The sequence below is a fragment of the Neopelma chrysocephalum genome, unplaced genomic scaffold (assembly GCF_003984885.1).
Source record: "Neopelma chrysocephalum unplaced genomic scaffold, ASM398488v2 Primary Assembly neopelma1_96671, whole genome shotgun sequence".
NCBI classification, from domain to species: Eukaryota; Metazoa; Chordata; class Aves; order Passeriformes; family Pipridae; genus Neopelma; species Neopelma chrysocephalum.
The window spans coordinates 1,341,585-1,485,763 of NW_020925316.1; the positions used below are offsets into that span (position 1 = coordinate 1,341,585).

At 41.1% G+C, this 144,179-nt stretch overlaps 1 protein-coding gene across 5 annotated transcripts; it reads right to left on the reverse strand.

Moving 5' to 3' along the window:
* Window positions 1–4,765: 4,765 nt before the first annotated feature.
* On the reverse strand, window positions 4,766–75,177 carry LPAR1 (lysophosphatidic acid receptor 1). 5 transcript variants are annotated; one of them, XM_027709016.1, is made up of 5 exons: window positions 75,108–75,133; window positions 74,545–74,612; window positions 52,085–52,253; window positions 41,112–41,859; window positions 4,766–7,977 (listed from the first exon to the last, which is right to left on the reverse strand). In XM_027709016.1, exons 3-5 carry the CDS (start codon window positions 52,142–52,144, stop codon window positions 7,676–7,678), a joined length of 1,110 nt encoding a protein of 369 aa, XP_027564817.1. In that variant the 5' UTR covers window positions 52,145–52,253; window positions 74,545–74,612; window positions 75,108–75,133; the 3' UTR covers window positions 4,766–7,675. The 5 variants fall into 5 exon arrangements, with proteins under 5 accessions (XP_027564817.1, XP_027564816.1, XP_027564820.1 ...); XM_027709015.1 differs by lacking the exon at window positions 74,545–74,612 and having other exon boundaries at window positions 75,108–75,177; XM_027709019.1 differs by lacking the exon at window positions 74,545–74,612 and having other exon boundaries at window positions 52,085–52,199; window positions 75,108–75,153.
* Between the last annotated feature and the right edge of the window lie 69,002 nt (window positions 75,178–144,179).

The following is a 144,179-nucleotide window of genomic DNA, read 5'->3' on the forward strand; positions in this document are numbered from 1 at the left end:
TACATATTTTGAAAAAGCATGATTGCGAAGAGACACTTGAGGACAAGAAGAATGTGCAGACTTCAAAATCTGTGGCAGAATAAGCTGTAAAATATCCAGATATCATGAATCTCGGAAAAACAGAGAAGAATAAAAACCCCAACCTATATCATTCCTTGAAGCATCCTTCAGTCTTTGAGTGGTAACCACCATTTATATAAAAGCAGTTTTATTTTGTGCTGACTGTGGGTGGTAAATGAGAAGGCTTTTCCTTGTTTCAACTGGTCTTTTGATCTCTTAATAAATTAAATACACCTAAATCAACAATCAGACTGAAAAAAAAAGTAATGCTGAGGAAGAGGCATTATTCTTTCCTTTTGAAAAAAACCCACAACCCAAAATTCTTTCCTGAACTTGCCAGAAAACCTTTGAAAAGATCATAAACCAATTTCTACACAGAAAGTAGGGGAGTCTCTTCTCTGTGGTCCCTTCCTCTCACAATTATTCACTTCTTTGTTCTCTATATATTGTATTTATTTATTTATTTCCCTCGCAATCATCAAATTATTTGGGTTATAAAAGATCTTTAAGATCATCGAGTATAACCATTAACCTAGCATTAAGCCCACTAGTAATCTATGTCCCTAAATGCCACATCTACTCATCTTTTAAACATCTCCAAGGATAGTGACACCCAGATATTAAACTGAACTGGCTCCAACATCGCACCCTGCGAACACCACTTGTGACCAGCTGCCAACCGAATTTAACTCCATTCCTACCTTGTCCCCCAAAGGAGCTGTATCTGAGGTGTGAAGCACCTGGCTTTTACCTTGCAGTTTGACACAAAGATGGTTTAGGATTTCTGGCGGAGGCACAGAGACAGGCAAGGAAAATGAGGAACTGGACAGACTCTTTGAGGGGTGACAAGAATTTTCAGCATGAGGTTGAGCACACAAGGACTAGAGAAGGGAGAAGCAGATCCACAACTGTGTAAAGCCTAAGCAGTTAAGAGGAGAAAGGCTTTAGACCTGCATCTGCTTCTGCTGGGACCAGCTCATCTGCAGCAGGCCTGTCCACCCAGACACACCTGGCCTGAAGGGGCACAAAAAGGCACAAAGCAGAATGGGAGTTTTGGCCCATGCAATGCAGGGAAGTGCACTTCTGGCTCTGAGCATTGTGATCTCAAACGTGCTGGCTCTCTGCTCTCAGAGCTCCTGCTCTGTGTGCTGCCTACTGCGTGCTGAGGCTGCGGTTGTGTCGCTGCACGTGTTGTGTATTTAATGTTAACAGATTTGCCATATAAACAGTCTGACTTTCCCAGCAAATGGTGATCCAGGGCTTAAACAGAAAATCCCAGAGGCACTGCAGTGCATTTTCATGAGGCATGATTTATTTAGCAATTGTGTATTTTGGCTTTCTGATCATTATGTCCAGCACTCAAGCTCTATGGGGCTGCTTTGCATTGCACATGACATGACATAGAAAGCCCAGCACCAGGGCATTAGTCATGAATCACCAGGATCCGGGAGATGAAAAAAATTGAACTCTCCTCTTTTTTTCATTTTTGTACTTAATAATGCCCCAAGTCATTAGGAACACCAATTTTATTTTCTTTCATTTTGCTGAAGCAGACACTTGGCTTCTATCAGTGCGTAAGTGATTGGCTTCTCTAACAAAAAGAAGGGGGTTAATGAACCCTTTACGTAACTCTTGTCTTCAAAATGTGAAATAGGAGTTAGCATGTAAATAGTCTTAAATGAGCTATACTTTAGCAGCACTGAAATAACGCTTCTTATTTCATTTCTGCCACCTTCCTATGGCTTTGCAGATCTGTGTGTGAACATATTCACTTCTATATATAAGCCAACCAGCTTTGGTTTAGACAATGAATGACCTCCTATGGTTAAAACTGGGGACACATTGTAGGACAAACGTGTCTATGCATAACAGAAAAGGAAAGTAAGGTAAAGGGTGAAAGGAAAAGGAAGAAAACTGAAGGAGAAAGGAAAGAAGAGGGGGAGGGAAAAGAAGCAGCAGGTTTGTTTTCTCTGTGCAGGAAAAATTTTCTATATAGCAACGAGAGGAGACCTGAGGTTAATTGGTGTAAATATGGGCTTGAAAGGAAGGTAAGAATCAGGAACAGAATGGACGATTAAGTGATTTACTGGAACTAACCTGTCCCTTCTTTGTCCCTGTGTTTCATTCCTCTGCTGTCTCCTGAAAGAGACCAGCCTGTGTCTCAGTCATGTTTTTTGAATAACTCCCCTCCACATCCAAAATACCAGCTCTCCTGACAAAGGGTATTTCTTTCACACTCCATATTACACATGCCAGATACTTTTGTACTAGATATAACCTCTAAACATTTACAGTAAGTGCACTTAATAATAAAATTTTTTGCCAAGCCTTATTGGCTCTCCCTATACTTTTGAGTTACAAACACATCTTTATTTAAACAGGAAAACAAGTGAACAGATTCCTGAGTCTCCCACATACACTTCTGGTTATCAGAAGTTTATCACAGGCAAATGGGAACATTTCATGGAGGCTCTTGTTAAAATGTTGGCAGCTATCAGTGGGTTGGATTTCCATGTATTGCAGGAGACAGCAGCATAGTTTAATATCGATGTATTCTGTGTTTTTTTGTTGTAGTTTTAAAAATTTTTTTGTTTTGTGGGGTTTTTGTTTGTTGACACTTTTATTTTATTTTGGTTTGATTTGTTTTTAGTATCAGCCTCCTTTTTTTCTCCTTGATAAACTTAAAAAACAGAAGCTGGGTAAACAGCTTCTTGGAAAATCCTCTAAGACAGGAAAATGGGAGGAAAGACATGGACACTTTTTCTTGAGGCACTAGACAGGTGTGGGAGTAAATACTCTTTATGCTAAATGTCTTTTTGAAGTGGCCTTTCCAATCAAATGGTAAAACCCAGGCAATTCGTCTGAACAAACGAGATTGCAGTTGCAAATCCCTTCCATAGAGACATCAGTGTATAGCACAGACCAATGGCTAACAGTAAGAACTGTTTGGAAAGGACATGACAGTACACTTGCAACAACAAGAAAGCCTTAAAGAGGACCAGAAAAAGGAAAAGCCTGTATTTAGTTTATGTTACTTCTGTACCAAGAGGAAAAAAAGTCAGTTCACTAAGGCTGACCTCTGGCACCTCCATCCAGTCCTGTGGCCAGAAGGGACCCAAAAGAATGACAGATACAACAGGGTCACGCCTCTGCATGGGATGGGGACGATACCCAAGAGAAATGCCTTTGCCTGCTCTACTTTGCATCACCTTAATTCAAACTGATTGAAAGACAGACCACAGGTGTTTGTATTCAAAGCCTCTCCATCTGAGGGTGTCCTTTTTAATCCCACCTGGGAAAAACAATCTGCTGTGTGGGCTTTTATTTATTTCACAGAAAAAGCTGTGTGGTTTTAGTCTGTGGACACATTGCAGTGAGTAAAGACAGATCTGGCTGTGGCAGTGTCACAGACAGAAACCCCAATTGGCTTTACAGTAGTTAAGTATGGTATCTGGTAGCATACTTCTGGGGAAACACAGATGTTCAGAAAAAGCTATAAAACCTGCTTTAGAAGTAGAGCCCACTTAAGTTTCCCACAAAAAATTGCTCCTAGGATCCAGACTGGCCATGGCCAAACCCCTGACCATCACAGAGGTACAAACCAAAAGCCATACTACATGGAGTGACCCAGAAAGTTTCATTTCAGTGAAATCCCATACTGGGTGAAATTGATGATGATATGGAAAAGTTACTCAGAAGGGGAAGTAGAACCAAGACATTGGACATAAAAACACGTCCTTTCCTGTTTGACATCAAAGTTAACCAGACTTAATTTGCACCATGAAGATAGCATAGTTCCTTTTCACCAAGTAACCTACTACGAGCCTTTGTTGCCAGCTTGTTTAAACAGTGCCACAGCTGTGACTATTTGGGAAGGACAGAGTTAAGGAAACAATGCTGGATCTTGTGGCAACTATTCAAAAAAACCCTGCTACTGGTGCACTATGGACAGACAGGTGTGCTTAGATTTAGGAATCACTGAAAAAGCCTTTATTTGCTCTGCCCTTCCTCCTATCTGCTGAGCTTTCAGTATCTCATTTAGGAGCCAGCCTGAACCTACCGGGATATCTCAGAACACACAGAACAAGAAAGGGGTTGACAAGAAAATCAATGTGTTGAACATACATAGAATATACTTCCAAATTTTGACATAAAAGCTGTGCTTTTTTTGACCAATGAGTCACCCAGACTCTCTCTATATAGCAACTGGGAATTAAAATTCTACTTAATAATCCCCCATTCAAAGGCCATCTTTTCAATTAGTTTTCAGACTTGTGCTGCCTCTAAAAAAACATGAAGTAGGAAAACACATTTTCCTTGACCTGCAAATGATTGCATCAACCATATTCTTTTTAAAACACAGCTCCCCATCACTACAGTTGCTGACACAAACACCATTACATTTGAACTTCAAGAGGATTTACTTAGACCAGAGGCAGCCAGCAACAGAAGAATTTTAATGACTGTGGGAGGATCGCTGGTATTTTAAGAAGTCTTCTAAAACCTTTTGAAGAATTTGAGATAAGTAAAAATAAGAGTTTTCCCTAAGTATTTTGTACCATGTTTTCACACAACAGAGGTGAGTTCTATAACTGCAAAATGAAGCTGGAAAGTCTGAACAGAGAAGTAAAACTTAGAAAAATTCTGAGATGAAAACAAATGGCATGGGAACCATTCTAAAGAAGACAGCAAATGAATCCTTCTATTGCAGCTCTGGTTTTTATTCTCTTTGCTCACTGCAGCTTTAAGTTCACTAGCTTGCAAAGAACCACTCAATTCATAGATCAGATTTCCCAAGGATATATAGACAACATGTTAACAACACAAAGCACTAACCAAATTTTTAAACAGCAGCCAAATGCTCAGTGAGTTCCTCTAATGCAATTGTACAATGTTTGCCTCCTGTAGCCTTTGATCCAAAGCATTGCACTTCATTGTTTAGAAGAAAACCACCTGCTGCCAGAAGTGCTCCTGGATTAATATACCTGACAATTGAAATTTAGCTGCTGCTAAAGGTTCAAAGGGTCCAGCTTTTTGAATTGTTCAGTGCCTCCTTGGAGAGCGGCTGATCAATGTACCTGGACAGCAACTGCTGTTGCCACGACAATGACAACAGAAAAGCCTCCTTGGGCATCCATCCTCACAAGGGGCCTCTGCACCCACCCACATATCTTGAACAATTGCACTCCTGGTTTGAAATTATTCACCCATGGCTTCTCAAAACCCACTACACTTCGAGCAGGTAAACTAGGGTGAATGATTTGCTGCTATTTTGTAACACCATTCTCCTCAGCAGTATAAAGGATACTTGGAAAGAGCAACAATGCCCACCAAAAAAACCCCCCTAAAATAAAGTGTCTATGATGTTCTATTTTTTTGTGGGGATGTTAGAGACAGGAAAAAGTGCTCTCACTGGATCCAGCGAAGCAAGGAAGTCCAAGCATTCTTGAGAAAAAGAAATTGTTTTTCAGTCAGATGTCCCCTGTCTTTGAAGGCAGTCTTACCCTCTTCTTTCTTCTGCTTACCTGCACTAGTTCAACCATCAAGCAGGCACTAAGAAAAAATGATGAATAGATTAGCAAGCAGATGCTTTTTAAAGAAGAAATTCATACAGACTGTTCTTCACTTTCTCAGTATGGTTATGTGAATAAAACCAAATCAACCTGCACATTCACTTGCTCTCAAATACAGTCAGAAAAATAAGAGCTGTTTTGTCGAAAGCAAGTGTTTATATTCAAAACCTTGGTCAACTGGCAGATAATGTTATGTTTATCCTTTCTGCCTACTCCACCTTGCACAGTATCCACACAAAATTAGCTTGACAGTTCAGGTGAATTTCAGTTTTACTGAAAGCAGTGTCAAAACTCTCACTTTATTCAGTGGGGGCAAGTTTTGTTCACTTGTTTCTCTTCCCTCCCTCAGCAAGAAACTGCCTGTTCCAAGCAATTTTACTTGTCCTCAAAGCAAGAGATGCTAAAAACACTGGATTTTCCTGGGCTGACCCTCTCCCCTCCATTACTTCCCTGCCCAAATGGGAGAACATAGTTCCCTAGGTTACATTTCAGTAGGGTACACTGAAGGATATACATCTCTGATTTTGCTTTGTGGGTTTTTTGGGAGTGTTTATTTTTTTGTTTGGGTGTTGGGGTTTTTTTGGTATAGAGGCAAATGATGATGAGAAAAATGGCCCCAGGAATTTACTCTTGATATATTTTACATTGTTAGAAGATCATACAGTTTCACAGAGAAAGGTCCCAAGTTTTTTATCAGCAAGATCCCACCTTTGCTTACACTTAGCCCTGTTAAGGAGTTTTTTTAATGTCAGTGATTGTTGGCAACCAATATTCACGAGTGGCATTTCTCTTCAAAACAGTCTGGTATGAAAAAGTCCACCTGTTAGCTTAACTATTTATAACAATGTGCCTGTGTGCCTATTATCTGAAGCATGGTCCAGTCATTTGTAATAGATGACTATGTTGCAAAGTCTTGACTTCACAAAATAAAATTGTACCTCGGTTCTTAGTAGCTCACTGTTTTTGAAGTGAAGGGTATAACAATTTAAAAGATACCCTACAAATATTTCTCAGTGTAAAAATGCAAAAGGTGTTTTGTTTTCAATTATAAGAAAAGTTCCATAAAAACTTACACTTTTTTCACATTAAAAATGCCTATGTTTTTTGCCATAAACAAGAAAAACATTCCAATGCCATAAATACATTTTTTTTAATCTACCAACCTGATTGTAGCCCTTTAAGAGCCCTAGGGATGTGTTCTACCTTAAGAACTTGTCCATAAAAAACTTGGTACCCCTCACATGTTACACATTTCATACTGCACTTCAAAGAAGAACCTTATATACATTGTGACTAAAGTACTGTTTATTTCATAATCTAAACAAACATTGGAATACAGTCTATGCTTTTCTACTTTCCTGCAGACTTTACAAAGAGCTTTTTTTTTCATAATTAAAACAATCTGCATACACACAGAACATGCATTCTCTAACGCCAGTAATGAAGGTAAGAAGAGTCAGTTTCCATCATCTTCCTGTTGCCTGTGTTAGAAAAAAATACTTTTGTTTTTACTGTAGTTATGGCAGTGTGGCTAAGTATACAAAGACTAGAGCACAGTTTTACTCCCTGCACAGAAAACGTTCATCACAAGCATGCTGATGGTGATACATATTACATGTCTATTAAATGATAGGCATACTTTTATCCCCTTTACTCCCTTTTTAAAAATACTAAGTGGCTACGTGTAAATGCAGTGAAGCAGTTATAAGCTTAATTAATCAGAGTTGATTCAGACTGGCACCAAGATGCAGCGAAGTCCAACAAAGTCTCAGTGAAGCTTTCCACGGGCTACCGATGACCTCCGCCTCAAGGCATCTACCTTCTACCTTTTTAAAGTAGAAATCAAAGGCCTTGCATCCTGGCCAGTCCTGTGGATGGGGTGGTCTGCACTGGTGTGCCAGGCTCCCTGGAAAAGATGCACTTGTAGTCCATTAGTGTTTAAGAAAACGTTGTGAGTGGGTTACCTTCCCTGGGCCCGTGCACCCACCCCGCCCTGTGGCGTAGCCTGCTGCTCTTTGTTGGTCACGTGGCTGGCTGTGGTTTTACACCACAGAGTGGTCGTTGCTGTGGACACCAGCCAAGATAGTGTGGTTGAGCGAGGATGCCGACCGATCTGAGCCTTCGGTGGGGCCATTGGCGCTCTCACTCCGCTGGCAGCAGAGGATCTGCTTGAAGGTTGCGCTCATTTCCTTGTCCCGGTAGGAATAGATGATGGGGTTCATCGCAGAGTTGAACTCTGCCAGGAGCAGGAAGAATTTTTCATAGGCCAGGACGTTGCACTGGGGACAGCAAACATCAAGGAGCAGCAAGACTAATCCTGGGGTCCAGCAGATTATGAAAGCACCTAGGAAGAGAAAGAGTGGACAAAACACAACAAATTCCACAAATATACTAATGCATCATTACTCATCAAAATACCACAAGAAGCACCCAGCTGGAAGTGGCAATGGTTAATTTTCTCTTTCAAGAGCATCGTTCCCACACTCTTTCTTCACCGACCTGATGAGCAGGACGCCTTTCAAAGGCCTGTAAATGGTTATGGGAACACATCAAAAGAGCAAGGCAAACCCCCATGCCCCACCCCTGCCCTCCTCGCCATCTGAAACTCTTCCTGGCAAATACATTTGCATTTAAATTTGATAATGAGGAACATTTTTTCCCTTCAGCTAGAGACCTCTGACTAATCAATCTCTTGATCAGGAGAAACAATGCTGCAATTTACTTCTCAAACTAATAACAACAAAGAAAACCTTTCTGTAAGTGCTGTGACTGAAGCATCATTAATAGAAAAAGAGTGCAGGCAGCAATTCTCAAGAAAAAGAAAGCCTGGGTCTTGTTAATCCATTTCAGCCTCATTATGTAATGGAAAGTCCTAAACACACATCCTTCTTGCACTGAAATACAGTCCTTCAACAGATCTTTTCTTAGGGTTCTATTCAATCGAAATTCAGAGGCTCCTCAGGCTTCAGTAGTGTCAAAGCCAAAGAGCTCTTACCCCTCCTCCTTTCTCTGTTTTGCAAAGCTGAGGAGAACAAAGCCCAGAATAAAATTCAGAGTTCAAGGCAGAAATGAAATCTAATGCCTGGTACTTTATTGGGAATACTAAATTAAAGGAAGGTGCTCACTCCTTCCAAGGTTAGAGGAGTTTTATGTATAAGCTCTGCTGGGGAAGTCCTTACACACCAATCATGCCAGAATAAAGATGGGGCTCCTGAGATTTTCCTGGATGAGATGCTTGACTTAAGTGGAAACCAGTCTTACCATCAGTGAGCAGGATCAGTGCAGGCAGCAGCAATAAGGGCTTCCCAGCTCTACCCACTGGGCACTGTTTTCAAACTGGTTCTCCAGTCATTCTGGTATTTATTTGTTAACATACTGCTCCTGTTTTTAATTCGGTGATGTTCTCTGCAGGTCTAGCATGCCTGTCAAGAAGGTGCCAGCTATTTCCAGTTAAGGCAGTGATGACTGTAAGCTATGCAGACACCTTTATGTTTGGATAACAAATGTACATAGATCAAATAGAAGAATGTTTTATGAAGGGCTTTGCAAACATGAAGGGTGTGCCAGGTGACAGACATTGGCTTTTCCATACCAAAAAGCATCCCTAAACTGAGCTTGCTTGCAGCTATTGGCACCACAGTGCCACTCTATGCCTATCACTTTGCTGACCAACAAAGCACGCCAAGGAAAAGAAGCTGGGAGGTGAACTACCAGCTTCCAGTGCAAAGCACTGAATCCTTTGATCAAGTGACTTTGTTAGGGTCTGGCAGCACTTTTACAGCATGGGGAGGATGAAACTCTCCCATGCCGAGGTACCAATAAACACATGAATCCACTTCATAGCTTTTGTCGGTAGCTCTTTTGGACTCCAGCAGTCCTAGAAAAGAGTACCCAAAACCCATGCAAAGGACTACAGTCTTTTGTCCCTTCTTTGTACCCGTTCCCATAAGAGTAGAAAACTGCATCTCCTTATTTGCAGGATTGTCCATGCTGATAATGAGTCCACCCTCTGCATGGAGAAGCTCTGTTGAGCTGGTTTCTGCAGAAATCAAGCCAATCATTCAAATTCAACTACTCACAGCTGAAACTGTACATGTTGTATTTGGCCTCCTAGCTAGTGAGGCAGCGGTGGACTTTGTTCTAGCTTGAGCATGTATTTTCTTCATTATAGGCTGCCTTGGGAAAACAACATCAGAGACGGGAACACTGCAAGTCATGCGATCTACATTCAAGGAAAAAAGACAATGACAGCATCCTCACCAGGCCTGCAGCAGAAAAGTCCAATGTGGGAACAATGGAGCTGACAGGAAAGCTCTCCTAGCGTTGTTCAAAGTTGCAATTGAAAGCTTCCAATTTTCCAACTTCTTTTTTTTAAAATCTGTTGTTGAGAAACAACAGAACATTCTGTTGACATAATTTCTGATGTATTAAAAACAGCAACAAGAAGCTGTATGGTTGAGGCAGGTAGGAATTTGCTCCTGAGAAAGCACCAAAGTTATGAAGAAAAGTCCACATGCAACCCACTGCACTGAACACTGGTCTCAAGTGGAGTTTCTGAGCCTCTCCGGGGTCCTTGGTATCTCAGATAGGTCTGATAACCTCTGTGCTGAGGCTTGATTGGCTGCACTCAAGAAAAAGTGGATTGTAGTTGAGCAAGCAACTAAATGTGTAGCTCATGCTACACTGAACAATGATAAAAACAAAGGGTTGCCTTCCCAGCCAGCTCTGGAAGGAAGTCACTGTTGTGCAAGTTGTCATCCTGCTGCTCATGCCTGGCCTGGAGCTGGGTCAAGAAGGCCATGCTGTCCAGCTCCAGACCTGCTTGGGCAATGTGGGCTTTTCCGCTGCCCTGGCCCCCAGCCTCAGACCAGGCTGACTTTCCAACTGCTTTCCTCCATGAGGCAGCAGTGGCTGGTAGGGGAGCACACAATACCCAGGACCACAGCTTTGTGCAAGCAAGGCTTCTTTCAAGCTCCTGAACAGACTGCTCACTTGTGACTGGGAAGTAAAAGCCATTGAAGTCAGCCCCATTCAGTCTAGTGAGTTTTGTATTACTTTAGCCCCCGGGATTTTCCTAGCAAAACTTCCCATCATGCTAATGGCTCCAACAGTTTATTAAGTGCTTGCAAATGGTGACACAAAAATGCCTCAGGTTTGCTCACTTGTTATTTAACTGTTAATACCCTAGAAAATACTGGAAAGTGTCACTCATTATAAGGGTATGTTTGAGTCAGGTACAGTGCAAGGAACACAATAATGCTAGGCTCTTATTACTTCAGATTTAGGAAAGTTCATCTGTTAACCTTGGAAGGAAAACAAAACTTGAATTTTTTTTTTGTTTTTACTTCTTACTTGGAATATTTGTCAAAGTAAGCTAAAAGTGAGGTTAAATTCTTCTCCTCCCAAAAATGTGTTGTGCATTGATTTCACCAAGAATGAAGATCTAAAAATATCACATCTAATAAAACAGTGATATCCAAAAGCTTCCTGCTACCATACTCTGGAAAGCCTTAAGCGTACACCAAAATCTTGTTGTATTTTTCTGCTCAGGAACAGAAGTGAGAGCAGCCCAAAGAACAGCGTTAGTAATTTTCAGGTGCATCTTAACTTTTTACAAACTCAGTTGAACCCAAGTTACAATTACATACAAAGTAGATCTGTTGTAGTCAGTGAATTGAATCTTTGTGGATATGCCACTGTCGTACCATGGCACTAGGAGAGCTCAACATGCATGAATAAAAATGCAGATTGTATCTCCTTGGGTGGCTGAAAAACACTGTTGCCTGGAGAGAGAACACTTTGGGATGTCATCTCCAACTCCAGCAGTCCTAAGGAGGCACTGGCACTGCATGAAGCTGAAGAAGCTGTTCACTTGCAGCTGCATCCTATGGTGCATGTCCAAGGTCTGCCCTGAGGATCTGGGTGAGGAAGAAATGCCCATCAGGCTGAGACTCAATGGCTAGCCATTAGGCAGGAAAGCTTGAGGGAACCAGAGGAATAGCACTTAAAAAATTTAAGGACACAAGATGAAAAGGGTCCCTTTAGGCTGAGAACCATGTTTTTCAGCAGGAAATATGAGTTACAACAAAGCAGTTATCACACTAATATAATTTTCTGCTGCTGCGTTATACTTCTCACTCAGGACTGAAACTCCAACTCCTTGTGCATTATCTGTCTAGCAGAGCTGTGGCAGAAGAACACTGGGGGCTTTTCAATGAGCATGATATGACTACAACACATCTGTCTTGAACCCATATCTGGTGCACCAGCGCAGAGTCTTTCCATGGTAGCTGGATGCTTAGAAACCCCTGGGTAAGAGTGACGTGGCCTGACAGCAAGATTTGATTGCAAGAGAGTAAAAACTGTTGTAGGCAGTAGGCATATGAAACCAACCATGATAAATCACACAAAAATGAGTGAGTAGAAGAACAAAAGAGAAAACAATTCCAAAAAACAGCAGCAGAAAAGAAATAAGCTACATGAGAATAAACACTGATGGACCAGTCACTCATTACTAGGATACCAGACTGGATGGCTACTCACGAAACCTCTTATGTTAGCAGGTGAAGTGTTTCCTAAGCAGCACATTTTTTCTTTTTTTTTCTTTTTTTGTCTTTTGCCTTGGGCAACCTAAGTCTGTGTTTATTCCATGAACATCTATTTTCCTCTAACTCAAAACAGCAAAATAAAAGAAGCACTTCTGCTTCTGCCAAGTCACACACTGCTGTCCCTTGGAGGATCTGGAAGGATTTGGCTCTTTGTCAGTACACACCTATTCTGAATCACCCTTTTTCTCCTGCTTAACCATATCACGTCCCTTTCATGTGCCCTGTTCTATCTATCTTGTGTGTTAACCCTGACAGTGATTTCTGGCATGAGCTCACACTCCCCCTGCAAATTCCTCAGTCTGCATGGAGGGGAAAAATATTGAAAGGGCCTCTTTTAGGGAGTGAGAGGAGAAAAGGGAAAAAAAAAATCTCTCTTGTGTTTGCAGTTTTGTTAAGATTACAGAAACAGGATAAGGCACTATCATATCAAAGACAGAAAAGATCCATTCTAGCTGAACTGCAGGATCATGTATAATCTGCTTCTTTTGCCCACCTGCTCTTGTCCACCCGTTATCCTTTCCAAATCCCCTCCTGCCCTCAGAATGGCACTTGTGGCAGGCAGCTGCACCACCACTTCCTCTGGCACAATGGTGATGGAGAGAGGAAAGGACACTGAGCATCACTGTTATCACTACTATCAAAAGGGAGAAGGGTTTTTCTTTATGCTGAAAGCAATGCTATGGGGGGATGATTTGTTTTATTTAAAAAAACTATAGCCAAAAAGGGCTACAGAAATGCCTGGCATTTTCCACATCCTGGTGCAATCCTACCCTCGTCAGGGAAAGCCATTTGCTATGCTAGCTGAGGAGCAAGCTCATCAGCTGCAGCACAACTGCACTCCTTCATGTCCCAGCCATCTGCAAGCTGTATCAATGACCCTCCTTATCACACTGAGTATTATCCTGCGCATAGCATGAATAGAGAGAAGTACTGCATGCAATAGATGCAGTAGTACTTATTTGCAACTATATATTGTTTTCCCTTGACACAAATATTAGACCATGAAATCTAAAATGAATGCTGAATTATTATATATGCAAACAATCACAAAGCTCATCTATCATGCTGTAAACATACAGATGTAGGAGTAGTTTTTCTAATTCTGGTCTGACATAATTTTCCCCAATTTTGCCACAACATTAGTACAATATAGCTGATAGTTCTTGGTGGATGAAAACACAGATGTTGCTGGGTTTTACAGTTTCTGCTGGAAATAATTAACATTGGTGTAATGTTTTCTTCCACCCATGGAATTTTCATGTGAATAAGTAAAATATGACTACCACAATATGGACCAGATTAATAAATGTAAAATAATCATATGCTAAACTTGGCAAATTCTGCGGAATTTCATATATGAAAGGCTTGCCTCTCCATCCACAGATGGCAAAACACTTGAGAAGGATGACAGTGACAGAAAGTCCTTGGAAAATACCCCAGGTGGGAGAGAGCAGCCTACAGAGTAGCAGTAAGAGTGGCCTTGTTGAAAATGGTGATATCAAAACAGCCTCATTTATTGAAGGTGTCTTTATTCAAGGAAACTGGATGAATTCTGAATGAGTGAGAGATTCATAGCACACTCCTTCTGCAGTTTGTAACTGAGTGCAAAATGCTGCATTCTCTGACATATGTCTGGGAGACTTTAACACTATGGGCACCTTTGGGTTTCAAACCTAAAATTTCTCTGGTGGGACTGTGTATGAAAGAAAGAGGGGATATCTCAGCAGTGTAAAACAGGAAATAAGAAACAAAAAAAGGTAAATAAAATCTACATTCTTATTCATGAAACACTACCTTACATGTACTTCTCTAAGATGATTTGAAGCAGGAGGTCATGAGCACATAAGGGAAAATACACAACTAGGGGGGATACAGGAGGAGCTGGTGATATGAGCCACCAGCTTGTCTTTAATAACACCGTATGTGCCCCATCTTTGGGATCCCTGTTCTAGTCTCCCATGAGTTGAGCAGCTCTGAATGTGCAGCTTATGGATAAAATCCCAACCTCAGCTTTACTAAGTATCTCAACTCCACATGAAAAGGTTTGCCAGATTTTTGAGTCTACTGCACCCAGGGTGTAAAGGGATTTTAAAAGAAACTGTTTCTGCTAGTATTGCATCCAATCCCCGATTTCCTATCTTCTGCACAGCTATACACACATGTACACTCCAACTGCTTCCTGAATCCTGTTCTGAAAATCTGAGCTGTTGAGTTTGGTCAGACTTTGCACAAAATAATGGCTGGATCATGTAGGAACAGAGAAATCGTGTCTTGCTAAAAAACACATTTCCTCTTCCCAGCACGAATACAGAACGTGTCTGCTTCAAACATTTGTCTTCACCTGTCTGCACAGAATTTATTTGGTGTTTTAGGCATGGTTATCTTTGTCAACAAATCACCCCCTCTCTGAGGAACCTGTCTGCTTCCATCTTGAAACATTTATCTGGTTTAAAACATGTAAATGACTGAACATGAAAGCAGCCTTGGGGCTCTGCCTGTGCTCTGGCTGGACTGGGAGGAGCAGCAAGCCTTGACCACAAAGAGTGATGCCCAGTGTATGCTAGCATGACCTCATTCTGGGCTTTAATATTTGGTATTTCACTTGTGTCTGTTCATCACTCCAATCCACATCACCTTTATTATTTTCAGAAAAAATAAAATAAAAAACTCTTCCTAAATGGACATACAGTCTTGACCACAATTGATACTTCTGCCGGCACATAGACCAGGCTACAGGTCTGGCCTCTGCTCTACCTGTTCTCTTCCAATGCTCACATCACCACATTGCTCCTGACAGTTTATCATTTAAATACTCACAAATTCTTTGGTGAAATCTGTAGGTTTCTTTTAAACCAGACACACTTGGCATCTACACATACTACACACAGGGCCAACTGGAGAAACACCTGAGGTCATCGTGGTGTTTCACAGGGTGCTGACAACAACCATTAGCCAACAACTTGACTGGTACCACTTGTTGCATGACTACCATCTCTGAGTATAGAGATTGTCAGACAGAAAACACTGTGGTCAGTGGGACTGCATCTGCAGCCATCATGCCTTCCCTAATCTCAAGGGGATCAATGCCTTTTGTCTTCTCTTTCTGCTTCAGTTTGTAAGTCCAGACCAGAGGTGATGAAGAGCAGGTTTTCCTCTGTAGGACTTGTACATAGCTGCTGGAGGTGTCTTTGGTGAGCTCACTTCCAGCAGGACTGAGTGCTTACTGCCCTGAGTGCTTGCTGCCATGTGCTGGAGGCAGGGTATGCTGACACTTGGCCTCTGACTTTCCTTCTGGAGGTCCTATCTGCTGTGTGTCTTCCTAGCTGGATGCTGAGTGGCCTGTCTCTGGACCTTGGCACCAGCTGTAGATGTTACCAATACCACATGGGTCTCCAAGGACTTGCATATCCCCGTAGTATTTGAGGCTTCTGAAGTTTGAAACAGCAAATAGACAGAAAAGCCTGGGCAGGACTGAAAACAAAAAAGACAAACTCAAGAGAAAATGAGACTGGATAGTAGCAAGCTGCCAGAACTGACTGCTTATTTCATGGGTGCTCATCAAACACTAGCCCAGGTTAACAATCTCTTTATGTCATTCCCTGCCTGATGCTCACAGTCCTGCAAAATGAGTTTACTGGTCTCTGGCCAGTTGATTCAGCTGCCCCCACGTACTCCATGGCTGACATCTCTGAAGGAGAACTCAAGTGCTAATGCAAATGGAGGAGGCCAGGACTGTTTTTCAACCGACACCTGCAAATCAAAGGAGTTTGAATGGCCCTTGGTTTCACAAATACACTTGCAATGGTTTTAAAGAACACCCTGCAAAGACAGCATGTGCAAAACACTTTCCAAAAGTAAAAGCAAAAGCTTGAGTCCATGGCAATTTATCTGCACTCATCTGAATCTCTCAAATCAAGGAAAATGGAACTTGTCACTGACCTAGTGGACTGCAGCAGAGGGACAGTGCACCGCCCCCCTGCAAAGAGAGAAACTAAGCCAATGGTCAGGATTCCAACTGATTTCTAAATTCATAAAGATATGTGAAGCTAATTTCTGAATAAAAGCTTGGCTGTTGCCAGAGAAATCCGAGTATTTATCTCCGTGTAAAGACAGTGACCCCCGTGGAGTTTCTCTGTTGCCAAAAAACCTGACACACAGAGGAAATTTTGGTGTCTTTTTCAACTTTTGAGTGTTCCAGACAAGCCGTTATGCTCTATTTTGAACACAAATGCTTCTATAGTCCTAAATCAGTGCTGGAAGCTTGGCTGGAAAAAGAACACATCATAATAATAATAGTAGGATCCTGGTCTTCCTGGGTCATGGTGACGCAGGACAAAGAAAAACCAGCAAGAGAAGCCTGGGGAAAACTAGAAACAAGAATCATAGAATTACAGAAAGACTTGGATTGAAAGGGACTTTAAACATCATCTAGCCCTAAACCCTCTGCCATGGGCAGGGATGCCAGAGGTCAGGTTGCTCAGGGTCCTGGCCTTGAACACTTTCAGGGATGAGGCAGCCACAAATTTTCTGAGCAACCTGTGCCAGTACCTCACCACTGTCACAGTAAAGATTTTCTTCCTAATATCTAATCTAAATCTACTCTCTTTCCATTTAAAGCCATTCCCACTTTTCCTATCACTCCATGCCTTTGTAAAATGTCCTTCTCCAGCATTCTTGTAGGCCCCCCTCAGGTGCTATAAGTTCTGCCCAGAGCCTTCTCCAGGCTGAATAACCCCAATGCTCTCAGCCTCTGCTTCAGCCCTCTGATCAGCTTTGTGGCCTTTCTCCGGATCTGCTCCAACAAGCCCAAGAAACTACCTTCAGTCCATACCTAGCAACCTGTTTTCATCCCCTAGTCCAAACTCAGCCGGATAGTCTTTAGGGGCACTAATTGCTCATGGTCATGACTTGGGACTTCAGGTGGGGGACAGACCCATCCCTGAACAGCCAGAGGACCCTCTCTTGAGGGATCTGGGCAAGGCTTTCAGGTCCCAGAGGTGGGGTAGCTGGAAGTGACCAAGTCTGGTGGCAATGTGAACATGCCTATGCAAAGGTGAAGGCTCACTGCAAGAGGTCATATGAGGCAGGAGCAGGACAGCTGGCACCCCACAAGCAGGGATCACAAACTGGACTCTGTTCTGCCTGCTTCTGCAAGGTATGTTTAGTGTGCTTGGGACCCTGGTGTCTTGCTGCTTCTCTAGTAGCTGCAGTCTCCAATCACAGAAAAATTATTCACAGCCATGTTGAAAAAGCCCTGTTCTGCCCACTTTTCCAACAGAAATCTGTATACCCCCCATGGCACTCAGGTACTTTCCCAGGCATGATCACAATGCTATGCTCAAACAATACAGTTTGTTTAGCAGATTTCAAACAACTTTGGTACACAAGATTGTTTAATTGTATTTTCTTTGTTGTTAAGGACATTAAGTGTTACTGTATTATGTTTGGATAAGCTCCAGTTGCAACACAAGATTCCAAATGAAGCATGGGTGGATGCAACTTAATATGTAAAGGATTGCTTTGATTCTTATATAAAAGGAAATTAATAATATTAGAAGAAAAATATTAGCCTCTATCTGTTTCCTTAATAGGAATAAAATTTGTTTCTCCCATGCTAATACCAGATTGCAAATAGGAGAAAGTGTTACCAAAGGGTAGAGATACTGAAAATGACTGCATTATATACCAACTCTGTCTCAACTGCAAGAAAACTGTGTGTGCTTTTACCTTTACATAGCCATACTGACATTTATCTGATTATAACTACCTGGTGAAGCTGCAGTAGACAACCCTTGATGGAACTGCATCAAGACAAGTTACACAAAATGGTTTTAAGGAGCAGAATCCACCGTGGTAGCTGTGCCTTTCTGGGAAAATGAAGAGCACGAGCTCTAGAGTGAAGCAGACAACAAGGGAAAAGCCCTCATGGATAAGTTGTCACTGTAGGATAAATCTTCTTGGAAAAATCTACCTGTCTTAGGACATGTTAGGATAACCTTTTCCCCTAAAAGACTTTCTACTCCTCATCTGAATGTTAACAAATGAAACTGCTGTCTTAGGCCAGAAGCAGCCTTGGACAGACTGTACATGAACAACAGCACTGTACCAAGCTGTCTGTACACCTCACCACCCAAGCAGTGTCGAGGTCATATGGACATTACTTAGCTACCAGACTACCAGTGAAGCATCTACCAACAGCAATGACAGAACCAAGGGATAGCAGAAAGACACTGCACTTCTCAAGAAAAGCACTGACTGAAGAACTACCCCTATTTTGATTGCGGTAAGTATATCCTTAAAGGTTATCAGAAGGGTAAATTCCAGGTTTTAGCACTTAATTTTATATGTGTTTGTTTAAAGCTATCTAGATGAAGCTGGAAGTGTATTTGGGCAGAAAACATAATTTTTGGTCTATATTTTCACACTGAAGATGAGACATGGTTTAAAAGGATGCAGCTACCTCTTGGGTCTCATAGGTGCCTCTGGATTCCTCTGGAACATCTGATTTTCCCTGTCTGGACAAGATGCCCTCATTCTGGAACTTTGGTCTTAGATGTAAGGGAAAAGGATAGTTCATTGTTTTATCAAATTCTATGACGCTAATCTCTGAGAGAGAAGCACTGCAAAAGTGTACAATAGGTACTTTTCTCCCCATCAGAAGGGTGTTTGCTGTCCTGCAGCATATAATTTTACTGTGATAGCAACAGTATTTCCCATACTTCAAATGGGAAATTCAGTGAACAGGTCTGGAAATGTTTCATTGCTGGTGGTAGATAGACAGATTCCAGTGGCAGCTTCTCTGTGATTTCCTCTTTTATTTACCATTACAGAATCTATATTGGTTTAAAGTTTTCAGGCAAACACAGAATGCAGCACTAACAAAATTTAGCCTTTATTTCAACTCATACCATCAAGAATCACGTTGCCAAATCATGCATTATACTGGGGAAAAAAAGGTGCATCTTCAGCTAGCTCTTTCTCTCACCAGTACACATCTAGATGGGCCCTGGGAATGCAGCTGCATTCTCATCACTACAAATGAGGGAATCCCAGTCTCACCCACTTAGAGGGTTAACCATTAAAACTGCTTCTGGGTTAGGCGAGTGATATGTCCTCTCCCTGTGACTAAGCTTTCCCAAAATCACTGCATTTTTGCAGATGTGAGTTTGATTTGGCGTACTGAACTGATCCTTGTGTTTCTATTGGCTTACAGGAACAGCCCTCTACCTTTGGCAGTCTCCTCTCCTGTTCTAAATTTAACCCTGCTAAGAAAAGTATGGCACCTAAAAGCATCCAAGTATAGTGCTTGCACTGTGTTAGCACCACTGGCTTAAAGATTTCTACATAAATAGCCTCTGAAACCACAAAAAAGAGCACTATCATGCTATTTTGAAGCTTGCTCAGTCTGCGTGTTTCTAAGTATGTGACGCCTTTGACCTCTGGCAGACAGTTTGCTCCAGTGTCCCTATAAAAGACTGTAGATTTTGGCTATGATAACAAGGAACAACAATGATGAAGTAAAAAAAAAAGGCACTAAGTCTTCTCTTTCACTTACTACCATCTACACATGAAGGAGCAACTGTATAGCAGCAGAATACTGAAATAACTGTCCATGCCAAAATTGGGCTGATTCCCAGCCACCTTCATCTCTTTCAGGGGTGTTCATGAGAAGTGCCAGACAAAGGTCATTTAAATCCAGCCCCTATCTACCATGCAAAGAAGGCGGAGGTGATAACACTGCTGCTTTCTTGCCTGCAGCTCAGCTTTGTCCTGGGTCCTCTGCTGCTGGGCATGAGTGAGCTGTCTCTGTTCCCACTGAACTCTTGGCCTCTCTAATAAGACTGTCAAAGATGACAGCAATGATTTTCTTCTGTCACCTGTCTTCAGACTAAAGGCTTGTCTCTCACAGTGACATAGAGAAAGCAAGCTGCTGCCAGGGCAGAGCTTGTGGCTGTGCTCATGGAAGGGCTCCCCATGGACCTGCTAGTGAACATGCTGCTTCTGGAGGGCAAGAGCTTGAAAATTCTTCCCTTTTAGCACTCTCCACTTGCCAGGGACTTCAGTCCTCAAGGGATAAGGGATTTAAATGCCATTCAGTGTAAAATCTTTGCCAGATGAAAAGGAAACCATCTAGAAGTTTTCAAAATACACTAAGACACAGATTGAGATGATCTGGTAAAAATGCACATCACCATTATGTAAAGCAGGACAGAACTTTTTAAAATAACCATTAATAACAGTTCCATCAGATGTGGCAGATCAGCTACATACAGTGAAATCACACCAATGGCTGCCAGAGACAGAAGACACCTGTGAAAGCATTTACTTTACACTTGGAATGCCTGAGACTAAAAGCAGACAAAGCAGTGGCATCCAAGAGGCAAGCCTAATTTGTGCTGTGTAGTCTGATGGCCCTTATAGTTATCCAATCCTGTCTGACTGATCACACATGCTATGCACTCCCTCAGCCAAACTTGTGCACACCTGATCGCTTTGTGGGAACAGGTTCTAGGTGCAGGGCTGGGATGTCTGCTCCAAGAGAGGTGACAGAATACAAGCAAGGAGACAGCCATCAAAGAAAATGTAACTCCACTGATTCTCACAAGCAGTTGTAAAAACAAACAGTTGCAAATGGTACAGCTGCACTGAAAGCCAGCCTCTAAAAGGAAAACAAAAGGCTTTTCCATGCTCTGTGGAAAACAAGAAGGTCTGGCAATGTTATCAGTCCTCAAAAAAAGGTCTTGGTATGTCTAGGCCATCTACTGTATTGCATCTTTTCACTTTGAACAATACTGGGTTGTGATCATGGATGCAGGGTTGTGAAACAGAAAACCAAACAACATCAGTTTTCCCCTGACGGAATAGAGTTGTCACCCAAAGGACCAAGACCGATACCAAACCACAAAGGCAACTTCTAGTTGCATTACCTTCAGCAGCTGCACATGTCTGCAGCTCAGCTATGGGGCTGAGGAGGCAGTAAATTGACAGACTAGCAGAAGGGGTGAAACAGGGCCAAGAGGATCAAAAAGCCCAAGCTCCTCAAATTCCTACTGCCAGCTTTTGTACTGCTCCATGTTAAAAAAGCATACAGCACTGAGCAGACAAACAGACAGGCTGTGCTCACTAGCAGTGCTCAATAGTACTAGCACATGTCCAGGAAGCAGAACCTGGGGACAACGGGAATATGTTTTATTGCAATGCCAGCTAATCAAAGCACCTACACTGAGTACTCCTCCGCCAACACACACCCCAAATAGTACCTGTGGGATCATTCTGATTGATTTAATTCAGCATTGCTCAAGTATTAAGTTAGATTATTTTGGAACACACAAGCTGATGCATGAATTTGGAAGACTTCTGCATGACTGCGGTTTTTTTTGCCTTTTTTTTTTTTTAGCAGATACTTGAGGGCTTGCACCTAAAGCAAACAGGAAGCTACATGAGATAATCTGAGACCTTCCGGAAAAAAGTCCTTCCACTGAGGAATTTTCGGGTTTTAAAAAAAAAGAGACAAAAAAGCTATTAGTACATTGTAAGAAAATTGCTTGCAAAATCCTTCCACTCAGCAAATTAATTGCTTCTAAGAAGTCCTTCTGGTGTTCTAAATGAAATACACAGCTTTTTTTTCCTTCTTCAGAAAAGAATAAAATCTCCCTAATTATTCTGCAATGTACTGAAGGTGCCAATCAGAGGTGACTTTATTTTTTTTTTTAATGTTTTAACAATGGAAAGAATATTGAGGCAACACTGAGGTAAACTTGAACACAGCACCAGTGCACAGGGGAGATGCACAAAGGAAAAGCCCTGATGCAAACTCATATCAGTCTTTGCTGGACTTCATTTGAAGCTCCTGATGATACTTGTTGGCTTCTCTTCATTTTTCTACAGAGGTCAGAGCAGTGGCCATAACAAAGTCAAGCTAGCAAAATTAGGGGTGAATGCAGCAAGGCAGAGGGGTCATTTCAGTGCTGTAGGAAAAGCCCATGCCTCCAGCTGCTTGTCTTTAACAGGCAGGCTTTGTGGCCTGGAGAATGATCACAGCTGTACCTCAAATAATAAGGAGCCAAACCAACCAGCACTGTAAGCTTCAGATCTGCTGCACTCTTACTAGCTGTTCTACAAACTGTGAAGGGAGAAGAAGAGCACAGATTTTTCTGTTTCTGGTATCTTCTAGGAGAGGCAAGCATCAAGGGATGTGTCTGCTTACTTGCCCTTCAAAATTAATCAACATTCAGCTTCCTTAGCCACCCAGTGACACTACAAGAATCTTTATTGGCATCAGTGTTCTTGCTCTTGTCCTGCCATCCAAACCCCGATATTGTAACTGTATTCATTAATACTCTATCTATGTGCGTGAGAATACAGGGCAGTGAACAGGGAACATCAAGCAGAACTTTCAGACTGTCATACTGTACTTTTGGTCATTTCATCGCATTTTCAGCACATATTTTTCCGAAAATGAGTATTAGCAAAATAAGCACTCGTTTATTTTTATCATTGTCTACCCTCTTGTCTTAAACTGTTACTCTTGGGGATGGTCCTATGTAGGGCTAAGAGCTGGACTTGATGATCCTTGTGGGTCCCTTCCAACTCCACATTTCTGTGATTCTGTGATGTCCTCACCCACAGGGAAGCCTATTGGGTAAGACTTGAACACTCAGCTCTCAGCTAAACCAAGTGCTTCTTTGGGAAATTCAGAAAGCTGGCTTGTGTCTGTTGTCATACTTTTAGCATGGTATACTTATCTTGCAATTTAATGCATTTGTTGCCCTCTGTATTATTCATATTTTAAGTATACACGTGTGCTTCCACAGAGAGTGTATTTATCACGAGTAAGCCAACAAGAACCTGCATCTCTGTTGCTATTTTGCACCTGGCTATGAGACTTATTGAACGCCACCAGAGTTCTGCTCTGGCCATGAGGACTCACTGGGAGTGACCAGGCTTATAGTGTGTCACATAGTATCATACTACTTGTTAGTCTGTAATTGTGGTAGTTCTTATTGAAAATGACTGGACATAAGAGTGCTGCATTGGCTCTGTATTTCTGTTGCTTAGTGTTGAATTGGCTAAGATCCAGAAACTAAGCCCAGCCATCTCCATCCCCTTTGATATCTGAGGACCAGCTGGAACCACAAGGGGGTTTATTTTCTGTTAAATTTCCTTAGTCTTGACGTGTCAGAAAAATCTGCCTTATTCTTAACATGACAGCATCACTTAGTAGTGATGAATTCTAAGCAAGTCCTGGAGACAGAAGACACTTCCACAAAGAGGGCAGCTGTGCTCACAACGATGAGGGATCGCCTGGAAAAACCTCACTCCGAGGACGCAAACTGCAATATGCATACTCACCTTTTAATCAAAAAGGATGAAAATATTCTAATACAATTTCTCCACTTAAATTAAAGAACAATTCATACATGAAGTGAGCTACAAAATCATTAAATATTTCCAGATATTTTTGTTCCTGATATCTCTCATGTGGGTTCATGAAGTGTCCAAACCTATCGCTGGCCTAGAAAATCTTTTCTCGGAGCTCTTTAAAATTCTGGCAATGTGTCTGTTGTTTTCAAGCACTTGTGTTTTATTTTCCTGGGGCATGAAAGATAGAGGTGTTTAAACAAAGAAAATATACTACCCGTCTTCCAAGCACGTGGACTTTTCTGGTCTTTTTTTGAAAGTGGTCAGTCTGTGTCACAGAAGTGGAGGAGATGGTTTCAAGATGTGGCAACATCCGTCTCTTATTATCACAGATTTCAGCACACACAGAACTCCACTATATCACACTACTGCAAAATGTTGCCTGCAAAATTGCATGCCTTTAGCTTTACAGGCAATTCTATCAGGATACTAGTGCCTTTTCTAGGCACTGTACTAACACTACTTTTGATTAAAAAAACCCTCAATTTAACTCTTTATAACACTACCAGAAGCCTTCTGCTTGGGCTGACTTTTTTGCTTGTCGTCCCTTCTGCTTTCTAACATACATTTGAAGAGATGCTCAATGAAATGTCTAATGCTGCATCCATTAGACATTTCACTCTTCTGCTTGAAAGCATTCACAGCAAAAAGAGGCAGTGAACTTAAACTTCAAATGGAAAGAAGGATATCAAACTTCTCTAGTAAAACCTCTGGCAAGTTTAATATTTTCTTTGGTAATTTTTGTTATTTTTGGGGAAATCTGCATTCAACAGTCCAATGTACCATGGAGACACCCCACAACTGACACTTTACAAGATTCCCTCTACTGTATGAGTTAAGGGTAACTCTTAATACTCAGCCTGTGGATGCAGGAGACCACTCTGCAAACTTTGGGGGGGAAAGCATATTGTTTCAAAGTGAAATGCATAAAGTACAAAGCTTATGAATGGATAACAGTCAGAGTTTTAGTACATTTCATCACTGCTTTTAAGGTCAAGTCCAGGTTTGAAAATCTGGTTTCTGTCCCTGCTAAGATTTCAACAATGTTTGCAGTGAAATCCTTGTGTTTACACAGACAAATGCAGAAATTGTGCTTCTGCCAGCTCCCTCCACTCATTTTAAATGGAGGAGGTGTTAGAAATGTGAGACACTGTTGTATGCACTGTATCCTGGAAAGTTGCTATATCTTTGGCTGAGCATCCCTTCTGATGGTAAATACTCAAATAGGAGCAATTTCTTTACAGATCAAGCCTTAACCGGCCATTATTTCTGTGCAATCCGCTTTTTCAATTACTGATGATCAACTGGGTCTTGAACTTAGGAACTGGAAGTATGAGAAAACTACATTAAAATAAAATAATGTTTAAAATTTTGGTGTTGAGTTTCCCAGAACACTGAGAAGTTACAGTCTTCATAAAACTATGAAAATTTTGGGGAACTTTGAAAGATATGCAACATTAACCAGAGGATATGTCCCAGCCCTTGTTGATTTCTGTGGGCTCTGGTGGACTCAGAGGGAGCTACCCTAAACAAGAAACCCAACCCTTAGCACCCCAAAATCTCAGCAGTAACAGTAAATTGACCTATGCTGGCCAGTGGCCAAGGGCAGCAGGCTCTTTTGCATCTCGGCTTCCCTCTCTCTTGGATCATCACAGGCAGGGAAGCTGGGAAGCAAATGCCTGCCTACCCAGCAGGCAAGGTACCCACTACTCCTCCTGTTGAGACACGTCTCTCCTTCAATCAGAGAGATATATCAATTAGAGGCATTAATGTTGAATAATTGTACTCTTTTCTAAACTTTTCAAGGGAAAAAATTAAAGTTCCATATCTAAAATTAATGGGGGACTCCTACTGATTTCTTTTTTTTTTTTTTTAGTTCCTAGTATTTCAGTTTTTAAGGAATTCAGCATATCTTCTAAATGTAATCAACTTGCAGATGGGCTGGAGGGTATGAAACAGGCAATTTCAGCAAAACAAATGAAGAAACAAAAGCCTAAAGCACTTCAAAACCTAGAAGAAAACCTAAACAATTCAGCAAAAGCATAGTGAATTAAAAGCACCCTGTTAATTAAACCATGTTGGCTTGTAAAATCAACATCAGTCTCCATAAAAGAAATGTAAGAGGTCAAATCCTCAAAGCATATTTCCAGTAACAGTTTGATTAGATCTACTCTTACGGTTTAAATATGTCTATTTTTAATGCACACTGGAAAAAACTCATGGTATTTCTATGGGCAGGTAAAAATGGAACAGTTACTTGTGTCATTTCACAACCTGGTTCCAAAAGCTCAGGAAAAAAAGATTTCTCTTCTTACAGGAGTAAATCTCTATGTACTGGGTATTTATGCCTATGACAACGATTTGCAGGAAGGTGTCTACACTTTATTTTCTGGAAACAGGCCTGGAATTTCTCTGCCAGGAAAATCTGGCAGCCTGATCCAGCTCAGAGGCATGCGAGATGGGGCCCCCAGTGCTGCAGGACAGGGCGGTCTTGACTGTGATGGCCCCACAGTCCTCCCACAACTCAGGCTCCCACGTCTTATCCTGGTGGTTGGGCTGGCTTTCAGAGGTGCTGATCTTGCCTGCCAGCTGTACCGGGGCAATGCCATGGAGACAAAGTTATAAATAAAGAAAGAGAGTGGAGAGACAGGAACAGAGGGAGGGGAGAGGGAGGAGAGTGAAGAACTAAAAAAATTTAAATAAAAGGAAAATCTCACAGGAAACAGCATCAATCAGTACTGTGTTCTCTGGAATGTGTTTAAAAGCTCCTATTTCTGGAGTGCATAAAGCTTTATCTGCACCTCTCACACTACTTGGTGGGGCAAGCAAGGCCAATGCTGAGTACCTGAAAGCCTTCAGCTCTTTCACAGTACCACAGAGCACCACAAGGTGAATGCAGCAGTCAGGTATTTGATGGATGAATAGGCTGAAAGCTGAAGTGTTCATCAAAAGAATGCTACATTACTTATTGCAAGTTAAGTACTTCGCTCTGCTTGTTTACTTAAATTGACCCCTCCCCCCTCCAGAGAGAACCAAGCCAATCTTTTCTGCTGGCAAGATAGAAACCCAAACAACTCATTTTGTGCAAAACACTGGCTAAATAGCCAAGGATCAGATGCAGATTACCCTCAGTGAAGGACCATTTTCAATCTCCATGTTCTGTAGAAGCCAAATAGCCTATAACTAATATGCATTCCCTTTACTTTTGTGTGTGTGTGTATACGTGACAATAGGAAGGAAGTCAAGCTACCACATACTCTGATATTACTCTCTCCTTGTTGAAGGAGAGTAAATCCAAAATGCAATTGGAAGGCCAAGTGTATCCACAAGGCTGAGCATCAGGAAGCAAGCAGCAAAGAATTATCCCTCAGTGGCCTGCAGCCATGCCACAACATTGCTTCTATCCAGGGCAAGGGCCTTCTAGGAAAGAGGTTTCAAAATGTAAGAAAGCACGAGGACATGCAGAACAACGTCAGGGGCCAAGCAGGAGAGGGATGTTATCCAGGTAGCCTTTTCATGCACCTCCTGTCCCTGAGGCACAGAGGTGAGCACTGTCCCTGGAGATGAAATTGGTGCAGGCAGGAGGCCCTGTAGAAACCTATGGAGAAGGGAGGAGAGACAGCTGTGGGACTGCCAGCTGTCTTGGGGATTTCTATCTTCTCTCTTCACCGGGGGCAGATAGATTTTTCAACACAGATCTCATTAATCCCTTAGTGTACCTGAGAAAGGAAAAGGAAGAAAGTCCTAGATCTTCATGACTTTAGAGCTAAATCCTGCAGACAACCCTATATTCTTCCACCAGAACAAATGCAGAGTAAGCAAAAAGCCAATTTGATTCTATTTTGCTACATAACAAGCATGTTTATTGAAATAGTAATAAAAATCCAACTGTGACCTCTTTGAGGAACAATGAATACGTTCCAGTGCTATACACCACAAAAGATACTTCCAAAAGATGCGTTGTGGAAATAAATTTTTCTGTCTTCATGGAACACTCACACAAGTTCCAGAAACTAACAGAAATGTCCATTTCTTCCATTTTCACCACGCACACACACAGCTTCAGTGACCACAGTACTGCATCTCTTCTACTCTCACCTCACACACAGTTGACTCTTTTTCTCAAATAGTAATTATTGAGTCATCAGCCTCAAAACAAGAACTTTAGTGAGCCTATTTTCTTGGTAAATGATTATTCAGTTTCCTAAATGTTGCTTTGAATGAACTGACACAGGGGGTGGGGTGGGGTAGGGAGGGGAATATAAGTTTTTCGTTCATGTCACTGTCAACCTTAAAGACTTTTTTTTTTGCCTTTCAAGCTTGTGCACCACCCTACCATGTCCATCCTGCGCAATAAGATGGCAAATCCTTCCAGTAACTCAGTGGCATCTCTGTGGCTTCTGGCAGCACAACCCACCATTAAAGTAATTTCTGTCAAGTCAGGTTGAAGACCTTCTTCAAAAAGTATCTTCCTTGGCCCTGAAAGGTGAATCCATGTCAATGCAAACCTCTTTTGTTTTCAACGCTGACGCCTGCAACTGAGGTAACTTTAAAGTCTCATTTGTAGCTAGTGCAATTACTAAACGGAGGTTGTGCCTTTAATATAGTATGTGCTTGAGAGGTTAAAACAGAAGAGCAGTTGACCAAGCAAGACTTTTGCTATACTGAAATTATATAAACCCCCTCCAAAGCCAGCTGACAAATCATATGCTTGAAGTGAAGCAGTAGATAGAAAAATGGAGGCTTAACTCTGAACTATCTGAATTGCAGATCATGACCTCCCCATCTCCTTCATGGACAGAACACACAGACATTTCTTAGTCTCAATGAAGGATGACACTGAAACACCTGAAGATGTCGCAGGATCACAAGACATTGCATTCACTTCTTGCCTTCAGGTAGAAGAATAGTTTGGGTCTCCTCAGGTGCACTCTACCTCTCCTCCAGGGAGCAGGAAGGACAAACTACTAATAGATGTTTTGAGAGCTCAAAAGCTGCTTGAAATGAGAACTCCAAGAAATACATGGCAGTTGCTCCTGTGCAGCAGCAGTAAATGAGAGAGGCATTGGAGAGGGAATGGATGACATCAGAAGGAAACCCAGACAAAGCAAAGGTTTTGGACTCAGAAATTAAAAAGCCAAGTACCTCTCTGCTTTGACATTACGTTGGAAATCATCCATTGGAAATAAAATAAAATAGGGTAGGGCTTTCATATTCTTTACTCTTTTTTTTTTTTTCATGGCAAAGACAAGGGATCTCCTGGAAGAGAAAGTGGTCAGCACTGAATGCCATTTCTCCATTTTTCTATTTGCCTTCAGAGGCTGAACCAGAACTTGGTATGCCCTGCTGACATAACTTTGAACATCAAACACTAGGCAGACAAGCTTTGCAGGTCTGCCAGCTCAAGAAAAACAAATTTGCTACCACAAAACTCTGTTTTGATCTGTACAGGCAGGAGTCAGAAATACCCACACAGCACTCCCACCCTGCTTCCTACAGCATGGTACAAGCAGATGAGAGTTGTTATGCTTTTCTATTTGCAGAGAAGATGTTTACTAAAAGTAAAGAGGACTTTACTCCTTCGGCTGGTGCCTTTCCCCATTGTCATGGTTTAGGAACAGTACTCCCCAATTCAATGCTGACATGAGGTGGCATCAAATACCTTCTAGGTTGTAGCCATGCCCCCTCCTGGCTACTGCAAAAAAATTAACCCTGTCCTGGCTGGAACCAGGATGCCCATCCATGAAGCTCTTCACAGCTTGGAGTTAAGTCATTCTTTGCCAACTAACTGAGTGCAAGTGGCCATCTTACACTTCACATAAAGTCGACAGTTTCTTATGATGTATTGAAAGACATATATTTCCCCATTAAATGGTTGTAATCTGAAGGTAGACACCTCATAGCTTGAAGTTCATACCCAAGCTCATGTCTGTGCTAGTAAATGTTTAAATGTAACCTGCCCATATCAAAAGTAGACCTTGTAGCACCGACAGATACTCGGTCTTATTAATACTGTTATTCACTACACTGGTCACTCGCTCCACCTGCCAGCTGAAGAGAATAAAAAAAAGCCAGCTCCTCATATGCTCAAGGTGTGACATTATAGATTGTTTTTTTTTAATTATGCAGAATTTTTTCCTCCCAGTTCATGGAAGCTGACAGCAATGCACATGCTATAGGACCAGCACTAAAAAGGCAGAATAGGAGGAGCAGCATATCTCATGGGAGAATGGCAGGCAACATCAGGTCCCTGGTGTGGTGGCCTGGTCTGTTTTGGGGTGTTAGCACAACTGTTCCAAGTTGGGAAAAGTGAGCACAGTTTCAGGTGCATCCTTTTCTCTTATATAAGCAGGACACAGTTACAATAGAAAAGATGCCATTAAATATATTTATTTTGATACTTACTGAAAGTAACCAACTTTGTAAAAAATCCTGCACATCATCAAGGAAATCCTTGATTTAAAAATCATTTAATGTATTTTAAAAATTTTCCTTGAGCTTTCCTTTTCTGAAGTACAGTTTTCAATTTTAGTCTGTTTAAAAGAAGAAATTGGCAGCCATTCTACAAATATGCAGTAGTTTTACGCAGTTGTTTTTAACTCTCTATACACTCAGATTTTGCTTAGAAAACTCTTCTCTGAGTTACTCCTTGTACTTCCCTAGAAAAGTAAAAAGTGGGCACCTTAAAACAACTTCAAACAAGGGAATATGAGAATTATCAATGCCATATGTCAGAACAAGTTCTTTCTGAGGTTATATCAATATCAGAAGATGGGAAATAGCTCCCTCAAAACTGCTTTTAGAAGAACAAGGAAGGTACTGAGTCCAGGGGAGCTTGGCAGCTTTTCCTCAGTGTAACAGCTAAATTCCCCCGTCTTTTTTAGGAGACGATGACTTCTTTCATGAAGGAAGATATTTCAAAAATCTTAACTGTTCTTGCTTATCTATGGTTATATTAACAAACTTGCAATCAGATACCAAGTACTTTATTAAAACAGAATCACCCAAGCAGATAGCTCTTACTCCAATACAAAGATATGCAACAGACTTGCACTCTGTCTCTCCCCTAAAACTTGTCTGAACCTTTTTTTTTTTTAAAGTAACCTCTAGGCTTTTAATGCTAACATCAAGGAATTACTGTTTCAGACTCTGCAACACACAGAGGCTGCTCTTCTAACATCAGCCCACAGCAGCAGATGGCCACCCCCATGGTAGGTATGTCTGGGACGGTTTTATAGACCAAGTTCTCACTTTCCCAGTTGCAGAACTTAAGGTCACCCTATCCACAAACTTCAAAGCACTCATCCCTGGGTGTTCGAACACCTCCTGTTCACTGGTGGGTCTGGAAACCAAGCATTTTCACTTACAGCAGTCCTTCCTTCTCCAGTACATCATTAAACAGCACAGAGTGATGGATAACACTAGAGCATGGAAATGCCTCTGATTTACAAACTATGTCATAGCTTCTGAAGTGTCATGACCTTACACTAGAAGCACACTTGGACGTAATATCAGCATTTCTTCATATGGATACAGGAAAATCAACTTCAGAGACTTTTTTTTCAGGTTGAGCAAAGTTGAAGGGTGACACAAACTTTTCCTAAATGAGAACTACAGAAGGCATTGGGATTTTCTGCCGTTGTTGTTGCTTCCAGCTTTAAAGAAGGGTATCAAAGTGTAAGTGCGTGAGAGAAACAAACTTGCAGAAGGACTGAAAAAAAAAATAAAAAAAAAAGAAAAGATCTTTGTCTAACAGAAAGAAAAAAAAGGGAAGAAAAAGCAGTCCACCTGTGAGCTCAGTGACAGCATCCCCACCAGTATGAAACAGGAAAATAGGAAGCTGTTCTGCCAGCAATAGAAGAGCTCAGAATCATATTTCCCTTTCACATTCAGATTCAAAATACATTTATTAAAAAAAGGCACAAACTAGGCCTTTTCACTGAACATTCTTTTCATGCCGAGACTAGAAGGAGGGAGGCACAAAGGCTGTTATCTGAAAGCTATCATTCACTGCCAACCATTTCCCATCTCACTGACTGGCTGCTGCACCTCAGATGTCTCAGCAAGCTTTTCCATCCACAGAAACTTCGTATTTTGATGTTAAAAGTCATAGTTTCATTGAAACTATAAAGGGAAAAATAATTTGATATTTAAAATTGTTATTCTTCTGTTTTCATGGATTATCCTAGAAAAAAACAAACAACCCAGAATGCTTGTTCACACTGCTCATGTGCAATGATGCAATGCAGAAGGAGCACCACTGCTCCTCTTCCACAAAACAGTCTCTTGTTGTCAGTGTTTTCCACTGGTGGAAACAAACAACAGTTCAGTGCCTCACTGAATGCAGTTTTACAATGCAACTAGCTAACAGCTGGCATTTTTGTTAACATAATTTCTCAAGCTGAGGTCTAGCTATAGGTTTGGCTCTGCATTTGAGCAGTTTTGGCTGAAACACAGGAAAAGAAATGGTATCTCAAAAGTGAAAACAGAAGCAAGTGGCTGGACATGGATCTTATACCCCATACCTTCCGGACTGCAAATCCTTTGCTTTAGCAACTACCAAGGATGTCTCAGTTTTAGCTGAGGGTGCAAGAAATGTAGCCATGAAAGTCAGTGAAGAAAATAACCAAAACATTTAGAACCAACTCCCCATGTAACTATGTGCTTTCTGGAGGACAAAAATGTTATCTTGTGAGCACCCACTTCGTAAACGCATCATTGTTGCCTCTTCTAAAGGTGGATACCCATCTTCTCTTCCAAAAAATTCAGCTCAAAACCTCTGAGATCAGTAAGACTTGGTCATGTGCTGGCATTTTACATGTAAGTCTTCCTGTACATGCTGATTTTCAAAATTGCTGTTTAATAACAATTTCTGCCCCCAGCCATCACCTTTTCTCCAAGTTTACCAAGACCTCCGCTTCAGAGCAAATGTTCCATAACCGATCCCTACCTCCACTGCTTAGGAGAAGCCCAGTTTGATGAGTACTCCCCCGTGGATGTAGCACTGCTAAGTGGAGTGTGATGGCAGAGCAAGGTATGTTACTAATTAACTTTGATTTGGTGTGTATTTTCAGTAGGTGAATATCAGTCCTTTGTCAGCAGTTTGTTATTCTACCTGGATTCAACACAAAATGTTGAATTCTATTGTTCAGGGTAAAAGGTACGATTTCCAAATCCTACTATTATTAAAGGAAAAAAAAATCAACTCCCTAGGCCTGTTGAGAAAATACCTACTTTTACCATTGTAATTAATTTTTAGAAGCTTCTTAGAAACAAGGTAAAACTCATGTGAGCAATTAGAATTTATTTTTTGTTTATAATATTTTTTAATCAAAAGGTGAACACAAGTGCAAGAACTACTTAAGGTTTACCCTTTCTGACCATTCTGGGAAAAATGAAGAGAGCTTTCATTTGCCCTTTAAATTTATTTCTTCCTTGAAAAGGTAATAAATTACACTGAAGTCAGGGGAAGGACTTTTATTAAACAAGGCCTCATTTTCATCATACTTAAAGGAGTGTATTTACTAGAGGGATTTTTGCCCCCCTCAAAAATAAAATAAAATGAAACCACATTCCTGCCTTGGGAAATGATGGAAGTTCCTCAGAGCACAGTTTCAAAGGATGCTAAATGAAAACAAATAATTCTTATTCCTAACCGAAGGGGGAAACTTCCACAAGGTTTCCCCAGGGTGAAACAATGAATTCCATCGGGATACCTGTAATACTTTAGAGAAAAGACAGTTAACCAGGGTTGTATCAGCTTTAGCTGCGGATGCAATAAATTTAATTGAGAGAGTCAGCGAGGAAATTAAACAAACCATTTAGAACGAGACTCTCTCCACACTCAACCATGCTCTGCATTCAGAGAAAGAGCTGCTCCAATGCAAGGCAACAATAACTTCTGCTTTATCCAGTGGAGCTTGCACAGGCTTGTTTTGGAAAAGAAAGCTACTTATGAAACAAACTGACCACAGGGTCAGTGCTTCCTTATTCTTTTTCTTTTCAGTATCCTCAATAGCCAAGCAGTAAGGGGAAGAGATTTGGTTTGGGGCTACTAGACAAAATTCAAAACGACCCACCAGAATTCATTTGCAGGACTATAAATGACAATAAAAATGATCAGTGAGTGAGATTTAGAGAGACACATTACATGTCAGAGAGCACACATAGTACCCCTTTTACTAGCAGCATAAAAAACATCAGGCAATCAAGAAACATCCAATGAAAGTCCAAGGGGTCCTAAATTTAAGACACATTACTATCACTGCATAATTATGTAGAGATTACAGCTTAGATCCATGGCAAGTTTTCATGCTTCCCTTATTTTAACTGAAAGCAGAAAACCTAATTGATATTTAACAGTTCTTTGTGAAAATTTGCCTTCCTTTTACCAAACAGTGCTAGACCCATCTAATATAGCAATCAAGCTGTATTAAGCAAGAAAAAAAGAATATAGACATTTACATTTATAAACATAAAAATGTTAGTCCACTTGTTATGAATCACTGACTAAAAATCCCATTTTTTGTTATTAAATCTGAATGATTTTACAATGTAACTTTCCAACAAATACATGCAATAATATAAAGACTTCCATTCCACTTCATCTGCTTGCAAGCTGAAAGTACACTGTTTCTTTTAAATCAGTACCAAAATGTCATTAGGATGCACAGGGGAAAAAAACTCCAACAACAAAACCAAAAACATAATACCTAATACATTAAAAGTAGAAACAGCAAACCCTGGAAACCACCCCCCCAAAAACTGTATGTGTTATTTTCCTCCAAGGAAGCTTCTGAGAAGCAATCAGAACTACTCTTAAGGCCTTCCACTAAAAGAAGAGAAAGAAACCCAAGCCATCGAAAATCCTGTAGGATAGATAATGTGTGCTATTAAAAAAATAATTTTAATTAAGATTTCACTTTTTCATGCAAATGTTAGATGATACAGCTTGAAAGTATTGCTGTCACACTGCAGCTCTAAGAGCATTATGACAAACCTTCCCTCTCCATAATATAATAAGAAGAATTTATTTTGTAAACTCTATGAGCTCTCCATTTAGACTACAGTCATCAGCAACGTTTCTCAGTTTACTCGACTGTGAGGTTAAATTTACAGTTTATGCACTTCTAAAATATACTTATCTAAAAACACTGGGACTGCACACAACTGCACCCTGTGTGCTAGAACAGAAAATCATTGATGCTCAGACTTGTATTGCCTCTGTTCCAGAGTTTATTGCCTTGTTTTTCCGCCAGGACTAAATCAATACACAAAGTGACGTTACTATGATGCAGGGGTCAGGCAGGGTTGGTGACTCTGAACTGGCTCCCCTGTGCTGACCACAGGGTAACACAGTATTTATGGCTTCACACTGCCCCACTTCCAGAGAAGAAGCTGTGAAAAATGCTGCTCTCGTATGAACTCCAGCTTGATCTCACTGCCCAGCATGGCTTTCTAAGGAAAAGGTAATAAAGTCAAGGAAAAAAACCCAACTGGATGTTGCTCTTATCCCCCATGGGGCCACTGCAACCTGACAGAAGGACATCTCCAAGCTAAGATGACATCCTCAGTTTACAGTCATCTCAGGAAAAATGCTGCTGGAGAGCTCATCTCTCTTGACACCAGCAGGACTCCTCAAGGAGGAGGTGAATAGCTGTTCTTCTTCCAGTCACTGCACTCACAGTTAAACCTCAGCTCCTCCAAAAGATCCTCTCATAAGCTGCATTGTGCTACCAGGGCTGATGCTTGCTCTGGCCTACAAGAACAACTTTCCATGCCTAGGGAAGATCTGTCAAATTTTGAGTGACACCATAACCAAACTCTGTCTAGACAAGATCATCTCCATTCCAGTCCAGGACCACATACCAGTTAACTGGTGAAATATATTTCATAAGGCTCAGGTAGGTCAAAGGCCTATGATTTGGAGGACAACAAAGAAACCATTCTAGTTAACCACTGGACAGTGCATGAGGGGTATGGAAATAAAGACATCAGACATGCCTCTGTCAAGACATGATGTGCTGTTGATCAGGTTGTAGCATTATTTCACGGTCTTTTTATTTTCTACTGATAATCAAGTGTTTTTACTGCATGAGGGGGAAAGTAAGTAAAGATCCAGACCTTGTGTCAAAAGAGACAGTGCAGACATAGAAAACATCTTTTTAAAAATGTGCTTTCACAGAACTTCAAATTTTTTTTATCCTGAAATGAAATGCTGCATATCAGTCAATCATTCAGAAAGGTTAAAGTTATCAAAAATGCACTTTATTTGCTTTAACTGTCTAGCTACAGCATATGTGAACATTCACGTGCATTAATGCAGCTATTTGCTGCTTTCCAACCTCATTTGGTACCTAGATGTGAAAGAAAAGCTGCAAAAATAAGTCTCATGCAATTCATAAGTGCAGCAGAGGGGGCAAGAAAAAAGCTGTTGCAGAGCAGTTCTACCCATCCAGATGTTTATATTGAACTTCCAGATGTTTTTCTTGCATTTATTCCTTCGTTATAATAAGTAAGGAACTGTCTTCAAACACAGTAAGACTCCTTTAAATCAAAAGAGTTTATACAAAAAGAACCTTCATTTTTTCATGTGTGTCCACATTAGTTTCCCAGTCTTACAGAGTAAACCTCATTCCTGCAAACAAAGAGGATGATCTTACAGGCAGGAAGTCCTAAGTGTCTTTTTACTTCCCAGGAATATAAAGGGTGTTTTGTAAAGAAATTGCGAATCTACTGTTTGCTCTCCCTACATCCTGAGAGTTAAGCTGTGGTGCTTGGCTCAACAGGCATGGCTAATTTTGCCCAAACACCTTTGAGAACTCACATAACACAGAAGGCTAATAGTCAGAATTAGTAAAATACACACAAGAAGGGTTGTTGCTATTATCGTTATTTAAAATTCAGTTACAAAACCTCAGTATTGCAATCTTACAGCCTAAAATCTACAGCCTAGAGAATAATGCTCAAAGATGCATATGGAGCAACATGGCAGAGTTATCCACATTGTAACAACATGAGGTGACAAACTAAGGTTGGATGCTTCATCAGCATTTAGGCAGGAGAAATATAGGCTAGCTTTTTCAGCAGTAACATTCTAAGCTGGTAATTCTCTACAAATGCAGGTATACAGGAACACTTGAAAGACCCTAGCCTTTCCTGCCTTATTCCAGGCCAAGGAAATCCAGACCAGAGCTAGTTTTCCAGGCCTGAGCTCTGAAATCCTTCATTTGCTGCTTTCACTGCTTCTTAAAAAAGCCAAACCTGCATCTGGCCCAGCCAAATGCATTCAGTGTCTAACTATGACCTTCACCAGAAAAACAGTTCAGCTTTGTCTTTAAATGTAACATGAGAAAACGTGGAGAACGGAAGAGAGAATGCCAAGTTTCAGCTGATGTATCTGCTCAGTTTCTGCCTGTTCCCTGATTGCTCATTTAAAGGGAACACTTGGTGGTGGTGAAAGGCAAAGTGTCATTAAGCTGCAAGCCAGACCAGACGTGATTTTATGGCTATGTGCAGTACACAGATCAGTCTCTCCTTAGTCCCAATGCAAAGGAAAGACACAGTATAGAGAAAGAGCTTTATGTTTTTTGTTGCTTTTGAAAGATTTCAAAAGCAGCCTTGTTAGAAGAAAAAAGGGCTCAGCTATGAAATCACTTCCTTCTGTTTAAAATCTTTTACTCAAGGAAAAAAAACACAAAAGAGCATGAAAAAAAAATCTGTTCTCTGCTTTTGACTTGTTCCTAGGATTCAGCATGCCACCCGCTCTGTGGGATGACACAGTGTGCCAGATCCCGACCGCTCCAGCCAGCGCGTCAAGCAGCCACAGCCCTCCCCACACAATCACCCTCTTGTCAAAGGCGGCTGGCATCCTCCCCGCACATGCTGACAGCATCACTGCCTGGAGGACTGCACCCCCTTTAGGGTAGCTCTTCTCCTTTCGAACAAGGCAGCAAGGCACGAGGAGGGCAGGGCATGCTAGGCAGCTAATGAACAAGAAACTCTTGTGTTAATTGCCTCCCCCTCCTGTCCCCAAAACACAGTGAGGATGGGGACAGGGGAAAAGATGCTCTTCTGCGTGCAGGAGCAGCGTGGCTTGGGAGTACAGCCAGGAGGATAACTCCAGGACACCCGTTTATGGAAGTTTAAAAGTCAAATGAACAGTTCATTGCTGCCCAATTCACAAGGGGGTTACTTACGGCTGAGTAGCATTTCAACAAAGATTCTAACATGAGGAATGGTTTGTCTCCCTCTGCCAATGCTGATTCGTTTACCCAGACTCCCAGTTCTGTTTTCTCTTGGATGTCTGGGCACCATCCCTCTCCTCCAAAACGAATTGTCTTCTCCTGTGTAAAGTAGGGTGACACACACCAGCTCCCTTCCCCCTCAGCTATGGGGCAGGAGAGGAGGGAGAAGGATCTTCAGAATAAACTGAAACACTTCCTTTCCCATCTTCACCTCCTGCAAAAAGTTGGTCTCTGCCCCAAACAGCAATGTATTATTACCCTAATCTGCACCATTAAGAAAGGCAGGGGTTCTTTTCCTCTGTGTTATTGAGGTTCATTGATGCAGAAAAAGCCAGATTGCATGAGGTGAGTGTTCAGCAAGTTTCTCTATGCAGCCTAAGACACACACTTTTTCTGCCCTTCCCAAAATAAACTTGCAGCACTACCTTTTGAAGAAGGCGTTCAGGAAGTATGACACTTGAAACAACATCTTCTGCTTATGAAAACTTTAGGCCAGAGTTACAGGGAGACTGCAAGTCGTGACAGAGCACCAGCACACCCACCTGATCAACAGGCTGACCACACCACCTACTCCACACTGAGATATGTCACCTATGCAGCACTTCAAAGTGGTGCTTAGCTTTTTTCTTTAGAACCAGAAAACAATCCTCCATTGGAATGCAAATTCAGCAATATGGGATGGTACTCCTTAGCTAATGGCAATTAATGAACATTTCTTAACACCTTGATACACAAACATTTAACTCCCCAAAAGTCTCTGTGGTTGCCCCCAAGCCTAATTCTTGGCTTCAGTCTATTATTTACTTATTAAATTAAAAAAAACCCAAACACAACCCTACACAAAAACCCCACAGCTGTTTCCCAGCCATCTTTATCTTGCAACACTGTCTCACAGATGGTTAGGATGTGGAAGCATTGCTGCTTCTTTACACTATAGTTCTGAGACTGACCTCCTCCAGCCAAAGAAACCACACTGCTGAAAAAAAAAACTCCAAACCAAACCAAATTAAAACCCAATCCCTTTGTAACATAATACCAAGGTGGGAGCTGCAAGTACAGGGTGAAGAGTGTCACAGCCTAGGAGTGCCTTGCTTCCGCCAAACAGATTTAATAAAACATACGTTATCACTCTTTGTAAACAGTGTTTTATGCAGATTAGAAGACGTGCTAAAGTACAATGTGTGCAAAGCACTGAATGAAGCGCAGCAGTAACAAGAAATAAGTTCCTGTTTGAATTTTGAAGAAAGCTTCAACATGTACTACCTGCAGTCCTGAAAAATCCTGCCTCTTTGAGGAATCAGAGGTATTACTGAACTACATCTACAGCTACACAGGAGTGACATTCAGTTTAGCTAATGTCACTTAACCCTAAGAATTTTTCCACTGTTTCCAGAACAATACCTGAAAAACATATGGTACTTATTAAGGAAAAAAAAGGGTCACTTTATGTTCCCTGTGCACCTGTACTGTTGCAGTCACAGTGAGCGGATTGTACATCTTCCCTCTGACCTCAGCTCATAAGGAGAACAAAAGACAGTACAACAATGCACCCTTCCAGCTGCATACATACCTCTAGTCCCATACATGCTTGGGATTAGCTGACTTCTGATATTTATTCAGCGAATATTTGTTCCTAGAACTCTGCACTGCGTTGGTGTAAGTGCTCACTATTTTCCACCCACTTTTTTTTTTTTTCCCAAGTCTGAGCCAGTCTGTCAGCTCACAGGAAATGCTCCACTGCTGTATGAACAGTAATTCCTTCAGGAGGGAAAACAAGGATCTATTTCCCCAAAATAAGACCGCAAAACCTGAATTTTCCTTGTGTTCTTAACCTCATCTTGCCTTCTGCCAGGAGGATCACGGAGGTGGGGAGGGACAGACTTCCAAACCACCAGGAAGTCAAGAGAGATTTTACCCATCACTACAGTCTCCCTTGCAAACTCATAGATATTCTTTCCCTGAAGAGAAAGACACATAGGAATACATCTTATCAATGGCTGAATAGGTTAGTTAAATGCACAATTCATATTCTGGTTACAAAGCTAATCACTAGATGAAATTGCAACACGTAAATTCTTACACTAACATGTCCGTTGACACAGTGACTCACACCAAACCTCTGCAACTATTCTGTCATGTTTGTGGTAGAAAGCACAAGTCATGGTGTAAAGCTATAAGAATCATGATGTCACAGTGAGAAATGAGGCTAAGTTTTGGGGCTTTCTGGACCGAATACTGTTGCATTTATGGGCTACTAGGGCAACCTTTTGATGCAACTGGGTACTGGAATCTCAGGAGACCCATGTACTGTGCTGGAAGACCTAATAGGTGGGAACATATGCTGGGACAAGGTGTGACAACCTGCACCATCCCTGCCACCTTCAGCTCACTGTTATCTGCAGCAACAAAGAACAAACTGCAAAGAACATCACCAGGCAATGGTACTCAGTAGTCAGGCTGTTCTTCTCCATAAGCAAACAGAGCCCAAGAGAAAACCCAAATAAAGTCATTCACAAAATGACAGGAACCTCCTGGGTCCAAAGTGTGTTACAGTATTTTCCTCACATTTCCCTGTTTTCCAAGCCCTAATGCTTAGGCACCTCCTCAGCAGTGTGCTGGAGAACATCAGTGCTCCGTGTTACAGATACTGAGACGTGCCAAACATTATAGACCTGAGTGAATGGTATATGCAGTCCTGCTTAACATACAATCTTTTCATGACTAGCCTGTAGCCCCTCACTGTTCTCCAGATATCAGAGTTTTCCATGAATACACACACCACCCTTTGGGTAGCAAAAAGGAAGACAAGAGGTACTTCAGTGGAAGATTGAAATTTCTTGTACTATTTTAAGTTTTCAGCTATTTGGCATCTTCAAAGGCGAAAGGGCAAACTCTGCATATGATAGGCTGCTGCGATAGGTTTTAAACATGCATTGCTGCAAAACCCCACCACATTACATCTTGGGGTTCTGGATTTTCATCAGCTTCATACTACAGGGCTGAGTGACTAAGTTTCTTATATCAACTTCCACAATTATGCTTGCTAGTGCCAACACAGTAATGAACTCTGGACGTTCTTATTGTCTGTGCCTCTTCTAGAGTCTTCTAAATGCTGCTGACCTCCCAGAAGCCAGACATTCGTTACTGAAAACACCTGATAAGAAACAGAGTGGAGAGAAAGAGTGGGCAAAGTAAGCACTTACCAAGCACAATGACCACAGTCTTCAGGAGGCTCATCATGGTGTCCCGATTTCTGCGGGGTCCAGAACTGTGTCTGGACATTCTCATAGTCCTTTGGCGAACATACCCAAAGATATGAGCATATAGGACCACCATGACCACAAAAGTGACCAGGTTGAAAATAGCCCAGAAGACCAGGTAGGAGTCACTATAGAGTGGTGCCATGTTGGAGCAGTGAGTGATATCACAAATACAGTTCCATCCGACACTGGGTATGGCACCCATGACGATGGCCATAGTCCAGATAACAACAATTACGACGACCACTCGCCGGTTGCTCATCCGAGTGTGCAGCTGCATTCGGAAAACTGTAATATGCCGCTCAATAGCAATGGCCAACAAATTGGCTACAGAAGCTGTCAGGCTAGTATCAATGAGACCCTGACGGAGAAGCCAGGTGCTTACAGTCAATCTTCTAGTGTTGGGTCCTGTGTTGAACATTAAGTAAAAGTAGGCCAGCCCTGCAAAAAAGTCCGCAGCGGCTAAGTTTGCCATTAAGTAATAAATAGGAAAGTGGAATCGGCGGTTGACATAAATAGCCACCATTACCAAGAGGTTGGCCAGCATTATGAAGATGCAGACGGTAATCCCCAGTCCCATTACAAGCTTGCTGACAGTGTTCCATTCAGTGGCTAGATATTTTCCACTTCGGTTATAAAAGAAGGCAATGGTTTCATTGTAGTAGCACTGTGGTTCGCTCATGGCTGTGGACTAAAAGAAGAGGGGAAAAAAGAGAAAAAAAAAACAAAAAGAGAATTACATCAGAACTGAAAACATATGACTGCCTCCATGGATGAGACATGCATGAAGAACAGGGAGGGGGACAGGAAGGGAACACGCTTCAGAACAAATTTATTTTTTCAGACCAAACGGCATTCCACACCTCGCAAACAATTGCTCTGAGGAGTCTAGTAACAGCAACCAGATTAGAAGCAACCAGAAATGCTTCCATCTGCTCTGGGAGCCAGCAGGACTTCTGATGTAGTCGTAAATTGCATAGAAAATGAGCTTCTGGCCAAGCAGACCAGCTCAAATATTCACTTAAAGGGAAAAGCATGCAGTTCGTAAATAAGAAAAGTTAACTCTGCTACGGGACACCTTGTTTATGTTATCTGTGCATAAAACTGTTGTCTGAGAGTAGTGGTGTTAAAAGAAGAGCTTCTCAAAGAGGAGAAAAAGTGGATTACATTTATGAGCAGGTTTTAACTCTTTCAGTTTTCCATCGGGGCATTCCTTCTTGTCCTGTCTTGAGAAGTGGGAAGAACACCCTAAAGATTAAGATTGCCAATATGCTCTGAGACTGTGAATTATCAGGGGTTGTGTTTGTCCATAGAGCATGCAAGGCTTGTATGAACAATAAAAAAAACTTGACACTGCATTTGTATGAGCATCAGCCCTGTTTCTAAGAAGGGTTTGAAATACAGAATGCTTTTAAATATAACTCATCAGAACTGACTTATTCCAATTTGAAGTAGGAGTGAGCCAAGAAATAAGGAAAGCAATATTTGGCTTAACTAGTGTTAAAAGCATCCAACCTTATTTCCCGCATGTTATGGCTATGTCAGGGAACACATGATTAATTTTTCTTGTAGAGTACTCTGCCAAGAACAGCTATGGGTGCAACAAACAAGCCCCATACCTCATCAGAATGTGGAAGTTTTGCATAAAACTGTTGGCTCACAAGAAAATGCTTAATGAATTTCCTTTCTCAGTTACAATCAATTACTTGAGGTGTGATTCCCAAAAGGCAAACCTTAGAAAAAGAAACTCCTCTGAATAACAACCTGGTTCCTTGTCTAGCACACGTATACAATGAGGATGTAAAAATAAGAATTTAAAAAAAAAATCAAACCAAGAAACTCATGTCAAAAAAGTGACTTTCTACACAAGACTCAAGAGACCTGCCTGCATCGCTTTTATGGAACTGAAACTCTATTGACTAAACTTGAATTTTTACAGAAAAAGGACCAGTTTTAGCAAAAAAAACAGGTAATAAGCCTAATCAAAGAACAGATCAACAAGACTAAAAGATGAGAATTTCTTCCCACTAAAACATACAAACTAAACCATATGTTTTGGACAGTTCCAGTCATTCTGTAGAAGTGGTACAGCTAAACTAACTTTCACATTGAAATAAAAAATGTGCAGAACTGGGAAATAGAATTAGTAACTGGACTCATGTGAGTCCCAAATGCACTGCATGACATTTAAATTTATGATAAAGAAAAAGGTCTTTTTAGAAAGATTTTACTTCCAACCTCAACATCGATCAGAAACATTTGCAGGTCCAGGATAAAAAATAAGCTAGAGTAAATACTATTTCTCAGCACAGTGAGTATAAAAGTTTTACTGTTCCTTTAGGATACATTATATCTTAGGTTTGAAGCCTTTCAGCCTTAATTATTTAAGAATTTTAAAAAGTTCTCATGTAGGATCTCTCTGTTGCATAGAAAAAAATGATTTACAGGGGATATTTAACAAAAGGAGACCTAGCTACAAGACATCTGGCTTTAATTCTTTGGTTAAAAACCTTGTAGTAATAACAGGTCAAATATAAGAACCCTTGAGGGAGAGAGGAAGTCATATGAATGAATTAGTGGCCCTTATAAAAGCTTGCCAACATCTGCAATAATTATGTGAATACATGGGGTTTTTGCTTTCTGTAGGAATATCTGGATGCAGGATCTAGTGGATTTTTGCAGTCCTGAATAAATTCTCTTTTCCTATATATTTGTTGATCTAATTTTTTCTTTCAGATGTCTGCTGCCCATATATAATGATTCCTGCTCCACTGTTGCTCCTTTGGAAAGAGGCCTGCTACACCTGGAAGAACACATATTTTTAGTTCAGAAATTTAAAATGTGGTAGGTATCATGTTTTTACTTTTTTTTTCTTCTTTTTTCTTTGTGTCTTTATTTTGCACACAGGCTTAGAATGTAAATTATTCCTTGATTTTGTAATATCCTCCACAACATTTGCATATGAAATCTGAATCAAGATAAAAAAAATTGACTTATTTACAAAATGCCAAGCCTAGGCTGCATGTATGAAACACTCATAAGAGCATGTAAAATGCCACAGAGTCAGACTTGTTAAATTTAAAGACATGACAGCACTTGAGCAATCTCAGAGAAGTCAGCACGAGGCTTACTTGCTGCTTCTCTCGTTTTGAAGACAGAAAAACAAAACACTGTTCACATAAGGGATTTTGGATAAGCTTTGTTTTTAGGGCATTCTAATCTAAAACCTGGGATCTCCTTCAAAAGTAGTCTTTTCACTCCCAAGGGAAAGAAGAGCACAAGAAGAGACAGTTTTCTGGCAAAAGTTCAAAAAGGGGACTTCCAGATGATCAGCTTTCTCAGATGCCAGCATATATCATAACGGAAGGTTTTGACCTCCCAGGTCACAAACATAAAAATCCCAAGGCATCACATTTAGTCATGATGCTGACTGGAAAGGCTCCAACAGGAGGCAAATGCAATGTATCTCTCAGTACTGAAAGTGTTAACATACCAAAAAGACATATGCACGCAGGCAGCCCCATCCCCTCTCCTGCCCCTGCAGGAAAAGGGGCAGGAAAGTTTATATTTTAATTTCCTGAAGTTTCACTCAGTGTGTTTCATTGCCTGTGTAAGCCAGATGTGTGGTGCCCTGAGATTTACCTCATCCATTCAGTGTATCTCAACAGAAGTTTAAAACAAACTAAGCTGCAAATTGCCTATGTTAACTAAAGCCTCTAGAGCACAACTGTGTAGAAAAAGAAAATATCTGAGTTATAAACCAACAAGACATATAAAGTAAGATGGAGTAAAAGCAGGCTAAAATCAAAATCCCCTCTCACCATATGCAGCTGACTCAAGATCCAGTTGTCCCAAAACACAGAACAAGAAAATTCCAAGAGTACATGGAGTTAAATCTCTCAGTATCATGAGAGGTAGTTATAACCTCAACACAGTACATGAAGACCAGGAAAATTGGCACCAGGACTTAATAAGCAAGACTCACTCTTGTTCTACAGTCAGAAAGTAGCCATCCAATGACTAGAACCTCACCTTCGCCTTTTCAGCCATTATTTGCTATACCTGTCTGGTTTTCTCCTTTCCTCCAGTTGTATGGGATAACACCACTGGGGTAGCAGTGAGGAGACTGGGAAGAAGAGCCATTGTAAGCAACTTTCCCATGTTTTGTGCTTGATTTATCTTACTGCTGCCCCACCTCTCCATCACAGCCTAAAGAACAGAGTGAGGATTTGAATCCACAGCATGGGGCAGCTTGACAGTGGGATGCCCTTGGGTGACTGGCCCATTACTCCCTGCCCCTCCTGGGGAAGAGACCAGATTGGAGAAGGCACTGGCTGCCTGGAGCAGGAAGGTGAGAGGAGATCTCTGGATTCTACCAGCTCAGTTGTGAGTGACAGCCAATTGGGTGAGGGCTGTGTATGGAGAGATACTTAGGGTGGAAAACAAGCACCAAAAAGTTTAACAACCACCACTGATTGATACTGCCTAAATGAAGCATTAGTTAGCACAAGGTGCCTGAGGGGCAAATGATCAGTTTAAAAACCCCTCTGCAATCTGAGAGTTTGGAGAGTTCCTTAGTCCACCCAACAGGGAAGAAAAAAAAAAAAAAGGACCCCTATCTCCCCACTCTCTGTATGCCTTGGTGCAGTTATTTCTTGCAGAGAGAAACAGACCTGAACATTCTTTGAATACTAAGGTCTGACTTTCACAGAAGTTTTCAAACCTGTAAGCCACAAAAATGAATCCATATTCAGGAAAACTCTTAAAAATATCTTAACCCTAAGCTCTCCAAACACAGCCTGCTCCTCTCTTTTTTTTTTTCCTTTACTGAATTAACCTTGACATGCTGCTATTTTCTCACCCAGAACACAGAGGAGATGAAATACAATTTATTCGGCTAATATGGGAATGGCAAACTAAGACTAGAGATAACTGTCTTACATCTTTACATTTAGTGCAGCAGCGAATGGAAAATCAGTAGCACTGCTTTCAGCTTAGGTAAATACTCTTAAGCTTACCAACATACCAGAAGAGCTACAGCTGAAAAACTTCAGGAAACTGCCAACTTCAAAATCCCCAAAGAAGAGTATAAATTAATATCTTTAAAATAAGGATAAACAAGTAAGTATAGGAATAATTGAACCAATATGTAAATACTTTCTCAACCCACAACTGCTAAACATGGCCTTTATGAAAGTAAAGTTGTAACAGATGAGGAAAAAAAATCCAATTTGCAAAAAGTTTCTCTACTACCTAATGAAAAGCATAAACTATTTTTCAAACTGCAGAACACAAAAGAAACAAAAGCTTTAAAATAAAGGGAAAAGAAGTGTTTCCTTTAAAGATAAAAGTAGAAGTTAAAAAACCTTATGTACAGATACATTTTCATCTGCAGAATGAAAGCATAAAACTCTACCACCAACATCTAAGAGCTCCTCCTCTTCAAAATTTCATCTTCCAAAGTAATTCACTCAACGAACGGACTTTAAGAAAAACCTGTATGATAAGATATGGTGATTTGGTCCCAGCAGGCTACTTCATTTCACTAGGCTCATTTTGCCCTTCACATAGCTGAAAAGACAGGAGGAAATTAATCTCTCTGTAAGGGGATCTCTTTAACTCCGTTACAACATGATAAAGCATGAAGTTACTTAAGGATCGTGTGGCAACAGCTAGCATCTCCAGTAATTTTTAGGATGCTTTTATAGCAGGCTTTATTACTTCAGAGTCTTAGCACTGACAAAGATCCCAACTATTAGAAAATGAACTGAGAATTTCTCTGTATCCTACGGTTTATACGTGGAAAGGGCAGCTCAGCATAACTAGGCACTCAGTGTAGCAAAGAAACCCAGGCAATGCTGGGAAAAGAGGCAATTTTATTGTTGGAAGGTTTAATTCACAAGTGACACAGATCCTGTTGGAAACTATGATTACAACCTCCACAGACTGACTATAAAACCAGGGAAGTTGTTGACCTTCCATAGAGCTTATTCACTGCTGACTACTACAAAAGCAAGTTCAAAAAAGCTTCCATGAGTTAAAAAAGGAATGTGTCAATTCAGGAAGTCCAGCTAACTCTAAAAATGCCTTTCTTTTGGAAGATGACAGGGTCTCTAACTATCAGGTCTGAAATCAGCCCTACATCTTTTGAGGATAGACAAATTAGAAGCCATGAAACTCCCTGTTCAAACACAAGAGCATTAATGAAGAGCAGTAACGGTCAGGAGCACACTGAGCTGGCCCAACAAGGCCCCAGACTGCGAGCTCTGTGGTTTCAACTTCTCCATTTTCTACTGCTGCAGAAAGGAAGCGTGCATGCACCTGCACACACTTGCACACACACCTGCACATGAAGTTTCTTTAATTGCGGAATTCTGCAAGCAAAAGGAGATTTATGATATTGAAAGCTAGAAGAACTGAAAAAACAAAAACAAAACCAACAGAAAGACAGTAAACTCACCTGTTTGCAACTTACCCAGTAATTCAGACACTATTATATTGTTGCTCTTTTACACAGATCCAGTATTTTCAGATGAGCTCTGTCCCTCACAAGTACTACCTACATCTTATGAATATTTTCTAGTTGAGGTGGAAATGAAGTCTGTTTGAATTAGGTCAGAGTTCTACATCATCACATCCTCCCCCTATATTGCTAGGATGCCTTATATACTTCAATTAATAAAGATTTGTTTTTTCTCTGCCACTCATCTCTGCCTTCCAAGCTTCTCTCAAGGGAGATCACCACTGTAATGTGGAGGTATTGCAAAAATAAGCTAATTGGCTTTGCCACATGGAGAGCATATTGACCCCAGATTGGCTACTTGTACCCAAGTGTCCCACACAGAATACAGAAAGGGTTTCTGCAAACCTCTTCAAGATTTGTTTACTTCTGGGAGAGCTTACGCGACAAGCTGAGCTTCACAAACACTAGCCAAACACAGGTACAAGCTCAACCACTTGTGGCTTTGTGGGAGACAGGGAAGACAATTATGTTCCCTGTAAGTAACTCGTTCATACAGTACTGAGCAGCTGCCTATAAGGCAGCACTGGTCAGCTTAAACAAAACTGAGATGTGTTTTGAACCCCCAGTAATTTCACCTAGTATAAGAATCAAAAAACCCACAAAACATACTGGTATTTTAGTTTCCCCTATGATGTCTGTAACTAGGTGGATATACTTCTATTCTGATATATACTTCTAATGTAATTCTAAACTGTTTCTACCAGCCTCACCATTTTCTTTTGCTCTCCCATTTACCTTATTCATCACCACCATAGATCTGTTTTGGTAAAGAGGCTTATTTGTTTACTCAGCTCAAAGGGGAGAAAGAAATCTACACATTTGTTGACTGCAGAAATTTGGGCACCAGATCCAAACCACAAATCTTATTGGAACTTTGTTAGGGAAAACAACACAGCACAACAGCTGTGCCATCCCACAGCAGTCTATTCTCAAGTATATTATAAAAAGAATGACCATTCTGTGGCAGTGATAGTTTAAATCTCTTCCACTCCAATTCAAACAAAAAGAGAAGAAAATAGAAAGTATTCAGTGGCACAGAGTGGGAGAAATGTTTTCTGGCTCTGGCCATGAAAGGCCACTATAATGGAAAGTGCTCTGGATTTCTCTTTGGAACAGCTGCAAGGTATTTATTTAAATGTACTCATTTACTTCTAGTATTTGGCTGGTAGGATCCACTGCTGGCAAAAGCAAAGAAAGAATGATGAATTTTTGTTATTTTCTTGTTTTAAGCATTTCTGAAGCACTGTTGGAAGTCCCTGATTCATTAAGCAACTGGAGCTCAAATCATTTCTTCTTCAAAGCTTTTACTACAGAATTCATCTCATGCCACGCACAAAGAGAGAAGATGCTAATCACTTCACAGAGTACTTTCATCAGTTTAGATCACCACTTGTGATGTTTCTTTTTTGCAAACAGCAAAGCCCTCTGGGATGCTAAATGCTTCTTCAAGAATGATTTAACTTTCTGATTACTGCATTATCAGACTAGTCAGGTTTCTATGAGATCATTTTGCTTACACATAGCTGAGGTATGAAGTCATAACATGTACCACAAAATATCTTCAATTTAAAAATCGAAAAGCTCTGTTAACGTTTTATTTCTCTCTCTTTAAGAACAAAATGGCATATCTAATCAGAAATCTGTATAAGTCACATATTGTGATTTATTGTGATTTATTTGAGATAATTTATTGCCCTGCAATAAAACCCTGTTGCCAAAAACTCAAAGCACATTTGGAAAATTTTTTGTTTCGTTGACTTCTTTGACATATGGGGAACGCTTTCCCACTGGTTATTTTCTGTTTCAGATCTCAGCTATGAACAGCTAAACTACCTTGGAACTTTACTTATCCTTCACCTTTACACATGACCAAGATGCCTGTGCTCTTAGTCACCACTTGTGTCTGGTAACAAGATGTTGGGGGGCGGGGAAAGAACATGAGAGCTTTGGATAGGTCACTGCATTGGGAGGGGATGAAGAGACACGACTGTGGCTTCAATACAGGGTTGTGGAGAGCACCAGAAGCAGTTTTTATGTTGATACACTAGCAGTAAGAATATTTTAAGACAGTAATAACACTTTCACATCTGGTATTGAGAAGCGACCTTCAAAAACTTTTTCAAAATGTGAATCTTTTGACACTTGACTCAGAAGACAAATCTTGGGAAAAGAACCATTTGCAACTACATTATAGCAGGAACTTCCCTTATCGTGGTACCACCACGAGCATCTGCATGATTAAAGCTCAAGCAAAAACCTGTCAGGGTGGGCTCTGGATTGCAAAACCTCCTACTGAGGTCTCTGGAAGTCCCTCCCATGGTAAATAAGCATTTGTTCTTGTTTGCTCAGTGCGGTAAAATGATTGATGATAGGCAGAAGAGTATTTATTAGTGCAATGTATACATACATGCACACGTACATATATGGGTATACAAAATAGATAATATTTACTTCTGAGTTTAAACTGACTAAATGTGAAGAAAGCCAACTATCCTGGCAAAACTAAAGGAAAGTTTAAAGACAAAAGATTTAAAAAAAAGGTTAAAAATAAAGACAGTTTAAAGTAAAGTAGCAAACCACTTCTTTTTGTAACTAAGATGCCATCTAGCTCATGCAAAAAGCATGCAAGGTTACTTCCAAGTTTAAAAAAAAAATCTTTCCTTAAAACATTAGTCTCTAAATGTCTTCTGCAGCACACTGTGGCATCTGCTCAGTTTTAAAAGGCAAAAATAATGTCCTCTGGGGAAAAAAAAAGTATTTTAATCAATGCTGTTTTCTAAACTATATCCAAAAATTCATTCGTATGTCAACACAAATATGAAAGGCAAACCTGTAACATTACGAACAGCACTTTACTTCAATACTTCCATCCAATGATTGTCTCTTTATATGTGTCTCACTATGTCCTTATCTGTTAAAAAGGTCTTCCTTATCCTCAGAAAATACACATGGTTCCCGGCTGATTCTTTGAAAATTTTACCCTTTTACATACGGTTGAAGACTTATATCAACCATCAGATCCACAATGATTTACTGATATCTGTGGGAATTCACGCAAGAATGTAACTCTTCAACTACAGAATCAATTTTGAGCCTATTTTTACAACATAAGGTTGAGAGAATGATACTTTTTTCCACCATAATTTTCCACACTGAGATACGAGTCTTTCCTTTGCTTCCTGTTGTCATTTTTTTTTGGGTCCCAAGACAAATCTCATTGAAACACAGTCTCCAAAATTCAAGCATGGAGGGAGAGCTGTCTCGGTTACTAACTAATGATCAGAAACATCTATTGATTTCTAGTCTTTGGCCTACTGATAAAAGTCCAGACAAAAGTTATTCAGCCAAAACTCCCTACAGATCCAGGACATGTGCATTTATTCAACCCAACAGAATGGTGACTCTGCTGATCATCGTGTCCTTCACAAGAGATAGCTTTTCTTCCACTCATTCTCACACCATAGCTGATCTTATTTTCCCTTTGAGAAGGCATTTGTCCTGAACAACAATCTTTAGATACACAAATCTCTCATACATAAAGAAGGCTCTGAAGAGATGACCAATGGAGACAGGGGTGCAAGTGTCTTGCAGACCATGTGCAGAGATGGTCAGGGAGAGAAGAGTCTGGCAGCAGCTAGGCAGCCTGGAACAGAAGCATTCAGCATCCACCTCCTACCAGGTATTCTGTTAATCAGTTGTGGGGCCCTTTTCAGAAAAATACACATCCTTAAAAGTTTTAAACTGTAACAGGCACTTGGGTCTCTATGAAGTCAAGAGGACTTTGAAAATACTTTTCTGAGATGAAATCTTCACTGTTATGAAAATCTCCTTTTCAGTTTGTCGTTTTTACTTCATCAGAATACACAAGTACTTGGTGTTCAGTACACAGAGCTAAAGAAATCTTTTAGATATTTATAAATATGAAGTCTGAAAGACACACTTGGATTTGTGAAAGCAAGATTAGTGTGTTAGTAATTCTAAGTGTATTATCAATTTTATTGCTTGTTTTAGCTTAAAACTTTTCTGGTAAGAACACTAAACCTGACTTTTCCTTTGGTATTATTCCAATTTATCCATATTACAGCCCTCTACTTTGTATTTATTAGGCACAGTAAAAAAATCAAACTATAGCAGAGTGATCATCTCCATGGCGTCAATAAAGATCATATTTTGCCATATGTTTTCTTCTACAAATAGCAGTATAACACAGCAATATCATGTGTCAAAGAATAACAACATTCTTAGTAAATGACCTGTGTCTTTAATACAATATTTCAGGAAAAATTCCCGTGACACTCAGAAATGAGAGAGGAGAAAAAGCTAGGATTCAATGAGAAAATAAGAAAGAGGTTCAATTAGTTTACCTGCCAGAGTTCCATTTTGGCCTACTCACCTCAATCACCTCAGGCTGGGACATCATGGAGGACGGCACCAAATCGGTGGAGGTATCCATGGTAGCTTAAAGTGTCCCTGCTGTGCTTGTGCTGTTCCTCTGCACCCGCAAACTCCTGGTAGGAACAAAGAAGCCCTTCCTCAGACTCTAGTCATGCTGATATTTGCTCCTAATAGGAAGGAAAAAAAGTTGTTGAGAGTAACAAGAGAACTGGGTGCGCAGTCAACAACCAAGCTCCTTGGCTGCTGCAATACCAGTGCGTGAGTTTGTACAGCCCCACTTGCTTACACGACCATTCACAAAAGACTTGCAGAAGTTTCAAAGAGCACATTAGAATTTGGTCCAGAACAACAACAATAACAACAACAACAACAAAAATCACTTGGCCACACAAACTAGAATTCACACAAAGTGAATTCAGCAAGAAGGCTAACGCATAGACCATGATCAGATTTGAAAGGAAATATGGTCACCTACAGAGACATTGGAACTGTGTTAAATTTTTTCCCCCAACAAAAGAAAAAAGACACCCCCCCAAAAAAAAGAATACTTATAGAATCATTTATTAGAATTTAGGATACATTTATTCCCTCAACAAGGGGACCCCTGGTGGCCTAGTGGTTAGCATGCGGGACTCTCACTGCTGCGACCCGGGTTCGATTCCCAGTCCCCCGGGCAGATGGAGCTCGTTAGCCCTGTGAGGCCATCCATCTATGAGAAGGTCACTCTAAACAAACCTACGTCCTGAGGACCTCACTGCCATTGTCCAAGCTTGCTTGGCCCCGGCAGATGAACCTTGGGATTAAAGGGTGGGCTCAGTTCAGCGCATGCTGTGTCTCACCTAAAAAAATCCATTGCGCAGGCTTGAAAGGTAAAAAAAGACCTTTCCCAAAATCTTCGTTCGCAAAGACTGGCCATTATTATTATTATTATTCCCTCAACAACTACTGTTCTACAGTTCAGTGATCACATGAACTTTTCTTCTTTATTAAGAAAAACAACTTAAAACATTATGCTATCATTTTTTCCAGGTAGTCACAGATTTGCAGTACATGAATATATTGAATTGCCATGCAAAGTTTGATCTGCTGATCCAACAGAATGAAGGTATTTTCATAAGTATCATGTTTATAAAGGTCCATCCAGCTTCTGCATATATATTCTATTATTTTCTTTTTCTATTCTCTCATGCAAAGAAAACCAACCAAAAAAATCAAACAAATAAGGTGTGGGGGTGGGCAGAAAACACTGTAAATGTCATTTAAAAATTCTGGACTGAAAAACTGCAGCAGTTTTTTTTCTCCCTAATCAGGCTAGACATATACAACACAACTCACTAATTAGTCACCACAGAAAGGATTTAGGAGAGAGACCTCTTGCTCTCCATATTTACCACTTCCTATTCTGTAAGTCATAGCAGAAATCTACTCATGCTAAGTGTAATCAGCATCCAACAAACATTCCAGAAATTACTCCAAACTTAACTGGTATTTTTCAAACTGAGGCCACGGTGTAATTATACAGACAATCACAGTAACTTTCCTGGCAAACAGTTCATTTTTTCAAAGGCAACACTTACCAAGCCAAGAAAGTACAGATAAGTGCTGTAGAAAAGTTACGCTCTGCATGCTTTTCTGATTCAGTTATGCCTTTTTTTTTTTGTTCTTGTTCATTTAAACTCAGCCTTTGCATGCCACTGTGGAAATTATTCCTACTTCTTAAAAAGCATCATCTTGAAATGCCTGCTTTGCATTTCAACACATCCCTACATGCTTTACGTCACATGTAGCTGTCTCATCTTCCAAGCTCTAGGATCACTTTTTCCATCTTTATATAGCTTTCCAGTGACCCCTGTTCTTTCCTACTTAGTTCTGGCTAGTAACCTTTCATTCTTTCCACTCCTTGCCCCAAATTCCTACTACTATACTCACGGAGAGGACAGAAAATGGAGACTTAGCCTCTCTCCAAGACAGCCTTCACAAAGTCAAAGAAACAACACAACCTCCAGGCTTCCTGTTTCCTTTTAAAAAATGAGAGTTTTGCCAATTTTCTGTTTTTCCTCTGTACCTGACAAATGAAGGGTACAGGCAGCATCAACTCAAAATTCTGACTTAGGGAAGCTTTTGCTACTTGACAAAGAAAAGAGTGATTTTCAGTAAAACTCCATCAACAGCCTCAAAATCCTCAAGCAGCACGTCTCATCAATGCCTTGTAAGCTGTTGCAATTGTAACTTAAATAAGATCTCAAAAGGCCTCAGTTTCTGTTCTTCTCAAACATGCATAAGAGCAGCAGTTTCACTGCACTGACTTTACAACAGGTCATTGTTAGTTTCTTTTAAAATCTTTTCTCTTTTCTTAACCCCAAAATGCTGCCACTTTTCCACAGTGAAGGTGGAGAAAAATTTACAGTTGATGGAGACTTTAAGGAATACTCTCTAAACCAAAACCAGAGGTAGGTTTAGAATCCTGTTTGCCACACAAAAAGGAGAGAAAATGAACAATTTTACTATGAAGCATCATAAAGCAGAAGGAAAAAACTAAGAAACCCCCTCCCTGAACTCTGTCCAGCCTTTAGCTAGCTCTGTGTACTCCAGGCAGAACACAAATGTCAGAAAAAGCTTAACCCACAAAATTCAACGAGCATTTAATACAGATGAGAGAAGAAATATGCCTGCAGTCATTTTTCATCAGTTCTTCAAGAAACAGAAAACACAACGTTAGTAAAAAATTCCTAAGCCCATGGCCATTTCATATGTCCCCTTCTACACCTATCTGTATTTTCATTACTTGTGTTTCACTGATTCCTCAATTTGGCTAGGAAAAGGACGGCTCCTAGGCAAACACCTCGCTTCTCTACCTCCTGAGCACAATGTTCACAATGATAAAGACTTTCTGCCAATGGTTAGGCTCATAAAAGCATCCCAGCTGAAAACAGGTTGTACTGTACAAAAGGACTGTCCCTCCACTCCCAACCCGCTGCCTCTTCTTCAGCAATAATAAAGTACAGAGGGAACTACGCTTTCACAGCAGTGCTAAAACAAGTAGACTCCATTCAAGAAAACAAAGGTGGCTCCTAACTTAATACCTGTGTGAGTTCAGGGTGCAGGCCTGTGTTTTCAAGATCTGCAAATAAAGGGAACAGGATCCTCAAATGAACTTCACTAAAAGAGATTACGACACAAAATGAAATGTCTTTTTAAAAAGAAAGTCTGAAACACAAAAGCTCAAGACTTGCTTCTTACTAATGAGATTTTGATTGCATGCTGCACTACAAAGTGTTGAAAAAAAATACACAAATTTGGAAGCAGATTCACACATATCATTCCCAACCACCGGAGCTACAGGTAGTGTAGGCAAATACTCTATGTGGTATCTTCTCTTGATAGGCACTGCTATCTTTACTGAATACATCCAGAAAACTGCAAACCAGGGAAATATGTTAGGTCAGTATCTAAAATTTGTAAAATGAAAATTATAAATTTTCTTGTCCTCTGTGACGCAACACATCCTGATTATAAAACATACTGTTCTCTGAAATTCCATGATTAAGCATCATGCCTTGTCGATCAGCTGTCTGATACCACAGAAAAGAGGAACCATGCAGTTTTGTCATTACTTGGAGTACTTAGGAGAAATACAATTGTGTATCACAAAAACATCATCTTGAAGGAACTGCTTTTGGAAAATCCATTACAAATCCAGTGACAAAAATTGTTACCCTTATTCCTCCCTGGTTTCTTGCACGGTACACTGTGATCTACAAGTTTGCACTGATACAGCAATGCCAACAACTTCTGTATCACTGAGTATCTCATCTGGGTCCACAAATGTGCAGTGCCTCTGCTACATTAAGGTTCTGGGAATGAAAGGCAAATTGAGTTTTCACAAGCTCTGGCTGTCTCCTGGGTCAGACAATACCAGGTGTCCTGCACTGTTGCCTTCTTCCAGCTTTGCTTTCCTTCACAGCTACCAGAGTACCTTTTGGTAGCACTTTGGCTTGACTTCACAGACTTCAAGTTTCTGGATTACATGACTCTGAAGGTGGTGATATTGTATGATGTTGAAGCTATTAAATGTGATTTAGCTGAGTAAAGCTTAAGAACTACAGAGCTATAGCTTCTCGCCCGCTTGGAAGCTCTTCATAAGAATGAATAAATTCACTATGAAAATGGATTTGTGAGGTTTTACTGAGGGGTTGTGGAAGTCTGGAAGAGGAGTGCCAAAAACAAGCGACAAGCTCAGTGTTTCCTGTGCTGGCTGTATCATCACCTCCCCTGGAAACAGCTCCTGCCAGTAAAGCCAGACATTTCTTGAGTCTAAAACTTCACTGTCTAGAAAAGCAGAGTGGAATTTGCTAACATATGAAAAGGTTCAGACACAACAATGGGAAATCTCTATCTTACAAATATTGAAATAAAAACTAAACCAAACCAAAACCAAAACCAAAACGCAGAGTAAAACATGCTTGAGGTCTCTGCTCTTTCACACTATAATGGCCAGTCTTCGCGAATGAAGATTTTGGGAAAGGTCTTTTACCTTTCAAGCCTGCACAATGGATTTTTTAGGTGAGACACAGCATGCGCTGAACTGAGCCCACCCTTTAATCCCAAGGTTCATCTGCCGGGGCCAAGCAAGCTTGGACAATGGCAGTGAGGTCCTCAGGACGTAGGTTTGTTTAGAGTGACCTTCTCATAGGTGGATGGCCTCACAGGGCTAACGGGCTCCATCTGCCCGGGGGACCGAGGAATCGAACCCGGGTCGCAGCAGTGAGAGTCCTCCATGCTAACCACTAGGCCACCAGGGGTCCCTTCTTTCACACTAACAAGAGTGAATATTGCAGAAGTTACCATCAGCCCTAAGAAACTGGCCAGATTTTTCAGTTCAAGAATGAAGATCAAGGACAGATTGAAGGTGCAATGAAACTGAGCTACTCATTCACATTTGCAGAAGAAGCTGAGATCCTCATAGGAAACAAGGTGAATTTTTCATGTCACTGTTAGGCTAGCACACTATACAGGGGTAAAAGATTTTCTGTATGCACCAAGACAGGAAAGAACTACTCAGACTAAAAAGTGCTTATATAAATAATACCTCATCCCCAAAACACAGCACACATATGTGCCCAAATCTTAACTGGAAATCAAACCTTATCCAGAAACATTTTTGCATCAAATTCCTGTCCCTGTGGAGAAATTATCTAGTAATTTCTTTGCAGTAATCAATGGCTAGTTCACTTTGACATAAAATGTCAATTCTTTGCAGATACTGTTTAGGCGTCAGGACTTTTCTTTCACAGAGTAGGTTCATCCAATAGCATCAATTTCTATTCATGCCATTTCTGCTCTCAAAACTTCCACTTTTGGTGAAGTACTGCACTGTTTGAGCACAAACACTTCCAGAGCAATTATTAAAATAAAGAAGGATCATTTTCCAGCCCGACACAATAGATGAACAATAAAGAAACTAGCAAAACAAAATATCATTATGGTTTAGAAGGGAGGGAGGAGAAAGTGAGGGAGACTTGCAACAAAGATAACACAGTTTTAAATGTTTCACTGTCACCAAAAAATGACTTAATAATAAATAAACTCGCAACTACAATGGACAGTTGAATTGGTTGGTCCAAAACCCAGAATCAGTTGGTACTAAGCACTCTCTCCTGCCGTCACTGTTTGGCTGTACGGTAGCACAATGAGATTTTGTAATGGAGCTGCAGAAGCACTGGTAGAGCTGCATTTACAGGATGTCCTGTGCGATGGGGAAGGCTTACAAAAGGGTTATCAGGGAGATAGGCTGAGACAGCCTCCTGCGTAGGCACTGTGAGAGAGCAGGAGAACAGCCCCCAGTCAGACCACTGGACAGCAAGTGACATCATTACCTGCCATTTGATCTCCAGTGTGCTGCCTGACCCACCTCAAAATCTCTGGGGAGAGCAGGATAAAAGAGCATGGATACTCCAGCAGACTAGATTACATGAATGGCATTCCCCTCTACAGGCTGTTGAAAAACATCCTCTTTTTATCCTGAACACATCATCTGTTTTCTGGCTTTTCTCTTTTTTTTTTTTTTTTGATGTGCGTGTGTGTTTGTTTGTTTGAGGGTTTTGTGGGCCTTTTTTTCTTTGTTTTGTTTGTTTGTCATGAGCACTCATGACTTTGACAACCCAAAAAGCAGAAGGACAAAAAACTTTCCCAAGTTCAGATCAAACCCAGCCACTGAACATGTCAAAACAGGTACTGTTTACTACTGCTGACCCTTCAGAGCACCAGTGCCCTAAACAATTGTCTTGGAAATGATTCAGTGCCACAAAGATGTACAAGATTTTATTACTGCTGTAATTCCACATAAGTAATAGATCTACTTCTACATTTGTATGATGCCTGCTTTCATTGTAAGTTGTCAGCCAAAGCATACATTGGGCATAATATATAGTGCAACCAACTCTTTAGCTACTAATAGCATCAAAAGCAAGACAGCAGTATGTTTAGCTGTGTTTCAGCTTGCAGACTGCTTTACTGAAACAGCAACAGCTGGCCAGAGCACTCAGCTTTTATTTAAGCCAAATCAAAACAAAATGACAAACAACACCTTGGGAAATTTACCCTCAACTTGCCCAGGCTCCCAAAAAGCATCTTACAAAAAAATAAAAAATCAGGAATAAGGAAGGTCACTTAAAGATCAAATTAAAATACAGAAGTCCCAAAGTATATTACTAATGCGAAAAAAAAAAACAACCAACAACAAAAAACCCAAACAAAAACCCAAAAACCAAAGCCCCCAAAAAGAGGAAAGGAACTCATCTTTCATACTTTCCCATCTGCCTTCTATCAACTCACATCTGTACACCTCAAAGAGTTTTTAAAAGCTGCTCCAGAGAAGTCTGCAACTTCTTGAAGCTAAAAGAGACTTACAGTTTCCACTTTCAGGAGTGTAATAGAGCTGTTAGTCTATCTTATGTAAGGAAAAAAGATGAAGCTTTCAGCAATGATCCGAGGCTAGAGAGAAATCTATTTCTATGTATATTTAAAAACTTCCTTTGAATTCAGTAGGACTCTTCCATGATACAATGGTCAACAGAGGATCTCAAATCTATGTCGTTTGCATTCACAGTGTAGCCTGTGCTTCAAAAAAAAAAAAAAATTACATCAGTCAAACCTCTTTGAATAGGAGCTTTGTGGCTAATCTGGGAAAGATGATTGTTCCAGCCTCAATAATTAATACTATGAGTAGTACACAACTGCTGCTAAAGCTTTCCTTGACAGAATATAGCCTGCAAAATGTTCAGCAAAGAAGCGTAGGTGGAGCCTCTTTACCCAAGCTAAACAGTTTCACGAACTCTGCAGAGGCAGCATTGTGTGAAACTGTCCCCCTTCCTCACTCTGAGATTAGGGAGACATTTTATCACCTTAATCATTTACCATGCACTGAACTAATGTACAAAAATAAAATAGTATCACTGTGCAGTCGCACTTCCTCAGAGAAATCATCTTCTGTCACAAAGAACACATGGGCCAGCAGTGATATCTTCCCAGTCATCCCATCAGGGTAAGGTTAGAGCCCAGATAAAGTAGAAGATCAGTCAATGTATAAACGTAAAAAAACCCCAACACCTCTCTTCAGAGATTTTCAAGGAAAGAAAAAAAAAAATCAGTAGATAGTATAATATCCTGTAGCATTTATCTTGCAGGGAAATCTTTTCCATATGCCACTCTAATTTGCTTGTCACCATGTCTCATACCCCTTCTGAGGATGACAAAACCAGACTGACCACAGGCATGCTCTGGGTTCCACCAAAGGGCAGACAGTTAAAGAGTCTGTAATTAACCTACGCATGTCTGCTGTTCTCCTTTACCTGCTCTGATGTTCAGCCCCAGAAGGGACCTTCAGATGTTCAACTGTGACCACCACTAATGATCTTTAGTGAGTAGATTATCCCAAAATTACAAGCTGTTCATTCTTTCAGGAATTGTTTTTGTCTTGGAGTTGTGTATCTTGCTGTTTTGGGTTTTTTTAGGGGGAGAGGGAGATGTCATATTTTACTACTAATAGACAGTAGACATATTTTGAAAGGACAAATCCATAGTATTTAGCATTGTAACATGTGAAATCATGAACACACTCAGACTAAGTCATGTCAATTATGATATAAATTGGACTTACATCAGCAGCATCCCCTTCAAGGGATGCAGCAGCACAAGAGGTTTCTTTGCATACTGATAAGATGAAATTTATCAAAGCAAAGAAAAAAAGAGACACACACATAATTTTCTATTCATATCTCAACTTTTTTCTGCCAGAAATGTCACCACTGTGCTCTCCACAACTGAATCATGCTCCTTTCCCCTGTTAAACACAGGATACTTTTTCTCTGATCCACATTGAGGCACTTGAAATCTTATTTTCCGTCAGACAAAACTTTATTTTATGTAGTCATCCTTTAAAAAATCCTTTCTGTACTTCCCTGACTTAGGTCAGTTTGCACCATCCAGTGCAATTCTCTCACTTGCTCAACATCATTTCCTGATTATTTCCATGTTGTGTCCATTCCACACCCATCTCTTGGGGAGCATTTTCTTGCTGTTTTTTAAATGCAGAATGATACCTCATCTGTCCTTGAAGCCTTCTAGTTCTCCAAAAAGCTGCTTCTGAGCTTTGTTTGGAAAGTTAAAAAAAATTCAGCATGGCTTCTTCAGTATCTTAATTTTCTTGCAGTTCACTCTTTAAAGCCAACATATCAGATTGCCTTCCCGTTACTATCCGGCACCTCCAGACTTATTTCAGTTATTATCTACCATTACCTCCTAATGACTTCCATTAATGTTTGCCTATTAAGTATTGCTTAGAGATGATAATTCCTTTGCCACTCATTAAAGCTCTTCCCACTCTAACTGGAGGAAAAAGTGAGCATCTGCCTTAATGTAAGAGATGCTGGCTGGTAGATGCATGCCTCTTCAGATGTATTAGGAGCTTCTTCAACAGAAAGATCAGATCAGTGGAAAATAACCAAACCATATAGACACAAAAAATTGCTTTAAAACATCTCTGCTAACCATAGCACCATCTTCAAAAAACAACCGCAGCAGCAGGTCCACTGTGATTTTTCAATTGGTGAGTACAGGAACAACAACATATCCCTGAAAATGAGTTTCTAATTTCCCCATTTCAAGTAAAAGCAACATCAACCAGGAAGACTCCAGAGTAATAATTCATGCAATCATGTAATTTCAACATTATGTCACTGCTTTAAACTTTAAGAAAGAATCACCAGAAATTAAAGAGGAAAAATACAGCTAGACACCAAGTGCTGGAAAATAACGCCAATCTGCTAAGGCTTATGTAAACAAATTACTACAAAGTGGATGATCTCTCATACCACGACCACAATGAAGCTGCTGTCATATGGCTATGTATTTAAAATACACACTTTCATGGTACTGACTTCTATAATACCAAATACTTCTAAAATAAGTAATTTCAAAACAGTTTCTGAAACTCTTTTAAAATTGTTTATTTCTACTGACAGACATGAAATTTGAAGAAGTTAAGCAAAAGGCAGAAAAGTCCAAAGTCACCACGGAGAGCTCATAATTCAAAATGCATCATTAACTGTTGCCAGGATCGTGCACGCATATGTGCATAAAAGAGGCAAGTATGGCACATGCTTTTGTCCTCTTCCATTATTTAAGAGAAAAAGAAAAAATGAGAGAGAGCAAGAAGCTGCTCATTAAAATTATTCTGAACACTGGGATTGCAAGAAGCATTTTTCACAACAGTAAGCCAAGATAGAGGCATTGTACTAGGAGTTAAATTCTGTCAACTATCACTGCAATACATTCTCATCACTATTTTGCTAACTAATCAATATCATTAAAGAAGACAACAGTGGGTAAAGCCTCTTGTCTCATCATCATTAATGACGTAGACGAAGGGATCAAGTGCACCCTCAGCAAATTTGCTGATGACACCAAGCTGTCATGCAGTTGACACACCTGAAGGATGGGATGCCATCCAGAGGGACCTGGACAAGCTCAAGAAGTGGGCCCATGGGAATCCCATAAGATTTAACAAGACCAAGTGCAAGGCGCTGCACATAAGTCAGGGCAACCCCTGGTGTCAATACAGGCTGGGGGATGAACAGATCAAGAGCAGCGTTGCCAAGAAGGACTTGGGGGTGTTGATGGATGAGAGGCTGGACATGAGCTGGCAATGTGCATTTGCAGCTCAGAAAGCCAGTTCTATCCTGGGCTGCATCAAAAGCAGTGTGGCCTGCAGGTTGAAGTGATTCTGTCCCTCCACTCTGGTGAGACCCCACCTGTAGCATTGCATCCAGCTCTGGGGCTCCCAGCTCAGGAAGGACATTGACCTGCTGGAGTGAGTCCAGAGGAGGGCCACCAAAAGGATTAGTGGGATGGAGCACCTCTCCTATGAGGAAAGGTTAAGAGAATTGTTCAGCCTGGAAAAGAGAAAGCTTTGGGGTGACTTAATTGAGGCCTTCCAGTACTTGAAGGGAACCAACAAGAAAGGTGGAGAGGGACTTTTTACAGGAGTGTGTAGTGACAGAAAGTGGAATGGCTTCAAACTGAAAAAGCACGGGTTTAGATAAGACGTTAGGAAGAAATTCTTTACCATGAGGGTGGTGAGACACCGACACAGGTTGCCCAGAGAAATTGTGGGTGTACCATCCCTGGAAGTGTTTAAGGCTAGTTTGGATGGAGCTCTGAGCAACGTGGTCTAGGGAAAGGTGTCTCTGCCCATGGCAGGGGGCTTGGAACTAAATAAGCTTGGAGGTCTCTTCCAACCATTCTATGATTATGATTCTGTCAAGTTATAAATCACTATGTAAGGTATCAGGATGCTTTTCTCCAGCTATCACTCCTCAGCAGGAAAAGCAACAAGAACTTGTCTGTCAACAACTTACAAATAGACTTTTAATATTTGTTTCCAAGAAGAAATAACAAAGTGATACAATATTTCCAAAACTCAGCAACACAGACTCCATTTTTCAAACCCTACCTTTTGTTTAGAACTCAGAAAAGTAGTAGTATGCTGGCATCCTTCTGCAACAAGTTTGTATTTAAACATTCAGGCAATATCCCTTCACTAGATATAAAGAAAAACATCTGGATGATAACAAAATGTCACAATTCTCTACGCAGCATTGATGGGGGCCAGCAAATACTTCCTTCTTCCCCCAGCATCCACAAAGCAGATGTTCATCTTCAGGCAGAATGAACCACCACAAAATACAATAATCTGAAAATGCTGAAGCCAAGCAAGTCCACAATTAAGCTTGCCAAACCCCAAATTACAAATGTACCACCCCAATATCTACATGCACCATGATCAACGGTGCACAAACAGGAGTTTAATTTAGTTTATCTGAAATAGAAATTTGCCAACCATTCCCCCCACCCCTGCCAAAAATATACTAAAGATTGCAAGGCAATAGCTTGACATGGTTCAGGTCAGCATCAATGCAGACACAGTAATTGTTTATCAACCCCTCAAACCAGAAATAACAGTCATGCTTCTTCAGAAATATTTATGGAACATCTGCATTGTTTCAACTGACTGTTCTCTGGGCAATTTCTGCAGTGCTGTATTTTGCATAGTTAACCTGAATGAAGTTTGAAAGAACTTAGAATTGACAATAAGAAAGAATTATCTTAACGACAGGGTTTAAATTCCCTATTCTCACATCACTGCTTTTTCCCAAGGCCACAAACAAACTTATCTGATGGACAGCAGTGACCCAGAAATAAGTTCTTACCTTTGATCTTGTCATGATGGAGGGGGAGCAAACCCAGTAGCTCAAGATAACAAAAATCCTAATGCTGACAAATGAAAGGGAATTACTTCTTGCCCATCATGCAAGTCTCTGGTGTGCTCAGAACAATACAGCCAGAATTTGTGTGTCCATGCTGTAAAATCAGGGCTGGTTACTAGTTTCTTGGCAGAGGCTGACAGGGCTTCCTGCTCCTCACAGTCTGCACCATATTCCCCACTGCCTACAGCATCTCAACTCAACCAGTTGGACATTTTGTGGAACAGCTAGTATGGATGATCAGGAAGTAGCACACTCCCCAAAATGTTAGCTGAAGCTGTCAGCTGTCAGCAGAAAACTGCAGCAGAATACTGGGTTTTGGCCTCGGGTAGCTCATGCTGATCATTCCATGAATTCAAGATTTATAAATTCAAAGCAGTACTGAAATATGCCCTGAAAGGAGACAGATGAAGAAAACATCAAGACTTCATCACCTTTTCCTTTGACCCTTCCCCTTTCAATTATCAAGTGAAGTTTAAAGCAACTTAGGCTGCTGCCTATCTCAATAAGCAGGTAAACACAGAGGATTAGCACATAGCTTGACTAATTCACTTTAAGAATTGACTTGGATTAACGCTGAGTTGTGTTTAGCAGACAAGCTTTTAGTGCGTACAAGAAGTCACATGAATTAAGCAGGCTGTTGTAAATTCACACCATACTTCAGGGATTATTCAACTTCTCTGACTGAGTTCTCAACATAAACAATGCTGAACAGAAACAACAAATATTTCAATCAGAATATTTGGAAGATGCCACAAATTCATGGGGAAAACAAAAAGCCAGGAGGCAGAACACAGTTGATGTAAAAACAGAACAAAATCAAAAGAAACTGTCTTCTAACACATATGATGACAGAAAGGTTAGTGTCCAAGCACTATCTAGTCTGTCTCACCACTTTTCAGATACCCGTTTCTTGCACCTCTTTTAAAGAGTTAAGAAAGGAGAAAAAGCAGTCCTATTGGACAAAAGTGCAACTGGGATTATTCTTAAAGAAGAAAAAGGAAAATCAAAACTAAATAGTAGTTTGCCTCAAGCTCTCCCCTCGGAACTTTGTGCACATTAGCATGGATACAAACATTAAACATATACACACTTCAAAGCCTCCTTAAGACAGTTTGTAACAAAAGTATAAGCCATAAAGCATTGCTTGACAACCACTAAGATCTTTCTTTGTGACCACACAAATAAACTAAGATCTTCAAGGGATCCAGGCCACAAAAGGAGAACGTACTGAAATCCACATACAAAACAGATTTTTTAGGCATCCCATAATTGCACGCACCAGCTGTGTCCATGACACCAATGCTTGAGGTCCATGCACAGCTACTCTCATCCCTGACAAGGCCCACTTAGGCATGCTGGGTCTGATTTTCACTCTCCCACCAGTGAGCAGCCTCTCTTAGGCCTGCCGACCTTATACTCCCCCTCTACTCTGCTCTCAGGAGATGCCAGGCAGAGTACTACACCCAGCTCTGGAACCCCCAACATAAGAGAGATATAGACCGTTGGAGTAAGTCCAGAGGAGAGCTGCAGAAATGAACAGAGGGCTGGAGCACCTCTCCTGGGAAGATGGGCAGAGAGAGCTGGGGCTGTTCAGCCTGAAAAAGAGAAGGTTCTGGGAAGACCTTATAGACCTTATAGCACCTTCCAGTACCTAAAGAGGGTGTTTAAAAAAGATGGAAAAGGACTTTGTAGAAGGGTACGTAGTAGCAGGTCAAGGGGTAACTGACCCTGAAAAAGGGTGGATTTAGATTACATATTAGGAATAAATTCTATACTGTGAGGGTAGTGAGGCACTGGAACAGGTTCCCCAGAGAAGCTGTAGATGCCCCATACCTGGAATTGTTTAAGGTTATGTGGCATGGCGCTTTGAGCAACCTGGTCTAGTGTAAGGTGTTCCTGCCTGTGGCAGGGGTCTGGGAACTAGATGATCCTTAAGGTCCCTTCCAACCCATTCTATGATTCTATACAAAAATGCATGATAGCAGACTGGCAGAACTGACAGTGTTTTCGAGAAACCCAATGCATACTACTTGGTCAGCTGCTGCCTTCAGTCCTGCAGCAGCCTTCTTTCAAGGATATTCCACTTAAACCAACAGACAACAGTGACAGCCAGGAAGAAGAGTAAAGCATTAAAACTTATCAAATCCTCCAAGTTTCCCAGTACGGCTTTACTGGCGTCCCCCTCTAGTGGAGATACAACTTATATCAGTAGGAGACCCCATTTGCAGAGTCTTGAGGGGAAAAAGGTAATCAAACGTCAAGAGGAACAGTCAGAGGGACATACAGGGCAGAGAATAACTTCTGCACAATTGTGGGAGGCAGATGCACAGCAGCTTCACATTTCAATTTGTAACCAACCAAGAAATGTCACCTCATCTTGGCAGCTCTGAGGAAGGCCAACATTTTCTCTCCCTCCTTTTCTACATGCCTGGCAATGATGAAACACAAAGGACCAGGGTGCAGCTTCATTGCCAAAGCCTTTCCTGCAGTTCTGTGCTACTCTTCTGAAGGAAAAAGTGACTGTTTTCCCACAAAAATTATACTAAGGGTCCCTTCATGGAGTCTTCATAGCACATTAAGAACAATTTAGAGACAAGAACTGAAAAAGCTGTAAACAAGTCTCTCAAACGGAACTTTGTCATTAAAATCTGGGCAACCGGCTTCTGTTTGTAAGAAATTTTGTGGAGGAGATGCTGAGGACGGAAATATGCAGGATCACAGCATAAGTGTTTGTTCAGGCATATTAGTTTTAAGGCATTTATGTGTTCTACAATCATGTAATTCCCACCTGTCATCAGGTTGTCATCAGCTTGCACATCTACCCCTGAATTTTTTCCTTCAGGCTGAACCTCTTAGTATGCTTTTGCATGCGAAACTTAAGCAACCCATGGCAGAGAACAGAAAACACACTGTACTTCTTGGAGAACCAAGCACTAAGCTATACTATTTCTATCAACTATTTGCAAAATTGTAATAATTCTAGAGACCTATTTTAAGTCTATTCACTAAACAACAGAATTGCTTTGATCACAGTAATACCCTGAAGTCTCAGTCAGCTTCCAGTCCCACTTGCACTGGGTATTTGAAATAGGGCACTGTAAGTGCTGTAAACATAAAGCTAAAAGACTAGGGGAGCAAACAGATTAATTCAGAAAAATCCTCTCTAGTTTACAAAGTTTCTATGCAGGGAAATACACTGCTTTGAGGTAAAGTTTCCAGTACTTTCATCCAAAGCTTTAGGAGGAGCAAAATGATCCTGATGCATTGTTAGCCACACTGGGACAGCTTTCAAAGCCCCATGCAGAAACCATGCTCAGGGCAGGTCAATGGCACCCTGGCTCATTTGCACAGAATTGCTCTCCATGTCTGTCACATTTTGGGGGGTACAAAAAGGAAAAGAAAAGACATTTATTATGGTATCTTTCAAGTACAAGTGACTTTCAGGACAATACTCCTTGAATGTTGGGTACCTATCCAGACATCCATTTTCCTGAAGTTGTTTGTTTGCCCCACTGCAACATCTCAGGAAAACAATTGGTGAATCCCATTTCCTTGACCAAAGGAACGAGGGAGAAGTGACCTGTTAAAGCATTGGACTTGTGTCTGCAAAAGTGTATTGGTAAACAGGCTGACATGTGGATAGAAACCGCTGAACACCCCAATGAATCCTTAAACTGAAGGCCAAGGCTTTGCTTCTTGACTGAATCTAATAATTATGTGGATGGTTAACATATGCTCAAATGTGACTCCTAGTACATCTTGGGTGTTACTGTGGCATATAGGATAACATTGTCTTACTACCTTGGCTAGTTTGTCCTGACAAGACAGGAATGCCTGGTGACAGCATGGACCAAGGGAACATTCAAGTTATTCTCCTGTACCAAAAATTTGCCAATTAGACACTTCAGCAGAGCTGTGTACTCATTTGCAAAGACTTTTTCCAAGTGTAATAGTCAATGACATGCAACACAGTATTAATACAAAATTTACCGTACTTCACGCTCCTTTAGGATCGACAAATTTATCATTATTAATCTGAATCTATTCTGGTCTATCTCACATTTCCCTACCAATTTCCCAAATGCTTTTGTACTTCAATAATTAGTTTGCTGTGTTCAAAACTAGAAAGCAATTATAGAAATGTGCTACAAAGTTTAATCCTGTGAGCACAACCTGAGGCAAAGTAGCCAAATTTCCCCTTTACATCACACATTACAGCTTCACTACCACATGCAAGCAGCACCTTTCCACTGCAACTCATCTCACGACTATAAATATCTTGTAAAACTACTGATCCAGTCTCTACAGGGAACCACTGAAAACACACCTGTCACAATAGGCATGGAAACAGCAACTAAATTATGCACATTTACTTCTATTAGCTGGAGTGTCAATGAAAGAGCTCAGAAGTATCCAGATAGGACAGGGAACACACATACACACCCACTAGCCTCTACTACTACTTCATGTTTGGTTACAAGTAACTGTGAAAGTGGTTAATAACATAAAGACAAAACCTTGAAACCTCTAGGACCCAGGAAGTGAGGTCACTGCTGCAGTAAGAGACTGGAAAAAACGCAGTAACCACAGGAAAACAGATCCCACCAAGAACGTCAGTGAGCACCTGATGCAGGCACGCGATCCAGAAAAATGCTGTGTCTTGAGCACGACAGTGACCAACACGTCTTCCCAGTACAAAGCAATTTCTTTAAGGGGAAAGGTGACCTTCTACTGACAGAGCCACTGGCTTGAGGTACTAACCTACATCCCTCCACTAAGGTCTCCTGCCACCAGCTAGCCAGTCAAGGGCCAGCAGCTGCAGCTGCTGCCACTGCTTGACAATTTGCTTCTCCTTGCCCCAAAGCAGCTGGAGAGTGGAGGTGTTCACCACATGCTGGGCCTCTGCTCTGTGGACTGAAGGGACAGGGACTCTTGCACAGGTGGTGTCCCCAGGGCCAGGATCAGCCCTTCCACCTCATTTGGTGCCAGCAAAGCTGATTTGGAAATGGGCAGCAAACAAACATGGGCTTTCTTCTGCACCAGCATCCTGGCTGTGGACACTCACAGCCTGGCTAGGGCAGGGAACGTGGAGGCACACTGCCCTTCACACACTGCAGCTACATAATGCCATCCCAGTTCCCTCGCTCTGTCACCAGTGGGAGCTCAAGGCTTCAGGACACTGTCCTACAGGTCTGACAACCACAACAGGTCAAAAGCAGACTGCACTATCAACAACTAAACATTTAGCGAAATCCAGTGGCTACAGACTCTTTATCAAAACCTGTTTGCACCAGACAAAACAACACTTGCCACGCTTGCAAGCTATGTAGCTATTTCCTCCTGAGAGTTTATCAGTCCTTCTCCTTTCCTGCAAACATAGGCTGAAGTATAACCACCTAACAAATAGGTGTGACCTGTACAGCATCTCCCTTGACTGCTCAGATACCAGTATGTCTTTGTTGGAGTTTATGTTAAGCCCACTTCTTTTAAATAATCACTTTCCTATTCAAAGAAGATACAAATTTCTCTATGCAGTAAGCATTTAATACTCATCCAACTTTTTTGTTTTTTGATAATTTAAGCTGCAGCTAACTTCTTCACAATAAAGTGATACTGCTCTAGTTATAAATATAACTTTCCATCCAGGGTAAAAAAAATCATCAACAAGTGGCCAAAGACTGTCTAAGAAAAATTAATGCTCCTCTAAGTAATGTACCGGTATCATTTCGTATTTGACATACACATCCCAAAAAGAGGGGAGGAGGGAGGGAAAAGGGTCTTACAATGAAAAACAGCATGCATTTCCTTTGCCAGACTTTTACCACTCAAAATCTTCAGGATTTTGTGCAGAAAGATCTTGCCTTTGATGTCAATCCAATGTTTTTTTGCTTGCTCCTGCAAGAACTACAGAATGCAATACATTTTCTAGCCGAAGACAAGAACCAATATATTGCATAGAGTGCCTCTGAAATTCACCCTACTCAGAAGGTCGCTGTGGCATGTAAATTCCTACACAAAAGGCTAAATAGTCTGTAATACAACAGCATGAGGCTCACACAGAATTGAAATTCATCATATACGACTATCAAACTCACTGGCATTTTCTCCAGTAGCTTCAACAATCCTCTTCAGGTGTTCATCTCTTAGTTACAGTCAGAAGCAAAAGCAGAAAAATAATTTCAGTTTGCATACTTGGCACATTTGTATTTTTAAAGAGAAAGGGAAAGCACCTCTAAATTTTATCTAGAGTATGCCATATGGAAGCCAAAAAAATGCCCTCAAAAAAACAAAGCAGTTCCAACCTCCCAAGTTACAACAATCTAAAGTAAAGATAACAGTTGGTACAAAAGTATATATACAGTTGTCACCAATATAGTACCTGTGCTCCCAAAATACGTTTCCTTCTAAAAGAGATCCAGCCTTCCCACTTTTGCAACTGAAGGCATTTCTCATGCCACTGATGCACGCTATTTACCACTATCTCAGCAGAGACCACACTGCAATATGTAAGTGGGAAACAGCAAGGCACAACACTTTCCTCCTGTTTCCCGAGGAAATGACAGGAATGACATCCAGGTCATAATCCACTCCAAAGTGCACCAGCGCTGATCTTCAAGGTATTTGGAAAGCAGAACACTCTCCACGCATCCCAGCCCAGGACCCTTCCAGGCTATTCATCCTGGAAGTAGAGGAGGAGGGATGTGGTTCCCCTTCTCTGGTTGTGCTTCTGGCAAGGGTAGGCATGCCTTACCCACACTCCTTGAACCGCAGCAGCCACACAAGTTTGTGGCTGTTTTTGTCTGCCAGAAGCAGAGGGGGAAGATTTGCTTTCTTTTTAAGAAGAAATGCTTCTTTGCCCTGGGGTAAGAGCGCCAGTGCTCCCCTCCCTGTGTGCACTAACATAACTGCCTACAAGATCTGGGTCAAGAAGGAGACAGATCCACTAGGATGTAGATACAGAACTGAGAAAAACATGTTTAACAAATTCATGCAGGCTGTCCCTGTCAGGGAATTCTGGACACTTTGCACTGATCCAAGCAAGGTTACTGCTCCTCTGTATAGAAATATAATACCTTTACCACCTCAAAAGGTCTCTGTCAAAAGCTCGTTAGAGAAACGCAATGATCATGGAGTTGCCACGTGGAATCGCGACACACATATACTATCCAAAACAACACCAGCACATAGGCTCTTTTCCTTACTGGTGCTCAATGTTGCACAAATTGAAACTATGTTTTCAAGAACAAAAGATACTGGTCATTAAAAAATGAAATCTGATCCTAAAGCGCAACCTTCAGCCAAGCAATGACCAAGATTTTGCAAGTCAAGTGTACTAATTATCTGCCTAGAACTATGGGAACAGTGTCAGGCAGTCAAGAAACAATGGACGAGAGAAGGAGAGGTTTGGATGCACAAACATCGGTACTTATCAGAAATCTCATTTACCTTCAATAAAAATCAAAACAAGATGCCAGATGTTCACATGTTCACTGTCATTTGTTTCACTATGTCAATGAAGGTGCAAGAACATACAGGCAATGCTTCTACTTGTTTTAAAGGAACTAAGCTTGAAATATAAACGAAGAAAACCAAATGTTAAATTCCCTGAAATGTAAAGCAGAACAGCAGCTCTTATTCCTTTGATAGAGCTTTCCTCTGCCCTGGAAACAATTTTGTATTTCTGCAAAAGCAACACCTGATCAGCCTTGCACCTGATCCAAAGTCATTCAACGCCAATATACATTTTACCATTGACATCTATAGGCCATGGATGAAACCTTAAGCTTCTGTGTTAGCTATGAAGAAAAGCACCTGAGAGGAAAACATGAGATGTGTAAGATCAGCCCTAATGGTGCATTACTGAGGACTGCCTCCTTTCTACAGTAACACCTTGTGACACATGGGAAAGTCAAAACCACACATTGGATGCTACATAACCACTGCCAATTTAAGCCACTGCTGGCTCAAGTCCCTCAAGATCATGTATTCCTCTTCCTTCGAATTATCAAAAATCCTAAAGCCGCAAATGAGGACCTTTTTTAAAGAGGGACACAGGAAGATGGAAAAGAAAAAAAAAAAAAAAAGGAAAAAAAGTGTTTTCATAATGCCTTCATTTTTGCTTATTTTTTTTACAACCACATTGTTTACTTTCTTCAAAGTTTGTTTCCCCTTTTTTCCACTACTAAACTGATAAAAAAATTAATAAAACTCATTGTGAAGGATGAAGCAGTGAAATACATAACACATAAAGAACTAATCCACAAACTAAAGATGCTGAAGGGATCATATATTGATTGCTCTACCCTCCTTTCAGTAAAACAATTGTATGCATCTTTCCCCTAGCATTACTTGTAGCAGCTGCTGTTCAAATACACCATTTAGATGGATGTAAACTGACTTCAGACTGAATTTAAGTGCCCTTGAAATTGCATGCACTTTTCTTTCTGAAATGGAGGAAAACCAACTAACGTAGCAAACTTCAACTTTGGGAGGCAAATGATAGTGGAAACGGCAACTGCCTCACACTACAACCTCCTACCACTCTCAAATTCTTCCACATGTCCTTGGACATCACCAAGACTATGAGCGATGGCTGTGAGAGAGTTCCCCATCCAGCCTTGATGGCAAAAGAGCTGCACTCAGTTTTTGCCTGCGTCCATATGATAAAAAAGCCAGATACACAGCAATTGGCACAGCAACAGTGCTCAGCAAGTGCTGGCAGGTCACCACATAGAGGTGCTCAAAGCCAGCTCTTCCGACATCTGGAGGAGGCAGCTCACCTCCAAGAGTTAGTGGTCAAACTGCTGGGTACTCAAAGAGAGTATGGTGGTAGTATCACAAAGGTAAGCTGCTCAGAAGAAATACTTGCCTTTTGATTTAAACCGCTGAATATCAGAAAAAGCAAGCTCAGTATGGAGAGGCTACTGAGAAAGCGCAAACTATTCATTAAGATGTTATTAAGGGTTTGTCACAGTGATGTAAAAGTGAATCCCACTTAAGTACTACCTAAGTTTCTGCTCCAGAGCAAAACACTTTCTTCAACCTTCAACCCGCTCCTGGATTCCCCATATAGTTTCACTGTGTGACACTACAAGACCAAGTTGCAGATATTTTTCTTTTCTCCCATTTTTAAGCAGAGAAGGAATTATATTTTAGTTACAATCTTATAGAATTACTGACGAAAACCATAAGTATTTTCGTACACAGTGATAAGACTGGTACATGTGGAGTTCACATATTAAAGCTGCGTACACAGTGTAGCATTACTTTAATTTTGCATTTTCCACGTGTTTTGTCTCAAAAGATTTTTAACCTTTCCACCCTCAATATTTGTTTTGAAGAGTGGAGGAATAGAAAGCAGGCTCCAGCCAGTGTTTTCATCTCTCCAACCAGCACTGTTCCTGCTAAGTTCTCAGAACAAGGCTTACAGCAGCCAACAGTCTAACTAGTGCAATTTGTATTAAGGAGTGATAAGGACAACACCATATTGATCATGAAACAGTGCTTCTCAATATCCCTAAATTATTCCCTGGTTATTTGCACACAAAAGGGAAAACAACCACAGCTCATGTACAACTGCACAGGATGAGACAGTGTCAATCTATCCTGCTGCAAGACAGCATTTGATTTTGTGTGGTTAATATTCAATAAAAAACAACGGTAAAACACAGGCCTATCAAGTTGCTTTGTAAGTCAGAGCACATATCAGTTAAGGAGAAATATGCAGCACGCCTATAGCCAGTAATAGTGAGCTGCAGGGCAGAGCTTCACTTATGCCTGGGCTCACACAATATCGCTTCAGTCCACTGCTGAAATTACCAGAAATATTATTTTAGTGCTACAGTACACCCCATCCTTGCACAAGAGTAACAGGCTGCATGGCACACAGCCCTGGCTGCCAGACTGAAACATAACTCTCAGACCTGAGAGTGAATCCTTTCAAACCAAATGGTACACACACCAAATCTGACTTAGCATGAAAAAGACTTTCTTTGAAAAGATAAGAGTTGCAGTAGTTTTTAGTGGTAGAAGGACTGTAGTTACCCCGATTCCTCCACAGTTTGGGAACACAATTTGCCTACAGAGGCTCCCCCAGGTTATCCTATCTTGAAACTTGAAAAAAAAACCCCAAACCAACAGAAACCTCCCCACGCCAAAAAAAACCTCCCAAACCCACAATCCCCCCACCAGCCAAAAAAAACCAACTAAAAAACCAACCCAAACCTACAGCAAATAAGGATAGAGAGAAAACAAAAGAAGAAAGGGGAGATTTGAGCAGCTTTTAACTTATTCATAGACAACTGAAATCATGAAGGTGTGAGCTTGTTCCAGAGAGAAATCCACAAGAAAATAAAATTTAAACATTCCAACATCTTTCGGATAACAAAAACTTTTCATATATTTCTTCAGGAAGCAGCTTTTTAGATGGTTCCCACTGTCTAGTTATTTAAAAAGAACATAGAGAAAGAAGCTACAGGAAGAAACTTGGTCCCTCTGGTTCCACCTCTGTCTTCTCACTTCAGTTCGCTAACGGCTTTTGTCCTCCAGCTTCCCTCCTGCTCCCCACCCTCTCCATCTTTCTCTAATACTCCATACCCTTGTGCTTGTCATTCATCTTCTCCCTGTCCTTTACCTTTGTAAATACTATGGACACATCAACACTGCTCCCATCGGACTTCAGCAGGCTCTTCGTCCGAAGGACTGAGGAAGTCAGGAGAGCGAGGTGGCAACCATTTTTTAACAAGGACTTTTTCCACTGCCTTAATCCGTATAAATCAATCCAAAGAGAATTCACAGAGGAGGGGGGGGAATAAATCAGGACAGACTCTAAGTAAGTACTGTTAGTGTCCCTTAATCAAACAAGTGCCCATCACTTAGTCCAGGCCAACCCCAGAGGCGTTAGTCCAGCAGGAATATAAGCCTAACCCGACGCCAGCAGCTCACTCGAGCCCATCCCGAAGGAGCCCTTCGCCAGAGGGGCCCCAGCCAAGGCGCGCCGTCCCGCGCACCGCTGCGCGCCGCAGGAGTCGGACCGGGCTCAGGAACACGAAAGAAAAAAAACCAAAGCGGGGGGAGGAAGGGGAGAGCTCCGTGGGCGCGGAGCCCTCGGGGAATGGGGAGCGGGCACCTCTTCGCGGGCGGGGACGGCGGGCCCCCGCCCCGCTCCGCCCCCCGGTCCCGCCGCGCTGCGCTTACCTGCGGGGGCTGCGCGGTGTAGGGAGCGCGGCGCCGCCGCCGCCGGCGCGCACGGACGGGCGGACGGAGGGAGGGAAGAAGGGAGGGGTGAGGGGTGGGACAGGGAGGGACGGAGCGGGACGGGACGGGACGGGACGGGGAGGGACGGGCTCCCTCCGCCCCCGCTCCGCCCGCGCTCCCTCGCCGGGCGGGGGCCCAGGTGTGCCCGCTCCGCCTCGCCGAACTCCGCTCCCGCTCCGCAGCCGGCCCTCGGCGCTGCAGGCAGGGGGATCAGCACCGGGAGGAGCGGAGGCGTCCCCACTCTCCGCCCGCTCTCCGCGGCAGACCCTGGGTGTCGCGGAGACTGCCTCGGGAGAGGGCCGTGGGGCTTCGAGGAGAGGCTGCAGCTGTTTCTGGAGCAGCCGCATTTCTCGTCCTGTGAAAGTTTCGAATCCCTTGCCGATGTCGGCAAGAAACGTTTAGGAGCCCCAGTCATAGGAATAGTCAATGTGCAGGTTCACCAAACCCTTAACGTTGGAATCGGAGAAGGTTGTGCAACAGACAGTTTTCCAGATTTAGAAGAGGGTTTTATTATATTTTTATATATTTTTATATTTTATTATACAAAACCAGGTTCAAATTACTTCTTCCCCACCCTCCATCAGTTTTTACTGTGAAATAGTCTGATTTCTTTGGATAGCAGGAGCATCTAGAGGCCACTTTTGCATATACTTGCATCAAGTGAAAAGACAGCACCTTGCACAGAACTTAACGCTAAGCGTTTCTAACCCCTGTAGAGAGATTTCTAGGGAGAGTACCTACGACTATACAAGCCATCAATGCCTCCAGCAGCACAAAAGCCTATAATGAAACACCAAGCCCACTTAAAGTACTCGTGTTTCCCAAGAACCAGAAAGCAGCAGAGACAGTTCTCCTTAAGTCAGATCTTTGCCTGTGAACCGTCAACACAGTGATGACAGTGTTTTCTATAGCTACTGGCAATATCTGCTGCGTCACAGGTATTGTTACTAGAAAGGTTTTCGGCATTGGTATGAGCAAATCTTTTGATGCCATGCTGGTGAGGAGCTCTTTCTCTTTAGGAAGCTTTTTTTTTTGTTGACCCCACACCACATCAGACCTTGTTTGTGTACTCAGCACCGTAATTTAGCACTGAGACTATACTTCAACATGCTGAAAAGCCTTGCTAAGTATTCATCAGGCCATTAACTTTGGAAAATGCTTGATTTTATCTTCTACTTGCTCAAAACAAGCTACCAAGTGTTTGCAAGAGATGACCAAGAAGCATGTTCTGTTACAAGCTCTAATACCTAGTTTAGCATCCACACACTAAGTAAAATGACAGGTCTTAACATTTTTTCATCGATGCATAGGCTACATCCAGATTGGACAACTGCAGGCTGGAAACAGTGTGCTCAAACTGCATGTGTCCTCCCCTGGTGGTAGAAATGGGATGACTTACATGAACCACTGATAAGACAGCAGGTCTTCAGAATGCAAAAATGATTCCTCCAGTGCTATGGAAACACTGCTTATGTAGCTTCATTATAAACCAGATTTCATTCATCTTTTTGGGACAGAAACTCAGCCAAGTTGCCCAGATACCACTGTAAGTATCAAGATTAACTTAGCCATCAAAGCTTCAGAAAAAGGGTAATCTGACCAGATTTACATCTCTGTGGTGAGACCTACAACCTCAAGCAAGTTCTTCAGGAGGACACTGCAGGTATGCAGATGCTTGATGGTAAGAGCTACTGCATCTGCAAATTGGAAATTGCCACTTTTTAGCATCCTTAAGGTTACTCAGAAATTGCTGGTTAGGAGCTTAGTCCTAACTAATTCTAGCTACTGACCCATGAAGGAAAACAGCAAGGAAACAGCAAGAAAACAGCAAGGAAAGGCTGATTTGTGTATGAGATGGAATTCATCATGGCTAGGCTTCGCGAACGAAGATTTGGGAAGGGCTCTACCCACATTTCTTGCAAGCGCGTTGGTGGCTAAAAAGGCCAATACGAGAAAGGCATGTCCGGTTGCAAAAGGCACAGCAGAAAGACTCCTTGGATGGTATATTCTGCAAGGCTCGATTCTTTCTGCGTTGTCTTTTCTCCTCGAGAGTGATCCTGCGTGCTTTCTCAAAAGCATCAGCAGCGTTATAAATGGTCTGTCTCCAGGCCTCCCGATTGGAGGCCAGAGTAGACCAGTTATGTTGATCAATATGCCCGAGGCTGAGTTGTTGCTTCAGGGAGTCCTTGTATCTTTTCTTCGGGGCTCCTCTCTTGCGGCAGCCGGTGGCAAGTTCACCGTAAAGCAGGATCTTAGGGAGGCGGTGATTGGTCCTTCATCCTGGAGACGTGCCCTGCCCAGCGCAGCTGCGTTCTCAGCAGCATGGCCTCACTACTTGTGATTGCTGCCTGTTCAAGAACAGATGTATTGGTCACATAGTCTGACCAATGGATGTTTAGGATTGTACGGAGGCAGCGTTGATGGAAGCGTTCTAGGAGACACAGGTGGTGGCGGTAGATGACCCATGATTCGGAACCATATAAGAGAGTAGACAGCACTATGGCTCTGTAAAGACTGATCTTGGTACTTTTCTTCAAGTGTTCATTACGCCAAACTCTTTTATGGAGTTTTCCAAAAGCACTATATGCCTTCGCTAACCTGTTGTCTATCTCCCCGTCAATCTTACCATCCGAGGAGATGAGGCTGCCTAGGTAATTGAACTGCTGGACTGATTTGAGATGGAATTATATGAAGGTAAAATGATGACACGTATTTTAAAGAAAATATTTCTGAGACAAATTTCAGTGAACAGAAGAAGGTAAAACAGCAATGCTTTTTCAATTCTTTTGTTTTCTGTTAGTGACTTTAGGCATGCTTGCTCAGCCCTGAAATGGTGACTTATCATTTATTGAAGGGTACTGTGATTAATTCTCAGTGAACCACTCTTGCTTTAAATAAGAAAATATAAGGAATATGCAGTAAATCTTAGAAACAGGCAAATACCAAAGGTCCAGGGGAGATCACATGGTCTGACAAAGTTTAATGAATGTAACTGCTATGAGACCTGGCTGTGCTGCTCTGTGTTCTGAGACATGTTTATGTAATCACACACAGATGTACTGAATCGTATCAGATAGGGAAGTGGTTTTCACATCCTTCAGTGTGGAAAAAAGTCTGCTTCCAGAACAAACCACGTAAGTTCCATGTGCTCTATTTAGTGAATTGATTCAAATCATAAGTATGTTTAATATGTGCGCCCATTAATATATTTATATTTAATTCTCAGCATTCATACAGTTTCAATTGACTGTCTGAAGTATTAGTCATACAAACCCAGAAAAGTCTGACATCTAATGCCTCTTCAGTCTGGGCCTGGAAAGTACCTCTGCTGCTTTTAATTAAAAAATTCACTTCTGTCACTTCTCTGTGCAAAATACTGTGGTGTTTATTCAGCAGTGGACAACTTCATTTTGACTGGAAATGTGCTGAAACTTTTGGTGCAATGGATGCTTTGAAGGAAACTTTAGATGAGATCACAACTAATAGTATTTTAGTGTGGAAAAATTTAGCATGCTTCAGCATTATATGAGATAGGAATATTTAGACACCTTGAACAATATTTTCAGTGTACACTTTTTATTAATCAGCTTTGAAGTATGGTTTTTTCCCAGCGTCCTAAACCCCCACCATTCGTAGTAGATTGCTAAATCACGTGTTACATTACAAAGACAGTTCCAGCAATGCACACAAAATAAATACAAACTCTCCAGAGTTTGACTTCTTGCTCCTTTGCTATATACATACTATCTGAAGCCCAGTGCTCACATGTAGGGGTTCTGTTTAGAACAGGATGCAGAGGGATCTGAGCAAATAGCAACACTATCCCTAGTCAGAAAACATGCTGTTTTCCAGAGCAACTTCAGACACATCAGAAATCTCATTGAAAGAAAGCAGCCTCATCCATAAAGCCACATCATCTTTGTTCCATTGCAGTGCTTCTGTCCTTGTTCAGTCTCCTCTGGCCTCCTGCTATGATGCAACAGCAGTGCATGACATTCTATGAACCAAAACTATTCTACAACCTGTAAAGTTCCCAAGGCAAAATAGCAGCTCTTTCTGTGGAGAGTCTCTCTCTCCCTGGCTCAGCTTCCTGTTGCCTGGAACTGAGCATGTCCTAATCCTTCTGCAGTGTACCTTATTGCTAAGCTAATATTGAAAAGCTAACATAACCGGAGTGCTCCTGGAAGCCAAGCTTTGCTTCTTCATGGCTTTCTGCCCATGACCAGACCCTAAGAGCAGGACTGCAAAGCCATGACTGAAGAAAAAATGGGTGCCCAGGGGTGCCAGAGCATATTGAGGTTTAAGAATATAGTCTCTGTGGCAAGATCTAGGTCAGATCAGGCTGTTTAGAAGAGCCCAACGACAGAAATGAGAGCATTATCTGTCCAAGAGACCAGTGTATCAGCTCTTTGTGAAAGAAGGTTTGGGTTTGTCCAGGCACTTGTACTGTCCATATTGCCCTGAGGTGGCTGGACCAGGGTTCGTAAGATGCTTCAGGCAGTTATTGTCAGAGGTGCAAGGGAATTCAGTGCACTTGTGACCAATCCAGTAATGACTCATACAGAACCATAAACCTCTGAGTTACTGTCAATAGTCTTAAAAATCACGTAGTGTCAGATGCATCAACAAGAGCTGATGGCTGTGTGAAGCATATGGTCCTTGCTGGGGGTAGGCATGGGGGCAGAAGGCTACCAGGAGGCTCCCAGACAGGAGGTCGGGAAGCTGACAGTTGTGGCTTCACCATGGTAAGGGGGACGAGACAGTGAGAGGAGCTATGGTTTTGTGGAGAGGACAGGGACAAGGATGGCTGCAGGTTCCATGCAGGGAAGGCAACAGGGGGAAGGCTGGGGACATGTGTCTCCTGTGGGATGGCAGCGTTGAACAGTCCCATGCATCCTTCAGCTCCAAGGACTTGGAGCCTGTGTCTGGGTCGCCACTGCTGCTTCAGGCAAGCTGTGCATTTATGAAAAATGCATAGAAGACCAAGTAGCTGCCTGGACACTGCTACTCATTCAGCATTTTTTTTCCAGGTTGTCTAGAAACAACACTTGTAGGGTGTTAAGGAAAGACTGGATGGCGAATGTTGTTCTGAGTCTTCATCAAGCATATGGTCCTGGTCTGCCATGAAATGACTGAAATCCTCCTTCTCCCGAGGATACAGGGAAAAAAGGGAAAGCTTTACCTCAGCAAGTGCAGCAGATGCTGTTGGGTGCACTGCTTCAGCATCTGCCCTTGTGGTTCTGGCTGTGAGGTCCAGTGAATATAAAATCCCGCACCAACAGATATCCTTAGTCAATAGACAGCATCTAAAATCCATGATTTATCCTCCCTTTCACCTGAAACTAAATCATATTTTCCCACCAATAGATTGAATGCCATACTGCTTGAAAAGATTAAAAAAATAAAATTGCTCGGAAACAGCCGGATGGCTCTGTACTGTACATAACTTTGCACATCAGTTTGGTCTTTTTAAATGCCAGACCTTACATGGAGCTCCTGGAGCAGATCCAGCAGAGGACAACACAGATGATTAAGGGAATGGAACACCTCTCTTATGAGGAAATGCTGAGGGAGCTGGGCCTATTTAGCATTGATGAATGAGAGGGGGTCTCTCCAATGTCTATAAATATCTGAAGGGAAGGTGGCAGGAGAATGAAGCCAGGCTATTCTCGGTGGTTCTAAGCAATAGGACAAGAGGCAATGGGCAGAAACTGATGCACAGGAAATTGCACCTGAATATGAGGAAGAACTTTATACTGTGTGGATGACCATGCACTGGAACAGGTTGCCCAGAGAGGCTGGGGAGTCTCCCTCACTGGAAATATTCAAGAACCCTCTGGACACAGTTCTGTGCCATGTGCTGTAGGATGATCCTGCATGAGCAGGGATTTTGGACCAGATGATTCGCTGTGGTTCTTTCCGATCTTACCCATTCTGTTATTCTGTGGTCTTAGAAAAACTGCTGGAGCTATCATTTGAAAAAATTAAACAAGGGCAAGTAAAAAAACTCAGTTCTACATTAGAGTTGTGTTTCCTTCGAGAGACAGTATTTATCATTAGTGTCTATATGTTGTTATTTTTACTGAAATAATAATTAGCCCCTTCTCTCTCTTCTAGAGCTTCAGCACTACAAATAACTAAAACTTTTCCCAGAAGGTGCTGTGTCCACAGTGGGATGGGGAATACACTTATCTCCAAAAGAGAAGTACTGTGGGGCTGAAGATTTAACTGCCCAAAACTGAAAAAAAAAGCCTCTACAAAACACAGGATGGGGCCTGTATTATTAACTGAACAATAAAAAATTTGGGTATATTTAGTTAATGAAAGCTCTTGCTGGAAGGTAAGATTGGGTCATTTATATCTGCACAATAACAGCCCCAGTGCAGAACATATGAATACCAGATGGCTGGAACTGTTCCATTAATGAACTGATGCTTTCATTGTTCTGAATTTGATTTTGTAGCTTTTTGCTTATAATGATTTGATTGCACCATTAAAAACCTTCAATAACCTCAGAATTCCTCAGAATGCAAAAGAGGAGATGCCTCTGTCCCCACTTTCCACTGACCTTAAATAGGATCTGCAGGTGTGCAACACCTCTATAAGTCAGGCTGATGAATACATTTCATGGTGTTTTCTTAGTTTTCCATTTAAATAATGTATGCAGGATCCATGAAAAATATATTCTTCTAAGGCATAGGAAAATTCATTCCAGGTGTTCAGGTGACACTCTGTTAGAGTCGATGGAGTTATCCAGTGATGAATATTTAGGGCAAAAGAAAATCATAGCTGTGTGTATATAGAGAGAAATTCCTTCCAGATATGTGCAAATACAGGAACAATGTCAGGTACTAGGAGATACACTATTCCTCCAGAGCAGATGCCTCCTTCATTAAACATAATTCCTATTGCAATAATCTTCCCAGTCTCCAGGCTTCATTAATGAACAGTCTAGGAATCCACTTCTTGTGTGTGCTACACAGCCGGATTCATTTTTCTGGCTTACACACCTCCTGCGTAAACTTGACTCCTACACTGACAGTATCTTCACTGTGGCTCTGCAGACATCCTTTGTCACAATAAACCTAGTCCAGTTAGGTGACAAACATATCTCTGTCCTTTGTGGCTTGTCTCTGATGTTCACATCTGAACAGACCTTATGGACAGGGAAAAAGAAAAAAGAAAATCAAATCCTGAATATTGGTTAGCAGTGAGCAAACACTTTCTACCAGAGCTGGGCTTCTGCTATATACCTATCTTTGAAGTGCCCTGAGATGCTTTGAAAGACTCCAATCCCTGGTGTCAGAAGTGACACTAAGTCTCTTATTTCTATTTTACTTCTATTTCTGCTCTTTTAAGGTTGCACTAGTTAGGAAAGCTAAAAATAAAGCAAAAACAACACAAAAAAAAAGGAGGGAAAAAAAGGGAAATAGATGCATGTGGATGCAGACAGCTCACAAGAGCCTTGGAGGCAACATCTACTTTCTTCTGTTCCAGGGGGGTCCTGTGCCTCCTTTTTCTCCTAGCTTCACTAAACCTCTGCTGGTGTTGGAAGAGATTAGCTATCTCTGATACAGCTTTTTAGGGCAGGGTCACACTGAGAAAGAAGCAGAGGTCAGGTGGCAGGGGAAGATTTTCGTATCCACCCTCCTTAGCATGAAGGCAGGAGACATGGATACCAGGTAATACAGCTGGCAGTCCATGTTTCTAGGCACTCTATTTCCCTGAGAAGAACACAGGTTTTTCCTGGGGTGCTCTGTGAGATTTGTTCCTCCTGGACTTCAGCATCATATCTCAGGGACATTAAAGACAGTGGGAGATCTGCAGCGAGGACAATCCATGATAGGATTCACACGACTGTCTCATTGTGATATATATTTTTTCCACAGATGCTGTAGAGTATATAACACCCATCCCAGAGTTGTTGGGTACACAAGGAAGCTGCAGGAAGCCTGGAATAGGGGGAGCGGATACTCTGAGGCACCTCAGACAGAAAGAGATGTGTAAATTTGGATTCAGTTCCCCACTCAGAGAGAGCAAGCCAGGATGACAGAGACACCTCAAGGCTTTGCTCAGCTACACAGGAGCAAAGCCCACATAATCCAGAAACACAGTTGCCACACCCTTAGGAGTGCTCTGCTGGCTGGCTGCCACAGCACTGCTTTTCTGATCAGGCTGATGCTGTGCACTCAGTGAAATCCCCCTGCTCTGTCTCATATGCATGGAGAAAAACCTTGGGGTCAGCCCAACCTTTTTAGTTAATAATTGAAGGCCTGATTGCCTGCTACTCCTTGTTGTGATTTAGGGTTGAATCACTGCTTGTGTTTATAAACCCACAAGCAGTTTACCGCATTTGTTTGCAAATGATCTCTTAGTTCCTTTGTGCTGTGTTCACAGGGCAGGCACGGTAAGGACTACGATGGAAAACAAGTAGAAAGCTATTTGTTTAATGCCAGTGCAGGGGGGCGACAGACTCCTAGAGTTCATCAACTAAAGCCACTTTAAACCTGATAAAAGTCTAACCCCATATTTTTAACAGATTAGCACAACTTCCCTGATGGCACATCTGATTTATTGAGCAGCTACCAGAAGTTGGCTGGCTCCGACAGTAGTTTTCCAAGATTTCTAGATGGCCAGTTCTCCTTTCTTTAAGTAGGAATAAGGTGTCCAAAGTGCCGAGGGAGGTCTGGTAATTTCCATGGTAACCCTTTAAAGACACACTTGCCCTAATGGTGACCCCCTCAGCACCGAAAGAAACAAAAAATAGCTCCAGCTCTGGCTTTTGAGCCATGCCATAAAACAAACCTGGGGCCCCATCAGATTTTGGGTTTTAACTTTTGCTTTCAGGACCCTCTCAGGCAGCAAAGAACAAAGAGTCACCCAATGAGGGCAGGGAGGAGGCCTAGGAGGGCATACAGCTCTGAGGGGACACCAGCCTGTGGAGGACCTGGTGCTGAGACAGTGAAACATCAGAAATCAGAAAATCAAAAATAAAGGAACAACAATGCATCAGCCAAGTCCTCTGTGTCACCAGCCATATCTGTGAAGGTGCTGAGTGCAGCAAAGACAGCAAAAAGGGAGGAGGAGAGGTGTCAGGAGCAAAGCTGAGATGTTTATGTATTTGTTACCTTGTTTTATTTCTCAATACAAAATCAGTAACTAGCAGCTTGTTAATTGGCAATAGATTAAATTGGCTGAAATTTCCTGTCAGAAAACTGGGGCTTTCAGCCCGTGACAGAAAGAAGTTTTCTTGTAGGCAAAGGAATATATATTGCTGATTCCCATAGTTTTGTTGACAGAAGTAATGGATATGAGGTTGGTCAGGACTAGAAATATTTGAGTTCAAGTCCTTGCTCTCCCATGGCTTAAGATCTTCAAGCCAAGGGTATGTATATGTTTTTAAGGAAAACATGCTTTATCGGTCATCAATTTTGCACATAAAGGATGAGTAGCCAAGGCAATGTCTGTGGCAGCTATTACACTCATGGTCAGGCTTCAATACTTTTCCCTGAGCCTTCAAATACATAAGTTGAATGAAAAAGGCCAGCCTGATTCTGCATGAGTCTAAGCAAGAGACATCCTGCCTTCCAGAAAGTAATAACTGTGTTAAATGGAAGGGAAAAAAGTGTGCTGCATTACAGGAACGAGGCACTGACCTTTTCAGAGGTTAACAGGCAATGCACAAAATAGAGATTTTTTTGTTCATTAGGAGGAAACATGAGAGTGTAATTAGAAACAGGCCATGCTGTATAGTTTTGTCCACTACTACTATTCAACACAGTAGAATAGAGGAAGGTACTCACTAGTTTGCAGGTTGAATTAACAATTGGAAATTTAAGAGTGAATGTTTAAAATACGCATTATTTTTCTCCATAGGAATTGGAGATGAACCTGCAATTGAGTGTGTGAGCTTAAAATCTGTAGAATAATGGTAATTTTTTAAAAACATGATTTTAAAAATTATTTTGTAGTATAGTTAATAAAGAGAAACATACGTCATGTAAATAATCATTAGATGGATGCAACAATAAGAGGCAATAAGGAAACAATAAGCATACCACCTGAGACAAATCTCTTCAAATTGTTCTGGAACCTATTCACAGAAGACCCTGAGCCAAAATACAGTCTCTAGCTTATGAGCTGTGCATGAAGTCTGAGAACAAAGACTTTTTCTTTCTTTGAGGTAGGTCCATATGCCCCGTGAAGGTTAATGGGAACTGCAGAAGTGTTTGTCCTACAGGAAGGTGGAGTTAAAAACTGACATTATTAAGTTGCTTGACCAGAAATTTGATCTTTAGCACCTACACATATATATTGAGACATTTGGTTTTTTCCCTTGTCAGCAAAAACTCTCATGAAAGTTGCAAAATGTTGAGGTTGAAGAGGAAGAAGTAGGTCAGGGTGCAAGGCTGTTCAACTTTATATACTGGGAGCCTTACCACCAAATGGCACACACTTGTGGCCCCATATTTAAAACACATAACCTAAAGGCTTTACAATCTGCACTGTTTGGGCTGTTTTCTGTTGAAGGTTATGGATTTGTTCTAGCTGAGAACAACTTCTTAAGCCAGGGATTTGACCCAATCTCTTGGTCATAGAAAGGACTCCTGACTCAGGTGGAGCAATGTTTGAATCACTGGAAACAATATCACTGTGCCTCTTTCCATTTAGCTAACATCTGCAGAACAAGATTCATAGCCTGAAAAAGACCAGAGATCTACTCCTTTTCAGACAAAATCCTCCAGATACACTTTGAGGCCCTGGTTTCCTGGTCACTGATCCATCATCCCAGCAGTGTATTTTACTTTTTTAACACACAGTAAAATGTATATGTTTGAAAATACTAGATTGCAAGGACAAGAAAGAAGGATTCCCTTTAAGTGAATACAAAGAATCTACCTTTCTTTTTCAAGGCATGTTTGAGGACTAAGAGCAGCTGGATGAGTGAAGTGAAATCCACTCCTCAGTCTTGGTTCTTCCCAGACAAGGGTAAACACAGGTACATGGTACTGAATTTTCTTGCAAGTCAGATGAGGTGAGTTTATGTGGCCCTGTAAGCACTGAAAAAATGAAGTAACCTGTTGCGTGAGAAATCTGGAAAATCCTGATGCAAAATGATTTAAAATATATTTATGAGAGGACTGGCATTGTGTATAGCCTCTACATTTTAAATTACAATCTGTATTATGTTCTGAGTAAGCCTTTCAAATACCATGTTATATATTACACCTTTATAAACTTTGCTAGAATAGCTTTTAAATTTGTTTGATTAAAGGATACGTTCTCAGCCAAACTCTTCTGGACTGTATTATCCTCTTTTGCCTTTTGAATTGTGACCCGTTCTTTGTGCCTAGTGGGATTCAGCTAAGCTTTTACCTACTGCAGTAAGTGAAAGATTACACTTTGAGAAGATGTAGTACCTAACAAGAAGAAGACCATGAAATCATTCACACATCAACATGTGTAACTTGTGTGAACTCCAGAAATAAGTTACTGCCACAAAATAACAGGTCGTATAGTCAATGATGAGTCCATGGTTGAAATTAAAATCAAGTTCTCATTGTCACTAAGGGGGTAACGTAACTTAAGTGGCTTTATATGTAGGGGTCCACACCACTGTCTGCACACCTAAGTAACTTGGCCTGTGACTCCCATTAGTACTTGAAAGGAGAGCAACAAAACAATATTCCTCATCTTCAAAATAGGAATACAGCCTTGTATTTTAGCATGTCCCTGGGAAGCCTGGAGCAATGCACTCCTTGTGACTCAGGATGACTGGTTTCCAGATGCTCTTTTGGTCAGCCAGTCAAGCAAGGATTGTGTGCAGTGCTGCTCCTCAAATTGCAAACCTCCTCACACTGCTCCTTCAGCAGAACAAATACCTGTTCTCCCTGGCATGAAGTCTAAGAATAAAAGACAGCAGGACTTCCCTATTCTGCTTCCCACTGAGTCAGGAGCTTGGGCTTTGTTACGCTGAAGATTTATTGGCTTTACATTGCTGGAAGTACAAAATACTCTGGGTAAAATAAACAGCAGATATCTCTTGGAGTAAGTACACTGCCTGTGCAGAGCAGGAAGAACTCCTTTCATCATCCTTGGCATGATAAGAATATGCCTTTCTGTGTACCTCCCATTCTAGTTTCCACTCTGCCTCCAAGGGTCTACCAAGAGCCATAAATCCACTTCTCTTCTACTCACACAAGGATTTTATCTGGAAGAGGATTATCTTCAAGCAGACAATGAATGGTCACCTATAAAAAAAGCAGCTGTCTTCTAGAAAGTCACTATTCTTAGAAACTCCCATCAACATGGAGTGGTGGAAATTAGGCTGGAGGGAGGAAAAGTGGGGGAAGAGCAAGATGTGCAGCTCTGTGGTCCACCTCTGACCTGGGCACCTGCCTCAATCCAGAACAGCTCCCAGAATTTCTGGAGCATACCAGGTTTGAAGAAGAGTGAAACTGAGAACAGAGTCCCTCAGGGTATGGGGTGTAGTGAGGAGCCTTGAAAACTGCAATTAATAGCTGCAGTCAAAAAATACATAATGCCTTTCATTCTCATTTCAAATGCTCCATTTAAATGCATTAATGCAAAACTTGGTCAAAGCAACAGTAGGGATTGTAAACTTTTGGCAGCAGAGTAGGTTTTGACAGTCGCCAGCAGAGTGAAACACCAGGTTTGAGTGGAACCCTCAAGTGCTATACTTTAAAAATTATAACAAAAATGCAGTTGATACATGGCCACCCTATACATCTTTGGCTGTTGGAAACATGTGACTCCTGGCTTTGAGTTTCAAATTACATGAAAGGTACATTGGCATAGCCTTGCTACCCACCCCTACTGATTCAGACACTGTCCTGGTTTCACCTTGTGCTGCACACTTTCAGCTCTGTGTAAACTAGAATTTCACTGCCATAATGACACGGACATGAACTAGAGGTCCTTGGTGACATCACAGCCATGAGACTTGCCTCACTTTGCTAACTGGCAGTAGAAATGTCATACCTGACTCTCAGCAATGCAAGAGGCAGTATGTGCAGTGCAGAGGCACAGAACATGGAGGTGAAATAGGGGCCTCTGTGACAAAAGGAGGCCAATCTCCAAAAGTAAAAGGAAGCCTGTGCTGGGATTTTTAAATGATCATGTCACAGCTTGGAGCTGCTCTGTAAAAGTTCCATCCACCACTGTGCGATGGCAGACTTGATGGCTTATGGGTGGCAGAACTGTAAAAAGCCAGGAAACCATCAGATAAGCACAGTTCTGAATCATAAATCTGCTCTTCTACACTGCAGCAAATCTGAAAACTGGCTAAGTCTAAACATTCCTCCTTCTCTTGTCCACAAAACATGTGAGATATGGATAGCTCAGTATCAGGGACAACACCAGTGATGCAAACCTGGCTATGAAAACCTCTTCTGTCTCCACACCATCAGTTTGACTGCTGCCATTAAGAAAAACTCTGCTAAGGAGAAACATTTGGTTGAATCACACTGAGTGAAATGACTGGGCGTAGAGCAGAAATCTTGGAAGGCTGTATAATGTTCCAAGGTTATAGAGCAGAGATTAATTAAAAAGACAGGAAGAAGACTGAATTTGGCAAAACCAAATGTCTGGCATAATGACATAATAATAAAATGCCTTTTGTCTTCAGTATCATCCCATGGGTTTCATTGTTTCCTCTTGCAAAAAACATTATCTGGAGAACAGACAAAATTTCCGTTTAGTCCAAGGACTGTGGCTGTCTCCAGTCATCTATATGCTACAGCTGTAAGGCAGAAGCACAAATGAATTGTCTATTTTTTTTAGAAAAAAAATTTGGCCACACCTGAATACATCACCAAAAATGAATATTTTAAAAGCAAGCATATTTATCCTTCAATTTTGTTAAGACTAGAGTCATCAGTGATGTCATAAATTTGTAAAAGAACCGACTAGAGTCATCAGTGATGTCATAAATTTGTAAAAGAACCTCCCATCTCTCCTGCCAGCAATAAAAGACATGTTTTGTCCTATAGGCATGACTGATTTTAAATTTCATTTTAAGATTTGATCAACACATTGTTCATATATCTGAACATTTCAGGCAAAAAAGGCTGGCATTCAAAGACTGAGGCATCTGCTCGAAGCAGAAGTGTACACGCCAAAGAACACATATTCCTTCTTCTCATTCATGTCTCTTCTTTTCAAAGTACCTATAGTCACTGACCTCCTTTGTCTCTTCATCTGTATCTACTTTAAAATGCCAGTCAGTTTAGTCTGTGTAAAAGACTTCTAGGCTAAGTCTGATAAACATCTCTGTCTTACTGAACATCTCCCGTAATAAGTTATTCAGGGCTGTTTTCAGACAAGACCACCTTCTTGTTTTTTTGAGAGCTGTGTTCTGACAGAAGCAACTACTACTGACCTTGGTAGAGGGATCATTATTAGCATGAGTGGGAAAGTCATCATTCCTTTACAACTAATAAATGTGTAAATAAAACCAAGTCATACCAGTGTTAAAAGGCTTATGTCTACATTGGAAAAAAAACCCCAAACAACCAAACCCAAGCCCACCAAGAAGTAATTACACATCTCTGCTCTTTTTTTTAATCTAAAAGTGTGTAGCACTTGCCTTGTGCTGAAGTAAGCAATAGATTGCATGAAAGCTCTTGTGACTCAGGGCTACTAAAGTGCTTATTTCTTGCTTACCTGCTTGCTTATCCTTCACTGCATCTCAGTCCTTTGCTGGAGGATCTGGAAACTATTTCTACTGCAGTACCACCTCTCCTGACCCTGAGGCTCCACCTGTGGGGATCAAGACTGTACTGTGCCAGATATGAACAGCAATTCATACTTTCTATAGCTTTGATTCTAAATAAGCAAGACATGCAGACAGCATGAGACAAGGAAGAGTTATATTGTCTATTAAGAAATGAGGGATTTAGTGATTTGCTCACAGCTCTGCATGTAATTACTGTCAGAGCTAGCAATTGAAAACAGGACTCTGGAGCTCCCAAGTGCTAGAATGAGGAACCTGGACTTGTGTAAAATTTGGTCAGCTCTGATTAAAAAAAATAAAAATACACCTTAAAAAAAACCGAAAGATTTTATGTTTGATGCTTATCAAAATATGCACAAGTAAAATCCCTTCTTTCTCAAACCCAGATTCTGTGTACAGAAACACATGATGATGAAGTCAGTTTAAGTGGGTGAAGTTTGGTTTATTCCTCTGGAGCTGTGCCTGTTTACATGTGGCTGAACAAGAGGTATTATGTTTTTGACAGTGTATTCCATTAATATTTTTGTACATACGCATCTGCACCACAATCTCCAACTGCTGCCTGTTACTCTGTTTTTCAATTGTTTAAACTTTTCACCTTCCTGCTGGGTTCCTAATGGAACAGATTCCTAATGCCTTGGTTTCTGGTGTAGTGGGGTTTTTTGTTGTTGTTGTTGGGTTTTTTTGTTTGTTTGGGTTTCTTTAAAGGTTTGCAAACATTGTCCAGCACTTTGAGCAAAAGCTTTAGTAATAAATATATAACACTGGGACCAATCCTTTTGCCCTTCCTCATACTGAGGTTCCTCTTTTGGTTTGAAAAGCAGAATCTGCTGAGCAAGACACTACTCAGCACAAATAACATTGGCAGGAGGTCCCACTAAGCAGAAACAGAACTTTGTCCTTCAGCCAGAAAGCATTATAATTTCTGTGATGAAGAAGATCATGTTGCACTTTTGTTCCTACAGTCATAAGGGGAACAGTCAGTTCTCAGAAATACATGATTTTATTTTAAGCAGTTTTGCGTAGTAGACGGAGTTGAGCTAACATTGCAGCTAAGAAAAATCAGAAAAAAACCCCTTGAGTGTCAGATCCTCTTGCCCCTTTTGGTCTTTAAAAATACAGCTACAGGGGTCTGGGAGTAGTACACCAGCCAGCTGTGTTTGCACGAGGGTTGCACATGCACAGAGTAGTCTGAAATTAACATCCAAAAATGTCTCCACAGGACACAGCCATGGAAAATGCTTGATCAGATGCTTCAAGTATCAACATTCAGATTTATTCTAAGTTACACCTTCTTCTTCCTACAACATAAAGGGCCCTAACTCAACCTGTTTGGTACAGTGACATAGCAGGTGCTCACAGATCTCTACTGTGCTAACCACCTCCTTACGACTGCAACTTTTTTCTCAGAAACAGGATCTGTGCTTTTAAAGGCCACAGGAAAAGACCATGGAAAATACAGAGTAGATGCAGTAACATAAGGCATGTACTGGAAAAGAAAGACAGTGTTGCAAGAAGCTCCTGCTTAACTGAGGAATGTATTTGAGAGAAAGGAGAAAAGGCATAATAGAAGAATAAATTACATCATCCAGGGACAGCATAAATGAAGCTGCATGTGGAACAACTGGATATCATTCCAGTGAGCAAGAACTGGAGATGCTGAGAGATGTGGACTACTTTTCAGGAAAGACAAAAACACAACATGAAAACTCTTGTAAAGCTCATTGAAAATCTGCAGGCTGGGGAGTAAAGTGCCCAAAGAAGCAGACAGAGCAAGAAAAAAACAATGCAAAAAAAAGTAAGTGAAGATCTAATGATTGAAGCAGAAACTACAGTGAAGTGGGGAAATGCAGGGCCTTTTCCAGTGACAATCTGCAAAAGAAAAAAGGGATCAGTTGAAAGCAAACATGATAAACATCTTCAGGTTTGGGTAAAGCAACAGAGAAAAGACAAAAAAAATAATTAAGAGACACAGGACTTCCAGTGTTAGTTCCACCTTAATAAAACATCCAATGAAATATGGGAACTTAGCCAGATATCATTAATATCACTCCAATAGAAATGTCAGCAATACAAGCTGCAGTTGAGAAGATGAAAAACAACAGAGCAGCAGTCAAAAAAGTCCTAGAAGTAATGCTAAGGATGTGTGACATCTGCAACTTAAAAGAAACCACGGCAGAGCTTGGCAGCAATGCCTGAGAAAGAGAAAAGATCCCTCCAGCACACTGAAAATACAAGATTACTGTTAAAATGCTCCAGAATGGGATTGAAAGAACCATGGTGTCTGGAAACAAGTTTTGAACTGTATCTAATCAGGAAAGTTTTTTGCAAGTGCATGAGGTAAAAGGAGCAATGAATGGAAAATTTTTGGAACAGTTAGGATATAGGCTCAGCCCTGTACAGACCAGATACATCCACTTAGCCCATTGTAGATATATGAAAAATGAATCATAGGCTTTCAAAGCTCCCAAAATAGCTTAAAGAAATCTTTGCTATTGAATGTCTTTTGGTTCCAGAGAAGCTTGCCTTATCATTATTCATAAATGGCTGAGTTTCCCTTTCACTTATTGGGATTTGTAATGGATGGGCTGTGTCAGTGTGCACTGACAATAGAAATTCTGTGTAAGTTTGGACACTGCCTCTATAGTTTTGATAGCACAAATGTCCCTAGGTACAACTCATTGCCACAATGTGTCACAGTGTCCAAGTTCTCAGGAGTGGTCAAAAAGAAAGAAAGGCTAGATTATGGAATTATAGGATCATAGGGCTGGAGAAAAAGACCTTTAAGATCATCAATTCCAATTGTCAGTGTAGCACTACCACCATTTTCACCACTAAACCACATCCTCAGGTGCCATAACCACACATTTTTGGAACATTTCTAGGGGTGGTGACTCCACCACTTTCCTGGGCAATGTTTTCCAATGCTTTAAAACCTTTTAAACCATTCACTTAAAAGAAATGTCCATAGTATCTAATCTAAACCTGGTGCAACTTGAGGTAATTTCCTCTTTTCCTGTCACTTGTTACCCAGGAGATGAGACTGACCCTCCTCTCACTACAACCTTCTTTCAGGTAGTTGTAGAGAGCAATAAAGTCACTCCTGAGCCTCCTGTTTTCCAGGCTAAGCAATCTCAGCTCCTGCAGCTGAGATTGAGATTGAGCATACTGAGTAAGTATGATTTACTCTCCAGACACTTAACCAACTTTGTTGACCTTCTCTGGTCACACTCCAGCACCTCAAGGTCCTTCTTGTAGTGAGTGGCCCAGAACTGGAGCCGGGACTCAAGGTGCGGTCTCACGAGTGCCACAGGGGGACAGTCACTGTCCTACTCCTGCTGGACACGCCATTGCCATCCTTTTTCTCCAGGCAGCTTCACAGCCACTCTTCCCCAGCCTGTAGGGCTGCCTGAAGTTGTTGTGACAGAAGTGGAGGACCTAGCACTGGGCCTTGTGGAACCTCATACAATTGGTCTCAGCCCATACATACAGCCTGTGTTTGCATGGCTGCTTAAGAGTACATGCACTCCAAACAGATTGTTCTTCAGAATGCTATACACAAAATAACCATCCTAAAATTTCCAGTGTTTCTGGCCAAGTGATTGGAGGCAATTGTGCCGTGGCTGTGACTTGTGATCACACATATTTTATGTGCTTAACACATCTAGTTGTTCCTTGAAGGCTGTAAATCACTGTACAGCCTCAAGTTGTCTGTGCTGCACATTTGCAGAGGTAAGTTCCTGAATGCTTTCAAAGGCCTCTGGGAAAAGCTAAGGGGCAGACAACTACAAGAATAACACATGCAAATTACTCCTTGTTGTTGTCTTCTTCTCTATGCACCTGACAGTTGGCTGGATGTATTTATCTTGCAGCAGCAGCACACTTTAAGTTGCTATCTCTGCAGAGAGTCCTGTAACTCCTCCTTATTGACATTACAGACTCATCTGCTGGTTATAAAATATTACCAGATCCAAATAAGACTTAAATTGCAGCTATTGTTATTAGAGTGTGTTGTTTGCATTACTCTACCAGAAACAACAGGAGTCTGCTGATTCTCCTGGAACACCGTCTCATAAATACACCTCCCAATTTCTTTGCCTCCAGCCACTGGCACGTGAACTGCCATAGCTTCACAGTGGCTCTTCAGCCTCTCCTTTGCTGCCTTTTAGCCAGTCAGACTACACAGCACTGTTGTCCTGGGTGCACTCCCTTTGCAACCTTGCCACTCCTTTTCCCATTCCTTTTGCAAGGTGTCATTTCTGAGTAATTGTTTGGTAAATTCACAGAACTGGTTTGGGTTGTGATGGTAAGCTTCCCATATTTATTTTGCGATCACTTCAGTACATCAGATAGGTAACTCCTTATTAACACACTAGCATTTGTAACAAGCTCCATAGTTTTAGGGAAAGGTTATCTCAGCCCTTCTGCTGGTGCTGGTTACTATTGGAGGCCTAAGTCAGTAGCAGGTTGAGATTCTTGCACAGTTTTCAGGGTTTGACTCAAGGATGTGAGAATTCACTGCCTCCTCCAATATGGACAGGAAACATTTACAGATGCTCCCAGCAGAGTCTTCAAAGGGTGAGGCAGGAAAACATGTGGTGAACATGTGGACTTCAGGGGGAGGTGGTTCTGCTTGATGGATATTTTTCCTCTGTCAGCTTGTTTTGATACAGACAGCAGACCCTGAGGGAATAGTAGGGTCAAGCTTAGGACTCAAAGGTCTGCTTGTGCTGAAGCAACAGGCAGAGCTGCCATTGCAACCAGTCTTGTCACCAGCTATAAACCACAGATTGAGTTTAGTGAGACAAACATGGTATTGCAAGGAAAGGTGAGCACGTTCTGTAACAGACATTTCCTTGACCTTGAGTTTTTTCACTTTGTGGAAACTTATGCAGCAGAAGGAGAAAGAAAGGGAACTCCTTCTGGTTTGCTTCATTGCTTTTTACTAAGGCTAATTATCACTTATAGGTTACAGTTGTATAACTGATTATCCAAAAGTTAATTAAATCCTTCCAATCCTTGAACTCTAAGCTGTTGGGTTGCTGTATTTAGCCATTGTATTTATTCAGTCAGTAGTGGAAGGAAACTGTTGTTTAGAACAAAAAATTCTCTGAATTGTTCAGACTCTCCTTGTATCTTGCAAAACCCAGTTTCTTAAAGGAAAATCTCAATTTGCAAGCTGAAGTGTATAAAGATACCCTCTGCTTGTCCTTCATGCAAACAGCACAACAAGAGTCCACACTCTTCACCACTCATGACCCTGCACTGAACATAATGTGTACACAGGATAATTCTATGACTCTGGCTCTTCTCGTGCTTGAAGTAGCAAGCCATTCTTTCTGGTTTTTCCTTAATCTTCAGCTCAAAGAGCAAAGCTTTGCCTGTTGCATGCATGCAGAACTATTTCTAATGTGCTGGCATGACCTCAGCTGCTTCTGCACAACACAGTTTTGCAAGGAAACTGTGTACCACCACTGAATTAAAACAGGATTCCAAGACACCAGGAAAAATGTGAAAACTGCTGAAGTGCCTTAGCAGTATATTCTATACTTGACCAAAAACTGAGAAGGTTAGGAAAAAGCTGTCACTTGTTAGCATGAGGAACTGCCACTTTTTAGCATGAAGAAGTGTTGCACTCAGTGGAGTGTTGTACATCCTTCTTTATGACGTGTCATTTTCCTCCAGCAAAGAGGCCATCATTTTTTCTTCCTTTCATCAGCTAAGATGGGTAGTATCTTAAAGAGCATGTGCATTAGCCAAAATTGTCTCAGTATTCTCAGGAGTGAGAAGAGGAAAACAAGCCCAATTGTTTTCACACACAAAGTTAGAAGTGTGTTTCACTGAATACTTTTTGTCTCAATGATGCAGCCACTTCGGTATGAATCTGATTGATTTAATGAACAAAGTAACAAAATTTTGGCTAATGTACACTACTTCTATCCTGCAGCAAAATACATAAAATAGCTGAAGATGGCTCCTTCTCAGTTACCCTGGGTGTCTCTTGAGTGCTGGCTAGAATGAAAGCCAATGAAAAATAATAATTTTATCACCAAACATACCAACATGACTCTAAGTTCAAGCCAAGGACAGAACAGGGAGGAATGGAGGTGACACATTTTTCATGTTCCAGAGTAAAGTCACACTTGAAAAAAAGAAAGGTTGGGATAATCTTCAAACTCAGATTCCTCCGTAAGGGATGAGATGTCTTGTAGGAACTGTGATGTTCCAATATTTTGCAACTCGTCAACAATATTTTTGAAGCACTGGGAAATTCAGAGATGCGTGTACATAAAACAGGGCAGAGAAAACTCTTGCCACATGGAAGGGTCATAGTTCCATCAGGACATGGAAAAATTGCACAACAGGTGAATACAGCAGGTTTCCCTCTGACTTCAGCAGCAATTTATATATGTCCTGGTGTAATCTGCAGCCTCAATACATTTGAGTTTGAAAAAGCAGTAAAACATCCAGATGCCTAATGGAATCTCAGTCTGTGAAACTGGGATAAAGGTGATACAAACAAATCCTTCCTTGTTGGGCTTTTCTCTAAGACTAATTTGTCTGGAATCACAAATTGCTTCTATCTAATGGAAACAATTCCTTTCTCTATTTTCATATCCCCATCTTGAAGTTACTCAAAAGATTAAGAAAACCTTGCAAGAATTCTAGAGTGTCAGCATGGGAGATTTCTGAATTTAGTTTCTTCTTCCTGTTAGAAGTCTAAATCCCTCTACTTCCTTGAGTCCTCTTCCTCCAAAATTAATTTAAAGTCTTTCAGAGCCTGAGGCATGGTAGGAGCATGCAATTGCAGCCTCTATCTAAGAAATGCTTCAGAGAAAGAGTGCTGAGGAAACTTTCAGTATGAAAATAACAATATTGGCAATCCTCACAATCCACAACTGAGCAGCTTAATGACTAATACATTCTAGACTCTCCTTTACTCCCTATTTAGCCTTAAAAGTTCACAACCAGAGTTCCAGTCACATGAGATTTTTTCGAAAGAACAAGGGTGCTTTTTTTTCAGAAAATAAAAATCTATTCCATCCAAATTCTTTTGCCCTGTATGTATAGCATGAACCTTTTCAACAGAAGTAGTTTGTACAACAGCAAACCCCCTTTGGACTTGTCTGGACTCAAGTGGATTCTACATGCAAGCTTTTAGGGGAACTGCATTAAACTGGAGATACGGCCTCTCCATCCTAATCTCTAGATGAAAATTTTCCCTCAATACCAAGAAAAAATTACTCTGCAGATCCAATTCACATTCCCCATGTCAAGAGGAGAATAAACAACAAGAAAAAACTCTATTGTGCTTAATAAGGGCATTAGTTAAATAGAAAGGGTCAGTTTCCCAATGCTGATGTTGATAAGGTGTTAAATTTTTTGCTTTTGTTGGAGTGAAACCACGAGAGAAAAAAATGGGCTTCAGAAGTTAAAAAATGTGGGCTTTTAAACTGCTGTGTCACATGGTAAAGACCATGATTGTTTGCAGAGTTGTTGAGAGTGTGTAAATCCGAGTGCAATGGAGCTTCCACGTCTTAGCTAAATAAAAGATAAGGTAACATTTTGAAGTCACAGATTGGCAGAGAGGCAACTAAGAACAGTTTTCTCTGCAAATTGCATGCATACACATCATAACCATCTTAATCATGTTTGCTTTGGAATCGGAAGACAGCTTCAGGAAATATGAAGCAAATACTAGAGCCAGCTCTTTTGGGAATTTCCACATTTTTTTCCGTTAGGAAGCTGTGTAGCTTTTTCGGCTACTGAGGTTATACTTCACCAAGTTTTGTCCTTGTTGAGGCTGACATTGCCATCCATCTGGTTACACTCTAAAATTACTGCTTTAAGTCCTAGAGAAGTGGTGTGGGAGTTCTTTATGGGGAGTACACAGTCTGTCCATGTGGTGCTCCACAGTAATCCATGGGAAAAATCCATGTGTCCCAGATGTGTTTTTAAAAAGAGAATTTTGTCACTTTGTGAGCTTTTGCTTTCCTGGATGTCTGATGGTAAATAGCTCATTCTCAGACATAAATGCACTATCCTGGAAGATGCCACAGCTTAACCTTTGCGGCCTTCTTAGAATTTCTTATTTAATTTTTTATAACTCCAATGGAAATGCAGATTTAAACACATGATACCAAGAAACAACTTACTCTAAATGTAGTTTGAGGACTAGCCAATCAAATGAGTTTGACAGAGTCTTCTCTCCAGATGACTTTTATCTCTCATCCCAAACCCTTAACCTAAGGTTCTACCATTCCATGACATCCTTACTGTTGTTATTCTGATTCTTCTTTAATATACCTGGACTAACACAAGAATTAGACTTGGCTCAGTGATACCTAATGGAATTTGTGTTTCTGTCTCTTGGAAGCTGAAGTCTGGTGTCCTGAGTATACTGCCACCACTCACTGACTGGCATTCATTCATGAATTCATTGCTGACATTGTTCTTTAAATACCCATAGATCAAAGTGACAGAACTTACCTATGCCTTGTAGAGCCCACTGACAGACCTTTCATCTGTGAATTTGCCCCAATCCCTTTTCAAAACTTTTCTGTTGTTAATATTTTAAATGCTATGTTTTCCTTTTCAAAGCTTCTAAACTCCTACAGACTGTGAACTATGAAGGGTTTGGTTTGCTTTGTTTTCTTATTGAGGTGAGGTACACAATTTTCTTTGGCTTCTAGCACAGTATTTTTTAAAAGCTCCCTGGCTGTAGGTTTCTTTTTTTTTTCTTTTTCTTATTTTTCTTTTTTCTTATTTTTCTTTTTTTTCCCCTTTTTCTTTCTTTCTTAAATGTTTTCATTTGCTTTACAGTTTGCTTCATTTTCTTTCTTAAAATTATGCAACTTTGTACTACATTTATTTGGCAGCTCTCTTATTCTTTAAACTTAATACCGAACCATTCAAATACTCTAGTTCCTAATTTTATTACTGCAAAAACTAAATTCTCATTCTGTGAAGTCTACTGGCTGGCATACTGGTTGCTGCTTCCTGAACTCTGTCTCTAAATTTATGCTTGTTCTGTTGACAGAGACACAAAAGCTTTGATTTTTTCATTGCAAAATCTACTGTTTGCTGTCATAAACCTAGTGTAGATCTGCTTTGCAATGGCACAATTCATGTTGCTCTACAGCCATGACCTTCATGAATTGCAAACTAGTCTTAATTCCAGCAATATCTTAAGGAGTGATGCCCTCATTATTTCACTGATAAACCCAATTTTCCTTGTCCCAAAAATACTCTGTCATCAATTTCTAAAGAATTGACTTTGAAAGATCTTTACTGAAAAATATAATCGAGTAACACAACAGAATGATTACAGTTATTGAATACTGGTATTTAATGAAAAAATAGCCAGGAAATATAATTTTATATACAAAAGGAAATGAATCTTAGTAATTAAACTCCTAGAAGCTTTTAAATATGAAGAAAGATGACTATTCTACTCACAGTTTCATCTTTCTCTTTTTCTGAAAGGAAACAGGGGTCTCAGTGTACCTGCTGGTGAGAAGCTCAGCATGCAGTGAGCCTGAGGTCAGGGGAATATTTTTCCAGATGAGGTTTTCCCTTGTCTAATCACTGTTACTGATTTGTGTTATCATAAGTAGCTACACTTAATTTGTTACTCCTTTTTTTCCCTAGGAAGGATCTATGTGTATTTACCCCCATCTTTGTGTTTTGTGGTAATCCTCACAAATGTAGTTTTGTTCTGTAGTCAGTTGTAGCTGAGCAACTCTTCCTCTGTCACCAAGCCTCAGACTCCTGCGTGCTATCTACATATCCAGTGGAACAATAATTCTCATTTTCTCCCTAAGAAACCTCATGCATACATTTCTCAGTACATCTGAGGTCCATTATCCAATTGCAGTCCAATTCTCACTGTATAGTTTTTACCTCACTAAGCTGTAAATATATGGGTTTATTCATAAACATTGCTCTTGTGGAGATAATACCTGAGGCAGATTTTATAAATGTTCTTGTTAACATCTTCGGGCATTACTATGTCTAAAACTACATTGGGATTTGCTGCTGCCCCCTTACTTTTACCCAGACCTGCCATACTTTGATGGCATTGTTCTCATGGGTGATGGTCGTTCCTTGTGCAACTTCATTTCTACTGCTTGAGCACCTAAACATCTGATGAATTTATTTTCCTACACTCTTGTGAGATACTACACTGTTGTGTTGTGTCTTAAGTCACTTTCACAAGGTTATAAGAGAGATTTTTGCCAGTGCAGGTAATTATTCGTTCCCTGTCTTCTAGATCTAGATGCCCCCTGTCTTGGACAAATGAAGTCCTTTGAGTGACTTCCAGGGATAGCCATCAGAAAGGACCATGGTTGTACTATGCCCTGCAGCTTTGTGACCAGGCATGGAGGAAGCAACTTCTTCATATAACTTTGTTGCTCTTTATCTGGTGCTTTCCTCTGGCAATCCACCCATTAAATGTGACATGACCCTGTTCTGCGCTCAACTCCTTGCACCCAGTTATCATGAACGCTGCAAAAGGTATTCTCTGTATTTCTTGATGATTGTGCCTTCTATTCATGGTCTTCTTTGTATGGAACTGCTATGGATAAAGCCAACACTTTTGAGTGGTGAAAGCTTGAAGTGAATTTGTCTTTGGGATTTTTAGCAGTGGTTGGTGTTCAGGTAACAAAGCAATATAACTGTTGAGGTACAACATTATCTTGACCGAAGCATTACCAACCTGGCAGATAGAAAACTGTATTCAATCAACCTCAGTTACCTTTTCCTGTTCGATATTCAGTACTGTTTGGCTCAGAGAAGCAACTACCTACTTGGTACTATGCTTTGCCAAATAATCCTGTGGAAGAGCATAAGCTAACACAACTCCTAACATTCTGTTGACTTTTCCAGTAGGACTCTGGGAAAGTAAATCTCACTAAATGTGAAGTAAAAGTAACTCAGTACTTCCAGGAAACAAATCCTCTGGTATCACTGCTATACTTACATGTTGCCCGCTGAATGGGGTTACTGGAGGTAGGCTGGGACTCCCCAGATCTACTGGACAACTCACAGCATTCCTGGGAACACAAGTATGTACATGCACAAACTCCACATTCAAACAAAACAAAAGAATAACCAAACCTCACACAGTGATCTCCCATGGAGTTACAACTCTGAGCTAAGAAGTGACATCACACATTAAAGAGTATTTTGTTGTTTTGTTCCCTGCTTTGTAGGTACAGATATGACACTAGGCACTGCTCATATCTAAATAAATTGCAGCCACTGATGTATTTATCCCTATCAGTTTCTATAAGGCAAGATTTCCCCTAAGATTTTCAGCTCAGGTGACCTGTCTGAAGCACTGTGACCTCTCACCACAGGGCCCGAGTGCTTTTATGCCTGTAATGTCACTCGACTCACAACCCCTCATGTACTGGAGCAGTACCACTGCCCCTCCTGCAGAGGTGAGAATGGGAGTGTTGGAGGGTGAGAGGCCTGCCTGACAAGTCCACAAAGGAAGAGAGGACCTTCCCCATCTACAGTCTTCATGTCATCTTCTCATGGTGTTGTACATGGAGACTCAGGACCTCCACAGCAGAATGCAGTAACCAATAGCACCAGGTTGAGTTTTGCTGCAGGGGCCAAGCCTGGGATGGGATGGTACTTTGTTAAAAAAGTATCGAAGGGTTGATAGACAGTTCTTTTACTCTTGCCAGGTATAGGCATGAGGAAAGAAAGAACTGTGTGCTGGCAAGGCTGGTTTGGGGGATGTAAGAGGAGAATTTTGCAGTTCAAGACCAATAAACTCCCCTTATCCCTGTTTTCTTTTTTTTTTTTTTTTGTTTGTTTGTTTTTTTGTTTGGTTTTTTTTTTATTTTTTCAAAATTCTACACTCTTAGAGGATGTATGAAGCAAATTTCCTCCTGCAGTGTTCTTTTTCTCCCATCACAGCTTGAAGATATTCTTCACAATGAAATGCTTAAGGACAATTAAATATCTTTCCAAAGAAGACAGCAGCCAGAGGCAAAGTTCCATATTTTCCAGCTCCAGTGTGATCTTTCACACTGGAGAAGTCTCCTCTTCTCCCTGAAGCTTTGAGTTCCTCCAGTGTCGTATTTGGAACATCCAGAATTTATTTTTTTTTCCACGGGAGTGTTTAGTCCCTAAAAAGCAAGCCATACCATATTTAGACAGTGAGATGTAACAACCATGACTGAAAAACTGGAAACGCCTATAGTGAGGGACTTGACCAGTGCTTTCAACACATTATTTACAAGTGATCTTTGTTGGTTTTGTAGCTTTTGGCTATGTAGACAAAACAGAGCCAGTTAAAAAAAAAATCAAATAAACCCCTAAAAATGTCTGATATGGCTTAGGCATTTTCCCTTCCATGCCTTATTTCTGGCTAACAGGACTAACTCACAAAGCATATGGTATCATTTCTGCTCTGGACACCACGATACACCAGTGACAAACTATCCCTGGGGGTTTTCTAGAGCTCCAAGCACATAACCACAGTTGTTCTGCAGTAAACCTAATTTGTTCCAAACTGCGATCCTACTCTTAATACTACTGTTTTACTTTTTTTTTACTTTCTGCTTCTCTTCTGTCATTACTGTACTCAGAAACCTTCAGGTTTACAATAGGAGGGCCACTTTCCTCAACAGATCCTATAATTTTTTTGGCCACATGAAATGTTAATGGTATTTCATCTGTCTCCTTCAGTATAACAAGTGGTGCTCAAATTCCATAGCAACCCTATGAGAACACCTGTTAAAACAGAAAAAGATAATTAAACCCACCAAGCAATCAACAAACAAATAAATAAACTAAAATATCTGTTATAGGATACCACAAATAATGAGAGGAAAAGCAACTTACATGTTTTTTTTTAAATAAAATTTGCTGGTGCCCAGTCCAGCAGTTATCTTCCATTGGCTATTCAGTGGAGAGGCACAAATGCACTCATACAGCCAGGAAAAAAAACCATGAAATCACATGTGTTATGCATGAAACTTTTCTGTTGTTGTTTTCGTATATTCCATCAGGTGTTACTTGGTAGGTTCTAAAATGTGGCATTTGGCGTATTTTTATGCTCTGGAGTACTTCAATGGGCTGTGTTCTGCAGAGCTGTTTTGTCAGTTTATACTCTTGTAAATGTCTCTCTGAAATGGTGGAAAGCTAGCTAAACGAAAATCATGTGTCTTTGCAGTTGTAGCCAGTAAATGAGGATAAAGGCATCACTGTATCCCATTAGAGGATCCCTGAGGTATTTCAGACATCTTGAAGTTGCTGTTATCAAGCCTGTCCCTACTAAAGATCACTCCAGCCCTATAAGAAGCTCACCATTATGACTGTGGGAGGTGGGCAGTCACAATGAAAGCACTCTCTCTTCTTGCTCCGGCAACCATGGAACAAAGGCCGCTCTCCTGTAAATAACCTGTTCTGGAAGACTCCTAGAGCTGGGTAGGCAGTCCTGCTCGAGTGGAGACTGTGATGGACTCAGTCCTGTGTTCAGAAGAAATCTCCAAGGATGGGTAAAATACATCGGTGGGGACAGAGAAGCAAGAGAAGCAGGCATTTGGACAGACCAGTTTACACATGGTGTGAACAAGGCAAGTAAGTATGCACAGGATATGAAGCATATATAACCTCATATATTAACAGTCACCACAAGAGAGGTGAGAGGAAGGAAGGAAGGAAGGAAGGGAGGGACAGAGGGACGGAGTGGGGGAGGAAGAGAGGAAGGAAGGAAAATAGGAAGGAAGAGAGGGAGAGAGGGAGGCTTTGAGTGCAGTAGATAGAGGAGCATAGTGTCATACAACTCCCTCCTTTAGCCCCATTCCATAAAATTTGTAAATTTTCTCAGACTTTATAAGCTATTTCAAGTTTCTGAATGTGCTAGCATCATCTGCTAAATCACCTGCCATCTCATTTTCTTACTAACACCAGAGAACATAAATGGTTTTCATTTGCAAAATGAGGTATGACCAAGCAGTTGCTTAGAGTTATTACAAAGCCACTCTGGACTCCCCACACAGAGAACTATGTTGCAGCACCACAAAAGGTGGTTTAGTGTATCTGAGACCTCAACAGCTTGAGTCATGTTAGCTGTCAGTTCCTCTACCAGTGTTGCTTCTGTGGTCCTTATTCTCGGGGCATGAATGCTTGCAGCTTCCTCTGCATTTTATCCGAGGAATCCAGTGTATATTATAGAAAAAACCTCCAAACTAATATACATTACAGTTTTTTGGTGGTGTGTGGGGTTTTTTGTTTGTTTTTCTTTTTTTTGTTTTATTTTGTTCTGTTTTGTTTTTCTTCCCGTCTGAAGGCATTTTCTTCCCTCATTCAGCTATTGATTTTTTTTCATTAGCCACATTACTGTAGATAAACAGATGCCTTTAGGACTTTCATAAAATTAAAGTTGCAAAGCAAATGCATAGGTTCACCTGCCATCCCATATTTTGCCAAGCCTAAGCAAGAGAGTGCTCTTGTGAAAGGAAGCCTGAAAGCTGAGGTCATAGAGGAGGCAAAACCAAGGGCCACAGGGACTCTAGATTACTCACAATATTAGGGACAACAACTGAACTTTTAGGAAATTATGATAATCCTTAAGAATATAGTTTACTTACAGACTCATTCTTTTGAGGTGAGACAAGTTACTTGTTACTCTGCGTATTTTTCAACTACATTATAGAAGAAATGTTTTTCAGGGAAAAGGGTGAGAGAATTTGCAACCTTATGAGGATCTTGGCCCTCTCTGAGGTCATCACTAATTCTCAGAGGTAGAAATAACGCCTTCTGTGGGGCTTTTTTATCTTTATGGTGCAAGGCTGACAGGGTCACCATCAGTAGGCAGGAGTCGACAGCAAAGATACATGGAATAAAGATCTCATGGGAAAAGGAGAGGAAAAAGAGGGGTTTCAAAATACAGCTCATTCCCAAACTGGAGTTTCACAAATATGTATTGGAACTTTACTTTCTGGCTGACGTTTGCATGAAAAATGTTTGTGCCCCTGTGTCACTTGCTTTGCACAGAGACTATTTCCCAAAATATAATTCCTCCTTTGTTTTCTGACTCCTGCTATGATCTAGGTGCTACAAGTATCATATTCCTCAAAGGTGGCATTGGACAGTATGCTGTGCAGACCACATAATGGCATTATGTCTAAGAACATGAAAGTACATTAAATACAATGTGCTTTAAAAAGTAATGGCTCTTCACATCTCTGGAGACGAGGAACTGCACAGCTGAGAGAGACTTGGATGACAGGGATCAAGTTCAAACTGAGACTGCAATATCCCCAAAGGCTGGTGGTGTTTGGATGAAGACCTTTTCATTAGAACATTGCTAATGCAGTGAACATTGAATTTAGGTCCATATACAACACTGAACTTTCTCAAATCTCCTTTGTATGCAAAATCTTGGTCTGGGGCCACCTCTATTGATTATCTCTGGCAAAACCTAAGGATATGATATCTGTACTTGGTGAACCTCGTGTTGATTTCTGCCCTCTACTGGAAGTGAACCCAGAGGAACTCACACAGTGACAACAAACTGGAAATGTGGTTGCTGACAGAAAAATATTTCCTTGTACACACACATGGGTGATGCCACTTGTTTTCTGCTTTTCTGACAGTTGAACAGTTTCTCCTGTTGAACTGCTATTTTGGATGCTGATATAGGAACTGAAATACTTGTGAAATTGTGAATCTTAAGCGCTCTTGCAAGTACAGTGAGGATTTTAAGACTATGGGTAAAGAATAAAGAGCAGCCCATCACATTGGACCATTTTTACATTCTGCAGTGCAGTGTAAATTTGTTCCTTCTGGCCCTAAATAAGTAGTGTGGCAGTCACACATGGGTCACAGAAACAAGTAGCTGTTCTTTTTTGCTGGATTGGCATTCAGGAAACAGCTTGCCAGTGATTGCCAGATTTCTTCTAAGTTATGACTATATTTACATGGCTATAGTGGCTTGTGAGTATGTTGTTCTGCTTGCAAATGGAAGACAGTGGTTTGTTTGAGAGCTCTGGGAAAAAGGGAAATAAATATGTTCAGGAATAAATGACTGTGAGACTGTAAATGCAATTGTGACTGACATAAAATTTGACATGAGTGAATGGAGCTGTTAAAAAGAAGAAACATAGCAAAGGACAAGAAAGCATAGTATGGTTCAATATGTTTTCGTAGTCTAGTCAACTCAAGTGAGAATCTCAGTCTCTTTCAAGATCTCACCAATGATCCCTCTTCTTTGACCATTAAAGGATTTTGTACTGTAGTATATGTATTTAAAAACTATTATTTGCATCTTTTGTTCTTCCTCCCTCCTTTTTGTAGGTTTAGTTCACATAGAAACCTGTGTCAGTGTTGCTTGGTGGGTGTTTTTAGTAAACAATGTTAAATCAATATAGATCTTTTGTGAATGCCTAAATAAAAAAGATGGACAGTATTTGCTTCTAAGGATTTTAATTCTCCCTTTGCTGCTTGGAATACCCCGAACAAGAGAGATGGAGCAAAACCCAGCTCTTTTAGACTGAGCTTTGTGTTTGACTCTTGTTTATACTCTGCTCTTTTGTCTTTCTTTTTTTGTTGTGCCATTCCCCCACAAAAGCCTACTCAGAACAAGAGTGTATGACCCAAGAAGAAGTATTCACTGTGAGGAAAATTGTCCCAGCCTAAAGAGCTGCTGAAAGAACAAAGAGCTGTGATACAGTCTACTATTTAGCTTCTAAATCAGCATTATGGCTTTTTACGTACATGATACTTTTTGTCCTGATAAGAATGTAATGTGCTGTCAACAGAAGAAAGCAGCATGGTTTTCATCTGAAAGTTTGAGATGGTATTTTTTGGGCTTTATGTAACTTTAAGGATCTCCTGCTAATTATCATATCCTGCCTTGCACAAGGCACGGGTTTTTCCCATTTTATTGTTTAAAAAGGAACTCAGCCTGCCTTTCATTCTTTGTGGCTCCTCACACTTCTTTCTATCTATCAACCCTTGCAGAGGTGAATTCTCTTGCAGGGAGGATGTCAAATTTCAAAGCAATTAGGACGTGGGTGGTTAATCTTCATGAGTCTTCACAACTGGTGTCACTTAACGTTATTCTAAACAGCTTCAGCTTAACTAAGCCAGTCCTTCTCTCTTTCTGGTTTGGCTTCTGCTGTAGGTTTAAAATCTTTGTTGGAAGCTTTATATTTCCTGATCCAGTAGCAGAATATGTATTCAAGCTGATGTCTGCAATGAGCGGGCTGGTGGAAGTAGGCAGCAGGGAAGCTGTTGAGATGGCTTGTGGAAAAAACTTCAAGCCTAACAGAAACCCACAGCATACTTTCCAAAAGCAAAACCCTAATAAAACATCACTGGATTCATGGTCTGATTTAATTTCTTCCCCTGGAAGCTTTATGAAACACAGGGGAGAAGGTGACTCAGTCTACCACTGCCAGCTGAGCTGTCCTGCAGCCCTAACGGTGATGCTGGGGAGGAGACGTGTATGAGTCAGCTCTGAGCTGCAGTATCAAGCTGCTTTTCAGGAGGAACCTTGTGTATCCCAGCTTCATTTCAAGTGGTGTGCTCTCATCATTTGCTGTTGTGTCAAATGCCTTGTAGGAGCTGTAATTTCTACCCTGTTCTCAGAGAGTGAGGGAAGTGAGTGCATTACTACACCCAAACACAGCTTCACCACCTCTAGTAAATGCAAACAAAGGGTCAGTCACAGTTTATGTGAAACATCAGGGTATTTCTCTCTGTTCCCCCTCTTTAGTGCAAGGAGGGCATGTGTGCATTTCACAGACCTGTGCCCAAACCTTTGGTCAGCAGTCAACTCCCTTCTCACCAAACTGCTGAACACTTCTAGCTTATGCTCCCTACACTTCAGCTGCTGTTCCACTAGTCCAGTATTGACGCAAGTGTCAATTTATCCCTGAAGAGGTGACACTGCCTTGTTTAACTTTATCTTATTTCACTTTATGTAGAATAAGCACTTTCCTTGCCAGTTTTTTTTTCCCTCTCTCTCCACTCTTCTCCCCATCCCCAAGAGGATTGGAGAGGGATTCATTTGCAGCAGTGCAGGAAAGGAAAGAGAGCAAAACAATTCACGGTGCAGCCAAATTTCAACTGAAAGACAACACTGCATTTACTGAGCTGTAAATGCAGATGACATGCTGCTTTTTTACAAAGGAATGGAGAAAGAGAAAGCTTAATTCCATCAATATGAGTAAAGATATCTGCAATATCATGAATTTAACTGCATTTTGCATTATACTATGGAGAGTGCTTAGCCCAAGATTTAGAAGATGAAAGGGCTGAAGGAAATTGCCTCTGCATCTGAAAAAATCACTACATTCTTGATAGACTCTTAGGCAAAAGCGTTTTTGCATTGGGGTTACAAGAAATCCAGTCTTGCAAAGATAGGATTCACAGACGGTGACCCAGGAAACAGACTGTCACAACAAAAGGGAGCTAAGGCTTGTCAACAAGATGTGAGGCAACACTGAGGGGAACTGCTCTGCACTTACAGCTGTAATTTGTCTCTGAATAAAAATAGAGCCTGTTAATTCTGATTTACACCGAGCTCTGCCTGACATAAAACTGGTGCCTTTTTCTCTGTTTCTAAGTTTTAAGTCATGAAAACATCAGGAAAGTCAGAGGACATACGGCCTTAATTTCAGCTAGGCATTTCTCTCCACTCCTTGATTAGGATCTACCCTAACAGAGAAGGTAGGACTTACATGCCAAGTGGGGATTTGACCATCACTTAAAGCTCAAGTTCCCAGTCTGTTATTCAAGTCTACATGCAGGACTTGTAGTGATATCATTTCAGTCAAAGCCTTTCGATACTATCCCTAAACTGGGACAGTAATTTCTCACCTTCTTGCTTTTTGCTACTCTCATCCTATTGCTCCATATGCTTTTTAGGAACACTCCGTACTGCTCAGGTATGGAGACTTCTCCATAACTCTGATGCAAGAATTATTCATAATTTTTATGCCAAGATCAGTGTGCAAATGCAGGCAGGCTCAAATGGCCGTGGCTTGACTGAGTGTGTGGGAGCCAGTGCATGACTGTGCCACACCAACTCTGAGGGCCACCCTGCCTTTGGTCAGGAATCCCACCTACCTATGGGGATGGATCTACATTTCTGCTTCCAGACCCACTTCCTTGTCTATAAGACAGCACCCGTTGCCAGAAAACTGCATGTGACTGTATCTGAAATGCCAGGACTGTGATTCTGTCTCAGGGACTTGCTGCCTTCACACTGCGCTCCAGCTGTGCTTTCGTGGCAGATGACATCAGCAGCACTCTCAAGCCCAGCATATAAAATTCTCAAAGCAATGCAGAAACTAATTAATTCCAAGTGTGCCCTTAATCTCCTAACACAGCTTGTATCTGCCTTCACTTTTTGCACATGCAGGAACCAAGCCTTCTTATTTCTCCTTATCCATAGTGGTCTTGAAGTAAGTAACATTAAATGAACATGCAAGGCTGTATATATTCCCTATAGACTGCATGGAGTTTTTGTAATGTTGGTCTCGTAAAGATCAAATGGGGTAAGAGAATAGCAAACCTGGCACAGAGTAATAAAACAATCATGACAGTCCTTGTGAAAGCCAAAGCTTTCAGTGAAATTTACCACCAAATTCAGCATTTCAAAAAGTGTCCTTTATTTTCACATGTGCAACTACAGCACTCCATTGATCCACAGCCTGGCTATCTCACATGAATACAAACAAATACAGGCACCAGAAAATCAGGAGACATCAGTCTCATGTCAATCTTTCAACTTTTTGATCAAATCTCAACAGAGTCAGTAAAAAGTATTTTCAGAAAATTCAGCAGTTCCTAGATCACATCATAAAAATGAACCCCAACTACGTCTCTTTTAGGATTCTTTTTAGATCCAAATCCATTTGAAAGACTCTTGAGAAAAGTTAAATATCTCACAAAGATGTCATACCTGTTTTAGCACGATAAGAAATGGATTTGGTTTAATTGGTGTAATTTCACCAGAAGTACTCTGTGGCACTCTGACCCTGAGTTGATTGTCCAGGATCACGAAAAGTGAGTTGCCACCTTTTCTACAGCACAGTGCATAGTTCTGAGCCCCTCTCTGCCCATTAAGTTGTTTCTTGAACTTCATAGGCAGCTGTAGCAGAAGAATATGTACTGTTGCAGCCTTTGTGAAGATATGCATCAGTGGGCAAATTGGTTAATAAATGTACTCCAAAATTCAAATTGGAAATGAAAAGTAAAAATTTGATGTTGGTTTTTTTTCCTCTCCTGTGTTTTTTCTACCAAATATTTGTATTTCTCTTGTTCATCCTGTATCTCATGCAGCTGTTTGCTTGAGGCTACACTGAATGAATGAACATGAATGAAGCTCCAGGAAATGCATTTTTACGAAGTTTCTACTATTCACTGTGGTGAAGAAAAGCTTAAAAATGTAAGCAAAGTGATTGCTACAGGGCTAGCAACTGTAAAATAAAGAAAAGGAATGTTACTACATAGTACCAGAAGTTGTTGAGAGTGTGTGTTTTCCCCTAACCTAGTTGTCCTGAAGCTCTTGCTCAGGGTTTTGTGGTGATTTGGAATGTCTACTGCAGGAGGTTGGATGGGGTAACACTTGAAAAATCTGGGGAGATAAAAGGAACACATCAACTGATATCTGCTTTACCTGCCTTCTAGTGTCCCTGATTGTAGTCATTCATAATTCAGAGGGTCCTCTCCATGAGGCCACAATATGCTCCTATACAGATCAATCTGTAGAAAATACATTTTTGCGGGGTAAATCTGCAAAAATGCTTAAATTTACGTCACCCAGCCTGAAATCTGCAGTTTTTTTCCTGCCGTTTTGAGGGATTTCTGATCTCATTTTCTGGATTCCTTTGTAGCTTTTGGGTTCAAATGTGGATACTCCAGTCCCCACAATCATAATGCCTGCAGGCCAGCTGTGAATTAGGTGAATTACCTCAAGCTATTAGCTGTAGCACATCTCCTTCCAAGTAATTAACAAGGAGGAGGGAAGCAATGTTTTCCAGATCCCTGGTGTGAGGTAACAATTAACTCCTCTCCTTTTTGGTGCAGAAATGGCCAGAGCTACCTGCCCACAGGAGCCTTGGTTAAGTGATGGGAGTTGTGGAGTCTTGGCCTGTTGCACAATTTACCCCACGCCACTTGAGCACTAAGGAAAGAAAAGGAGCAGGGCGTAGGTGGTCATAGTGGTGGTGTGAGACTGAGACCGTGCTGCCATCAGGAAAGACAATATACCGTGATGGCAGTCAGTGACTTTTGCAAGAAAAGGTATGTGATTGACAACCTCCTCATCTAGCAATGGTATGCAGCAATGAGGCACAGCTTCTAGGAAACTGTTGCGACTCTTAATTGCATGTTTGTTGTTGGTTTATTTTTAATTCTCAAGTTTTGTCATGACGGACAACATAATTTGCCAAGGACTTGTTCCATGTCCGTATTGAGTTGCAAGTGCTCTTGGGCTGGGATTTTCCTCCGATTACAGTGCCAAAAATGCTTTTACTTGAGTGGGAAACTACCATCAAGCACAGTTAGCCTGATCCCACAACTGGGATCATTCCTTGCTAGAAAGATAAACAGTAACCCCAGGTACACCAAAGGCTGTGTGACGTGGTGAAGAAAGCCTCTCTCCCTTCCACTGGATTTACCAATACCCTTGCAAAGAAAACACTGGTAGATATTTTAATGACACAGACGCAGCCCAAAATCACCTCTCTCATACCCAGGTAGGTGATATAACATCTATTGGCTTTGGAAAGTTCATGATGGATCTGGAAGTGACCTGACTGCCAGTCACAAGGAAGTCAGCAGCAATGGTGTAAACATTTGGTGGGCACAAAACACAAAATATAGCAAACATTAAGATGGGTAATTATGTGGAAAATATGTCAAATATTTCATGTTTGGTGGGTCCCAAATTTGATAAAGAATTCGTTGTATTCAGCAATTCAATGCAGAGCTTAGTGATCTCCTAGGGTTTATTCAGCTGGGCTTACTCCCTCCTCCTGATATTTTTTTTTCCCTGATGTTATTAGTTTTGGTTTTCTTTCCCTGGAATCTTATTATTTTTAATTAAAATACATAAAATTTCAAAAAAGTTTCAAAATATTCTTTCTCAAATAATGCAGACTATCTAAAAATGCTAGAGTAGTTATGTTCATTCACTTCCTTCTAAAACTTCTACTGTAATTGGAGTGTGCTTTGAACAACTTCTGACACTCCTGTCTGGTGCTTTCTCATTTGAATATTTTGCAATATTTGTTTCATTGTTTCCTTCCTCAAGTGCTATCAGGCAGACTTTTTGAGTTAGAAGTTACTGTAAATAAAACATTTTGGCGTGTCTCTCAAGGAAGGACTGCGTGTTATCATGGTTGTTCTGCCCTTGTGTTTGGAGCACACCTGCAATATCAGTAAGTACCCAAAGGATCTGCTATGGTGGGACACGCCATAGAGCTGAGACCAGGCTGAAGACTCTTCCTCTCATTAACATACACATAAGGTATCAAATTGCTGCTGGCATAGATATTTTAGGTCAACAGATAACCCACATATTTTTCTTCAAAGACGCACCTACAAGGCACCACAGAAAATATACTGATACTGCCTACATCAGTCAGCCTGACAGACACTTTGATTTCTTTGGGCATTACTCATGCCCAGTCTTCCATTTTTTGGTAGTACCATTAACTCATAAGTTCCATTTCAGCATCTCTTGGCACACTGACCATTGTTTTCAGTACCCCCCTACTGGCTCTAAGCTCTTTGAAAACTCCTGCACTTCAGTTCAATATCATTGCCTACAGTTTCATGATCTGTTGCAGGGCAACTCTGGACAAACCCTGATGCTATTTGGGCCATCTAGAAACTGTAATAATTCCTTTGATTCACTCTGTGCTTAGATTGCAGACAGTATTAGCAGACCTCTTCCCTTCTGTACCAGAATAATCTTCTGCCTTTTCCATAAGTATGAATTATTATATCCAAAGCATGTACAGTTTTCATCCTTGCTAACCAACCCCCATGCAAAACACACAAAAGCAACAGAAGAGTTCTATAACATTGCACAGTTCATTTGCAGAGTGATATAAAAAGGTGAAACTTGGGTAAGCAAGAACTGCTTAAGGGAAAAAACAGAGAAGATACCAAAATATCCTGACTTCAGGCTGACACAGCTTCTGAAATTGATGAATGCTTTCGCTGAAGAACAGAAACAGCTTCTGAATTGCATCAAACCCAGGCCTGTTGGAGGAGGCATAGCTCATGCTCTTTCCAAAGCACAGGTTCTTGCTTGCATTGCTGAGATGAAAATAAAAGAGGTATGGCTTCATGTTTACAAAACTTTCCTATGAGATTTTGTGCTTGTCTAAAACTGAATTTGAAGTGAAACTCATAGAAACCCTGAACAGTTAAGGATCATAAGGCTGAAGTAATTGCAACTTGCTGCAAATGCCGAGGAGAGAGGTTTTTGGAGTTTCTAGCAGCATTCATTTATTTATAATTTCACATGGCTGAAAGTTTTATTCAGGAGTTTCCTGAAGATTTCTAAACAGATGTCAGAATACTAAGAACTTTGATAATACCATATAATTTTAAAGTAATCTCCACTTCTTCATTAGAACATGGAACTGCTTGTAGGGACACAAGGTGAGCTGCTTAAAAAATGGAGGCCACCATATTGAGCTACCAATTGAAGTGACCAGTCCCTTTCACAGAGTGCCTGGCAGGATGCAACCCATCAACAACCCAACTCTGGAAAACATCGTTGTTTATACTGTGGGCATCTGCAAGCATTTCATAATGCTAACCAAAACTTCATGGGCTCTGAGGCAGTCAAGCACTACTCCCAGCTCTTAGACAGTCTACAGGTTCCTAGTCCTGTCCTGACCAACAGTGACACAACCCAGTGTTCAAGGGTTGCATGAGGTGCACTGTGCTCCCCTTTGTAAAGGCAAGGCAATGTTGGCTACCTCTCTCTCTTCTCCTGCTTTGTCGTGGCAGCTCAGATTGCATCCACTCTCAGGCAATTCCTCCCCCCTACCTCAGATTTTGGGACTCTCCCCAGCTTTCTGAGATATGGATTTTCAGCCCAACCAACTGTACCTTTTCTCACTCTAAACGTCCTGGCCTTTGTGACACCCTCTGCAAGTCCCAAGAAGTCACTGCTGAAAGTGTTGTTGCAGTTCCTTTCCTACGAAGCATTGAAACCACAGTTTCCTTCCTACTGCCTCTGAAAGCCCGTCCATCAGCTTTGCTAGATATGTGTTCTGTCTTCCAGGTAGCCTTCACCTCTCAAGTTTTTGGATGCAAATGAAAATTATTTCCTCCCATCTCCTTAACATGTGCACAAAAAAACTGACAGTGGTACTATTTGTAACCTGCTTGAAGGTTTATGGGCTATTGAACCTTCTCTAAACTAAGCCTTCTTAGTTGTCTGCAGAAGAAACTAGGTAATTTCTAATTATCTTGTGGCTTTTGTTAGGTTCCATCTTTCACAAAGCGAGGAAGCAAATGTATATTCCTACCAAGGCTTCCCTAGCTTCCAGTTGGACATTTGAGGGATTTGTCCCCCAACTGAATGTTTAGTTTGAAGTGTCTTCTTTCACTATTAATTCCACCTTCAACCCTTCCCAAAAAAGCTTGCATTTAAAATCAGGCCTCTGAGAGTGCAGTTAAAATGGTTTGCTTTTCTGGAGGGGAAAAAAAGTCGTTGTTTGCCAAAAAGGGTTTAAATGCACTCACTCACAGAAATAGGGCCACTAGACCTTGTAGCTGTCCAGGAAAAGAAAATAATACAGTAGTTTTAATGACAAATAGGAGTTAAATATCGCTGTCAAAGCCATCCCTATCTCTAAAGGGGTGTCTCTTCTGGCTGCAAAAATTCAACTTTCATGACCTCTTTCTTCTGTCCTTTTTTGTAGACAAACAGCTGGTTCTGATTAGTCTGTAGGAATGCTGTCACTGGGATGGTGCAGAAGTGAATGTGTCATGTGAAACCTGCAGCCTTGATGAAGGAGGGAAAGGAGTATCCTGGAAAGATCATTGAATAATGATGACTAATGATTCATTTCCTACCCAATGATCTATCCGGAGACATTATCTGATTGACTTGTATTTTTTCAGCTTCCCTTCTAAAACCAATGTGTTTCAGAGCACAGAAACCACTGGACTGACTCAGGGAGGATGTATGCTACATTATTTTTTCTTCTTAAGTCTCTATTAAAATTGTCAACAAAATACAGTCTTCCCCACTTCAGAAATGAATGTCTAGAGGCAAAAGTGAATCCCTTCTCCTTCTGTGCCCTCTCCCAGGCATTAAGACTCTTATAACCTTGATGACATTGTCCTCTGCCACAGACACAAAATGTCTTTAATTATGGAAAGGGAATTATTAAAATAGTTTCCACACACATTTAGCTTCTAATCTGTTGTTCCTATTTCAAACATACAGAAAAAGCTTGTGTGCCTGTCACCTGATCTGGTTTTTGGTCAGTACTGGATGAGTTTGTCTTATAAAAGGTGTTATCCCCCCAGTAAATCTTGCAATATTAACTATCAGCAAAGTCACACTGAGGTAATACATACTTAACAGCAGTGGCTCCAAACACACCCAATTTTGTGAAAGACAGCTGACATGTGGGACTTGGCACACATTTGTTTAATATATATAGGAATGTACTGAACAGTCAAAAGGAAAAACGCTAATTTTCTTTTTCTTACATATGAAAATTAAGATATTTCAGATATAAGCTGCATTATGAATGGTTAGCTTGAATTTGTCATCAGAGGGGAAGATTCAGGAGAGGATAAGAGAATCCTTTTTCAAAACTGAGTAAGTTAAAAAATTTCCTTAATCCTTGTTTGAAAAACGAAAAAGTGTAATGGCTATTTTATGTCTACATGTTCATTTTCCCTGTATTATTTCTCATGTTTGAAACAGACCGTTTTCAGAATAGTGTATATATATATATATATATAACAAATATATATATATAAATTGTCTGCAGCCATAAAAACTGCCAATTCTAAGACTGAAAAAGTAACACAAAAGAAAAAAATACCAAGAGAATTTGTAAGTAAGAAAAATAAGTCAAAAGGAAGATTTCTGTCCTTGCAGAGGGTAAATAAGCTAAAGAGCAACTGAGAAATCCTTTCTTCTGTTTTTAAAAAATGTTGATATTTCCCTTCTGGAAGGCCTAGATGCCTTGGGAGGCTCCTGACAGCCTTTCTCAAAGCATGGATTGATCGTGGTAAAGTGTCTGAGCTCTTCAAACGCACCAACGTCCAGCTATCCCTTGTAAGGAACTTTAGCAGGATATCACAGATCACATACAAGCTTAAAAATATACAGGCATATTTGATGCATCATCATTAATCTACAGCTTCAGGAAAGCTGGCTTGGAAAGTCATGCTGAATCTCTCCAGAGACAGTTTTTCTGGTTTTGTAACTGTCTTACTAAGTGTAGTATAATCTAGACATGGGCCAGAGTCCTAAATGTACACCTGCTCTAGGAGAGGTACACAGCTCAACAAATTAGTTTCCGTGAGTTTCTCCGTGATTACCATGGACCATCCTGTAAAAGAAGTTAAGGGGAACAGACCATCTCATTGGACTGCTTGAGTTCTATTTGGAGCCATGACATTTTGTCAGCTGCCCAAGAATCCATGCAATGTCAGACAAATGCTATCAGATCCAAACAACTGATGATCAACTTTTCTCCATACCAGTTTTGGAAGAAGACCCTAAAGCTCATAACCATTCTCAGAATCATCCTCTGCTGACCAGAGGACAAATTCAGACAAAACCATTTCCTCCTCTCTTCTCCTAAAAAGGCTGCATTTTGTGACAGCCCCTGACCAGTGTTTGAGCCTCCTCTGCATTTGTGAAGTCCAGATTCACAGCAGTAATGAAGAGATATTTTTTTATTAGACCCTGTACATTGTAAATCTCAAAATACTAAAACATCACTGTCTGATCCTGTTCCAGTTCGTATTAACAGAACTTTCAGCACTGTTCTCTGTGACAGCAAAATCTGCCTGGAAATGTGCATATTTCAGACATACCTGGACATACAGGATTTATTCCTAAATTGAAATGAGAGACACTTCTAGAGTGGTACAGAGCTCAGTACCTCAGACATCACATTCAGAAGCAAGCAAACTGAGAAGTGAAACAAACAAGTTCATTTTACTCTTTCTACAGGTAAAGCATTTTCTCTTCCCAATGGAAGGTTTGATCATCCCCTGTGGAGAACAATAGCATGTTTGCTGTTATTTCAAGATGAAATGGCATTAAATGTTTGTGTGCGCATATGTGTGTGCATGGGTGTAGTCAGGCTTTTGCTCTGAGCAGCAACAACAAAAGATGTATACAATAGTAAGACATTCAGACGCTGGTCTTTGGCTTTGTTAAGATATTCTAGGTATGTTCATGAGACTGTTTAGTGTCCAATAAGGTTTTTTTCCTCCAAAAATCTATTGCTATATTTTAGTTATACATCCAGACTTTCAATACATAACGCAGGAACTACAAGGCAATCTGTACAACCATTCCCAAGAATGGTCATGCCCCATATGACACCCTTAGAATACTTACACATTGGGGTCAGCAGTTGTGCTTAATAGCTGTGAGATATTCCACAATTGTATTTACGTGTTCATTAAGTATGACATTATGATATGTATTTTCATGCTTGGAGGATAATTCTGTTATCAGATTTTCTAAGAAATATATTAAGACTTTCTCCAGGCTCCTCCATTCTCAGAAAACCAGTTATTGTTGGCTATTCTTTGAAGTAGGGGAAGATGATCCCTTTCATGGATACTGGAAATAAGGAAGTAAGGAAAAGATTCTCTTGTAAGAAAGAGTAGCTGCAGAAGGATTCATCCAACCAGAAGAGTCTTTAAACATTTTCAGTAATGAATGCCAAGTCTATCCAAAGCCCAGTTTTGCAAAACAGGAATTAAATAGTGACAGCAAGGAGTGTGTGATTCTCCCATGGTTGCACACATCTATGGTAGAGCCAGAGGAGCAGTCTGACAAATCAGGACTATAGCAGGGATATTGCATGCATACTGTGGTATTGCCTAGCTCCTTGCTCCTCCCTCCAAAGTCATAGAATCATAGAAGGGTGGGCAGAGGCACCTTCCACTAGTCCAGGTTGCTCATAGCCCCATCCAACCTAACCTTGAACACCTCCAGGGATGGAGCACCCACAGCTTCTCTGGCCAATCTGTGCCAGTGACTCATCTCTCTCAGAAAAATGAATTTCTTCTTGATATCTAATCTAAACCTACCCTATTTCAGCTTACAGCCTTTACTCCTTATCCTATCATGACATGCCCTTGTCAAAAGTCCTACTCCAGCTTTCTTGTAGGCTCCCTTCAGGTACTGGAAGGTGCTATAAGCTTTAAAGTCTTTCTATAGACTTCTCTCCAGGCTGAACAGCCCCAAGTCTCTCAGTATGTCTTCATAAGAGAGGTGCTCCAGCCATAATCTTTATGGCCCTCCTTTGGGCCCCTTCCAGGTCCTTCTCGTGTTGGGGGCTTCAGAGATGGATGCAGCACTCCAGGTGGGATCTCATAAGAGCAGAGTAGAGGGACAGAATGACCTCCCTCACCCTGCTGGCCATACTGCTTTTAATGCAGGATGCAGTTGACTTTCTGGGCTGCAAGTGCACATGGCTGAATCACGTTTAACTTCTTATTCACCAACACACCCAAGTGCTTCTCCTCAGGGCTGCTCTCAGTCCAGGGAGAGCTAGAAGTCAGGGTAGCCCCAGCCCTGCCAGAGGTTTTTCCCTCAGACTTCTGCCTAGCAAAAGAAAGCTATGAAATAATAACCAATGAAAAAATAAATGTCTTGTATTATCCCTCCAGCCTCAGCAATCAAATAATACAGGAATATTAGAGATATTGCTAAAAACATTGAATAGAGTTCATTTCTGGCGTAACTTCACCACAACAGATGGAGGCAGAATTGCAGTAGCTGAAACTAACTGCTTATGTCCGAAACCCTGAGCTGAAAATGCATACAAAGTGTCCTAATATATAGATCTCTCAGAGCTCATGTGCTTACCTTATAAAAGAAAAAATATGTCTCTAGATAGAGCAAAGACCAAAAACTTTAATGCTAATTAAAATGGCACTCAGAGCAGATTATTACTCCACTATTCAGGCTGAAACACCTGCTCAACAGCAGCTTCACCTCACTGGCAGGAACACTGACCCATGCTTCTCCGGTAGGAGCAAAACTAAATTGATGGTGCTGTTTTGTCTCTTTATTGGATAATGTCAACGCAGGTTTTCATGTGCACCCTTTGGACGCAAGCTAGACCTTCAGTTTTTCTGAAGATGAATCTCTCATCAAAGTTATGCAAAACATCTTCTCAATTTTCAGATGAATTCTGCCTATGATTGTGATCCAGCCCAGGTTCATGTGAAACAGTCAGCTCTGGCTCTCCAGAACATGCTAACGGTGCTGGTCCCAGCAGCCTGGGCCTAGTGCCACAGAACTGAAGGATAAATCACTCGTGGCCTCACCTGTTCCTATCTGGTGTTCCTGTTCCATTTGTGCTGCAGAAGAGACAACAGACAAGCAGAAAACAGGAAAGGCTTCAATGCTACGCAACAGGCACACATCTGGCAATGCTAAGGTTCTGGACTGTTACTCTTAAAAGTAATTTTGTGGTATTATTCACAGTCAGCATTGAAACTGTACACAACCATTCAGTGAAAAGCAGACTGAGAGTTTTACTACTTTTTGCTTAGGCGGCAAAAAGATCACTGGTCCTGCTGCCGAGACCCAATGCTCCCATAATACCTCTAGTCTCACAGTCTCGTGGTGCAGGATGACAGCAATCCAGAGGGGAAAGCAAAAGTTTTTCCTTTTTTTAAAAGCTTTTCTGTCTGGTTAACACACGATTTCCCCACAAATTCTAGTGAAATCTAGATCTATACACAGGGATGGCAAGACTGCTCCTGTCTTGAGTCTTCCTCCACCCTGAAGTGAAATTCCCAGCTGTGGCTCAGAACAACCTCTGACTTGTCCCACTTGTCCTCTTCTCCCTGTATGAGCCACTTCTCTACTCTCCCAGCAGTGCTCACAGCTAAATTGCCTGGCTTTGCCCTGGGGATTGGGGTGAAAACTTTTGCTTTTTAACAGAAACGTTTCAACAACATCCTTTTTGCAAGCTCTCATTCCCTGGCTTCCCTGTAAAGATTATCCTGCCACAGGGAATGCATAATTTCATAACCCTTTTTACCCCACTGAACCTGACATGTTTTTCCCAAAAGCCAGCCAGATTCCTGAGCTCAGGAAGGATGTGCTGTTCATGGAAAGGAAGAGGTGCTGGATGTCCTGAGCCTGAAGTCCTGGGTGAATGTTAGCAGTTAGTCAGTTTGACATCTGATTTGAATAAATGCTTATTTACTCTCTGATCACAGGGCTCAGTTCATATTCAGTCCAGAAGATGAAAAGGAGAGACACTGCTGCACAAAATCAATATTCTATATAAAATGGAATTGTCTTACCTAAAAGAGAGTTAAGTGTAGTAAGAAACATTGGCTTGTGTTGGAAATTAAATGTTACATTGAAGGACAGTACTTCAGTATTTCACGGAAATGTCACTGGATACTAACTTCATCTTTATTATCTTTATTTCTCGGCACCACAAGTTTTGGAATGGGGGGATGGGTTAAGTTTCCCTTCCCTTTTTTTTTGTGTTTGTTTTTTTTTGTTTGTTTGTTGTGGTTGAGGGTTTTTTTGTTTTGTTAATTTTGAAACGGACGGAACTTTAAAAACTCCATTGTGATGGCAGAAAAATCCTGGTTTTCGCAAGCCCAATGGCTTGACAGGGCAACACACACGTGATCCAATTTTACAGACAGCTTTGTGTCTCTTGTTTAATGGCTTGCAAATGAGTGCACACGAAGAAAAACAGAAGCCAGTGAAGTATGAGTAATCCAGCCGGGAATGTGCTTTGTTACGGGATGCAGGGGGATGCAGAGAATGCCTGCTCACAGTATGCATCACCCACCGGTGGCAGCCAACAGTGTGGGACTCTCCTGCAGAGGGAGGATGTGAGATGGTGGTCACATGGGCCCCAGTGCTGGACTCACTGGTTTTGTTGGACAGAAATGAGAGCAAGGAACACAAGGGCTGAACAACCTGCTACTGCCAGGTTCTCCTCCTTCCCCTCATCTCCTGCACATCTTCTTGGGATCCACCTCAGAGGCTTGGATTTTCGAGCGGTTTTTTTTCCCCCCTTGAGGACTTAGAGTTACCTTTGCTTCCCTTGAGGACTTGGAAGATTTCTTCCAAGTTTACTGAAACAATAATGGCATTTCACTGATCCTGGTTCTCAGGCATCCACCCTCAGCTGATCCTCCCCTTACATCACTAGTGATGAAAAGAAATCTCGCTCTTTAACAGCCTTTCTGCAATAGGGGAAGATTACTTTCATTATGTCAGTCCCAGCCTTGTCTCTCCTACTTTCTACGATCATACAAGCGCATTCTCCTAGAGAGGTTTGGTCCTAGGATCCAACTTTTCATTTCAATAACAATACATATTGGACTAAGAACTTTTAGGAAGCAGCCCCAGACTAAAGAAGAAATGAGGTAAATACAGAAATGCAGCATTATGGGAAGAGAATAACCAAGAATACTCCAAAACAGCTCTGCAGTATCTTGACAGTAGTGGTCCATTAATACAATCTTTTTTGAATGCCACACAGAGGACATGAGTGAAGAGAGATATTTCAATATATTTTTAGAGTGAACCTCTTAGAAATTAATGCCAGATAGTGTTACTAGTCCCTGTCACCAAAGACACTGACTAGTCTTCTGCTGTGAGGATGCAACTTCAGATAACTCATGAAGGGATATGTGCACTAATCTATTTTGCTGTCAATTCCAGCCTCATGTCTGCTCTCAGTCACCCTGATCCTCTGCAGGACCTGCATGATTCCTGCATAGGCTCAGAGCTCTCCAGGACATGGAAGAGATTTTCTCCAGCCATCAGCAGTTGGCTGTGCGCCCTACATCAATCCTTCATGTTCTCATAGGTGCTTTCCCAGAGAGAGGAATGAGGCCTAATCTTTTGTAAAGTCTTGAAAAATACTATATTTCTACTTCATTATTTTCTGATACAGATTTGTTCCCTAACAACTTTGCAACTGTTGTCACAGAAATGGTAATTTAGCATGGCCACAGGAATCCTACACACCTTTTTCTCATCTTTCAGTCTCTGTCCACGTTGGACATCTCAAGCAGCTCTGGCAACCATGTGGGTAACATTTAACACCTCACTGTCCTATTAGGAAAGGTGTCTGTTTGACTACAGCAAGGCACATTGGCCCCCTGATACTTGGTAAGGTGGTTATGTTGCTACTTACTAGGTAGTCTGCCATGTTGGCTGTTGTTCCCAGTGCAGTAGGCTGATGATTAGGAGTTGTCTTGGCATTATGGAGGCTAAACGTCATATTAGATTTTGGATTCATACTACAAGAAGTTGGAGTTCTGGTCAGTGCTGGATAAAAAAGATGAATTAGGGATCTTGCACATGCATGGACTTTGGTACATGTTTACTTTTTCAAGCTCCCAGGTTTCATGTCTAAATATAGACTGAGAAAGAAGTCTTCCTTACTAGAAATCCCCAAATTTGGTAACCTGTACAGTGCAACACCCATCTTATAAAAAAAATATTTTGCAAAACAATTATACGTATAAATTTTTAAACTTAGAATTTCCAGATATTATTATAACATGGAAGAAATAAAAACCCCCTTAGATTGGTGTTCTGTTTTTCAGAAGTCATTATAATGCAAAGAAATACTAATAATATCCTGGGGGCTGTTTCAAACCAGAGTGCTTGCAATAGTTTGACCTTTCTGATATCTCATGTTATGAGACCCAGATAGGGGCTAATGTTTCGATAAAGTATGAAGATGTTTAGAGGGAAATCTGTGACTGTTCACATCATGAGTCTCAGTTTTAAACTCATCGTTCGTTGGCAAAGCTTGGGTCTCTAACCAGCATTCAATTTCAAGTACATTTCAGATAAGGGGAAATGGGGTACACGGTGGGGTGTTTTTCACAGAATTTTTTTTAATCTTTTTTACATATAGAATTTTTTGTTTATGGTAATTCAACTCTGATTGTCAGAATGTTGTTCTGCTTATTAAAGAGCTCTGGCAATGAAAAGGTTGTAAGTGGTCTGCAATGAGAATTTGAGGACTAATGTCCAAATGGCTCTGTGTTGTATTTTTAGGCTTAAAATTCCCAGCTGCCTTATGACTAAAGCTATCTCTAGGGGGATTATTGGTTATGTGTTGGTTTAAGACTGTGATAAACAAAAATCCCAAGTGTCATCAGTATGAAAGGCTATTTAAATACAATGAAAGCTTCTTCAGCACTTGTCTTTTGGTGTTTTTACATATCTTTGAATTAATGCTGGGCTAGGATTTACAGTTAGGATCAAAAATCAAAGTAAAATGTTGAACTGGAGTTAGAAGTGAGAATATATAATCAGGTAGATTTAAGGAATAGTGCAAGAGCTCATCCCTTTACTACTTTTAATCCATAAGTATTTGGGGATCAAGAGACTCATTTAGCAATTGGGTTATGGTTAAGGCTATATGGCTATGGAAAAGAGTCAACTGCAAAGAGACAACCAGAAAGTACATGCACTATCTAGATGATACCATGGTGCAAGACCAACTCTCTGGATTCCCAAGGGTCTCCAGGCACAGGAGTGCAGATCTAAAATGAAGATTAGGAGGGGCTTACAGTCATGGCCAAGGGAGATCCGTAAGTGGGTTCAACACAGGTGCCATCCTACCCTGTTGATAACTTCTAATGTGTGTTCCTTATTGCTTTTAGGCCAAATGCTTATAGAGGTAACTTGGTTTTGTTTAAGACCCAGGGCTAGGAGCAGAATTCAGATTTGAGGAGTGCACTGGTTAGGAATATATTCAGGGCAGACATCCTAAAAGCACAGCTCGTCCCAGCATTCACCACTGGATTGTTTTTAGTCATTGGAGTCAGTGGGTGCTACTGAAACTAGAGTTAAAGTTTGGCTAGGATTTGAACTGGAATAAACTGAAGCTCTGGAGAAGCCATAGGAGGAGACATTACACAACTTCAGGGGAGCAGAGGCCCATCTCAAAGGCTGCTTTGAGCTGCATTTGATAGTGACCGCAGACTCATCCCTACTCTTGAGAGGACAGGGACCCCAACACAATTCCCTTTCCCCACGTCCCTTACATCTGCTATTCAGAAGAGCCCAGAGTCATCCTTGCCTGGGCTACTAGCACCGAGGAGCTGGGAAGAGCCATGGAACTACTGGGAGGGGGGTGGGTACTCAGGGTTAGGCTTCGGAGTATGAGAATGCAGCAAGAAAACATTAGCGCAGGCTCAAGCACTGTCCATAAGCTGCTTGATCTTGTCTCTTTGTGTTTTCTGATTTTGCTTTTTCTGTCGTCCTTCACTGTCTCACTTTTCTTAATAGAGTATCACCAACAATCTAGGAGACAGCCTCACCCAGCCCACAAACCTAAGAGAAAAAAATATGCAGCAAGCCACACAAGGTCCTAACTTAGACTACTAGACTATTCTCGGCCCTTTTTTTATTCCCATGTTTTTTCTCCTAGCCTGAACTTCAACCTTAATCACAGTCCTTGTTTTAGCTACAGTTTTAGATTTGGTCTGGTGACCACTGTGAAATCCAAACCTCAACATCATCCCGTGCTGAGGATTTTTAGAAACTAAAACTCTAGTTCAGTGGCATTAAAGCAGAACCTAGCACTTCCTCGATAGTTTCTTCCTTCAAACACCACAACATTGCTAATTCCAACACCAGAAGTAGTCTAAATGTGAACCCTGTGTCATCGATACGTATGAACTTCAGGTCAAAATATCTTGGGTGTAATGTTAATACTAACTTTTGACATATCTAGTGACCTATTTTAAATTTCTTTCTCTATCCAATTATCCATCTGAACCAACACCTTAGCTCTCAGTCCAAGTCGTACAATGTGCATGAAATCCAGAATTAAAAGTAAGTGTGGGACCAAGTGGACTATTACCAGTTTTAAAAAGGATTATCTGGCAATTTTAAATGTCTTTTTTGCTTTAAATTTTTATTGCTCTTTTCTTGACAATAATACCTTATAGACATGAAAAAAAAAAGTAACTGTAGGATTGCTCTAAACACCCCTATCTTCTCAGTTGTTCAACTTTTTGAAGTCTACATTCTAATTATAAACCCCAGACTTAACTTATGGACCACTAAAAATGGAAGACCTAAAAGCATCCCTGTAACTGATGCCTATTTCCTTTCAGCTCCATTTGGAAACTTGTTCTGAATGTCCTCATCAGAGGTGACCATTCCACTCCAGCTGTCTAAATCACATTAAGATAGTTGGTTGTTGTACTGTAATGCCAGTGATTTTTTAGAAAATGTGGACCCAGCCTGATGGAAACTCTCAGCACAGCACAGCTGATCCGTCCTGAATTCCCCATTTCACCCTACCTCTAGTTTTTTCTCAACTCCCTGACTCCTAAAAGTAGCTCCAGGAACCTGTGACAGTACAAAACTCAAAATGTTAATGCATTCCAATCTGCTCTCATGCCCTTCCTCCCTCTGTATACCATCAATATTTCCCATATTGATCCCTCACCAGAGTTACAACACTTGTCCTAGTTTTATTCTTAATGCTATATTTCTGAAGCTTGTGAAACTATCAGCTTAACATTCCCACTTTGCATAAAGAAAAGCAAAAATTAGGACCCCTATGAACATTACGTGTTGTTTCTTCACCCATTTGCCTCCTGTATATCCTAATACTGATTCCAAATTCTACCCTGAAAATAATCAGTCTGACATCACCTGTAAATGTAAGACAGGTCTGTTTCCCTGAGAAAGATGACTAAATCAGTTAGTCTCATAGTTAATCTTGTAACATCTGAGAGCCCCATATCTAAAAGAGCTCAGCAGTGTGTTTTTTAGGTCAATTGTTTGGTGTTGGAATCAATTGTTCTCCCACACTTGTACCTTCAATTCTCTAATTCAGTGTCTTTCTTTTCATGCAGCTGAGGCTGTATACAAGACAACACTTATATAAAACACTTATATAAACCATGTCACTCTCTGTGGGTTCTTCCTTACAGTACAGGAGCTTGCACAAAAGGAAAAGGGATACAGAATACTGAGATATTAAGATCCTATTAATCCATGTAGAACAAAAAGAAAGCTCTGATGCATATCAGGAAGACCTTCTAGTAAGAAACGCAGAAACATAAATTGCCCTTAGGTGGATACCACTGGAGGGAGAAATCTGGAGAGGTCCAGCACTGATTTCTGGCTTGCTGGTCGTAGTCTACTGCTCCCTGAGAACCCATCACTTTGAGAACAAAGAGTTTGAGATATGGCCTTAACACAGTTAAACAGGTCACAACTCAAAAGGACTGGAAGTACACAGGAAGTGTTATTTCTGTGATGCATTTGACAACTTAAAATGACAAAAATTGAGGTTCTAAATATATTTTAAAACACATTATAGGACAAAAAAGGCATCCTCGTCTCAAATTTTCAACAAAATGCTTAAAGAAGGATAGGGTATTAAACTGTATTAATTGAGCCTTACAGTCCCTGGCAGAAGAAAGATGGAAAATAGTTTAAAATTTAAGGAGATCAGAAGGATTGACTTTGGAACAATTGTTCCAGTAAGACATTTTGCTCCTCTGAAACATTGAAATATTTTGACCAATCCTGTCCAGCCACATGCTGTACTCACCTAAAACTTTTTTGAATTTGACATGGTACTTCATGGAGAAAAAGTGAATAAACCTTTGTGATGGATGCTAAGAAAAGGTGGTCTTTCAGTTCCCCATCAGGCAATAGAGAGATGATGTAGACCAGTCACAGGAAATCTCTTTCAAATGTTCTTTCCCTAAGGACAGAAGAAAAATTACTTCCTTTTCCTATGCCCTTGTCATCCAGAGGTCAGGGAGAAAGTCTAATGAAAGGAAAGCTCCTCTGGTTTACTTGCTCTTAGCTTGGTCATGTTTGGATTTCAGCTATGCTGAATGTCTTCTATAAGATCAGTGCTAGAAAGTTCTCAGCATTTCCTGGACAATAACACAAGCTTTTGCTTCGATAGACTGCTCATTGTGAAGAATAATTTACAGAATATTTATATAGTTTCACTTACTTTATCAGTGAGGTACAGTTCCCTGACTGTTTTTAACCAAAGTGAAAAGTTTGTGGTGTTGCCTTATAGCTGTTAAAAAATGTGATTTTTTTTTTAACGGCAACATTGCTGAAAGAAATAGTTTAAATTAAAACCAATTTTTTTCCATTCATTTCCATTTGGAGGCTCTCTTGTAAATCTAGTCCAAGAAAAAGTATGGTTTGAATTTTATATTTTGAAAAGATAAACTGAAAGTGACAAGGAGAATTTACCAAACTTATAGTGTTTCGAGAAGAGATACACAGACAATTTCATTCTGGATAACAGTGAAGGATTTTCTTTTGCCAGCCTCTACTACACAGGCTTGTTTGGTAGAGAGAAACAAAATTTTCTTCAGCTCATTTGTTAATGAGGGGAAGAGTTGATCTCGTCTTTCTGTTTGCGATGACGATAAAATCCTTTGCTGTTAGAGTCTTCTCCTTTTGCCACAGCTTGTGGGAAAATATGCCTCCATTCTGGGTAAGACTTTAAATAAAGATCATTGCAATCCCATATGTTTCTGTGAAATGGAGATTCAGGATCCTGTGCAGCCCTGGAACAGGCGCCCCATTGCACATATTCAGGAGACATCTTCCCTCTAGGTTGGCAGTGGGTCTGCTGCAAGCTTGACCTTCTGCGTTTGGTCTCGTATCTATCAAGTCAACCTCGGTGTTCAGCTCCTAAAGTTTTAATGGCAGACAGAGAGAGAAGCACATCTGTGGTTTGGGACTTCAGTTTTGACCCCAGTTTATCAAAGTCTAAGCTGTTCCTTTGGGAAACTTTTTCCTTCCACTCCTGGTCAACTCTATGACATCGCTGCACCTACTCAGCCATTTCAGGCAGATGAAGAGAGAAGACAAGATTACCCTGAGGCTTGGCATTTCCTTTGTACATCTCAATGCATCTGCTGCTGTGTCACAGCTGTGCTGGTTTTAGTTCAGCTGATCAGATATCTCAGATCCATTTGTAAAAGTCAAACCTGGATGAAGACTGGATTTTAAATAATTCTGCTGTTAGGGAGAACTGTAATACAAAATATTTATTCAAGCCTTATTTATCTTCTTTTGTGCTGTGTTTATACACATGCACTGTGAGAAGTTTCAGATGCCCAATAGCACAAAAGGGTTATTTCAAAAGCTGTCGGATTTTCTTTCCTCCTTCCTTGTAACGTGTTTGTTTTTATGCTGTTTGGTGCAGTCGCTACTACAAAAAGACGCTGTTTTTCCAGCTTTGAAAGGAAATGTAGTAATTGCTAGCTTGGAGATATATACATAGAGATAGCACATTTGCTAAAAGAAGCATCCAGCAAACTCATATATTGCTGTCATTTTCATTAAGTACTTTATGAGTCACACTTCTGGTCTTCACTGGATGCCTCTGCATAAGCACTTTGTTCCTGGGTATGAAATGGTCCCAAGGCTGTTTGTAAAGACTGTGCAGAACAAGCCCTGTCTTCTCCATCTTGAATAAGAAAAGCATGCACTAGCTGAGGTTCTATTCCCTAAGGTAGTAAAATAAAACCTATAGGAGGTTTCTCAGAGATAACCTGTACATATCTTTCTTGTTTTGATTACTATCCTCTCCAAGTAATATCATGCAAAAAAACCCAAAAAACCAAAAAAACAAAAACAGGAAAAACCTACTGGTAAGGGTTTCTCTCAGGAATGGAAATGGAAACTGTTTTTTTCCAGTGATCCCCAGAGTAGATTCAATATGAGTGAAATTTCAGTGTTTTTTAAGACAGAAACTAACAATGATAAGGACGACAGACATACCCCTCCAAATTTACTGAAAGAACTGTTTTGATTCAAAACACTTAGGCTGCATTTATAAACCACTTACTGGGGCCTGGTTTCCGTTGCTTTGATGTCAATCTGCTTAGTTTGAAACTCAGTGTAAATCAAGTCCTCTTTCAACCCCAGGAAACAATGGTGAAAGCGCCAACAGTGATAAGATGCCTGTGGGGTCCTTAGGCAGAGCAGCTGCTAGACCAGGACATGTAGGGACCTGACCTTTGCACCTCTGGGTGGCTGGATATGATATTGATAAGAGAGTCTCAGTGTGATTCAGCTTTCAGTATCTGAGCTTGGAGTCTCAGAAGAAAGCTGAAACACCAAAACTTGACTTTGAGAAAACTGTTGTGTCTACGTAATTGAACTTTACTTTTCTCAACAAAAAAGGCATATCCTAACTCCAGCCCTACCTTATCCACCGTTATGAACCCTCCTCATAACCAGATTAACTTTCTCAACACCTGTCTGCAGAGGGTTGACCTTGGCTGGACGCCAGGTGCCCACCCAGCCACTCTATCACTCCCCGTCCCAGCTGTACAGGGGAGAGAGTAAGATGGAAAACAGCTTGTGGGTTGGGATGGGGCAGCTTATTTAAAGCAAAACCAAAGTGAAAACTTGCGCACATAAAAGCAAAGTGAAGCGAAAGATAACACGGTTTGTTCTCTACTTCCCGTGAGCAGCGATGTCCGGGCACTCCGAGAAGCAGGGCTTCAGCACGCGTGATGGTTCCTCAGCAGGCAGCCATTAGACAATGAATCCCCGCCTTCCTGCTCCTTGCCTTGGCTTTTATATCTGAGCTGATGTCCTATGGTATGGAATATCCCTTTGGTGTCAGTTTGGGTCAACTGACCTGGTTGTGTCCCCTCCCAGAATCCTGCCCTCGACCGAGGAAGGAATGTTACAGTGCTGATGCTGTGCTCAGCAGGAGCCAAAACACCGGTGTGTTATCAACACCCTTCTAGCTACCAATGCAGAGCACAGCACTGTGAGGGCTACTGTGTGGAAATGAACACCATCCTAGCCAGACCCAAAATGAACCTCCCGCCAATCCCTAATGAGGTGGTCTTCCCTGGGATGACAGCAGTGCAGAGGTTGATAGCTCCTTTCTGTCCTCTGCCAGATGAAGTATCTGCCCTCACACAAGCCTTATCTGTAGCATTGCTACTCTAAATGACCTTTAATAGTGAGCACTGTGATGGCTGAACTAAGTACCAGGGTGCTCTTGCTCAGGCTGCAGGTGTTCCATTGAAGAATTGTTCATAGAGCAGGAACGTTCACCTTGAACAATTGCAGCAAACAGCTGTTCTGCACATGAACTGACTGTGAACTGTCCCATGGGATGTGAAACATTAGGAGGAAAAGGGGGCAGCTGGATAAGACAAGTTTCAGGGAAGCAAGTGCATAGGGACAGACCTACAAATTTTGGATAGAGAGGAGGTGGAGGTGAACACTAAACACATTGAAAGATGGGCTAGAAACCTTAGCAATGTGTCAGCCAGGACTAATTCCTTCATGAATATTTCATGCCATCCTACTTTCACAAGCCCGTAGGTTAGAGGAGAAATTCAAACAAAATTGAGAGAAATCAGAACATTCCTACTACTGAGGATGACACCTAAATTTAGAAAACTCACAGTCTTTTAGGGAGCTTGGTTTCATAACAGAATGTGAAATCCCCCAATTGCAGTAAAGCAAACCAGAGTGTGGGATCAGCAGTCCTCGAGAATATCCCATCTCAGACCAATATGACAACCTGAAAGCATTGATAGGGAGGCTGTACTTACCTAGACCATGTGATGTGCAGTTAACCTGAGGGGAGATTGTTTGTTTCTCCCAGATTGTATTCCATGTCTTGCATAGGAGACATTCTACTCTGTTTCCCAAGTATACATGTTAAGGCTGGGATATGTGCTTGTTATCATGGCAATATCATCTTGTCATTAGGAGATCTCCAGCAAGTAGCCCCTCTGGTGGTTTGTAGATAAGAATGAAGATGAAAAGCAGAGGAATAATTCTGCTGGTCACTTCTGTTGCTTGGATTCATTCATGTTGATTATGCCTTCAGTAGGGCATAAATCCTTTGTATCTCCGCATCCACAGAGGCAGAAGCAAAGCTCACTATGTCACATTTTTGGCTATTAGTCTCTTGCTAATGGCATGGAAGAACTCAAAATTTTACATTTTAATGACCACAATCATACCCTAAGCCATTGACTGTAATGTTTGCTGGGTTTGTCCCTCCTGTGGGAGCCGAAGATCATCTATTACATTGCAGCAATTTCCACTCCATCCACAAACCTGGTCAAAAACTCAGGGAAGTGAACACAGCAGTGACCCCATGCTCTTAAATATGAATTAGTGGCTTTGCTGACCAGGAATCCACCACAGATTTTCAGTACATACCCAGTGGCAGACAACTGCCTTTCAGCATGTTGAGAATTTTTGATAAGTAGACAAAACGGCCAGAAATTGATTCCTCAGTGAACTGCACCAATTTTCTCTTTACCGGTTGTCTTCACAAGCTTGTGTGTTTGGGTCCACAAAGTACATCCCCTTTCTAGACCATTAGGTGACTCCTGACTACATTTGATCCAGACATAAAGGAAATGAAAATTTTTGCAAGCATTATATGAGTTGCTTTAATATTTGCAAATTTTCTCATGTCAATAACAGATACTGTAACTGTGGCAGTTATTTATTGACTATAAACTAATATATTAACTATTCTAAGTAAAAACTACAGCCTATAAACCATAGATAAACTAATAAAAAACTATAACGAACTAATAACTCTTAAGTTTGGACCAATATATTAACCATATTAAAAATTATCTATTGTATAACCATTTCTGTCCAATCTGGTCTACTGGACAGATAACCCTTCATCAAGGTTTTGATTTCAATTCTATAAAATCTCTCACAAGCTACAACATTTAACACTGTCCCCTTGCAAGCAAAATTACAAAATAATACAGAATAGCTCCAGTCACAACAAAACAACCCCCTACATCTATTATAAATTTAAAATCCCATGCCTATATGTATAGATAAATGAAAACCTCTACAGTACTTCTGCATAAACTGTACCCCTAGTAATGAGCCAGTTCAAAGCTTGTAGCTCATTCATGTGCAATCTCCTTAAACCAGATGTGAGCTCCAATGAAATGCACTTAGCACTTTGGCAGTCCTTGCTATTTCACACTTCTGATGTCTAGTGTGGGTGACCTTATTTTAAAGCTCAGTGTGCTCATTTCCACGTGGAAAGCACCAGCAACACCTGCAGGTGAAATGTTGTGAGGATGAAGTGTTTTAGCTAAGAAGTTTGACCTTTTCAGGAAATGACACTGAGGGGTCCAAAAGAGAAAAGCACAGCTTATTATCCTGATTGATGTGGCCTTGCTGTTTTGCAGTCTTCTTGTTTGTTTCCATTTGTGGTTCCTTACCTCCTACTTCCATTTTTGTGTCTTGACCATGGTTTTTACTATGTGTTTCGTCCAGTATTGCACACCGATCTAGCCCATGAAAGAGGCTCCAGGGCATTGACTTTATACAAATAATCTCCAACAGCAGCAGCAGTATTCTGATTGAAAACACTGCCAAGACTGAAAAATCAACATCAGGCCAGAAAAACCTTTGGCTCTCACCCCAATACGCACTGCAATGGTTTCTTTCCTGATTGCAGAAGGAAATGCAGGATAATCATGCCTTTGGCCTCACTAGTCTCCAGATGCTGTCCCCACCATAAATAATAGGGTTGATGAGGATGTCTATGAATTACTGCTTAAGAGAAAAAAAACCAACCTGACAAATGAATGCAAATCATACAAACCCCAAAGATTTTGGACCTATACATGTATTTCAATACTCCTCTGACTATTCCTAAATTGAAAAGTGGCTTTTCCCCTGGTTTTCAAACAGTACTATTGCTGCATTGTGGTGACAGCTTATGAACAAGCTTCTGAAATGAAAATTCATTAACGCTTCTAGTACAGCTCACTAATGACTGAGAAGCTTGGAAGTAAAAATAATATTTTTTTTTCCTTTTCTGGCTAGGCTGTTTGCCAAGCCTATATTCCCAAACAGGTAGTTAAGTGTACTTCAACCAGACAGAGTCCCAAGAAACACATACTCAGCTTCGCTTCCTGACATGCTCTGAATTGCTTTTAGTTCTGTATTTCTGTACAAATACACCTAGTGGTTAAATTAGAGAGTATGAGCTACAGCAAATTACATAGCCTGTTTAGACTCACAGGCCCGCTCCCTATAGTTAAGAGTAGGTTTGCCTTGAAACAGTTCCAGGTTTTCTCTTCTCGGTCTGAATTTTCTTTTCAAGCGCCCCTTTCACCTTTCTATTTATGTCTCTCTCTTCCCTTTCAGTACCTCAGCAGCACTTCTTACATTGCTGGAGGGATAAATGTCTTCCATTTGAAAAAAAGTAAAATAAAAAGGCGTCCAGCTGCTTTCCTGCTCTGCCTTCTTCCTCCATTCCCCAACCCTCTCCATCCCCTTACAACCTGCAATTTTGTTCTTTTCTCCAGGGGTCTGTCTCTGCTGCTACTGCAGCAGCTCTTTGCAGCCCAGTGTAGGTGTGTGCATGGTATTTGCATCAGGTTTGACAGGCAGGGGAGCTCTGGCCTTGGCTACAGCACTTGGCTAGTATGTGCCACCATCAGACCCCTCAGCACTTGTGGTGGGACAGGCAGCAAGGAGAGACAGGGACAGATATTCAGGCTCTTTGCTCCTGTCCAGACTCATGTTGCAACCACACACTTCCCCCAGAGCCCAGTGCAAGCCTCCTGGTGCATCCCCCAGTGGCAGCGCTTCCTCTGCTTGGTCACCTGCACTCGGCTAGGGTGGTTTGGGGAGCCATCCATCCACTTTGTGTTCACAGCAAACATGGACCTGCTAGTTTTTCTGAACGCCCAGGAAAAACTTGCATAGCAGAAACGTAGAAAATGGTACCAGAAGTCCAAATTCGAGAAGTAGATACTGGACATTATATGAAATTCTTACTACAGGATGCAGTAAAAATATCTGTTTTAAATGGTTGTTAGCCAGATTGACTTTGGCAGAGTTTCTGTCGGGAAAAAAAATTGAAAAAACCCCAAAAGGTAACGTGTAGTCTTTTTAGTCTATTCTTTTAAAATATTTTTTTCCTATGACCTAAGGTAGAATAAAGATGCACAAATAAATATGTTTATGCATATTGTAACCGTGGGAACTTGTCCAGAAACTGCAGTAAAAATATTCTTATTGTCATTTGCATTAGGCTTTGAGACTGATGTAAATTTAAGATACTTTGTTTTTGTAGGTCCTCTGCTATGCTACAGCACTAAATGCAGTTAGAAGTGCTCAAAGGCAATTTTCATTCCAGTCTCTTCCAATGCTGTGGGTACCTGAGGCCCAAACCAGTTGCATGGTTATTTAAAACAGCCTTAAGACAGCTCTAAGTCCCAGTTGTTTGTACACAGAAGTTTAAAAATCAGACACAACAAGAAAAATAAAATTTTGGCAAAGTTCATTCCTAGGACATTCTTTTCTGTCAGTAGAAGAAGCTTTTCTCTCTGCCTTCTATCAAGAAGTTGCAAAGCAAAAAGACTTGAGCAGAGACATCAAACCCAAACTCTGGGAGTTCAGTAAATCTGTGGAAGAATAAAAAAAAAAAATAAACAAAATACCACAAAACAAACAAACAAAAAATCCCAAAATAGAATCATTGGCAGTCAAACATAAAGCTATGATCTTGGAAACCAGACGATGGAAATCTAGGAAGAAACTGAGAAATAAAACCAGCAGATGTGATCAATGAATGTTAGTGGTAGGAATGATTTTTGTCAAAACTGAAAGCAATGGCACTTTTCCAAGAAATTATTTGTATCTATCTACCAGGACCACAACGAGCAATGGCACCATCAGAGTCTACACTTTACAAAGTGCAAAAACCACCTTCATCATTATGAAGAATCAAGGTGTGAAATTAACAAAAGGTTCCAAGAAAGGTTCCTAACACAACAGATGTGCACTTGTGTTTGTTAATAATGGGGTTTCCATGAGACAACCGCCAAATGGTAGCACTTCACATCTCGCTGCCAGCTCCACACCCACAAATTGGCCTGCTACATGTCTGAATGCTGCCATCCACAGAGCATTAAAATTACATGGGTCAGTGGGATGGTGTGTGAGCAGTACCATCTGCACCCTCGAAAGTGTTGCAGCAGCAAAAAAGTTGAAAAATTAATCACACAAATAAGCTCAGTGCAAGTATTTTATTAGCCCTGTGTGTGCAACCACATCTCCCTCTTGAAAGTTAACCCCTTTCTCACCAGTGTGGCCCTTTTCATTACAATTTTTCCTTTTATTTTGTTTTATTACAATTATTAAACTGTTCTTATCTCAATCCATGGGTTTTGCCTTTTTTCTGATTCTGTTCCCCATCCCACCATCAAGGGCTGGGTAATGAGCAAGTGGCCGTTAATTGCCTGCTAGGGTTAAACCTCGACACTGTCAAATGAAAAAACTTAGTAATTACATACCAGGCTCTTAAACTGCCAGTAATGGTAGTCTGTTTTCCGTTGCTTTCATAAGCATATAGGTAACTTTGCCATGCTGTGGTGCCCCCTTCAAGTACTTCACCCACAGTTGTTTGTACTTATTTCATTGTCACTAGAGAAATGAGATTTCCCTGAGCTTGGGGACTTCTATTAAATCAGACTCCCTGATTTGGGGGAAGCTCTCATAGGCGAAGCATGGTATTTTTCTTCACAGAATGCTGTATTCTTTCTGGGCCTACTAGTTTCCAGACAAGAGTGTCCAGAAGACCTGCAAGTCCTGCTCATGGGCATGCAATGCAAAACCATTCACACATTTCTCAAGGGCAGCCGAGTACCCCATGTGAGTGTCTAATGGGACTACATAATACCTGATGGGCTTGGTTGAGGGAGGGACCTTACTCTGCCTGGGTGAGGAAGAGTCAGAATTGGGCAGCAAGAGAGCTATGGCTCAGCTATGGGGAACTGACATCCTGAAGTGCCTAGGAGGTACGTGAGGCACTGGGGGTGTTGACACTCCCAGGTCCCTGCTCCATGGGGCATGGAGAGGGTTGGCAGGGAGGCTGCACGTCTGAACAGCCCACTGCCTCACATCTGGGCAGGGAGATGAAGAGGCAGGGAGATGAAGAGCCCTGCACTCACTTTTTTGAAGCTGACTCAAATTAAAAACATGTAGGAGGCTGTGCCTCTTTTTCCATGAGATGACACAGGTCGGAAAAAAATGTGGGGGAGAGGAAAGTGAGACAGGGTTCCCTCCCTGTTTTCTCTGTTGACTCCCATCCCTCCCCTTGGTTTTCGATGCTCTTACCTCAATTTCTGAGATGAGGGTACTAAAAAAGAGGGAAGGAAAACAAGAACAAAGATGAAAAGTAGATTTTTGTCTTTAAAAAAAAACAACAAACCAACAAAACACAGCTAAGAGAAATGAAAGGTTACACTGTCCTTTTCTAAAAATAGAAAAAGGAATGTTTTTGTGAATTTGAAGTGCTTTCATAAAACAAAGAGTTTTGGCAAAGCTGCATTTCTCAAAGTAGCTTTTGGACAAGAAGTATTCCTAAACTTTATTAGAATTCCCAGCTTTCAACACCTATAGCTAACAGTGTCTCCCACAGGAACTGTGGCAAATGGGACAATAGTAGGGGATTTATGAATTAATGGGACTCAGAGGTGGACCGCATGGAAAACCGGCAAAAACAAGCTTGAATCAGAGAGGACGCTGTGGGAGAGGGATGCTGATCTATGCTCTGGCATGCAGCCATGTGTGCAGCCTCAGCACCTGCCAGCAGCAGCATCTTCCTGAAACTGGAATTGTACTGCACCTCCATGCGCTCTATTCTGCTGTGGAGTTAAGAGTCATTTGATAATTATTGGCTGTTCTACATGCAACAGAGGAACATGAATAAGTCCTGATTATTTTTTCTAGTTGTGGATAAAGCCTGCACTCTAGTGGATTGTCTCTATAGGAAAGTGTAATCCATTTATTGACTTGGAGAGTATAAAGACTGGATTTCTAGAAATGCTGTAATATTGTCTAGCTTCACCTCTTGAGGACTGTGAAGACAGAACTCAAGTTCTTTCTTCTGTCTTATTGCCACAAAAATCCCAGGTTCTCCAGAGAGCCTCAGAGATTTTGGTTGTTCTGGTGGCCTTGGCAGTGCATTGAGGACTGATTAAGTGTAGATAACTGTTCATATTTACATACAAAAAAAGACAGTTTTCTTGTAGTTCCCTTCAGGTACTGGAAGGCTGCAATTAGGTCACCCCAAACTCTTCTCTTTTTCAGGCTGAACAATCCCAGTTCTGTTAGCCTTTCCTTACAGGAGAGGTGCTCCATCCCTCTAATCAACTTGGTGGCCCTCCTCTGGACTCGCTCCAACAGGTCCATGTCCTTCCTGTTCTGGGGACCCCAGAGCTGGATGCAGTGCTCCAGGTGGTGTCTGAGCAGAGTGAAAGGGCAGAATCCCCTCCCTTGACCTGCTGGCTGTTGATTTTGATGCAGCCAAGAACACGATTGGTTTTCTGAGGTGCAAATGCACATTGCTGGGTTGTGTTCACTTTCTCATCCACCAGCACTGCCAAGTCCTAGGCAGAATGGCTGCTCTCTATCTGTTCATCCCCCAGCTTGGATTGATAACAGGGCAGCTCTGACCCAGGTCCAGCACCTTGCACTTGGTCTTGTTATCCTCATGAGGTTCCATGGGCCCACTTCTCCAGCTTGTCCAGGTCTCTTTGGATGACATCCTGTCCTTCTGGTGCATCAAGCACACCACTCCGCTTGTTGTCAACTGCAAATTTGCTGAAGGTGCATGAAGAGATCCATTGGGACTCTGAGACCTTGAAAAACACCCTCTGGATGCAACTATCCAACCAATAATAGACTGATTCTTTGGCTATCCTGGTTATGAATAGCTTCTCTCAGGATCATGAAGTCAGTCCGATAAAAAACAGATGAGGATCTGGTCCATCATGTTCATTGAAACATAACCCTGGTTAGATCCAGGCAAATCACTCATACTAAAATATTTGTCCGACACTCGTAATTTGCTTGTTATGCAGTTTGAAGTCTTCTGGAGCATTTCCACACTGAAGTAGCAAGTCTTTCCCTTTAAATGTCTGTTTTGAAACCAAGGATGTCAAAGTAACCATTCTTTTTGACTCCACAGGGCTTTGGAGCAACTTTTATGCCCCTCATTCATGGAGGGTTCATGACTATAATTAATGATAAACATGGTTGGTTTTAGAAGCACTGAGGACTCTAGGAAGTAAATCTACTGTTTGCTTTAGGTTTGTCCCTAAGTCCTTTGCCAAATCTGGGCTTAAAATATTTACTAATACAATGGGGAGCTGGAGGCAGGCAAAGTGAATTTGTTTTAAAATCTGAATGCTTGAGGAATCTTTGCTATACTGTCTTCTCAGTACTTATTGCTGCCTAAAACAACAATCACAGAATATTCTGAGCTGGAAGGGACCCACAAGGATCATGCAGTCAAACCTTTAAGTGAGTGGCACATACAGGGTTCAAACCCACAACCTTGGCATTATTAGCACCAGGCTCCAACCAAGTGAGCTGATCTCAGGATCACACAATGTCAGCCATGAATAAGGGACGGCAACAGAGCTAAGTGTTGTACTATCAAGTACAATAAGAAATGGTTCCCTGTATGTACTTAATTTTTGTGGAAAAGCAATGGTGCTGTTCCTGTAGTGTACAGGTCTCACTAGTAGAGGTAGCCCCAGTCCAATCTTCCAACATTTCAACCCTGGCACAAGTAAAAGATATTAACAGCAAGGCATATCTTTTTTGTTTGTTTGTTTGTTTGTTTGTTGTATGAGTGTGTGCAATCACATACTTTCCCTCTGTGCATGATGGGAACAGTTAGATGACCGTTTCTGCCCCTCAGCTGCTTAAAAGCCTATCATCCATTCTCAGCTGAATTAAATAAAGGTTGTCTTTCCATTTCTGCAGGTTTGATAGACGCAGCCACAGAAGCAAAAAAAAATCTACTTATTCCGTCTTTGGGGGGAAAGAAGCAACTCAGTTTACCCCCTTACTTCTGCCTCTCAGACAGAGGGGAATCATCAGAGAACGATGATTCTGAGGATCCACATGCTCACAAAAGCTAAGCAGGGGTCATTCTTTATTTTTCAAGGGTTTTTTCTCACCTGTAGCTGCAAAGCTTACGCTTAGATTCAGACTTCCCTGAAGACAGGTTATGCATAATACCTGTCTGTCATATAGATGTTAGGATTCTGTATAGTACGAGTTGCATGGTAGTTCTGACAGTATTTAGCCATAAAGTCAAAATGTGCAAAGCGGAAATCACCTGAAAAGGTGGCTACCTGCGATTAGCTCCAGTGTTTATGAGCTACTTATTTAACATTGCCTCAGGCTGAGATTTTACACCTGAGAACGGCAGAAGATTAAAACTTGAGACAAGTTGGACATGGCCAGAAATAAAAATATTAAAAATTATGTCAATATGAGTTGATGGAGATCATGCCAGGCAAAGAGAGTTTCAGGTGTGTTTCTGCGTATTTCTGTCAACTTTCCTTTATGGTACTCAAGGTTTTGAATTCTTATTAGGAACTTTTTGCTGACATAGCTAAAAACGTCAAACTCTTCTAATTCTCCCATGGACTCAAGGCTACTGGAAATTTACATTTGGGGTGTTCCTGTCTTGCTTTATGATGTATAAACCACTGAATTGTGGCAACTCTAGTAATTAGGATGATCAGAGGCTTTTGTATTTACATTTGACAGATCTCTGACAACAGTAACATTGGTAAAACTATAGTACCTACTGCTGAAAAAAAAATTGTAGCAGAAATGGAAATGAAGGCTGTGAATAACTGATGAGATGCTGCTCTGATAACTTATGTCATCCTCAGACTAAATACATCAGCCTGTATTTCCTAATGATCTGTTTTCTTCTATTTAGCAGAATTTGAATGTTCATTTGTTGTTGTAACCTGACCTTTCCAGTATTAATTTTCTCCCAGCTCCGTGGAGTGAGGGAAAGCCTCAGAACTGTGTTGCTGACAAATGCTACTGTGGTCACCATGGGGAGTCAGGAATTCAAGTAGCAAAGTCTCGGTGTAATCTGCTTGTATCTGACTCAGTGCAATTTGCAATTGCTTTATGCAAAGCCAGTCATTGTTTGCAATTCATCAACTACAAAAACAGGACTGAGAGACACAGACAGGACAGTGTACCAAACAAGACAGACTATGCTTTAAATTAGAAGGGTTGAGCCCATTGTTAGTCATGCTCCAGGTTCTCATTCAACTCATAACAGAATCAGCAACTACTATGTATTTTCTCATTCTTCCAGTCGCTATCAAGTAAATCTAACTGCTTAAGCAACACTTTAAGACTTTTAAACCCATATAAATATTTCTTATCCTTGATAATGTGGTTCAAAACAGGAAGTTAGAGATCAATTTTCCTAAGCCAGGAATAATTCTTTTGCTCTTCTTTCCTTGCTGCCAAGTAACCCCATCTGACATTAAATGACTTGAACATGGTATATATGGGCTCTTCAAAATGCAAAAAGACGACACAGGTAGGCTTCAGGTATGTGGACAAACTCACCTTTTATCTTCATTCCTCTACTGTTGTTTGATAACGACATAAAGCTTCCCCAGGGTAATGACTCCCCATTAGAAGCCAACAACTTTTATAGTACTACTCTCAAGGATCCATCATACAGTAGAACCTACAGTATCTTCAAAGAGGGAATACTCCTCTGAGCCCTTTTGGAGGCTGGATGCCATCCAGTTTTGGAGATCGAGGGGTATTTTTGTTGAGCAGAAGAAGCACCAGGGTGCTGGCCCCTGACAACATGAGGCTGGTGCATTTCATGCAGTAATTGATAGCAGATGGGAACGTGCTGTGTTGGGCCCTTTGTGGGGCTGTCTGGAAGTTCTGCTCCAGCGCGTGGCAAGGTTTGAGCAAGGCAAGGATAGGCACTAAGTGCTAGGACTGAAAACAGAGGGATGGGCAATGGAAGAGGGAACATCTGCTCTCCTTTTTCTCCTGTTTGCACCATCCCTTCCCTCTCTCCCTCCAGAGAGGACATAAGCAGCACTAGGAAATACATTACTTGCAGATGGGTATTTTCTGAAAATTACCGGGGACAAGTTCATGTACAATTCTGAACAGAGACACAGCTCTTAAAAAAATTATTACTTTTGTTAAAACTATATAATGTTTTCTTCCTCCACTTTCACAAAAAGGGAAAAATTAAGCTCCTGAAAAAAACTTATTTTCAGTGTAAACCAGTACATTTTTGATTTGGATATTCCAGTTTTACAAAAAAATTTTGATTGAGAGGTTTTTGTTTGTTCGTTTGTTGGGTTGTTGTTGTTGTTGGGTTTTTGTTTTGTTTGGGGGGGTTTGGTTGGTTGGTTGGTTTTTAAGAACCACAATCAGAAAGAGTTCAGTTTCCATCAACAGCTGTTTTCTCTCAAGGAAATTTATCAGAAGTTTCACGCCAAATTGTGGTGCTCATGGATGATATTATTCAGAAAACTAATGGGGTGGATTAGAAATCCTTATTGATAAAATTCCGTATAATTGCACCCAAAATATCCAGTGAAACCACTACAATCAGGATATTATGGGAAGAGTTTTTGGGCCTCTGACCAATGAATTTTGTATTTTTTATATGCAGGCTTTAAACACTACAGGATATTCTCTCCTCACCCATGCAAACAATGTGGTAAGGATTTTATGTTGGCTGGGACTCCAAGTATTTCTAAAATATATTATAAAATGCTATTACAATACAAATAACAGGCAACGTTTCCATCCAGCTGGAAGGAAATGTGCTGCAACAGTTGGAGACTATCTTGTATCATAAGGACCAGCTACTAATTTCCCTGAACACAGGGAAATGTGGTAGGAGGAGAAGACTGGAATTGGTGTTTTGACATTCATGACCTTTAACCTGCTTTTTGTAAATTTTGCAATTTATTTTACAGGGCATACAAATACCTTGCCACCAGTCTTCTGACTGCTGTTCAAGCTCTCAAGATGCTTGTTTCAGGCACAGGATAATTTCCCATTAATCTTACTTTCTTGGCAAATCTTGCCTCATTCTCAAAGGTGATTTTTCCCTTCCTGGGGAAAAGAACCTCCTTCCTAAAAAGCTAGCATAAGACCTGGGAATAAGTACCATGCCACTTCTGTCTTTAAAGGCAGCTTTTTGTTGGTCAGGACATAGGTGTCTTGTGGTTCTTCCTGGGTAGTAGTGACTCCTGCAAACAGCAGTTGAGAGCAGGCAGGATCATTTGTTTTTAGTGAAGTTGGCTCTGTTGATTACTTCACAAAAGTCTGGTGAATTGCCAAGTGTACTTCACAAGTACACAAGAGAAAATAGAGGAAAATTCTGGAGATATTAAAGTAGTTTTGAAGTCATGATGAAAGCCATGTGTCCTGATACTGTGGTGAAGCAAAATACCTGTTTTTTGCTTCAGAGGATGTGTGATCAGAGTCAGGGCTGAGCTACCAAATGATGCCCATGACAGTGGTATACAGGCAGAGGCTTAAACTGTCATGGCTCTTGGACTAAGGAGTTGGAGGAGATGATTAGAGAGATGCCACTGTTGCTGTGACCATACTTTTTTCTCCCATTGCTTCTAGTTTTCCATCCAGGAAGAAATGCCCACTTACATACTAGTAAGAATTGTAGAAGAATTGTTTATTTGTTACATTCAGGACCAGCTGAAGAAAATCCACAGCTCCCTAAACCAACCCTTTGCTTCCTCTGACTGCTCTCTCTGAGCTGCAGACAAGCCTCTGTTTTCAGTGGAGGAGGGAGGAGGAGGAAGAGATAATCAGAAGCACATGTAGGTGTTAACTACAGATTTGCTGGACCTTTTTGTAGGCAACAGTTCAGGGAAGCTGCCTGGCTAGAGAAGAGAGATGAAAAAAATAGATCAGCATCCCTGAAGCTTAAAGACTGGCCCTCTTCCTTCCCACTGCTGTGAGGGGCAATCTGCTACATGGGCAGTAACAAAACTCAGCACCAGTCTGGTCTGTGGCGTAGTGCAGGGTGCTGCTGAGGGACTACCACGTCAATTGTTTTTGATGAGGAAGTCAGTCCTGCTGATTACTTCACAACAGTCTTGCAGAATAGTTTCCTACCTAGTTTAATATGATATTTAGGCTGGGTTAACACTTTCCTTTCTCTCACGACTTGCACAAAGTAGAGAGTGCGCTGGTTAATTTGTGAGAGACCAAGAGACTTAGTCATACGGCTGCAACTGGAACAAACGTTGTTCCCTGCCGTTTCTTTTAAATCTCATTTAGAGGTAATCTCTGGACAGGGATCATCTACCACCTTGTGCTGACATACAGCTTAACAGAGCATGGCTTGAGTTTCCACTGGGGAAATGCAGTTTACACCCACTCTATAAACAATCATTGAAAATTTCTACTATTACTTTCAGAGTCAAGCAGAGGCAAGGCAAGTCTTTCCTCTCCCAGCTCTGCTGATGAGAAAACAGTTGGACAACCACTAGTGATCATCAATGAGAATGCTAAACACATCTCTAACCTTCTTTCAGGAGAGGTATTTGATGAATTTGTTCAACAGTAGGTATTTGCATACCAGTGTCCTAGGTATTTTGATACTAGTCCATCTGCTAAAGGAATATTTCTCCAGGTTCCCTTGGCTTTTAATGTAGAACATCTGTGTCTTCTTTCCTGAAACAGTTGGTCTTTTTTTCTCCCTTAAAGTAAATTGATGAATGAAATGTCTGCTTTTTTCTTCAGTTTAGTTTGCTGTTGTCCAAAAGATTTGCAGACACCTGAGCACATGTACAGCAAATAATCCCAGATTCTCTCACACAAAAACACAGGCGCTGTCACATGCACACAAAATCATTCCAATTCATTTCATCTGAACAGAGAGTCTCATCTTGGACTTCAGTTTCAACCAAATGACCCGATGAACTGTAGATTACCTGAGTCAGACAGCTTGTATGACCAACTGCAAATAATTTTCCTGTTACTGAGAATACCCTGGGGCCTCTGCATCTTCTCATAGAACAAAACTGTTTCCATCTGCATGAAAATGTTGATTTTTGACAGATCTCTCATTTGGATATCATTTTAAGAAAACTGGTGAATACGTAGAGCATCCTGCATTGCTCGGCTAGCAATAGTACAC

Bases quoted from the DNA above. Each gene is read 5' to 3' on its own strand.
- LPAR1 (XM_027709015.1), bottom strand. From the start codon at position 52,144: ATGGATACCTCCACCGATTTGGTGCCGTCCTCCATGATGTCCCAGCCT. The intron at 41,860-52,084 runs GTGAGTAGGCCA...CTCTTCTTTTAG, and splicing joins CCCAGCCTGAGGTGATTGAG to TCCACAGCCATGAGCGAACC. The intron at 7,978-41,111 runs GTAAGTGCTTAC...TTCTCTTCCTAG, and splicing joins GACTGTGGTCATTGTGCTTG to GTGCTTTCATAATCTGCTGG.